The 144,179-nt window shown below is 43.5% G+C and overlaps 2 protein-coding genes across 3 annotated transcripts; one reads left to right on the top strand and one right to left on the bottom strand.

Moving 5' to 3' along the window:
- Positions 1 to 13,876: 13,876 nt before the first annotated feature.
- On the bottom strand, positions 13,877 to 18,640 carry LOC147896734 (pentatricopeptide repeat-containing protein At5g27110-like). Its single transcript, XM_087381589.1, has 3 exons — positions 18,431 to 18,640; positions 18,271 to 18,332; positions 13,877 to 18,153 (listed from the first exon to the last, which is right to left on the bottom strand). Exons 1-3 carry the CDS (start codon positions 18,495 to 18,497, stop codon positions 14,644 to 14,646), a joined length of 3,639 nt encoding a protein of 1,212 aa, XP_087237715.1. The 5' UTR covers positions 18,498 to 18,640; the 3' UTR covers positions 13,877 to 14,643.
- Positions 18,641 to 45,289: 26,649 nt separating this feature from the next.
- TRN1 (transportin 1) lies at positions 45,290 to 132,647 on the top strand. Of its 2 annotated transcripts, none has more exons than XM_087381030.1 (29): positions 45,290 to 46,028; positions 51,969 to 52,256; positions 60,719 to 60,808; positions 61,078 to 61,155; positions 64,711 to 64,791; positions 67,707 to 67,757; positions 68,127 to 68,212; positions 68,303 to 68,369; positions 68,505 to 68,561; positions 68,690 to 68,719; positions 68,895 to 68,960; positions 69,181 to 69,297; positions 69,713 to 69,826; positions 81,101 to 81,199; positions 81,410 to 81,535; positions 98,189 to 98,263; positions 101,234 to 101,305; positions 101,527 to 101,637; positions 101,829 to 101,912; positions 101,998 to 102,105; positions 102,846 to 102,947; positions 103,108 to 103,170; positions 103,309 to 103,380; positions 103,521 to 103,592; positions 103,691 to 103,815; positions 130,690 to 130,741; positions 130,866 to 130,934; positions 131,088 to 131,147; positions 131,308 to 132,647. In XM_087381030.1, the coding sequence occupies exons 1-29, from the start codon at positions 45,855 to 45,857 to the stop codon at positions 131,389 to 131,391; spliced, it is 2,673 nt and encodes an 890-aa protein (XP_087237156.1). In that variant the 5' UTR covers positions 45,290 to 45,854; the 3' UTR covers positions 131,392 to 132,647. The 2 variants fall into 2 exon arrangements, with proteins under 2 accessions (XP_087237156.1, XP_087237155.1); XM_087381029.1 differs by having other exon boundaries at positions 103,306 to 103,380.
- The last annotated feature ends 11,532 nt before the right edge of the window (positions 132,648 to 144,179 follow it).

Here is a 144,179-nt window from a genome sequence, read left to right as displayed (position 1 = left end):
TTGAGGAGATTCTCTTGATCTCAATCTGCCTGTCCATGGCAAAGTATGTGAACCACTACTAGAGGACACTATAGGTCCACTAATATTTTGTGATTGCTGCTGTGAATTCTATGCAGCATTACCATTTTGTGCATCTACATCATCAATCACATTTACTGGCTTATACTAGCTGTTCATCTCATAAAAAACAACATCTCTGCTCACTGTAAACTTATGAGTAGAAGGGTTATAGCATCTATACCCTTTCTACTGCAGAGAATAACCAATAAAGATGCACTTCTCAGCTTTTGGATCCAACTTGGATCTCAACTCATCTGGCACATGAACATAGGCAATGCAACAAAAAATTTTCAAATGAGAAATATATGGTTTTCTACCAGTATACCTCTCCTTTGGCGTCATGCCGTGTGTTGCTACAGTGGGAGTCCTGTTCATAATGTAGACTGCTGTAGCAATTGCTTCATCCCAATAATAATATGGCAGGTCTTTTTCGTTGAGCATGGCACGAGATACCTCTCCAATATGCCTGTTTTTCCTTTCTACAAGTCCATTTTGCTGTGGGGTATGACTGCATGAATATTGCTGCTTTATGTCATGCTTCTGTAGGAACCTTGCAAACTCATTTGAGAGATACTTTCCCCCTCCATCTGACCTTAGGCATTTTATTTGCAAGCCTGTTTCTTTTTCAACCATAGCTTTAAAAGCTTTGAAATGCCCAAACACCTCACTTTTCTTTTTCACTTTCTTGCTGTAATCATTAATAAAAGTAACAAAATAATAACAGCCTCCAATAGATGCAATTTTAGTAGTCCACACATCAGAGTGGATTAATTCCAATGGCCTCTTACTCTCTTGAACATGTCTAGGAAATGGTTTCCTTGTCTATTTTCCAAATTGACAGGCTTCACATACCTTATGCATTTCCGCAACCTTGAACTTAGGCAATCCTACAACAATATTTTGGGCATGCATTAATTTAAGTCGCTATACATTAACATGACCAATGCGTTTATGCTAGATATCAATATCTACAACTACACCGGTCCCATGTGCAAACATTGCTGCACTCAATTCAGGCATGTCCGCATCCAACGTAAACATCCTGCCCTTCTTCTTCCCTTTTTCTATCAAGCGACCTTTATTTTTCATATCATCAACAAAGCATCCATGAGGATTAAATATGACTTGCAAGCCCTGCTCAACCATTTGACCAACAGAAACCAGGTTCTTGGTGATATTCGGGACATGAAATACATCAGACAGGTATTTCTTTTTCCCATCCTGCATAGACAAAGGAATTTTACGAATCTGCACAATAGGATGTGCAATATCATCACCAGTCTCCACAAATCCTGGTCTTTCCATTTTCCTTGCATCCTGCATCCATTCTGCATGACCTGTCATGTGGTTTGACGCACCTGAGTCAACATACCACACATCATTGCTTTCTTCTGCACTTGTCACAGAATTGGTCATGTGTTGTACCATAAACAAATGCTCATTTCTGTCATGACCTTGTCTACTAGAGGATGTATAATTGCCTTGCTGCAATTTTCCATTCATGATGTCATTCTGCTTTTTGTAGCAGTCTTTAGCTATATGACCCATTTTACCATAGTAGTAGCATTCAACATTGCTATTTGCATTTTGGCCTCTCTGCCATCCACCACGACCTCTTTGGCTCCCCCTGCCTCTAAGGTTACGACGCCCTCCTCCATAGGACTGGTTTTCTTGAATTTTCTGCATATTTTGATTTTTGCCATGGCCTCCAGATCAGCCTGCTCTACCTCTGCCTCTACCTCTTCCAACATTTGAGTAGAAGACAACTTCTTTTGAAGTTCCTTCTGAAAAAGATGCACCACCATTTCTCTGCTCTTCAGAAATTAGAAGAGCAATCAACTCCCCAAAATCAGGAAAATTCTCACGGATGGCAATGGATGTCCGAAACTGTGCATAATCCTTTCCTAGACCATTCAAGGTCACAGAAACTAAATCATCATCTTCCACTGGCGACCCAATGGAAGCAAGTGCATCTACAATCTTCTTCACCTTCATGTGGTAGTCATTGATGCTCATATTTTCTCTCTGCACATTATGCAACTCCTGCTGGAGCTACATTTTCCTGGCTTGCATATTTGTGCTATACATTTTTGTCAAAGTATCCCATGCCTCCTTCGGTGTGCTTCCATCCTGAATATGCACAATCATAGAATCTGAAATACTGATAGATAGCTAGTACATAACTTTCGTGGCTCTCTCATGCCAGCCTTTAAATGCCTGCAACTCCTATTGATTGGGAACATTAGGAATAACTGGTTCTTGTTCAGCTCTAGTAATGAACTCCCAATAGCCTTTTCCCTTAAGGAAATTCGTCATTCTAAACTTCCATCCTGGGAAGTTGTTCTTGTCAAGCTTTTCAGTGACTATCTGTGAAAGAGCATCAGACGCCATTATAGAACACTGCAAAAATATTCTGTCACTGCAAACACCACTTCTGCCTCACAAGGGCAAATCTGCAAAACTGACGAAAGTGGTATTTGACCACACAGTCACTTCCTAGTGACGATTTGCATCAACAGGCAATAAGAATGATTATGTTATTCCCAATATCTCTGAGCATAGGCATACTATGCAATTTTTACTACAACCTTTTACCAACATGTAGAACAATGGTCGCACAACAAAAATAGGGCACCTTTCTGAGTGCCTACGAAAAACTTTCGCCACCAAAACAGGCCCCAAAATGGCCTCGAATCAAAGAAATAATGCCCCGAAATGGCCATAGCATATACTACCCTCTTGCCACACCGCAAAGGGCATCCCAATTTGAGATAGTGCACTCTTGCACTTTCTGGTTGTGCTACCTGCAGAGATTTGCTCCCAAACTCGGAAAAGGAAAGCAACACTGATCCTTTTACCAAGACACCACAAACTTGGTTTGCTTTCTTGAGCTCCTTACCACGAACCGAGCTCTGATACCATGTGAAGAGAGTGGGAGAGAGGTAAGGAGTCTCACTTGCAGCTTTCTCACATACACAATGGGGGAATACACACAAAGGTGCAGGCTGAAAACATTTTTCCTCTTCTTAGTTGTGAAAGCCAAAAGAACTCTCTCTAAGTACAAAAGGAATAGATGAAACCTATATGTGGGTCTCAAACCAAACTCAGCTAACCTAGGTGGCATACTAACTGAGCCACTAACTAGAGTACGTAAAGATAGCTATCATCCAACTATTATTCATGGATGGTGTACCAACTGCATCTGCAGCTAACAAGTCGGTGACATAAATGCACAACGGTCACCCTGGCATATCACGAGTGGAGCTCGATTTCTCAACAGGAGTGCCTACTATGGAGGGGGTCTTGAAACTTGAAATTAAAGACATCTTAAGATCCCATCTTGAGAACTAGTGGAGCAGGTCTCTAACCCATCGTAGACGGGTCATGCTACTCGTGTGTTCAGAGAAAGGGAGAGAAGAAAGTGGAGAGCATCTTCTTTTAACATGGATTTTGACAAATACATCCTGTCTATTCTAGCTATTCTATGGTTATCTTCACATTAGTTGTTACACTAGCTAAATGAAGTGTCATCAACAACATATGTATCAATCTCCCCATTCGTTGCATTCTTATCAAGTCCTAACCTAAGTTCCTCGGATGACACTACCCAACCCATTCCATCTATTTGACCTGCCATATTACAATCTGCCACATGAGAAAGGTTCTACCTCCAAAATGGCATGTGTACCACAATAAACTTCTGTCTCTAACAGAACTAGGAGCATAGACAGAACAAAAGTCACATTCCATCTTCCCATATCTAAATTCTACCCCAATTCCACAAGGTCCTAGATGGAGCATGGGTCTACCCACAAATTCACCTAATGTCTCTCTAACACCCAGAACTTCCCCCTCTACCTTCCTTGTGGTTTGTTGTAAACCAAATTCTTTTACTATCAACTTGGTTAAGTTGCCACATTAGCTTACTTCCCCCCACCGGACTTCTTGCAAAGCTAAGAAATCAGGTCTTGAAACAAGCTTCCTCGGCCATCTTTTCAAGATTGCTTTCTTAGAAGAAAGTCTTGAAAGTCTTGAAACAAGCTTCCTTCTTCAAGATTGCTTTCTTAGATGAGGCCATCCTTAGAAGAAAGTCTTGAAACAAGCTTCCTCCAATTCTTCATCAAAACTTTCTTCTAAGGCCTCATCTCTCAACACTTTGAAAGAATTTTTAAACTCAACTGCCTTTCCTTTCTCATTTTTTGCCCCCTTCTTTGTCGAATGAGGTGTTTCCTTTGGCTCTTCAAGAATGACTTTTGCCTACCTTCTACTATTTCTTCTTCCTTTTTGGGCTCCTCAAGAATGGCTTTCCCTACCTTTTTTGGTTGTTCTACTATTTCTTCTTCCTTAGCTTCTTTCTTCCTTCTACAACCCACTCTAGAGGGACAGTATCTAAGAGCCTCTACAGGTGGATTCGCGCAATCCTACATGACAATGTATGGACTGCAGGGCGCGACACCTGAAGTGTTGGGCGGAATACTGATTCTACCATGATAAGCAAATTTTGAGGACCCTAATTTGAATTTCTAGTGATACAAATAGGTGAAATGGTGCTATTGTGTTTCTTAGGTCATGTTTTGCTTGCTAGAACTACTTGTTTATTTGCATGATGTTTCTTATTATTATTGTATAAAAATCTTGCAAATTTTAAATGAAAACTTGGGACCAATGTCAGGAAGTGGACAAATGTGTGTCAAACAACCTTAGCATGATTTCATGGTCTATAGATACATAGGTCTTTCCCAAACCGAGAGCAAACTAATGTTCCCACATTGTGCTAGTTTTGCAGACAGAGCGCACTTCTTGCAACATTTGGGGCTTTTGATCAATTTGCCCCTTTTTGGTTGCAATTTTGGGCCTATTTTGGGGCTTTTATGTTGGGAGAGCAATTTTGGAGATTTCAATTCATACTGCCTTTCTTGAAGTGTTTTGCAGCACTTTTGTCAGATTCTGGAGAGTTTTTGATGCTTGGACAGATTTTTGATAGTGCAAGTGCAGAAATTTGAGTTGCATTTACAGCCAATGCTTGGCTGTGTTTTTTGGGAGTTGTGCATTTCATTCCCAGTAAGGGAATTCAGTCTTGTATCTGCTAAAATCTCATTCTTAGATATGGCCCAGCAAAATTAGAATGACTTCCAGTTTGGTGGTCTTTCATAGGAAGACAAGTTGGATGGTACCAACTATTCCCTCTGGAGTTTTATGGTACGCAATATTCTGATTTCTCGCAATTTATGGGATTATGTGAATGGGGGTGAGATCCGACCAGCAGGTATGGCACCTAATACCCCTCCTCAGCAAGGAGGTGGAAGAGGTCGTGCACAGGGTACAACTGCAGAACAAGTTGGTGGTGCAGCTATAGCCACTACTCCAGAGCAGAAGCGATGGGATTCACGAGATTCCTTAACTTTGTCATGCATCTCTCTTTCAGTGAAAAGATTTATCATTCCGCATATCCGGTCGTGTAAGACCTCGAAGGCAGCATGGGATATCTTAGAAAGCATGTATGCAGCCCGAAATGATGCAAGGGTATCTTTCTTGAAAAGAGAGTTAAGTAATACACATATGGAAGAGGGTGACTCCATGTCAGTCCACCTCACAAAGCGACAGGATCTCAGAGAGCAATTATTGAACATAGATGAGATTATTCCTGATTCAGAGATGATTACTACCACTCTGAATTCTCTTCCTGAGTCTTATCTTAGCTTTCATACCTTGCTGAACTTATCATTGAGGGGGGGTGCAAATCCTCTCACTTTTCATGAGTTGATAGGACTTCTACTTCAGAAAGAGCAGACCAGGAAAAACTTGGCTTCATGTGCAGGTGAACAAGCTATGCTCTCAAAGTTTAAGTCAAAAACAAAGGGACAGGCAAAGACATCAATAAATCAGCCTTCCAGTGGGTCAGGACAGCCTTCACAAAAGGCTAAAAATGATGCAAGTAAGCCCAAGAAGAAGGGTTTTTGTCATTATTGCAAAAAGCCAGGTCATCACATTGCAGAATGTAGGAAAAGGCTTGCAAAAGAGAATAAAAACAGCTCCGGTATGGCTGTTTCAGATTCAGCTCCTCATGCATCTAACAGTGGGGATGCTGCAGCCAACTTTGTTGGATAGGATTATGCCTTTTTATCTTGCATTTCAGATTCTAGGCTGGCTGCTCCAGATGCTCAGGAAAGTACAGCCACTTGTAATGATGATACATATGCATTTTTGACTTGCAGTTATGACTCTTCTACGGATGCATCTGCTTTCAGTGTCAATGAAACATTGAACACTTGGTATTTTGACAGCGGTGCATCCAAGCATATCACTTCTAGGAAGTGTCTTTTTACTTCCTTGCATCCACCTCCTGTTGGTAAGAAAGTCACTTGTGCCAATAACTCTGTCATATTCAGTACATGGCACAGGAGAAGTTGAGCTTACTGCCATTGATGGCTCGGTTTTCAGACTTTCAGATGTTTTATATGTGCCTGGTATCACCAAAAATCTTCTTTCAGTGTCCACTCTTAACAGAGCTGGATTTCAGGTCATCTTTGAGGATGACAAATGTGCTGTCCGAGACAGGGAAAATGATTATGCCTTAAGATTATCTCGTACTCTATTGCATGGGCTTTTTCAGCTTGATCTTTTTGAGAAAAGAGCAACCCATGCTCTTGAGGTTTCTACCCCTACTGCTGCCATGCAGAATGCAGAATTATGGCATGCCCGATATGGCCACATGCATTATAATAGCTTGATGACACTTCAGAAGCACTCTATGGTTGATGCATTGCCACCTCTTGAGATACCTCCTCCACATGCCTATGAAGGGTGCATTCTAGGCAAGATGCATAGATTCCCCTTCAAAAAGGATGGTTCAGTTAAAGCTGTCGGCAAATTACAGCTTATACACAGTGATGTCTGTGGTCCCATGAGGACTCCATCATTGGGTGGTCATCTCTACTTTGTTACCTTTATTGATGATTACTCCAATTTCACTTGGGTCTTTGGGCTGAAGCGCAAATCAGAAGTGTTCATGGTGTTTAAACACTTTTCAGCCATGGTTGAAAATGAAACCGGACTCAAGATACAGACATTGCGCACAGATAGAGGTGGGGAATACTTGTTTGTAGATTTTGATGCTTTTCTGAAAGGCAAGGGTATTGTGCATCAGCTCACAGTGAGGCTGACCCCTCAGCAAAATGGCAAAGCTGAGAAGAAAAATAGAACTCTTATGGAGATGGACAGATGTATGCTGAAAAGCAAACACATGCCTCACAAATTCTGGCTTGAAGGTCTGATGTGTGCCAACTACATTTTAAATCGGGCTCCCACTAAGGCTTTGAAAACAAAAACTCCCTATGAGGTCTAGAATGGGAGAAAGCCTTCAGTGGATCATTTTCGAGTCTTTGGATGCCTTGCATATGCTCATGTGCCAGTTGAATTTTGGCACAAGTTGTCAGATAAGGCAATCAAGTGCATATTTGTTGGGTACAATCCTGCTACACGCAAGATCATTGTCAGTAGAGATGTGATATTTGCAGAAAATTTAGCTCACACTCAGGCTGAATTTCATATGCCTTCTTCTTCAGAGGATGTTTTTGAGGGGTTGCTACCCATTGCCTTGGGTTCCCCTGCTGATATTTCTAATGCAAATCAGAATTTACAGCCACCTCCCGATGCTTTAGTTCATCCACAGGATGTCTTGCCACCTCCACAGGCAGTGGAACAGGTGGTGCAGCAAGAAATTGCAGGACATACATGCAGCAAAAACAGTCCCAAACTGGCTGTTACAGACTCTCAGGGAGAGTAAGATTGATGCTCCATTACCTGGCAGGACTCGCAGTGCAGCAAGGCACATGGAAGGTGCTAATTAGTGGAATCAGCATATGCAGGTACTCTTCTTGATGAGGAGGAGCCTGCAACATTCGAAGAAGCAAAGGACAATGTGCATTAGATGAATGCCATGCACGATGAGTTGTAGTCCATTAAAAAAAATCAGACTTGGGATGTTGTAGACTTGCCACCAAGTAAACATGCCATTGGCACACAATGGGTTTTCAAGGTGAAACGGAAGCCAGATGGCTCCATTGACAGATACAAGGCAAGGCTAGTTGCTAAAGGCTATGCTCAGAAAAAGGGCATAGATTATGAGGAGACTTTTGCTCCTACATCCCGGATGACCACCATCCGATCTGTTATTGCAATGGCTGCACATTTTGAGTGGAATGTTCATCAGTTGGACATAAAAACAGCCTTCTGAAATGGAGACTTGCTGGAAGAGGTGTATGTCAAACAACCTCCAGGCTTTGAGATTACAGCAAATGCACTTCAGGTATGCAAGCTAAACAAAGCTTTGTATGGGCTGAAACAGGCCCCTCGTGCATGGTATGCCAAGATTCATGCCTTTTTGACCAGCAAGGGGCTGCACAATAGTCCTACTAAGAGCACCCTCTACATCAAGATGGATGGGGGGGAAATTTTAGTCATCCTTCTTTACGTCGATGACTTACAGCTCACAGGGTCCGATGAAGATAAAATTGCAGATTTCAAAGCTGGTTTGCAGACCACCTTTGACATGTCAGATTTGGGGTTGCTTCACTTTTATTTGGGGATCCAGTTCTCTCAAGAGAGACGTGGCACTGCTATGTCTCAGTCCAAGTATGTGCAGAAACTCTTGGACAGATTTAACATGCATGATTGTAAGCCCATAGCCACTCCCATGGAGCCGGGGCTGAAACTCACAATGCATGATGCAGGAGAATCAGTTGATGCCACATCTTATAGTCAGGCTGTTGGATGCCTCATATATCTCTGCAACACTAGACCTGATATTCAGTTTGCGGTATCTCAGGTGAGTAGGTATATGCACAGCCCAAAAACTATGCATTGGCAGGCAGTTAAGCACATCTTCCGTTATTTGCAGGGCACAAAGTCTTTTGGCTTGTTATTTCCCAGGGGGGGTGACTTGCAGATGCATGCCTACAGTGATTCAGATTGGGCTGGTGATTATGACACTAGGCAGTCCACTAGTGGAAATTGTTTCTTTTTGGGTAAATCCTGGCTGAGCAAGAAACAATCTATAGTGGCTACCTCATCATGTGAAGCTGAGTACAGGGCAGCTTTCACAGCAACAGTTGAATGTGTCTGGCTGCGACGTCTATTTGCTGATCTTCATCTGTCTTTGGAGGGTCCTTCTCCAATTCTCACTGATAGTCAGAGTGCCATTGCAGTGGCAAAGAATCCAGTGTTTCATGCTTGCACGAAGCACATTGAGGTTCAGTATCACTACGTCAGAGAGAAGTTGCATGCAGGAGAGATCAGTATGATCTTTGTGTCCACACATGACAACGTTGCAGATATTTTCACCAAAGCACTACCACATGAAAAGTTTGAGGCATTTTGCAGTGCCCTGAACTTATATCCGTTTGGTGATTGATCAGCCTTGTACATGACATTGGCACTGCAGGGGGGTGTGAGAATTATAGATATAATTCAGCAGTGACCAATGTAATTTAATAAGCTAGTTAGGGGCACTTTTCCCTCTTTAAGAGGTTTTTCCCCCTAACCGCAGTTAGTTCACTAACTACAGTTAATGACCACTAAGGTTTTGTCGCTAGGACAAAACCTTATCTCTAACTCTTTCTGTAGTACTCTTTTACACTCTTCTATTGCAACCAAGCTATCAAGCTTTCAGCTCTCAAGCTCACTCTCTCTTGCTCTCTCTCTCTCTCCCCAAACTCTCACATTCATGTTATCGAAGCTTGAGCATAACACGAACTCTTCTCTTTAGTTGAGGGTCTCCAAGCCAGTTGGATGCACTTCACACTTTCTTAGAGACACATAGGTCAATCTTAAGGTTATGATCTTCAACACATCCAAGGTAGTCATGCATAGAGAGAAGTTCATCTTTGATAGGTTCCCAATAGAGATCGTTGCATCTTACACCAGATGGATGTTAAATCTACCTCTCAATGGAGATAGAGGAGGAGATCTATGTGGAACAACCTCCCTAGTTTACCAAGTTAACAGGGATGGTTTACCTGTTAAGGAAATGGGCTTAAGCAAGCTCCTCGAGCCTGGAACCAGAAAATAGATTAGTTCTTTGGATGGAAGCGTTCCCAGTCCCAACCTGTACTCATCGTTTTGTATGTTGATGATCAGTTCATCACAGGTAGTCATGCTGCCCATATATCTGAGACAAAGGCTGCTCTCTCTCAGGCCTTGAAATGACATATCTTTGGCTCTTGCACTTCTTCTTGGGATTGGAGATCTCGCAGGCTCCGGAGGTGTCACAAAAGCAGTATCCTTAGGAGCTTCTGGAGGCCTTTCACATGACACTGTCGTGCTATCTCATCACCCATAGAACCCAATACCAAATTGTCCAAGTATGATCCTAGTGAACCAATGGATGCAAGCAAGCATCGCCAGTTGGTCAGATCATTGATCTGGCTCCTTAATATCAGATTGGATCTTTGTTACTCTGTTGGTCTATTGAGTCCATTCATGCAGACACCTAAAAAGACCCACTGGGATGCTGGTATGCAGATCCTCCGATATCTTCAAGGTTCTCGCAATCGAGGGTTATTCTATCAGTCACGGCAGCAGTCCAAGGATCCAACTACTAGGCTGCAGTGATTCACACTCCGGAGGAGAGTCAAACACTCAAGATTGGATCTTTGTTACTCTGTTGGTCTATTGAGTCCATTCATGCAGACACCTAAGAAGACCCACTGGGATGCTGGTATGCAGATCCTCCGATATCTTCAAGGTTCTCGCAATCGAGGGTTATTCTATCAGCCACGGCAGCAGTCCAAGGATCCAACTACTAGGCCGCAGTGATTCACACTCCGGAGGAGAGTCAAACACTCATCATTCGACCACTAGTTATTGTTTTACCCTCGGCTCAGCAACACTTGGAGCAGTAAAAGACAACCCATTGTAGCCTTGTCGTTGACCGAGGCTGAGTACCATGCTGCCTGTTCCGCTACTTGTGAGGCAGTTGGCTCCGCTAGTTACTAGGGGAGATTGGGCTCCCACAGACATACCCAACAGTCATTCACAGTGACAATCAACGTTGCATTGCACTCGCTCGAAACTCAATGTTTTACGCTCGAACCAAGCATATTGAGATCCAGTACCATTATGTCTGGGAGAAGGTGTGCATTGACATGATCCAGCTTACCTATTGCACGACGGAGGACAACAAGCTGGACCTCGTCACCCAGCCCTTGGCACAACAGCTGCTTGGAGATCATTCCAGCTCACTCAGGATGATCCATGATCCAGGAGCTGAGAGGGGGTGTTGGAGGTGACATCTCCTGTATCACTGAGTGAGGGCCTTGGTTGTGGGTCTGCCCGCCGCATGTGAGGGAGAGTGAGGGCCTTGTTTGTGGGTTTGCCCGCTGAGGAGAGGCAGAGGGAGAGAGCAATGGCTGTTGCCCAGTCCACCACTGTGTGGATGGGCGTACAGAGCAGTTCTGGGGCTGTTTTGCCCTCCTTTGGGGCCTATCTAGTGTGCCTAGGAAGTACCCTGGTTGGGGGGACTTTTATGCCCCTAGGCCCTGCCATGCTCACCGACCAGCTAGTCGACTGATCGTCCCTGGGTCAGCTGACCAGTCGGCCACCCCCTATCCCTCTAGTCCGTTACCTAGGGCGGGAGGGGAATCTCCATGTACAGCCAGCAGACCACTTGGAGTTAAGGTTTCCTGGTGCAAGTCTCTCTTTCTCTTGCTCTCTCAGTTTTCCCTGTTCAGTTTTGTGAGTATCTCTCTCTCTCTCTCTCTCTCTCTCTCTCTCTCTCCCCCCTTTGGTGTTCAGTTCCACTGCACTTCTCACACCATTCTCTGTTGTCCAGTAGACCTAGTTCAACAAGCAACATATAGAGGACTTCCTTCCCATGGGTTTAGATATTTTGTATTCGTATTTGTTTGGGTGTGGATGCCTGCCTAGTTTTTTTAGTCTCATAGACCCTTCCGTCTTTCGAAAGACTTTTGTTTCTACCTTGAATAGCTGCTATGTGCCTTTATTCACCAACTTTAATACCTCTTCAAAGAGAAATGACTGACCCACTTTCCTTATTTGTCAAAGTTTGGTCAAGTGACAAACAATAAATTATGATACCTTGTTATGTAAAAGAGCTTACTTGCTATAGCCAACTCCCAGCAGAGGACTTCCGTGAACATAAACACAAGCTAAGATACTTAAAAAAACATAGCATGTAGTACAGCCAGAAAGCATGTATATGGGTATGCTCCAAAATAGGACAAACCCTGGTACAGAACGAGGACTTAATTCAGCACCATCAAGTCGTGGAAATGCTACCTTGATGTGAGCTCCTCAACCTCCTAGATGCTATCCTCTCATAAGTCCTAGCACCTTCTTGTAATCTTCAGCCTGTGTGCACTGTGCGTTCCTAGGGCTTCAATGGGCTAAGGGCCCAAGAACCCTCTGTATAGGGGAGGGCAAGGCATTCCCACCCTTTCAAAAAAAATCAACACCAGAACTAGAATCAGCATGACTCCATCCAGTCTACTGGCTGACTGATCTGTCGACCTACCATGTGGCAGGCCAGCAGTACCGGCCCCACCCTACTGGTCCATGTGGACTTGACCTACAACAATCTAGCCGTTAGGCTGGCTCAAGGCAGCCCATGTAGCAATCCATATGACTATCCACATCGCTCTTTTTAAATCTATATGGGGTTTACAAATAGGGGTAGATACCAAAAATATATCTATCTATGATCTACTTCTCTCTTAGGGGGCAAAGCATCAAGCAAATCAGATGAAAAAACCTCTTTATATTCAACCATTAAATCATTAAAAGAAGATTTATGCTTTTCCAAAACATCAAATAAAAGTTTGTTTCTTATAGATGCAAAAGAAATGAAATCATCAACAAAAGTAAGTTCACAGATATATACCTCGCATTCTTGTTGGCGTAGAAGTCGTTCCAATTCAATTGAACAAATAAGTGGAGAATTAAGCACACCCTGTTCTCCCTAAATCTAAAAGACTCTACCATCTTTTTTTTAAATGATGAAGTTATTTAAACAACTTGGCTACAGGATATGTTCTACTATAGCATAACATTGCCCCCTTCTCCTAACTCTTCTGAATCCATTTGCTGCCCATGTGTAGCCTTCCAACTACCTCCGTGGTAGCACAATGCATCTCTTTCTCATAACTGCCCTCTGTGCAGGCTGCTTCATCCCTCTCACCCCTGCCCAAGCTAGTCCTCCTCTCCCATGCCCTATCTCAGAGAAATTGGAAGGTGACTTTTAGATCCTTAGCAACCTACCCAAAATTTTGCCCATGGTTACCTATGTAAACCCTAAGAAGGATGTAAGCCTTTGCCCATGTGGCAACCTATTTGCTAACCACATGGCAGCCCCTTTCTCTCCCTCTTCGTGTGCCCCTGTGGCACTGAACACTTGTTCCCACATGGCACCTCTCACATCCTTACTTCTATAGGTACCAAGCCCCTCATCATATGGAGGCTCACAAGTGGGGCATGGCAATTGACCCTATTATTCCAACAAAATTATTGTTATCCATGTGATAATGATTCTTTAAACTATTGTCATTCATGTGAGTGTCTTACATGCAAAATATAGTGGCATCTATCTTCCTTTGGCAAACATTATGGTTTTTATTTCAAATTACTATATATGTAAATGTCTTACATGCAAAAGTTTTCTTATATCAAGTATCCTAACAATATTCAAATTTTATATTCTAATCAAATGTAGGAAAAAAGAATGTACAGAGAAGCTCACATGAGGAAAAGAAATAAGATTTAAAAAGGTAATTTGTAATTCATTAGTATCCAGCTCCTATATAAATGTCCCCCTGGAGGGGGCATGTTTCCATCCTTCCAGAGGTGCATCCTAAGACACTTTGAAGGGGCATTATTTTGGTAATCAGCAGGTGCCAATGCACCAGCAAAAAGAGCAGCTCTTAGCAAATGTAGAGCACGGAGGGGGCATGATTCCATCCTTCCAGAGATGCATCCTAAGACACTTTGAAGGGGCATTATTTTGGTAATCAGCAGGTGCCAATGCACCAGCAGAAAGAGCAGCTCTTAGCAGCTGTGAAGCACTTTTGTACTCCGCTTTATCCTACTTTTGGATGCATTTATTCATATTTTGGCTGCAATATCTTACTGTCATCCCCAGATCTCTTCATGGAGTTAATACATGCTTGTGTGCATTCATTGAATAGGATCTATGTCAGTGTGTGATCTTGTGTTCATATAGTTTCCACTGCACATATTTGTTTGGGCTTGGCCTTGAAAGCAAGTCCCATCCACCCTTAATCTCTAACAGTTGGAACATATTGATTGCACTTCTCATAGTGCATGGTCTAATAGGATCACTAACCCTAAGGGAGCATGTATATAAAAAACCTAATAGATTAGTATGTACAGTTAGTCATTGTGTGTGCTCTCCCGTCTTGACATTGTCCAAGTTCCTTGCATGCTCACCGTTATGCATCTTCCTTCTCCTAATCTCAAGGCAGATCTGGAGCAGAAAGATGCCCTTTGCCATTCGTACTAAAGTATTTGCTTGCAAGAACCCTTATTTTGGTTGTTACCCACCACTCTTGTTCACATCAAAACACTTGCAGGTTTATTGTTTGGCCTTGCATAACCACCCAGCTCCTCTATTCTACATGCATGGTCCCAGCAGCCAGCGCTTGCATAGATGTTTGCCATCAGGACATACGAGAGAGCAGACTCTGGAATCAGCTGGACAAGCTGCTGAAAGCACCTGTGACCCACTTCTACTTCCCCATTAGCTTCACAGGCACTCAGCAAAGCGGTCCAAGTTCCTTTAGATGGAGGGCACCACATAGTTTCAAGACAATCCTCTGCCTCATACAAATACTCTGATCGTGCAAGAAGATCGACCATGCAACTAAACTGCTCTATGGCTGGTTCAATGCCATATTCCTTTCTCATCACATTGAAATATTCCTGGCCCTTGAATACCAGGTTGGTATGGCTGCATACGGTAAGAAGAACCATGAATGTAATTGCGTTTGGTTTCACACCCTGTTCCACCATGTCCTCAAAATATTGTACAGCAATGTTACCCTGATGATTCATGCCATATCCTTGTATCATTAGGTTCCATGATGCAGCATCTTGAACTGGAAGCTTGTCAAATATTTCCTGTGCCTCTAAAAGTGAGCCACACTTGGTGTACATGTCAACCAAAGTATTGCTCACAAAAAGGTTACTTCCAAAGCCTCTATGAGCCATCTCATCATGCAGTTCTCGACCCAAGCCTATGGCTCCTGTGCTGCTGCAAGCTTTCAAGGCACACATGAATGTGACAGCATCTGGAGGGACACCCTGGAGTTGCATCTGTTCAAAACATTTCAGTGCTTCCTGACAAAGCCCATGTTCAGTATATCCTCCAATTAGTGTGTTCCAAGATACAACATTTCGCACTGGCAGCTTATCAAAGACATTCCGTGCCTCTGAAAGTGAGCCACATTTGGCATACATGTCAATCAAAGTGCTGCCAATATAAAGTTCTCCTTCATATCCCTTTCGTGCAATCTCAGCATGGATTTCTAGGCCCTTGCCTAAGGTTCCCAAACTGCCACAAGCTTTTAAGGTGCAAACGAACGTGACAGCATCTGGAGATATGCCCTCCAGTTGTATTTGTTCAAAGCAATCCTGTACTTCCTGACCAGGTCCATGTTCAGCATACCCTGCAATTAGTGCATTCCACGACACAACATCGCGAACTGGCAGCTTGTCAAAGACTTCCTGTGCCTCTGAAAGAGAGCCACATTTGCCATACATGTTGACCAAAGCATTGCTCACAAGAGGATCTATTCCAAATCCAATCTGTACAGTCTCAGCATGTATTTTTCGGCCCTTGTCTAGGGCTCCAATGCTTCCACAAGCTTTTAATACACAAAGGAACGTAACAGAATTTGGAGAGATCCCCTCAAATTGCATCTGCTTAAAACATTTCAGCGCTTCCTGACCAGATCCATGTTCAGCATATCCCGCAATAAGTGTGGTCCACAATTCAACATCTCGAATTGGCAGCTTGTCAAAGACTTCCCGTGCCTCTGAAAGCAAGCCACATTTGGCATACATGTTGACCAAAGAGCTACCGACCAAAAGGTCTCTTCCAAATCCCCTTTGTGTGACCTCGGCATGTATTTCTCGGCCCTTGCCTACGGCTCCCATGCTGCCACAAGCTTTCAAGATGCAAACAAATGTGACCATATTTGGACAGATGCCCTCCAGTTGCATCTGTTTAAAACATTGCAGTGCTTCCTCACCAGTTCCCTGTTCAGAATATCCTGCGATAATTGAATTCCATGACACAACATCGTGGATTGGCAGCTTATTAAAGACTTCCTGTGCCTCTGCAAGTGAGTAACATTTGGCATACATGCCAACCAAAGCATTGCTCACAAAAAGATCTTCAATTCCCTTTTGTGAAATATTAACATGTATTTCTCGTCCCTTGCATAGGTCACCCATGCTGCCGCAAGCTTTCAACAAGGATACAAAGGTGACAGCATCTGGAGAGATGCCTTCCAATTGCATCTGTTCCACACATTTATGTGCTTCCTGACACGGGCCATGGTTCGCATATCCTGAAATTAATGAGTTCCAAGACACAATGTTTCGAATTGGCAGCTTATCGAAGACTTCCCTTGCTTCTGATAGTGAGCCACATTTTGCATATACGTCAACCAAAGCGCTGCCAACAACAAGATTTCCTTCAAATCCCTTTTGTGCAATCTCAGCATGTATGAGTCGGCCCTTGCTTATAGCTGCCAGATAGCCACAAGCCTTCAAGACACAAACAAATGTAACCTCATTTGGAGAGATGCCCTCCCATTGCATCTGTTCAAAACATTCCAGTGCTTCCTGACCAGATCGTTCAGCATATCCTGCTATTAGTGCAGACCAAGACACGACATCTCTAGCTGGAAGCTGCTCTAAAACTCCCCGTGCCTCTGAGAGAGAGCCACATTTAGCATAGGCGTCAATCAAACTGTTGTTCACAAATACATCTCTTCCCAGTCCCTTTTGTTGGATTTCAGCATGTAGTTCTCGGACCTTTCCTATGGCTTTCATACTGCCACAAGCTTTCAACACAAAAACCAGAGTAGCAGCATTAGGAGAAACTCCCTGCACTTGCATCTGTTCATAACATTGCAGTGCTTCCTGACCAGATCCATGTTCAGCATATCCTGCAACTAGTGCCGTCCATGATACAACGTCTCGAACTGGCAGCCTATCAAAGGCTTCCCATGCCTCCGAAAGTGAGCCACATTTAGCATACATATGAACCAAAGTGCTGCCCACAAAAAGATCACTTCCAAATCCTTTTAGTGCGATCTCAGCATGTATTTCTCTGCCTTTTCCCACATCTTTCAGCCTACCACAAGCTTTTAGTAGAGCCATAAATGTATGGCTGCTAGGGTGCACACTATCCTGTTGCATTTTCTGGTACAAGTTCAGAGCATGTTGCGCTTGCCCAATTTGGATATACCCAAATATGAGAGAAGTCCATGAATGCTCATTCCGATGTATCAATCTGTCAAAGACATGCTGGGCATCAGACGCACTTCCACATTCCACAAACATTGGCACAATATAGTTCCCAACAGCTCTATGAGCTTCCAGTCCCTTATTACAAATGTGTGCATGCACACGCTTGGCATGAGCTAGATTCTTGTTTTTCCTGCATTTATTCAAGATGCAGGTAAAGGTGTCAACTGAAGGCTGCTCATTCATACGGTCCAAAATACCGAGCGTCTCCTCTAAGCTCTGCATCTCCCAACCAATGCCCTCTCGGGGTTTCGGTGCGTCCACCAGAACTCCAGACACAAGGCCGGAGTTCCACGCGTTAACAGACCATGCAAGCTCCTCCGCCAAGACAAGGCCTCCAAAATTTGGGCACGCCTGTGCTTTCTCTGCATGCCCACCACAAGAGTTGCCCCCATTGATTGCTTGGCCCTGGCTATCCCGATTCTGAGTCTCCTGTTTCTTAACCCAACCTGGGCTGTTCCAGCCGTCTATCCACAACGTCTCCTGAGCACTTTTATCCTTGAAATCTGGAGCCTTTGGAATTGTCTGTTAAACCTCAGCATAGCTCGTTAAGCAAGCGATCCAGTTCCAATTTTAAAGCCATTGATGTTCAAGTAATTTCAGCTGCGCAAATCATTTGTTCCAGTCTCATATGTCACTTACTGTATTCTTTCTGATGTCCAAGCAATGCGGAGGATCCGCGTGACACTCCTGCCATAAGCGCTCTGTACGCAACCACGGCGCCAGCAGGAACACAATGAGAACCTGCTGGAGACTGAAACGCAACATGAAGAAGAGAGGGAGCAGAGGCAAGGTGGCAAACCTGAGCTCAAACGTCCAGAGGAAGGGAAGGTGCTTGTGGAGGCTTGGATGGGGGCGATTGGTAACATTGCGAAGCAGAATTCGCGAGGGGTTGGATTGTTCACGCAATGTCTTGAATCAATTGATTGTTTTGCCACTGGCCATCAGTGTGAGGATCACAAAACTTGCGCCCTGGCGAACAATTCGTCCACTCCATAAGTCGCCACGGGGAAGGGCCTGGGACCTATGAAGATAGTGGGAAGGCATTCATTCAAAAGGGACTGAGCACCCGCCAGCTGTCCCATCTTGAAAGTTGAGTACGGGAGGCTAGAAATAGGCAAGGAACGGTTTCACAATGCACCTTACGTTGGTTTTCTGTCTCACCTCGAGTCGGTTTTGGTTGTCTTTCACCTGTGAGAAGGAGTGGAGCAGCCCGGCACCTCAGGCGGTCTGGATGGTTGAGTAGCTTCCCAAGTTCGATCCCTCTAAGCAGGAAAGAAGCTCTGTGTGTGTGTCAGTGTAGGCCACAGGCGGTGTGCCCCTAGGAGTTGGTGGCCATGTGTGTATTGTTGGAGGGGGGTGTGAAAAAAAAGGAAACTCTGAAAGGGCCATTCGAAGTCTATTTTCCCACTATCTAGCAGCAGTATATATCTTGATCCAAATTGAGGATCTCCTAACAGTTTCGAGCACTACCCATGAGTCTCCATTGATGGTGCCCAGCATCATACATGCTCACATAACCAGTTGTTCCCCCTCATTGCCCACATTTTTCGCCTGTCCCTAGGGGTAGCCTCCACAACAATGCAATTTTGGGAGAAGTAGAAATTAGGCATTTTAAGATTTTTGGCCTGCCCTCTGGGTAGCCTTAGCAATGTTTCAAATTTGGCAAAGCAGAAATTACACATTTTTAGAATTTTTGGAAAAGCATTTTTCCTATTGGACAATATGTTGACTCTTCTTCATTGGACTTGAATGCACACTTTAAAGTGGTTGACTCTCTCTCTCTCTCTCTCTCTCTCTCCCCTTCTTTATCTCCTCGACTTCTTACACACACCATCTCTACCTTTTCTCCCCCCCCCCCCCTCCCCCCCTCTCTCTCTCTCTCTCTCCCCTTTATCTCTTGAGTCTTCCTCCACACCATTTCCTTTTTGTTTGCTTTTTTAATCTTGGGCAGCCCTTATGAATGATTAAATATCATTCACCTTGTTTGGAAGTGCATTTGTCCAAATGTGGCTTCTCTTCTTCATTGGACTTGAATGCAGACTTTAAAGTGGTTGACTCTCTCTCTCTCTCCTCAAGTCTTCTCACACACCATCTCCACCTCCACCTTTTCTCAGTCCCCTCCTCAACACTTCCCCCTCCCCCCCCCCCCCTCCCTCTCCCTCTCTCTCTCTCTCTCGCTCTCTCTCTCTATCCCCTTTATCTCATGCAGTCTTCCTTCACACCTTTTCTAGTGGATTCCTTTTGGTTTGCTTTTTAAAATCTTGGGCAAGCCTTATGAATGATTAGGTATCATTCACCTTGTTAAGATGCCCACCCTACTTCGCAGAGACCAGCCTCACTATGCCGGACGCGCTCCCATGTAAGCTTCTATCTAATTTTTGAAACAAAATAAACAAAGCAGACTAGTGCTAGTTCCTTGTCCCTGATGGGTGAAGCTGTAGTATAGCTGATGGGTACAAAGGATCTAGGATCCTTTCTAAAAGAAACAATGATTTTCAAAGATGGAAATCATTTTCTTATGTTCTCATTACTAGGAAGGCTAGTAATTAGTACTGTCCTCCATTTAGGCAATCGCGATTATAATCTCAAACTCGAACTCAATCTCAATTGTAATCTATTCATCTCAATCAAACTTACAATTATAACATAATTGGAATCTGAGTCATCAAATTTTATTTGATTTAATTTATTCATTTAAATTTAACTTAAATAAAAATTAAGAACTTAAAAATTAGCTTACCAATCATATAATTCACCAAAAGCAAAAAAGAACAAAAGTGTAAGAGTTGTAGAAGAGGTGTGTGCACTACAATGGCATGATTGTAGAATCCACTAGAGGATGAAAGGAGAAGGGATGAAGTGGAAACCACAAGTCACGCAGAGGGAGGCTCTACATTTTTGCCATCTCTACCTCTCTTAGCCTCACCACCCACTCCTCCTTTGCCCACCTTCTCCCACCTCCACTTCTGGCCTCCTCCCCTAGTTCCCTTCCACCTCCCTTAGCCCACCCATATCCTCTCTTGCATAGGAGAGCCTCCTCTCTACTTGCCTTCTTGCCTAGTCTCCTCTCCATATGCTTTCTTTCTATTTATTACCTCTCCATCAGCATGCCTACGTGGTCTCCTCTCCATCTGATGTCTTGCTCTCACTTGTTGGAAGAGGTGTGTGCAACAAAATGGCATTATTGTATAGCAATGTTGTGTGGAAGAGGGGTGTGCACTAAAATGCTGTGGTTGTAGAAAATCTCTACAAAATGAAAGGAGATGGCATGAAGTGGAAACCACAAGTCATGGAGAGGGAGGCTTTACATCTTTGCCATCTTTGCCATCTCTACCTCTCTTATCCTCACCACCCACTTCTCTTTGTATGCCTTCTCCCCCAAGTTCCTTCCACCTCCCTTAGCCCACCCATCTCCTCTCTTGCATACGATGCCTGCGTGGCTAGTCTCCTCTCCATCTATTTCCTTTCTTTAGGACCTCTCCACCCACATGCATGCCTCATCTCCTCTCCATCTAATGTCTTGCCCTGTAGGACCTCTCTTTTACCACATTACTCCTCCATCTGTGGTTTGCCTCTTCCCCTCTCATGCCTCCAACCTTATCTACCTGCTTGCTCTTTCTTGCCTCTTCTCCATCCTATGCTACATCCTCCTTACACCTACCTACTCTCATGTAGCCTTCTTAACTATAAAGGGTGAGCTCTCCCTCCATCCTATGTCACCACCTTGTAACACCTACTTCTTATCCACAAATGTCTTGCTCCCTTCTCACTATTGATATTGACAATGGTGTAAATTGCACAGATATATGAAGGTTTAGAAAGGACCCTAAAAGGGAAATTCTAACCCCAACCCTAACCCTAAGGAGTAAGACAGTGTGTATAGTGAGCCCATTGTGGCTGTGTACTCCTCTCCTCATCCTCGACTTTAACATGGTATTAAACACGTCCAATAGGGCCTATTCTTGTTGAGATTTGGATAAAGACGAGTTGGTATCAAGTTCATGCCTTCCAATGGGGCATTGTCTTCGATCCTCACATGTTTGCCTTCCAAATGGGGCATTGTATGAGCCCATTCTGTGAGCCATCTCCATCTCCATTTAGGGTGAGGAATGCCACCTGCATTTTCACATTTTTTGAGCTTGCAAGGCTCCAAGCTTGCATTTTCTCACTCCCAACTTGTAGAAGAGTCGTAATGGAACTTTTACTTGAAAAACCTCATGACTTTGATCTATGGAGGAGAAGTGATTTCATATATTTATGCTTATGTTGAACTTTGTAAATATTTTTTGCGAGAGAAGAGAGAGATTTCAACTTGTAAGGTTCTTAAATGGGATTTGTGAGAGGGCAAAGATGGTGTGGAGGTTTCTATTTCAATATATAGGAGAAAGACTATCTATATTATTCCAACTTTTAGTATCTCTTTTTTTTTTTTGCGGGGGGGGGGGAGTGTTGTTATATTAGCATAAGAATATATGCATTTCATTCCTGATACATCTCAATCTCCTATAGAGATTTGGAAACAAAATACAAAATACATCTAGGGTCACGATGCAGTAGATTCCAGGCATGTAGAGGAACACATAGGAGGCAACATATCACTATCAAGTAGTGCAGTGTGCAGAGGAGCAAGGGGTGGTAGTAGAGCACAATAGCCGAACACGGGGTAGAAGCAGAATCCAAGAGGGTAGGACAGATGATATCAGCATAGCTCCTATAGACATCGATTGCATCACTCGGATTCAAAAAAAGTGGGACTTGGGATTTTCCCACTTTTCCTAATACGGTCTTAAGATGACGATTTGGTGTCTATCGGAGCCACCCAAAGCTTTCGTCTCCATCTTTCCATAGAGGTCCGTGTAAACGAGCTCTAGAGGAGCCTATGCCCTACTGGCCTCTTTAGGAAAGGGCTGTCGATGCTACTTGCCCATCATGCAAGCTTCACATACATCGGGCAGATCTGTAATTTTTGGTAGGTCTACAATCATTCCACTTTTATGCATCTCCTTCAAAGAACTAAGGTTTAGATGACCAAACCACTCATGCCATAGCTTAGTGTTGCTCACATTGGCTACAGCACTGAAAGCTAAGAGTTCATATATGTTGTTGCGCCATGTACCTTTACCAATGGCCTTCCCTTGAAGATCCAAAATCTATGCGCCATTCTTATTAAAGTGAACTTTGAGGTCCAAATTCGTGATCGTAGAAATGGACAACAAGTTCCTCTTGATATCTGGCACATAAAGAACATCGGACAATTGTTTTACAACTCCATCTGACTTGAGAGCAATTGTACCTTTTCCTTTTGCTAGACATTTTGCATCATTGCTGACTGCTACCAGGATGTCATTACCTATCGGATGTAGAGGTATATACCAATTCTTCTGACTGGTCATGTGGCGTGATGCACCATTGTCAATAATCCAAGGTTCATCTGTAGGTACATGAACTGCCTCCATGCAAATCTCCTCAATTGCTACAAACAACTCTACTGGTATTGCCTATGCATTGCTCCTAGACTCTTTCTTTACTTCGTTCTTCTCATCTACAATCTTCTTCCCCAGAACTCATTCTGCTTGTGCCCTGCCTTGTTGCAATTGAAGAACTTCATCTTCTTCTTTCTCTTTTTACCATCAGAAGAAGATGGGTTACCAAAGTCCTTACCCTTACCTTTCTTTGATCCAAGCGAGAAAGCTGAATCTTCTCCAGTCCTCATCTTTTGGCGCATCTCCTCCTCTAGAAGCATTACGCTAAAATCCTCAAAGTTGAGGGGTGGATTTTTGTTCTATGTATTCAGTGTCATAACAAGATCGCCGTACTTTGGTGGGAGAATCTGTATGTACCTTTGTGCTAGATTCTCACTGGTGATGGTGATACCAATCGCAGTCATCTGATCGTGCAGATTCTTTACCCTGGTGATAAACTTCTCCACCGTTTTAGACTCAGACAGTTTCTCATTCGTGAATTGAGTCTCCAAATTTTGAATTAGCATCTGACTCGTGGTCTCGTACTAATTTTTCAAGACCGTCCATGCCTCCTCCGCTGTGGTGACATGTTGAATTAACGCCATGACAGAATCACTTACACTGCAGACAATAGAACACAGCGCATCTGCATTTCTTCTTATCCATGCGAGAATCTCATCTGCAGTTGGTACTATCTATTGTCCTTCATTGGATGGATTCGGTCTTGCAACCGGCTTCATGTCCACCCCAATAGCAGTATCCCAAAGCTCATATGCGCTTAGGATGGTTGAACTTCTAGAGTGGATAGTTAGTGCCTCCTAACTTTCCTCTTTCACCGAATGGTGGGATTCGCAGTCTTGCGGGCTGGGCCATCTCTCACAATCTGCTTGCAAACAAAAACACACCACCAAATCTTCTTGCTAGAGCCCAAGCTCTGATACCATGTAAGAAAACAATACAACATCTGTGCTCAACAGATAACAGGATCTCGTATGCAAGAGAGAAAAGTAGATAGTATGGAGAATCAAAAATTTGATTACTGTAAAACTGATACAATAGAGGGCACTGCCTCCCAATCGTGCGGTCCTGTGTGAGAAGCTTCGATGGCATGCTAGAAATAGTAGAGGACAAAGGCTGGATGCTAAGGAATCATGGTTGTTGTAGCTAGTGATTATGATGGGCTTCACAGGCTTGCTCTTATATAGCCACCAGTCGTAGTCACTTAGACCAATTGGGAGACTAACCTAGTCGGCCCAAAATGTCCGAATGGAGGTCCAGTCTTGAAATAGGCCACCAACCACATGTTAGAACTGTGGCGTAGAATAGAGCAGCTAACCTACGGACTCCGTTCAGCCCAGAGCCATCCGGGATCATCTGGGGCTCCAAATGGGTCCCGCAGCCTGAGAGTGGGCTGCCCTGGGAAATGCTCCATCTACCCTCAGTGTGGTTAGTCATGGGTGCCTTCTCACACTTGCATGTAGCCTACTTGGCAGTGTGCCAACTCTATCTAAAGCCGTCCAGCCATTAGGCCACACATGGCCCCCATCTGGTGTCCAAACCAAGATCTACCGGATAACCGAGCTACTTAAATGCCTTCTCCTCATATGGGGGGCTTACAAATAGAGTTAGCTGGTTCCCGCATAGTTACACGAGAGTGGAGCATTGATATCTAACAATAATGTACTTGTTTTTGATAGACTTACTTATTTGAAGATTGTGTTCCACAATCTACTAGATGTCAACCTTGACAAACGTATAGAATTTAAAACAAATGCATTATTTTGGTGACTTTTCACAAAATATCCACTTGCTTGTACATGGATGGGATGGTCTTTTGTTCTCACATTTTTTAGTCATCATTTTGTAACTCTTATGGGGCATTTTCTTTGAATTATACTCAACAAATTATTGAATCTTAGATTTTTCCACCTTCACATGCCCCATCCCATACTATCTCCATATTTCTATGCATAGATTTCACACTCCAAGATCATACCTTTACTTCTACCTATAAAATGTTATCTTTAGAAATTTTTGTAATATATATTAGTCCTTGCATAAAACATTCATTTTTCGTATAAATAATGACAATCTACTTGTACGGCCTCAAAGTGGAAGTTAATAAAGCGAGGGATAAAAAGTGGTTGACCCAACCCCATAAAAGTGAGAAAGATTAAAACAAAAATTAAGTGACCAAGCCCGCATTAATTAAAATTATTGAGATATTTGAATGTAATAAAAAATATTCATGGCTATTAAGTTTTGTGCCCATGGATTTGTGGTGGCATCAGCAATATTGAGATAACAAGCTTCCTTTTCTAGCTAGAATGCTTGAAGTTGGTGCAAACTGGAGATGAAGATGTGAACTTGTCCACTGCAATACCATGTGGGAATGTCTTAATGGAGAGTAAGTGGTGGAATATGGTGCCATGTAAGTTAAACATCCCAAAGTTCCATCAAAGGTTAGACAAATGTGACATCTAACCACCAAGTAGGAGGATAAGCTTCTACAAAGGTGATCATTTGTCAACATGACAACTAGGAGGGGAGTTTTTCTTCTTAACTTGCACTTCCATGAAAGGGTGGGTTGTGTACTAGCTAGCTGTAGTAGATTGTTTGTGGGAATTGTTGTTCCAAAAAGGCATATGAGGGGCTTCCATATATATATAATCAGAGCTTGACATTGGGAAATATGCGCTTGAGCTAATGTATTAGTGGTTTCTTGATTGAGAGAGAGTGGTGGAACATGGTGCCATGTAGATTAAGCATACCAAAGTGCTATCCAAGGGCAAAGGGAGATGAAATGAGACCACCAATTAGAGGAATAAAACTACTCTAAAGACCATCTGAGAGTTTATCAACAAAGGTGAATACATCAAGGAGTTCATGTCACAACACCATATTAGATAGAGTGGGACAAAAGTTGCATTTTGGGAATTTTGAAATTGGGTGGATTTCATTAAAATTAGGAAAGGCTTCATTAAATTTGGGAAATTTCTCATTCATTGTGGAAATTTTGCCAATATTGAATATGTTAATATTTGGAAATTCCAATGATTTTACATATAGAGTCACTTGGGAAAACAGATAAGATCATACCTTCTCCCATGGTCTTTGTTTTGTTCTCATCCCACAAGACAACCTTTTTCTCTTTCCAAGATTCACGAAATGGTGGTATGTAATATTCTATCAAGGAGTTGATGAATGTCATCCGGTGATATTTCATAGACAAAGAAAAGCTAAGGCCTCTCCCAAGCAGTGTCATCAGACAAAAAATCATTCAATGAACCTCCCTTGCACTCAACACTCTTTCCAGACTCTGAAATGAATTCATGTATGAAAAAAAAGCCCTTGTTCAAAGTTTTTTCTTTTCTGAGAGTGTGCTTATTGATGACTTTTTGTGCATATGCATACACATTTTCCCGAATGTCACTTGTCATAGAAGAAGTAATTTCAAATCCATCATCTTTTACCTTCACCCATTTATGCACCCAAGCCTTCTGTTTAGCCAATGGTAAAGCTGATGCCATCTGCCTCATAATGCTATGATCAATTTTACATTGGCTAATTGGAATATATTTTTCTGCCAAAAAATATTCAATTGCACTCTTTACTGCATCATGCTTGACCTGTTGGATGATGCAATCTTCCATGCAATGATCTTTATACTTTTTGCCAAAAAATCATTCTTTGGACATTAATTTCTCTACAGCAAGTCTTGCGTATTTGTTTGGTAAGTTTCTTAGAGGCCTCCACATCCGAGCTGTCATCTCTTTTTTCTCAATCTTCTTTGCCTTGTCTTTAATCAATGATGGAGCCTCATATGTAACATCTCCCTTCTCACATGCAAGACACACATCTTTGATCTAATGAAAAACTTCATCACTATGGAAAACTATGTTTGTGTAGTCTTGATACCTATCCCTTGCTGTCTTAAAGCTTGTAATCACCTCTGTTCTTTCATGCTTTCCCCTTGGTACAATGGCACTCAAGCATGTGTAGAAGTCAACAAGATTATCCACTTCCACTTTAGTTGCAGTTCTTTTGAGAGCGGTCACATGAGAATGAAAAGTTCTCCATATGGTCCTTGCTTTGAGCAACATCTCTGAAGTGGAGGTGATCTTTTGTAGTGCATGAATGTCATCTATAGGCTGAGAGAAATTGATGGATTGACTATAATCAGCTCTAACTGGCCAAAATCCCTTGGACGGAGTATCAAATTAGAAACAACTGGTTTTTTTCCATCAATCAAAGCCTGAAAAATCTTTTAAGCATAGACAATATCTAAGGTCCTGCTGTTGATGAAGACACTTGGTTTGACCACCGTACTTGCTTTGACCACCGTTGAAGCATGTATAACTTGAGTCTTCTGGCCCCATATATATCCTAGATCCTCATCTGTCATAGCCTCATTCAAGCGAAGATTTATGTTCTTCATTGATAACATTTTTGCTTCTAAATCTGACTCCATTTCAAGACCATCCACATCCTCTTCGTGTTCTTCCTCTTCTCTTCTTTGCCCTTTCTTTGTATATGAATGACCTCTTTTTCGAGTTAGACTTGGAACTGTAGCTCGTGAAGTACTTGCCTTTTGCATTTGACGTCGGGGTTTATTTTTTAGGGGCTCTATGTGAACCGCTTTAGATCACCCTACTTCTTCTTCTATTGCCTCAGCTTTAGGTATACTTAAGGGCTTCACTTGTTCTGTTATTCCATCAACTTCATGAGTTACACCATCTAAGTGAGTAATACCATGAACAAGAGATGCGTGTGCATGTCCTATCTTATCTGATGCATGTCATGTCTCAGTTAATTCAATTTCTATTTGAGATGCATGTGCATGTCCTGTATCATCTGATGCATGTCGTGTCTCCACCAATTCAGTTCCTATCTTAGATGTAGATCCCTTGTAAGCATCCATGTGTACAAGACCCTCATCCAATGCTACAATGTGTTCTATCTCATCCACTCCAGTTCCTCTCTTATTTGTAAACCTGCTCATAGGTTTTTGCTCGTAAAAATGACGCATCCTAAATGAATCTACCATCAAGATAAAGGAGGTAATATCAATGTACCTCTACACTAAGTTGTAATGTGTCACACTTGCTTGGTTACTGACAAACCAAATGTATAACAGTAGAATCCATTTAGAATATTTTTATTATATGCCATTGCCCCTTTGAGAGCCCTAGTCTAGGGACATGTCAAGCATGAGCTACATAGGTCACTCTTTGAGCCTTGTCAGTTAGTCCCTTAAATGCACTAGAGAACTAAGTAGTGCAGTAGATAAGCCTACGATAGAGTCAAACTGTAGTAGTATTGGTGCCAAGATATAGTTAGGGGTTGAAAGGCCGCCTAGTTTAGGAGGTCAAATTGCTAAAACCAGCCAACCAACTAAATTTGGTCTACCTATATGGCCTACGACGATGTCCATTTCCTGAGCAAATTCATCTTTGAGCAATGAAGGCCATTTCTTTGGCTGATAGCAATTAACACATTACTTGAGATTGAGCTCCAAAATTGAATGGAAATGTTAAAATGCAATGCTCCAAACTTTAGAACTATGCTCCAAATTATGCTTAATAGTTGAATAGCAATGTGAAATTGCTATTGATGGTAGTAGCCAACACATTGCTTATAGTTATGCTCGACAATTGTATGGCGATGCTAAATGCGAACTCAACATTTCAAAGTTCATCTAGTGATTGAAAATGACTTTACATTTAAAGGCTAGAATAATTTAATCGATTACTCCAAATGTTAGAATTGTGCTTGGCATTTGAATGGCCAATAGTCTAACATTGGGGGTTTGCAACCATTTCTTGTGCCTCGACCACTACTTTTGGTCCCCAATGTTAGGGCCTAAAATGATTGCACACCCCCAAATGTCCACATTAAGTGCCCAAAAATGTCCACCCTTTGATCACAAGCCTTGATCTCCACCCTCCAATATACGCAGAGATGTCCACCCTGTTCCTTGATCTCCACCCTCCAATATACACAGAGATGTCCACCCTTTTCCTTGATCTTCACCCTCCAATGTGGGCCTCAAACCTAGCCCTTGAATTGATTCTTCCGTATCCACCATTGTAGATCTATCCAAGATCTAATGGTCCACAACAAAAGATCCCTCACCTATCTTTAATATGCCTCCCTTTAGGAGAGCGAGAGAGAGAGAGAGAGAGAGAGAGAGAGTGGGGGGGGGGAAGTATGTGTGTGTGTGTGTGTGTGTGTGTGTGTGTGTGTGTTTTTAAAATAATACCTTTTAACAACACGGCACACGAAGCTCAAATAAGAGTGGATAAAAAATTGTATTAATATATGGGTGTACATAAAGTAAAAATTGCTACAAAATTGTTGAATCTGTCAAGGTAAAAATTGCTACAAAATTGTTGAATCTGTCAAGTAGTCTAGGCTCTGAGGTCAGGGCCCACTTACCTGCCACCATCCAAGCAAAATGACGTATTAGAATATCATCATTTTAAATGGGTAGACAGGTAATGCATGTATCCCCTGGCGTGTTATTGCTTTACCAAGGAACATAAACAACCATCTAGATTCACAAGCAAATTTTTGAAAATACAATAAGAGCATATTGCAAAAGTAGCATCACATGTCACAAGAGGGGTATTCCATATCCATAATTGATAGACCTTTCAAATTCTCATAAATAAATGAATAACCTCCTACAACTAAAGGAAATTTTACCATAATTTATAGAGATAAAAGAGCAAAATTGAAACCAGCCATGGGAACCACCATAAAAAATATTATTGAGGGGGGTAGTCCACACCCTTAAATTTAGGAATGAGAATCAAGTAAATTAAATTAACATTTCATAAGGAGGGTAATCCTCACCCTTGAAAGATTAACCAAAATTGAATGAAGGGAACAACTATAGAAAAAGCCCTAGTAAAATTTAAAAAATGAAAAAATATTTATGAAGGAGAGGGAAATTAAACAATAAAGAGGTTAACTAACCACATGTAAACAATTAGGGCCAAAAGGAACACACAAGAGAAACAAAATTAAGAATATGAATTAAGGGTCACCTAAATATATAGATATAATTGTAAAAAACTTTTTGGAAGGGACAATAAGGTTAATTAAGGGGTTCTTAACCTTCATTGCAAGGGGTAAGAACCCCCTCATAAAGATCCAACCTCCTTCAAAAAACCAGATTAATAAAAGGGTAAACCAAGCTTGGAAGAATAATTATACAAAATGTTAGAATTATTAAGTAAAAAGTCCTGAAGGAGTACTTTAAAAATCATAAAGGTGTACTCCACACCTTTAGAAAGATAAGTAAACATAAAGAGTGTAAAAGATTGCTTATAAGTTTGGGCAAAACAATTTTGTAAAGTAAATTATAACCTAGAAAAAATTAGGGTACATTAAAAGCCTAAAATTTTTACTTTCAAAAATTACTTAAATAAATTAGGAAAAATACTTAAGGTTAGAAGGAGAATTAGGGTTAGATTTTTTTTTTTTAAATACCAAAAAAATGAGTGAGTGTGTGAAACAAAGAATGCTTGTAAGAAAATCCTAGATATAAGTAAATACATAAGGGCCATTATTCAAAGAGAGAATAGTTAAAGAAGTTTAACATAGAGGAGCAACTCAAAACATATATATAAGGGTAAGCAATAAAGGATAAGCAAACTAATAAAAATAAAGGCAATGCCCTAACAAGCAAAAATAAATAAGACATAAATAAGTAAGTAAACAAGAAGTAAATAAGTATGTAAAGGCAAAAAAGTAAAAGAAAGAAAAATGTAAGTAAAGAACACCCAAATAGAAACTGCAATAAAAGAGAGCTAAAAAAGTAAGGAAGAAGTAAAAAAGGAAGAAAATGAGTTTCGAGCAATGGAAAAAGCACAATGAAAAGATAGTCAATCCAAAGGTTGACTAATAAAAGATGCTTACACAGGTTAACGGTTTTAAAAGTGACTCATGAAGAAGTGGTAGTCTGTAGCAAGCATAGACCAATGAGCCCATAATGTCACTTAGAAGAGAGTTGAAAACCGAACGACGAGGCGACCTATGAGATGAACCACTAGCTTGCCAAGCCCTAAAGCTGGTCAAAAGTGACAGCAAGAAAAGCTCACAAGAAGGGGACAGGAGGCACGTACGACACAGGAGCTAAGAGCATGCCAAAGGTCTACAATAGAGAGGAGTACGCAAGGCTAAACGTAAGGTACAAACCAAGAAGTAGGTTCAAGAGAAGCGGGCAAACACTATAAGAAGGAAATCATGACCAGAAGGAAGAAATCACAACAAAATTGCCAAGAAGCACGAAGCCACGAAGAACATGCCATCAACTCGTAAATAAACAAGAGGGGAAATCACGTAGTTTGCTTACCAAGCAAAGGCAAAAGAGTCAGAAGCAAGTAAACTAGAAAGGAGAGGAGCAAAAACAAAGGAAAGGAGATGTTGAGTGACGACCAAAGATAAAGAGAAGATGTTGTAGCAGGTTACGACAGGTGCAACCATCAAAGCGGAAAGGAAAAAAGGCCCAAGGGGGTGGAAACGAGGTTTTGGGTTACACAAGTAGTAAGTGTAGAAACAAAGGGGGGAGGTTAGTTTAGATAGTCAAAGGAAAGAGGGTTGAGAGAGAGAGAGAGAGAGAGAGAGAGAGAGACAGAGCCAATATAATTATATATGCCAATTAAAGAGAAAAAATAAATATACAAGGGAAAATTAATCCAATACAAAATAAATTAGGTCTATAAAGTAAAACAAAAGTACTGTTAGGGGAAATTTGAGTAAATCCTATTGGGGAGCAGAAATATATTTTGGCATATAAGTGTGAGTGTATCAAAGAAAATGGAGAGAGAGAGAGATAAAGAGATTTAATCTTTCGTATGTGTGTGTGTGTACAAATATATACATATATATATATATATATATATATATATTCTCTCTCTCTCTCTCTAGATACATACATACATACATACATATATACATATATACACACAGACATGCATGCATACATACATACATATATATATATAACTAAATAAAAACAAAATTATCTAAAAGCAAAACAGCCAAGAAACTAGAAAATTAAGCATGAGAAAAAATTGAACGAAACCAGAGAGAACAAGGCTTATTAATTAATTGATAAGGCAAAACGACGAAGGTGATGCACCAGGTAATGAAGAGGAAACAGTGGCCAAACCACTAGAATTTCTTTGACTACTCGAACGACCTCGTGAAGGAAGAAACGAAGCTTAGGTGCCAAAGAAACTATAGTAGTCCTCTCTATTCGATAACAAATGAGCAGGACTATCAGCAAAAGAAAGAGATACTACTACTTAACATGAAGCAAAAGGCAAGGAAGACCACATATCATCCACCAACTCGGACTACCCAGTAATCAAAATTGAGAACTAAAAACGAGAGGAACAGCCCGCCATTGACCGATGCAATCAAAAGAGAAATGGATTGAATAACAGCACACTAAAGAAGTAGACTCCCATTTATGGGATATTACTTGACTATCTCAAACAACCCACAAATGGATAAGCACTAGCTGCCAGTCAAAATAAATGTGAAAGAAATGCTACAGCCACAGAGGGAAAGATAGATTAAAGGCAGATGCTTACCTTTTGATCTAGTGAGTAGTGAACCATGAAGAAGACCATCAAAGAAGCACAGGGTAACTAGGTGAAAAGAGAGAGTACATAGGCTAGAGCAGACTGTCGTCTCGCAGATGCTAGTTGTGTACTTGCAAACCCACTTCAATATACATGCCATCTCCTTAAAAGGATAGATGGTACCACCTAACAACAAGATAGGATGAAGCACAGAGAAGCGATAGATAGAGAGTAGAGAAAAAACCAAAACTTGGAGGTCAACTCATGAACTTATGAGAAGGAAAGAAATGCGGGCATGGCAAGAGTAGGTAAAACACTCTTTTAGAGAAATGCACGAGGAGCTAGGAAAAAGGCACTTGGGAGTGTCTTGCATCAGCTAGAACCACTAACAAGGGAGGCTACTAACTACCTTTTTTTACTGTTCTTAGGATTGACGGTGAAGGCATCTGTGCTAATCAAACCAGCTCAAATGTCCCACTTTAGGTTTCTATCTTTCGATAATCTACTTTAGATAGAGCGAGGAGGAGACCTCCCAAGTGAGATAGCTTCATGTTGATGCTATGAGGAGAAAAAGAAATAGAAGAGTATTTTTTGGCAGCCAATGTGATCCAAACTAGGAGGATGATGGGGGAAAACACCAGTGCGGAAGGAGACAAAACACAATGATCTACTCATCAAAATAAATTCTGGCAAAACTCATTAATTTCATGTAACTATAGTAGATTTGTCACTTTAGAAACAATCAATTTACATGGTTAGGAATGCGCGTTTTAGCACATCACACAAAGCCATCTATATGAAAGGAAGAGGTATTCACTAAGAAACATTGAGATACTTATCGACACACAAAGCTTTTATATATACATTAATGGCTTATAGATGCAAAGAAAGAGAAGATCAAATAATTAGAATACCAAATTACTTGAAAGTGACGACCCACCTATGTACAGCACGCTTTTCTTTTTCTTTTACGATTGAATCCCTTTAATAAGGTGTCTAGAGAGTTGACTCTCTTGCAAAAGGCTCAAAAAGATTTAAAGATCCATCCCACAATGATGCCACAAACACTAACAAATTTCAGACTAATCCAAAATTTGACATTAAAGGCTCAAAGAAGCAAAGAAAAACAATCATGGAAACTGACAAATTATCTATCTTTGCTAAACATGATTTTAATTAAATGTTCAAGTCCTTTGAACTAGATATCTCTCCAAGCCTCATCGGTCTTTTTAAGAATGTGAATTCAAAGTCGAAGAGGTAGAGGTCACCAAATTTGTGAGCACATGAATACCATAGGTATTCCTCCTACTTGTTTCCATACCCAACAGGTACCCAACGTATGAACATGTTTTTAGTGAGCCAGTTTGTTATATTTATAATGTGCTATTCTTCAAACTTCAAATGCACTTTATTGATTTTGTATGTCCATTTCCCGTTTGTTGGTTTATTTATGTCACTTGGTAGAAGTATGTACTTTTTCCTTTTTCTTTTTATTGTTGCTAATGTAATTACATACTCAATACTTCTTACAGCCCATTTTCTCCCGTTAATTAAATTGCCTCATAGGATTTTGTTATATCCGTATATATGACACTATAATTATGTTTGGGCAGATTTAGTGCACATTCATAAGTATTCGTCATCCAATAACTACAACATCTTAATCCACTCTGTAGAAATATTTAAGCTTATAAGTCTTTACACGCTTCTTATAGTAGATTTAGGCATGTTTTTAGAAGGAAAGTTATTAGGATTGCCATTTGAGAGAAATAGCAATTATGGCCATTCGTTCTCCACCTAAAGGTCATCATTGAGGATTTTGATAATATCCTCACTAACGAGGCTTGGGCATATAACTTCTATAAATTGATTCCATGTGGGTATGAATTATTTTTTTACTTCTTGTAAGTTATTTGGTCTTAGAGGGATATGATTACTCCTTTTCTAATCATTTCTCAAAGTCTTATGACTTGAATTAGTTTTAAGTCACATGTTGCTACATGAATAAACTCCTTCTCTATGTATGGCCTTAGCCATTATTATTCACATGCACATTTTGTTTTTTCATTGATATGAAATTCACCAAAAGTCAAAATTGGTTTATAAATCCTTTTTTGTATATTCTATGTGAATTTCTATCCAAAGTCCATATTATCCCATATGTTCAATTCCACATTGATTTTTGGACCACATTTTCAAACTTCTTTATATAAATGTTTTCTAACATTCCACCACTAACAAATAGAATGTGAAAATATAGTAATTGAGATTTTTCACGCTTTTCAAAACCAATGTGACCATGTGGTAAATGAATATACCTTTGACTCCGTCCTCACAATCCATCAGAGTCTTCAGTTATTTCCACAATTGTTGCACTGGTAAGTCATCATTAGATAAAGCATATTTATTTTATGTATTGGAGTGAGATGCTATTGTCTTTCCATGCCCCCTTCCCATATCCAAGCTAGAGGATTGAACTAAGGAACCTCTATTCATAACATAAGGTCTAGCTACTACTGAAGGAGGAGTGGTTTTATTTGGTTTGTATTTTCCTCCTATGGCTCTACAGGCTCTCCCATATCGCCTGCCATAGTATATCAGCTTTGGGTAAAAAGGTGGTTTTTCTTTTCTCATCTGGTCATCCTCGTAAAAATTGATGTGTCTAGAAGGCTTAAGGATACTTTATATAAGTTGGATTCCTTTTCCATCCACCCTAGGAAAGAGATTTGCATTTTGGTCTCGATAAAGACTTGTTTTATGAATTCTCAAAACTGTGCAAAGACTACCGATGCCTTGACAATTGGTCTTTCATCATTCACAAACTGCATGATTAGCATCAGCATTTTGATTTTTAAGGACTCACACTTCATCAAGGAATCTACATTATTCAACAAGAATCATGCTGCATGTCCAAATGATAGAATGTATCATTTGCATCTCATTGTTTTTTGGTAAAGTCATTTTATATATGGTTGTAAATAGTTATCTGTTTCATCTAGATGTTTCTTTTCTTTTTGCCCACTCTCTACCTTGCAACTTTTGACCCGTGAGAACATGCCAGATGGGCATTCACATCAATCAGCATCAAAATGGCTCATATTGAAGCCTGATGTTAGCTTGTACTTCTCATCTATCACATACACTTGCAGCTTTGCTAAATCTTAGCAGTGCTCTCTTTAAATTCTCTTTCTTCTTTTTTGAAGTCCCCCATTATTGCCCACATGTCAATAGAAATTGGTGCTAAGAGTGAGTAATCACCAAATTTACATGCTTTGTTATTAACCAAAGCTAAATTTATTTCCATCTGTCTCTCAAGAATATAAGGGTTTGCATATGGAATTTCGTTGGGCTTTAATGGTGAGCTATCGAGAGGTGGTGTGGAGTATGGTGTCTTTGTGTAATAATCTCTCTTTCTTCTTGAATTTATTGACCTGCCATTTTTGGCACTTCAATACCTAATGTTGGGCATCCTTATCTAATCCATGCCAAAAGAAATGTCTTTTCAAAGACACATACATCATCTAAATTCCTGGGTGTCCAATACTTAAACTATCATGAGACTTAAAGAGAATTTGGAGTCTAATGTCATTATTACCTAGGACACATACTACACTTTAGTCCTTTATCAACCAACCTATGGTGTGTCACCATTTCCATGTGAGGCCTCAAGGGAAGCTCCTTTATTTGCTTAATCCCTCCTCAAAATTTCTTTCCATGTTTCAAAAAAATGAGGATCAAACTCGTATTTTCCTTTTAAGGACTTTAGGAAATCATATTAGAATTGAGTAAATCTCAATTCATTAACCATTGACATCAAGCTTACAAAATCTACTACCACATTGAAATTTCCCTTCCAATATGTCAATTGGATATCAAACCTTGCATTATATTAGTCCACCTAGCTTTTCTTCCTTTAAGATCTAGCTAATTTCAAATCCACGTGATACTTTTGTGATCAAAACTTATCTAAAATTTAGCACTACATAAATAGTGCCTCCATTGCTTTAAAGCATAAATTGTAGCATTCAGTTCCTTCCCATATGTCGAGTAATTTCATTGAGCATGGTCGAATTTTTTTCTTTCAAAAGACACTGGTCAATCCTTTTGTAAAAGTGCCACCCCAAAAGCAAATCACTGACATTTTTTTCAACCACAAATGGTTCATTGGGATCCACTACCTTTAAGGCAAGATCTAATGCTATAGCTCCTTTTAATTTTTCAAAGCTCTCATTTTGAAGCCCATCCATGTGAAGGTTCATCCCTTCCCCTTAAGTGATCAATCATTAGTATAGCAATTTTAGCATAGTTTTGGATGAATCTCCTATAAAATCCCAACAAACCTAACATTATGTGTAATTCTTCTAGGTTTGTAGGATGTGGCCATTCTAATATGGCCTTTATCTTTTCAAGATCCATACAAATCCCTTCTCGAGAAATAAGATCTCCCACGTACTTCAATTCTCTTTCGAAGAATTCACAGTTGAATTCTTTAGCAAAAATAAAGCCATCACTAAGTTTCTCAAATGTTCCATATGCTTTGTTCTCATTTTACTATATATAAGGATATCATCTAAGCCATACTTAGAATGAAATGTTGTTTTAGGGATGTCCTCTTCTCTAATTTGCACTTAATGATATCCTGATCTTAAAGCGATTTTAGTAAAATATTTAGCCCCTTGCAATTGATCAAAGAGCTCATCAATGTGAGGCATAGGATATATAGTTTTTATCACAAAATGCTTAATAATCTATCATGAACACATAGTACCATCCCTTTTTTACTAGTGATACTGTTGTAGACCACGGTGAGCTACTTGGTTGAATTTTTCCATTTCTAAAATATTCGGTTAAGTCTTTCTACCCCATATTCTTCCATTTAACTAAATCTATATGGGGTTTACAAATAGGGGTATATACAAAAAATATATCTATCTTATGATCTACTTCTCTCTTAGGGGGTAAAGCATCAAGCAAATTAGATGAAAAAACCTCTTTATATTCAACCATTAAATCATTAAAAGAAGATTTATGCTTTTCCAAGACATCAAATAAAAGTTTATTTCTTATAGATGATGCAAAAGAAATGAAATTATCAACAAAAGTACGGCCCTTGTGGAGATTGTGGTAGATGTCTCAGGAGGAAAGTAAGCACACTGCAATGTACACATCTCTGGTGGAAGGTCTGCAAAGCCACAAGCATATGTATCTGGCATGCCCGTCTATGTTAGGACAGAGACATGGGGCTGCAGATGCAAAATCGCCACCCTATTGACCCCCGTAATCACTCATGTGTGCATGTCTCCTTGTGGTGCACTAAAAGCCAACTCTAACTATGTTCAATAGGCAATCCTTTGCTGGGCTCTGACGAGTCTCTATGTAGACGATTAGGTCCAGTCCATGTAATGTCGCCTCAAGGTTGCTTGGTGCTGAATGTGTGTGTGTAGGTGTTACTGAAGCCTCCCCCAGCAGCTGCACACCCAAATGAAGCCTACTGTTGGAGGGGTATTCCTATGTCCATGGAAGTCTTGCCACTTTTGCAATAAGGCCTTTTCTTTTTTCCCCCTTTCTTCACTCTCGCTAATCATTCTCTCTCTCTTTGGACTTGTCATTATGATTTGAGTCTTTTCTAAAATTCATAAAGCCAAAGCTTTACGAAAAAAAGAAGAATGTGATGTCTGCTTCCATATTATTTACTCAAGGTCTTGGATTCATATTTGAATTCAACTCACTCTTTTTTCCATTCCAATCAATAAAATTTAAATATCATTGAACTACCTTTTCTTAATCTTTTATTGGGCCTCGTGCCTCTCCCCGACCTAATCCTCCTGACTACCCCCTGTCTCCTCCTACTTAAACCCCTCACACACTCCCTATTTACTCCCCTACCTGTACTCCTTCTGCCCACAATCTACTATCTACACTATCCTCTACCCACAGAGTCCCGTAGCCCCTCCACCTGCTTGTTGTACTGCTGGCTGCCTCTCCAATCACTCGTCGTACTGTTGACTACTCGCCTCTACTGTGTGATGTACGACGGACTGCCCCTAATCCCCTAGCTCCTCGTCTCAGCCTCTCGGAGTCCCAACCCTTACTGCAATAGCATAGCCTATGTTCTCTAGTACTAGGATAGCTGCGATGCCCTTGCTAACCCCTCGCACCTCACTCGACGCTCACTACTGTGTATTGACCTTGCCACACGCCACACAGTCTCCAGACTGTCGACGTACACCGCATACCGATTCCCACGACCATCTATTCCCTGCGAATTCCTAGGTATGCAGACTCCCCTCTTCAATAAAAGTGATGCTTGCTACAACTTCTCAAAGTGCAACCTTTTGAACAATTGTGCATTCTACAATTTTTTTGAAAATGCCCACCTCTCATCGACCTTTTGACTAAACATTAGCATTCAATATTTTTCATTAATGACAATTGCTCTCTCTTTTGAGCTACATTGTTTTCATTTCAGTATGGAAAGGGGTCTTGTTGAGTCTAAAACACACACACAGAGGAGACATAGAGTAAGACTCTACATTTGTACATAAGCACAAATAATTATTTTGAGAGCACGGTAAGAGGCAATGAATAGGATATTCGCAAGTGTAATACTTCTTTCGTAACTTATTTCCATAGGGATTAACATTGCGATCATCCAAGTAACAAAGGTACTATAGAAGAGCTATGGAATTAAAACAAGGTTATGAAGCATGTTATGTAAGAAAACAATACAACGTCTGTGCTCAATAGATAACAAGATCTCGTATGCAAGAGAGAAAAGCATATAGTATGGAGAATCAAAAATTTGATTACTGTAAAACTGATACAATAGATGGCGCTGCCTCCCAGCCGTGCGCTCCTGTGTGAGAAGCTTCGATGGCATGCTGGAAACAGTAGAGGACGGAGGCTAGATGCTAAGGAATCTGGGTTGCTGTAGCCAGTGATGATTATGGGCTTCACGGGCTTGCTCTTATATAGCCACCAGTCATAGTTGGTTAGACCCAATTGAGAGACCGACCCAGTCCACCCGAAACGGCCGACTAGAGGTCGGTCCTAAAATAGGCCACCGACCACACGTTAGTTTGTGGCACAGAATAGAGCAACTGACCTATGGTCACCGTTCGGCCCAGAGCCATCCGGGATCATCTAGGGCTCCAACGGTCCCCGCAACTCGAGAGTGGGCTGCCCCGGGAAATGCTCTGTCTATCAGTGCGGTCAGTCATGGGATGCCTTCCCGCACTTGCATGTAGCCTAGTTGGCAGTGTGCCAACTCTATTTGAAGCCGTCTAGCCATCAGGCCACACATGGCGCCCATCTGGTGTCCAAACTAGGACCTATCGGATAACCGAGCTACTCAAATGCCTTCTCCTCATATGGGGGGGCTTACAAGTAGAGTTAGCTGGTTCTCGCGTAGTTACATGAGAGTGGAGCATTGATATCTAACATGTTAATGCCAAAAGATATTGGTCACTATGATTGGATAAATAATTCTATTAAAAAAATATTCAATGGATTTTGTAGGCATGATGAAGAATTTAACACAATGTTAGCTAATTTCAATAATATCAAATACCTAGCATTAAAAGGGACTTTGATGCAAACTTATTTGAAGAGGACGAAGGCCAAATAAGCAATGTGCATCGAATAGCTTGTTGAGATTAAGGGCCTTTAGAATAACCTATTGGGTGGTCTCTGGCTTTCTTGCAGATATAAGTGCTTTGTTGGACTTGGTATGTTGGGGAGATCTTGCCTCGAAGACTTCCAAACTGAGCAGGCTCACAGAGGTGTGACTACCATTTGTCAAGGTTGTTGTTCATTCTTGCCAATCACTTTGGCAATTGACGGTGCAACACTAGGTCCTGCCAAGTATTACCTATTCATCAATGGCACCTGTGGGCATCACATAGAATCAGCTTGCCACACTATGGTTATTCATCGAGATTCACACTTCCATATACCTAATTGTCAGCATGCCTTTACCATTAAAACTCATACAAGTATAAGAGCAGGTTCAAGGGTTACCTTCGATAATAATAATTGATTGCATAGTTCTTGGGAGATCAGGTTATGGCTCACCCTGAGGTCCACAAGATATTTTGGAGCAACACGAGGCATTATCATTTTTCTACATTGATTTACATAAATGGTTTGGAAATCCTATGCCTCATTGCTAGATTTTTTATACTTTTAGTTGTCAAATTATTATATATGTAAATGTCTTACATGCAAAAGTTTTCTTATACGAAGTAATCTAACAATAGTCAAGTTTTATATTCTGATCAAATGTAGGAATAAAGAATGTACAGAGAGAAGCCCTCAATGTAAGGCCTCATGGACTATCTTTGGAAAAGAAATAAGATTAAAAAAGGTAATATGTAATTGATTAGGGTATCCATCCCCTATACAAATGTCCCCCTAGAGGGGGCACAATTCCAGCCTTCCTGAGGTGCATCCCACGACACTTTGAAGGGGCATTATTTTGGTAATCAACATGCGGCAATGCACCAACAGAGACAGCACCTCTTAGCAGGTGTAGAGATAAAATGATTCATTTGATTTAACATGGGTAATCACATATCTCAACTACGTAGAGATAAAACAACAATTTCATGGATTGTTGTATCCATTCTCAATGGTCTGTTCATTTTTTGCTTATTTCAAAAGGAGAACAAGGGATACACTACCAAGTTATGGGATTCCATTGTCTTTGCAATAGGCTTGAATTTATAGAGTCCACTCCTTAAAGTAAAAAAGATCATCCTTCCATTATACGCATGGTACAAACATGAGACCCTCATTTTGTCCAATATCTAGCTATTCAAGTCATAGTTTTATCATGGATCTATATAACCAATCCCATGATTTATCATGAAGCAAGTAATTTTATGTGGCCTTTGTTATTACAATTGCTATACAATATTGGAGGTGTAGTTAGAATGTCATTATATGACTCTTGATAATCTAAATCTCCAATCATATATGATAGTGTCATTTGGGAACTTTGAAGCAATGAGATGAATGGGTACCACCTGAGCAACTCCAAGCATTGAAGATGTTTTATGCATTATAAAATAGAGAACAAAGTCAATGTTACAAGTTCTTTAGGTTTTCTAGTTCCAAGCCGTTTGGCAAGGTGACCTCTAGTTGAGTGGGAGGCTCCTCCCTTCTATCCTAGAGGTTACAAACCTTTGGCACATGTTTTTTGGCTTGTAGAAGTAGGATATAGAGGATTTGGACCAAGCGTTGTTGTGATGCTATCAAGCTCTCGTTAGAAACAATTCTGAAATGTTTGGGAAGTGGATCCCACTCGACATTTGTGCATAAGGCCATCTTATGCATAAAAAGTAGCAATCTAGGGTATCGAGTACACCCAGTTGCTAAGATATTCAACAAAGTAGGACATAAGCCAATCCTGCTCTACATTCAAGGAGACAGATGCCTGGAAGAAACCACAACCCATGAAACAAAATCACGTAGAGTGCAGTGACCTTGGAATGCATTGAGAAACCATCGAGAATGAACTCATCTTCCGAGGGGACTTTCCCAATAAACAACAAAAAGAAACCACTATTGTGAAGTCTATTGTTTTTTTTGCACCATGTTATGGGCTACACTACTGCAAACTTTGATGACATGTTGCACACCAACTTCTACCAGTTAGGGCATATGTGAGAGGGTCCCACATGCCTAGCCATTAGGCACTCGTCACTAAACTCTCAGTGGGGATATGGACTCCTTGAACGATTGACCTATTATATTGCTTGATCTCATTATGCTACCTCTTTATCATCAATATCTCTACACTCTTCACCCCAAGTGTAACTAACATGCTCACCCACACAAGGTCCTCGTTCTACCATATTCATGACTTTCTTTTATCTCCTGGACCTTCATGCATACCAAGTTGCATGTGGTTAAGGGAGGTGCTAAGATCCACCCACAACGTTATCTTACAATTAAGTGTTACTTCCCCTTAAGTATTTAAAGTTTCGCATTGCTCATCCCATAATTTGTGCATGGGAAGCATTGTAAATGCTCTCTTGAAGAACAAAAATGGAAGGAGTCTTAAGGTGACCCAATAGTCTATGCTTTAGTGCTTGGGCGTACTCTTGCTTGCGATTTTATAATCTTTAACCCATCTACTTACTTTGTGCACCACAATAGCAATAGATAGCTTTCCCATCTACCTACTTATCAATGTACGGCTCCTTGCCTCTCTTTGATATTTGATTATGCTAACATTCGAAGGCGGGACACAATGCTAGAGTATAAGGATGCCCATTCACATCACCCTTTCCAATAAAGCGCTTCCTTGGGTTTATTTGTACTCCTTTGGGTCGTTTTGCTACGAAGCCTTGAATGTTACATGTGTTTCTAATTGCCCAACTCCTGATACCCATCTATCAACCCTTTATCTATTATAGGCAAGGATTTTTTTGCTCTCCTCTTGCACATCTTTGTCACACATTTATTTACTTGCACATCTTTGTCACACGTTTATTTACTTGCCTTTTCATATCTTCTTAGTTTACCTTCCATTGCTAAAACACTGGAGTGTCTAAGTGGCATAAAAAAGTATCATGATGACATCTCTATCGTATATGAGAGGGTTCATGCTTTGTTTTCTATTGTACTTATCCAAGCATTGCAAGTTCATGTTTAGACACACACACGCACGCATGTGCACGTGCGAATGCATGGACACAGATATATATATATATATATATATATATAGAGAGAGAGAGAGAGAGAGAGAGAGAGAGAGAGAGAGAGAGAGAGAGAGAGAGAGAGAGAGAGAGAGAGAGAGAGAGAGACTTTATTAAAGTCTTTGGAAGACTGCAAACTAGTTGGAGGGGTCGAGCTACTAAGCGAGCATCCACACCCTTACAAAAGCCAAAAAAATTGTATCCTATAGTCATATCAAGGGAAAGTAGTCCTCTACAAAGTCCTCCTCCTCCTCATCAGCATCAACATCAGAGTAGATGTCATCATAATACATAATACATAATATAAAGTGAAACGTGCTCCAAGTTAGCATGGTCCCTTCCCTCATCATGGTCAAGGAAATGATAGCATGAAATCAGATATAGAATGTTGCCAACTCTCTGTGGATGCGATCCTCTGCTATCTCCTGGTCAGAACTCTACGCCTAACAAGGGCGACAGTCACCCTTGCCGGTCTCACCCCCACTCCGATCATCAAGGGAATGTCCCCAAGTGTAATCTGTGCCTCGATCCTTTGTCTGAGTTGCCGTGTCACTGGCTCTAGGTCTCGATCATGCCTCTAACTTGTGCAAATGGGGTTTATATGGTTTGGCTGGAAGAAATCTATGATCATGCTCTGAGAAGAGTCCACCAGGGTATGCTCCTCATGTATCTAAGATTGGAGTAAGCACTCACAATGCCTAACGACCTCATGGATGAATGCGGCCAGGCATGTGTCTCTCTCGGTATCCCCTCTGCCCGACCACTCTTAATGCGGAGTCTATGTGAAGAGACCCAAAACTGCCCAATGGAGATCCTCAATGAATGGGGCAAGTGAGCTTGTGTATACCCTGGTGGGTCAATAAACCCCTCAACTGAGATATATAGGCAATGCTCCCTGTGGAAGCTGAGCTTCACTGGAAGCTCGATTGGCTCCAATCAGGTCCAGAATGTGTGTAACTGTAGAAGATCCTCTGGTTGACCTCATGATACTAGAGTGGGGAGAACGACGCATCAATGCTGTACTGGAAGGGAGGAAGTCTATCCATATGTAACCCCAATTGCTCAAACTATCTCACTGAATGTGCAAACTAGCATCTCTGGTCCCCTGCCTCTGATAACGCCATGGATGAGGACAGTGCTAACCATGGTAATTTGCTACGCCTAGAGGTGTGATCTCCATATGCTCTGACTTTATATAAGTAGGTAACGACCTAAAACACTGCATCGAGCTACAGTGGTCAACTCAACCAGGGTGATCCGGTGAGGAACTGATGGCTTACTACATATCATCCATGATAGCATAAGAACATGTAGTTGCTCCACACGAGCCCACTCAGTATCAAACAAGTCTAGCCCCTAACAAGGCTGCATACACCCCTGCTGGTCGAACCAAAGAGTCGAAGAGTAGACACTTGGTTCGAGGGTCCTGAAAGTATGAACGGAAGCACTGCCTCTCCAATCTAGCTAGCGAGGCATATCCTCTGCTCAAACGAGCCTACATCGCCGGCCTCATGGTGAAAATAGGTCCAGAAAAGATAACCCCAGGTAAGTATATGATGAAACAATCTCGACCGGTGACCCATTAAACGTAAACCGCTCTCGATGCATCGTGACCCACAATGCACAAATATTGTGTAATAATAATTCTTATCATGGACTGAAAATGTCAAATTCCATGGATAGAGAGTTCTAGGACTTTGTTCATCTTCTCACCACCCTAATAAACAACAACATCATCATCATTTTGTGCATCATGTCATCACCATTATGACTAGTCCACATCATCATCATCACCATGAGAGCTTCATCCGTGGAGGAGGAGCATCTTCTTGGTGGGTGCTAGTGATGTATTTGGGGAAGCCCATGGTGAGGTGGGCATAGAGGAGTCTCTTGTTGGTGCTTGTGAAGCCGAGGCAAGTTTGAATAACTTTAATGGTGTCGTCTTTATCTGCATCTCCTCCATCATCATCCCATTTGGTGCATCTCCACAAGTAGAGCTTTGGCCTCTGCTAAGGCTACTTCCCCTGTTGCCCCAGTTTTGGGCCTCTTCTTCCCTTCCTCTGCAGCCCTTTCTGCACCCAAATTCTAGCCTCCCAGCTTCCGATCTGCCCCTCCGTAGCCCCTTCTTTAGTTCTTAGCCATCCTTCATCAGTTGGGTCCTTGCCTCTTACGTGCATTGCTCTCCCTCGACCGGCCTCTCAGCTCATCCCTCACTCTCATCGTACCTCGCTCTCAGAATTTCTCTGCTCCTCTCATCCCGCCCCTCTGCTTTTAAGCAGGCACACACGCTGCAGAAGCTTTGCTGCCCATCAATACCTTCCTCTCTCTCCGCCCGGGGTCCTGGGCATCGTCTCCTGTCGTCTTCCGGCTTTGATGCTCCAAACCCATAGCCTCATAGATCAAACCTTGATTTGGGTTCTGTCAAAACTCCGACGATCGGCCAGGAAACAACAGGGGAGATGGCAGCTCCAATTTGGCAGCCTCAGGAGGAAGGACTGAAGGAGATATGCGCGCTTCTGCAGGAATATAGAGCTCCAAGCTCCGATCAAAGTCGTATGTTTCAGCAATTGCAACGGTTCAGTCAGCTTCCGGACTTCACCAACTATCTTTCTTTTATTTTGTGCCGTGCTGAGGTATTAATTGATATACAGGTGCTTGCTGTCTGAGTACGCTTCATAGCTAGCAATGTGGTTGTCTGATCCCGACCTTGTTATTTAAAAATTGCATGTATGCGAGACCTCATCTTCTTAATGTACGGATTTCACAAGCCACGTATACGGAGCCCACGTTTCTTGGAAGACAAGGCTTTACAGAAGTGTTGGGGTAGTCTGGGTGCACATCCTGTCCTTGCCTTATATTTCTGCAGACAGTGCTCAATACTTTGAATGCACGTTCCATGTTTTGAATGTACAATAGTTCTGAGCTGTGTGTATATTGGTGTAGACTATGGTGATATTATTATTTACATCAATTTATTTTGTACTTTATTGTTGCATATCATACGTTTCCACATTAGCGTTCTGCTGTACAAGCTCCCGAATCAGACTGGGTAATGATTAGTTTATCTACTGGAGCTCTAGGTATAATGCCAAGACAGGATTAAGTCAGGATGACTCTTCGAGGGTGCTTGTTAAGCTTGTTTTTGTTTGTTTTCATTGACATTCCAAAGATGAGAGAGGGGCTTTCTTTCTTTTGCTGTAATTATCCAGGACAACGAGAGAATAGTCCTGACTGAGTGTTGTCTCTGGGACAGCTCTCACTGTTTGCATATTTATCCACGGGTCTTAAGGATGAGACTCGTTCGTCACTTTTGCCTATCAGTAAACCTTTTTCACAATTTCTTGCAGCTGAGTTTGACGGGCTTTGAGAGCAGACACGGGAAAAGCATAGTTATCAATCAAAGAGAATAAAGATATCAATTCTATGGGATGAGCGACATGGAATTGTCAATTGTGTAGACATGTAATTCTTTATGCCCAAGAGACTCCGCGGGTCTTTAGAAACCCAGTATAGCTGCTTATGCTTGGGCACTGATGACGACATAAGTGTTGCTTTGCTTGCTAAGTATGTCTTCCTTTTGTTTTTCATAAAAGTTTTTGTTTACCTCTTTTTTCTTCTCTTTCATTTTCTCTTTTATTTTCTTTGTAGATTTTTGATCTTTCAAACAACAAAAATTCTAAATTTGTATGATCAGACTTATTCTAGTCTTACAAAGGTATATGTAATTCTTTATGCATACAATTTATTTCCTTACAATTATGGGCCGTTCATTTGGCATAAGCCCAAAATTGAGCTAGGCCACATGTGCTGGCTAGAGCATGGCCTGACTATCTACAACCATGAATCTGGAAGGAAGTGAGTACAAGAACGGTTCCAGTGCCTGAGCAGACCCTTGTGGAAGTTGCAAGGTGGATCTATGGTACTCAAGCTGTCATGACGTGCTGGCACCAGTAAAAAGCAATGACAAATATATATTTTTGTCTTGCAGCTGCTAGTGCCACCCGTGTGGCCAAGCAAACTGGATGGTTGGTGAACATAGAGTGCTTTGCACGAAGAGCACCCTCCTTCACATGCACCAGCCCTCGTGCTGCTCCAGTCATGCTCCAATGAGCCCATGTAGTCTGGATCATTTGGAGCATGTGCACGTGCATGTGTTCTTACTTTCACTTTTGTGGAAAATTCACTGGTTATAGGTCCAGAATGTGCAAAAGTTATTTGTGAAGCAGACTTATGCTTCCTCTGTCTATCTGGATTGCCTACTCTATTCAGGGCTCAGGATTTCAGTTCCTTCCATCAGCTGTTGTTTTTCTGGTTTTCTGCAGACTGCAATGTACGGATTCAAATAGCCAGCTTAAATGTTGTTTTGTTTCAAATGAGGTGTTTGCTTTCAATTGATGCTCTGTTTTCTTGTCGTACTCTCTGCACGAAGTGATTCATCTATCCTGCCTCTATTCCCATTATGTGGTGTCATAAGCTTCTTCAAATCTTTGTCTTTCTTTGTTTTGGCATTTTAACGTCAAGTTGGCCTGCTTGCTGTTGCAAAGTTTAATCAAAGTATAATTCTTGGGCCAGAAAACCCCCAAAATTTTAGCTACAAGGGCTATGCAAGGTTTAATCTGACATCCAGAATGGACAAACTGCACACATCACCCCACTCTCAATTTTCTAAGAGAAATCTCAGCCTGAAAACATGGTTTTATAATCAAGATCAATTCGTGCATTGCAAATTTTAGCTACAAGGGCTATGCAAGGTTTAATCTGACATCCAGAATGGACAAACTGCACACATCACCCCACTCTCAATTTTCTAAGAGAAATCTCAGCCTGAAAACATGGTTTTATAATCAAGATCAATTCGTGCATTGCAATTTGATGAAATTTGTACGTGAGGGAGTTGAATCTCAAGACAATCTTACATTTCCAGAGAAGCTTAAAAGTTTGACTCCTGTTTTAGTCACATTAGAACAGTACTTTGAATGGTAATGAGAGCCTTAAGATGGAAATAAGAGCTACTGAATGAAGGACCGCTAAACATTCTACCATTTCTGAAATAAGCGAGTGGTAAATGAGAGCTTAGTACACATGACCTCTGGTAATTCTGCTTGTAGGGCTGCCCCTCAGCTTAAGGTTGGCCATTGAGGTCAAAATCAAGAGGTGAGTGAGGGATACCTCTTTGATGTAGAAAGCAGCTGAAATCCTCCTACTATTGTGAGGTGTCTCCTCCATACCTTTGCTGTCTTCCACCATCAATAAAGCAAATTTAAAAAGTTACAAGCGCTGATACCAATACAACCTACCCTTCAATATAGTCGTAGACTTGATCTATGCACCAAGGTGAAATGGGAAAATAGCTGCTTCTGGTGGGCAGCGTACACTCCTTTTGGATTTTGGCTGCCCAAATCCCCCCCTCCCCCCCCAGGTGCCTGATTTCATTGGTCAATTGGCTTGGCTGCAGACTGGTCATGGTGTTGGCCTACCAACTAGGTGAATTTCCCTGGTTGGCCCTAATTGGACTGGCCTGGTCAGAGCTGGTTTTCAGCCGCCAAATCTACTTATCCCTACCCTACCTGTAATGTTCTCAATGCCGTTGTCTGTTTGATTAGAGCTCAGAAATGCCTGCTATGTTTGCATATCACTACCATAACCATACATGAGCATGGCATGCCATCGTGCAGCAAATTCATGTGATGGTTGCATTTCAACACATTTAAAGATGAACATTTCTAGGTTCGGGGCAAGCCTTCACACTTCTTTTATGTGATGCAGGCTTTTGTAAGGGAAAATGGTTCTCTCGGCTTGTGGGGTTTTTGGGATTGAGATTACTCTCCCTCCCCTGCTGCTGTAGGAAGAATATTTTGGGATTGCCTTATCTCCCACCTCATGAGTCTTTTTGAGAGGTCTTGGATTGAGTTTCTCTCTGCCTCTGTCATTTTGTGTTGTTTTGACTGGAATAGATTACTTTTCCTTGAATAAAAAAAAGATGGCAAATTGGCATATGTTGCTTGACAAGGTGCAAGAGGAGCACAGCACGGCAAAAATAGAAATATGTCCATATTTTCACGATGGGCCTTAGGGCCTTCTGGCATAGCAGCAGGCAAGGGATGTAGGAGGACAAGCTTGGCGATTTTATACCCAAGACTCTGTATGAGCATTTGGTGGATGAGGAAATGCATGCGGACATAAGGCACCATGGGGGGATCCTCCTTTCTCAATAGATGATGTTGGCAAAGGACCTTAGAAACTTGACAATAGGAACACAGTATGCAACTGTGCTGGAAATGTCAAAATGGCTTGAATATACAGTCATGGAATGGATTGTTGCTACGCTGAACTCAGCTATGCAACATGGCTTTCCCACAGACTAGGCGGGAGGACGAGGGAGGTCAAGACTAGTTTTCAAAGGTCGGATACAGAGCAATCGAATAATTATTGCACTATTATCACATGTTTTGGAATGACAAAACTCTTTCTGCTCTTATTGAGCAGAAAAGGAAAATGGAAAGCCTACCTGGGGCAAATATGTTTAGATGTGAGCACAGCACAGTTGATCATCCAGTCATATGCTGAGAGTCTGGATGGAGGAAGGCCACTGAAAGGCAAGTGAAAGCTGGGATAGCCAATCTATATATTGCAGCTCTAGCTCATTGATTGAGCAAGTAGGATGCTAGCTGCAAACACAGGAAGGGCTCTCACCAGTGTTGAAGAACCACCTTGGGGTTAAGCAAGGTTCTCCGCTTCATCAACTGTGTTTTCTATGCATAGACGAGCTTGATTTATAATGATAAACTTATAAGGATTGAAGTGATCATTGGACATGTAGTAATTTCTCTCCGCCACTCCACAACCACTTGTGGAAGTAGGGACAGGTTTTTTCAGTGTAGTGGGCTGACTTTGAATGTAGAGTAGACCAAGTTTAGAACTCATAAGAAGGCTGTAGATACGCTTTTGATCACCTTTGAAGAACTCATCAAAGTACAATATGATCTTGAGAGTATGGGCTGATGGTAGATATATAGATGGGTGGTTAGGGTTAAGGCTCCTTAAGGGTACCTAAACCTCTTTATACATATTCTTAAATTGCTATATGTTACTATCTAGTGAATTCTTCCATTCATCCCCCTTAAGGGCCTCTGAATACAAATTTTTCTTAGCATATTCTAATTGTGATTCAGCAAATAAAGATGCCATAATTTCTCGCAAGCCTGCTTTCCTGCCAAAACATTGTCACATCTAATAGACCTATGACGATTCTTAGTATCATTCTGTTTTTATTTTGGGTGGACAGCCTATCTTTGATTTGAAAAGCTTTAATCTGCTTTTTAGGCAGTTTTCTATCCCGGATGTAATGTAAGTAGGTCCTTGTACTATCTAGGTGTTCTGTATTTTATAAAGTTTCCATCCTCATAGGGGTCCGTCGGATGCTGGCCCATGCTGCAGAGATACACATTAAGATGATTGCTGTCGGAAGATGGTCAGTTCTGTTAGAATCTCACTGTGCCCACCTGTGAACCCCCGATTTGAGGGGACAAGGGGCAGTGAGAGGTAGGAGGGCTGGGGAGAGACCCAGGCCGGCATCGGAGGGAGGATTGCATGGTAAAAATAGGCGACCAGCACACGGGCTGGTCGCAGCCTGCAACAGCAGGTATGAGGGGGCTCTAGGCCTCACATGAAGGCACCAGCAGCAGCACAGACTGGCTGCCCAGGGCACCCTTATATAGGGGCCTGTGGCTGGCCAAGTCGGCCCAACCAGGGCCACCGACCAGGGCCAACCCTGGTCGGTTTATGGGGCCCCTATGGTCGGCCACCAGACAGGGTAACCGACCCTGCTGGTCGGTCATTTGAAGGGGCCTGGGCAGAGCCTATAAAAGGCCCACTTCTGCATTCAGCCCAGCATCCAGTGCAATACAGAAAGCCCTTCTTCAAGGCTGTGTTCAGCACTCAGATCTGGGACAGTTTTGTGAGAGAGAGTTCATCAGTTTTCTCCAGCACCCTGCTGTGATTTGTATAGCTCCCTTGGAGCCATTTTCTGCCCACCATCCGGTGGTTGAATATACTTTCTCTCTCCGTCTATATTTGCTGTTATTTCTGAGTGTGTTTTTGTCGCATCTGTAATCATCTATCTAAGTAGAGTGTGTAAGAGTTGGAGAGATCTTGGGTGGAGGATTGAGTGATTCATTCCCTCATCATTTCTAACAAGTTCTCTTTTGTTGTTCAGAATTTTGTGTGGTAGTATAGGAAAAGATTCACTTGGAATATCTCAGTGGGTAAGATGATCTCTTCCTTTTTGTGAGTTTTATCGTCCTTTTTTTTTGCTTGTGTCTATCTTGGCTTTATTCATATTGTTTCGTCTAGCTTTATTTCATTTGCAGAGGACTTCTTCACATCAGATAACAGAATAATGGGGATGTCTGCATGTCTGAAGAGTGCATGTGTCCAGGGGGGCTTTTGGTTGTTTGAAAGGATTGATTTTGTGCATAATTATCGAGTTTTCATTACATACGAAGAGGTTGAGTGTGTCGACCCTACTGTATTCTCCACATAAGGAGATCTTGATTATATTAAGCTTTGTGCAGGGGCAGTCTGTTGAAGTTCGACAGGTAGCTGGTTTGCTGCTGAAGAACAGTCTGAAAGTCCATTATGCAACACTTGTTCCTGCCTATCAAGAGTATATAAAGGCTGAGTTACTGCCTTGCCTTGGAGCATCAGATAGACATTTGCGAGCAACAGTTGGTACTGTCGTATCTGTTATTGTTCAGCAAGGGCATGTGCAAGGTTGGCCTCAGTTGCTTGGAGCACTTTTGCAGTGCTTGGAAAGCAATGACTACAATCATACCGAAGGAGCTCTGGATGCGCTTTCAAAGGTCTGCTTATTAATGAGATAGAGATTTTGTCTTTACTCTGAAAAGTTGAGAAGTTTCAATCGTGCTTCCAATGATAGTGGATCCTGACACCAGTCTTATTTTTGGATGATGCATGTAATAGCAAGGGTTGTTTTTTGTATTAAGATTTGTAGTTTGGGAGGGTGGCCATTCAGCTATTTAATAGGAATTGATTTGCTGGGGTCCAGCAGTGGCACCACTACTGATTCTTTATGGACCTCTAGTGTGTGTGTATGTAGAAGCATGTGTGTGTAGGCAAATGCGTGTAGCATGTATATACAGTTGTGTTTTGTCCTTTTGAGCATTGGCATGTATGTTGTTTGTTTTTAACACACCTGAACATGTTCAGCATATTGCAATCTGGGACATAAGCCCAAAAGAAAGGTCTTAGTGTTTCCTTATCTCCAAAATGAACAGGCCAAGTATTTTGTGGTCTGTATATTTGGCGAAATGGGGAAGTTGCTGTGAGTGTGGTGCACGTGCGGAGGTGTGAGAAGAACAGAAAGATAGACACAGGTGTAGGCAATAGCAACTGTATATCCTGTACAATCCACAGCCAAGGGGCTGGACAAGTGTGAGAAAGAATGTTCCAAGGAAGGCCTACAGGTGAGACATTTGAGTGGAGAGTGGAGGCAAGCTTTAATTGGCCCCAGCCAGCCTGGTGGGCTGACCAATAAACGGACCAGCCAGGTCGGTTGACCCAATTAGGCCAGTTGGCTGACTGGACCCTGGTTGGGTTGGGTTGGGTTGGGGCCCAGTTTGGGCACCCAACCCAGCCCTAACTACAGCTAACCTAGCCTATCCAGGCCTACCTACTCTCCTGTCTGGGCGGACACACCCACACAGACGCCCTCTCACTATGAGATGCCATCCTCTAATACCCTCTCTGCAGCTCATGGTGAGCCCAACAATCTGAAGAAGCAAGTCGATGAAGATGTTACCATGGGTACCCTCCAGCAGTGTGACTACTGGATTCACCTTGGAGAGAGCACCAAGTAGCCTGGATCCTCGAACCATAATGCTACCTTGAACAGCAAATGAGATGTCCTCAGCCATGCCAGTCTGCACTGAATTCCTAGTGGGGTATAATGATCTGTGGAACACACTATGACCTGTCTCCTCCAGTGAACACATCACGAACGGGAGCCTCGGACAACGAACTCCGCCGGAACACACCATGTCCATAGTCTTTGCGACGTCAAGCAATGAACTCAGAACTCATCTGGTCCATAGCTCCACAAACCTGCTTTGTCTGTCAGACTTTCAAATGATCGTGGCCGTTATCAGCCCACACTCCCTACCACATGCCCTCTCTGGCTGTGATCCGTGGGGGGACGCGGAACTAGTGTTAGAAGTTTGGGTAATCTGGAGATCCTTGGCAAGAACTGCCTTGGAACCACCAGACTGGGAGGAAGAGTTCAACTATGAGTCCTGGTCTTTAGTTTTGACTTTGGACCGACATCTCTAGCCAGATGCCCTCTCTTACCACATAGTTCCCTTCCTTGAAACCAAGTTCATTTGCATATTTCTTCTGCTTGGCTTGGGCATCTTGCATATTCTTTTTAGCCAATTGTAGGAGAGTTTCCATCCTCTTTAAGTCATTTTGTGCTTGCTGGATTTTCACAGCCACGTCTGCAATAGAGGAAGGCATTCCCACTTTGCGCCCATACATTGCCTCAAATGGGCTCATGCCAAATAGAGAGATGGTTAATGCTGTTGTAGCAAAATTCAGCAAGTGCATAAAACCTATGAGACCAAAATTGAATACGTCATGGGAGCACCCCTCTATGAGAGGGCGACTAGAGGCATCTAACACACCTCTAAGAAGCTACTGATAGCAAAAATAGGTATGGACTCCATGTATTGGGGGTGATTTATATCATGTGTTGGCCATCGATAGCTTGAGCTTCAGTGTGGGGCTTGATGTCCCATCGAGACTTGTGGAACATATCCAAAATTTGTTCTAGTTCGTACCCATTGCCGGATGATGTACTTATGCACGACATGAGACTGTTTGACGCTGTGATGCAGCTATGATGGTGCCTTGGATGGGGGGATTGCTTGCAAGGATTGGGTTTAGTCTCTTGCTGACATGGCATATCTAGCGAGGGGCTCAAAGTCCCAAGCATGGCATCCCCCACCCACTGGTGGCTCATCTTTTGTGAAAAAGAAATATATGATCTCCTTTGTTTGGGACCATGTTCCATAGTGGGCCTCATGAGTGTGGATTAGGGTGGGGTGACATCATGTACAAAGAGTGTTAGTGCTAGCCTTCGTCATGGCTGAGTTTGCCCTTCACCTCCGGAGTGCCGACAGAAACTCAGTACGAAGACTTTGTATAAATGGATGCTCAAGTATGTGTGGGTGTGTGGATTCGTATGTGTGAGAGCATACTTTTATACTATGTTCTACACCCACTGTTGGGCGCTGATGACGTCAGTGGGGATGTCATAGTAGCTAGTCCCTGCTATGCATGATGGAGTTTATGGTTCTCAATCTTATGAGTGACTCTTGTGAGATTGAAACTGCACTATGTTGTGTTTTTAGAGGATGAGTTTGGGAATGTTCGTGGATTCATCTAGGTATATACAAAGAGTGTTAGTACACGAGCCCGTGGTAGTGAGTCAAAAGCCTTCCAGAAATTCACAAAGCAGTAGTGTACACTGTATACTCGTGTTTTTGGTAGCCTGGCTTCTTCTTGGAGGTGGGTTCATATTGTCTGAGACCTGCCTGACCAGGTGCTCGCATGCATGTGCACTGAGCATACTCACTGATATGTATCTCAATTTACCTTGGCTATGAAGTGCTCAGTCACGATAGTATGGAAGCTGCCTGCATCCATGGTTATCTCTACCTTGTGAGTGGGTATGATGGTGTTTGTGGTCCAAGAAGTGAGACCGGCTTGCAGAAGGCTTCATTGAGAGGAAGTAAATCCAAGAGTGGGTCAGGGGTTTTGCTTGAAGCAGTTCTTGATGCAAAGTGCTCAGAAGTGTCTATTCGGCTACTCATTGCGCATACATGGTTTATTTATTTCCCAAGCCACAAAGGGGGCTCTTTCTTCCCTCCTAGGTGACCTCTATGGGACTTGGATCTTTGATGAAGTCTAAGCATGGAGGTAGTATTCTCCCAAGTCGGCACCAGTAGAAGGAGTAGGTGTTTTTCATGACGATTTGACACCCCCTGTCAGTATTTTGCTCATAACTTTTCGCTCGATGGTCCGATTTGGACGAATCTTATATCAGCGCAAAGCTCTTTTTGGTAGACCCTCTGGATGGGTCCCTTTCAACTTGTAAGATTGCCAAAGAATCTTGATCCGTAAAGCTTGTGAGTTAAGTGTAATGATATCATGTTCTCTAGAATGCAGGATACTAGTTGCTCTGGCATCTTCATGAACAGCAACCGTCCATTCAATGCTAGGCATGGCTGCTTTGACATGTGCTAAACTCTAACTGAAAATGTCCTTCTCTTTGTACCAGCCTTCAGGGAGCCCGCCTATTGTAATCTTCATTGTATTGTCATGTCTGGCCTCATGCTCTTTACAAGACCAGCCTAGAGCAAGTTTGTGGAATCTGAAAGGAGAAGGAGCCATGTGTCATCACGATAATGGCTGAACATAGTTCCATATAAAGCTGAAAGCTAAAAAGCTAATTGAGGTGCAAACAAAGTAGGTTCTGATTGTAGGCAAGGCTGGTCATGCGCGGTTAGTTAATCTTCTTGAATATCAGTTTTACCTGCCTTTGTATCAATCTCCACAATCACTTCTTTCTTGATTGTTTGTACGCACTGTGAACAAGCTCTTTAACTGTAGAGACTAGTTGAGGGGTAGGGGGAGAAGCCTTTCAAGTCTTCATCACGTCATCAATTATTGACTGCTTGCCAGGTCCTTCAAGAACCTGAAGTCTAGCTGTAACAGCTGCCAACTGCAACTTTAACTTCGCACCTCCTACTGTAAATAGATGATCTGTTCTTGAGGTCCGATGATGGGTTGAATAAGGATCCCCCTTTGATATGTCTTTGCATATGGAGAAGGTGTCAGAGCTGCAACTGTAGAATGGATAACTTTGCTGGTTGGTGAAGCTGACGAGTTTCGAAAAGGAACCAGGCTGTTCTATATTGGCCATATCTGAGATAACCTCCTAACTGAGGGTAACGCCCAGTTTGGGCTGGGGGCTCAGCCCAACTCAGGTTAGGGAGGATGAAAGAGGAATGCTGCTGTAACTCCTTGTGAATCCTAGTTTGAAGTTGCAAACTGTTTTGGGGGCTGGAGCTGAAGCTGTTGGAACTGTGAGTTAGGGTTAGGTTTGAATTTGCTGTGAAACCTAAAGTCTACTGGCGGTGTGATCTCCTGTTGGTGACAGTGAACTGAAGTTTCCTGCCTAGTTGCGGGTTTGCTGGCAGGGTAACCTAGGGTTTACTGTTTAATGGCGACGCAGCCTGACGGGAGGTTTACTGCGGCCTGCTCAACAATGGCCTACTCGATGACAAAGGTCTGTTCGATGATGACCTACTCGACCTATTTGGTGACAACGATGATTTGACGTAGGCGGCCTACTTGACCTATTCCCATAAAATGCACGTTCCGAAGGGGGCGATGGAGGGAGGAACGAAAGAAATCATAAATATCCACAAAGGAGGTGCCATAGAGCCAAGAGTTATGGGCATGATATAAAGACCATAGTGCCTAATAACAACACCAACTGAAAAACTGAATATACTCCGAAGTAGAGGCATATCTCCCAAACAACGAAAACTGCCTATCGAAAGCAATGCTAGGAAATCGAGCACAAAGATAAGTTCCCGATCTGGGAAGAAAATCACAGGAAACCGGGCAAGTCTAGTGTAAATGCAAGACAGTCTCCCTTGGATGTGAACAAGACGGACAATGCGAGGAAGCTATGCGCCTGACAGCAAAAAACGAACCCATCGGTAAAGCACCAACCAAACACTGCCATAAGAAAAGCCTTTGTCTGAGCAGGAGCTTACTATTCCAAATACGGCCAAGACAAACCTTCCAGTAGGTAAGATGCCAGATAAAAAGGCCACGCTCCTGAATCCATGGTTGAGGTAAAAGATGATAAGCTTTCTCAGTAGTGAGATTTGCAAAGTAGAATAATCGGAATGCCTCGATCAAATCTCCAATCCATAAGAAAATGGTCAGTAATAAACATGGAACATGTTGAAAGGGAAGCAGCATGGTACTTAGAGTACACCATATAGGCTTGTGATGCATGTCCAAACAAAATTGTCTCCTGGCCCGTGGAAAAGAAAAGAGTAAGACCCCGGTCATCCACTACATCATCCATTGTGGAAATACCTAATCGATGTAGACAATAAGCCTTTCTAGGCTGAAGATGTCCAACAACGGATCAAAGACATGGCTCTAATGAATACTATGCGAATGAAGTGTATTTTCCCGGATTCGGGGGACGACCTGACCAATGCAGATGTTCCAGAAGGAGCTGCCAATCATGATGTACATGCCCGAAGATAGCATCAGATAGAGCAGGAATCCATTGTCCAGAAGCGTCAGAATGAAGTGAAGCAAGCAGGAGAGCATGAGTGCCCGATGGGACGCTACGCAAGAAAAGGAGCCAAAAGAGGAGCCTTGCGAGCTATCACATGAGAGTGAATATTCAAAATATTTAAACCCATGCATCTTGGGCGAACAAGCATAGCTGTACTTTAGAAGCTGAAGCGCCTTACTATCCGTTTTAGTGCGCCACAAGCATTTCATAGCCTTGGATATGAATTTCTCAATGTTTGTAAATGACCAAGGAATCAATGGCAAGTGAAATTGCACATAGGCCATAATAATAGACTGTACTATTCGAAGATGGACATGTAAGGGCCATGTGGACAGCTTCCAATAATCTATCTTATGAAATAGCTTCTGCAAAACCCATAGTCTTTCCCGTGGCAAGAAAATATGCCAACCAATGGGGTAGCCCAAATGGCGCACAATGTGATTTGAAGGCAATATCAATGTAGGCCATAAAATACGGTGCCAATTACATGCATGGAAAGGAAGGAGTTTGGATTTGGCAAAGTTTACCTTTAGTCCAGCTGCAAGACCAAATAAGTGAAGGGGTTGCATAAGATGGCGAACATTTGAATCAGAGTTCCCAAGAAAAAAGGAGTCATCAGCATAGGCTCGACTAACAAAAGGAGCGCCTCCAAGTATATCAATACCATGTAAATGTTGGCGAGAAACCAGTGTAACCAAAAAACGTGTTTCTATTTGGCGAAAAACTTAGAAACGTTTCTAGACGAAAGGTTTTGCTGAAATAGGCAAAACGCTAGTGCATTGGGGGAAACGCCCTAGTACAGGTTGTCACCTGTGTCTGGACTCTTTTGAGAGTGCTCAATGTGTATGTGTGTATTGGAGAGCTCTTTTGTGAGAGAGATAGAGAATCTGAAGATAATTATTCATGTTTTATATATAATTCATATAAACTGCATTTTAAAAACCATTTCTAGATGAAACGCCCGGCAAAATCTAGAAACGTTTCTTGTCACACTGCGAGAAACCAAATCATCCATTTGCATTAGGAGTGTATTCGTAGCAATAGCAAAAAGCAGAGCACTGAGTGACAGCGCTGACAAACAAAGCGTCCTAATGACCATGAGGAAATAAGAGCATAAGATAAAAGACAAGATGCTGTGCCACCATCATAAAGTGAGAGAACCATATTTTGCATTTTAGGACCGCATGACATCTGCAATGAAGTCCCATTTGACTGCATCAAATGCTTTTTCAATATCTATCTGCATTATCAAAACATTTTGGTGCGTGTATTTGGCATATTCAATACCATCCATGATTTGCCTGTGAGGCACAAATCCGTATTGCGTAGGGTGCAAGCATCTATCTAAGATCCGTGAGATACATAATACCAACATTTTAGAGATAAGCTTGTAAATCACAGGCATCAAGGTAATTGGCCTCCAATGCGATAAATGCTTACATAGCTGCTTCTTAGGAACCAAACATGGTAGGCCTTTCTTCCAAGAAGAGGGAAAAGAACCAGAAATCGATCATGTGCAAAAGAACAGGGCTTAGTCGATCCGACAATTTCGCAAAAATTTCCACTATAAGGCCATTCCAACTTAAGGCCATCCCAACTTGGGGATTTACTTCAGCTCTTTATCTTTTATCTGTGAATGGCAATTCCATTGAATCGGCCTCCTCAGAAGAGAGAATTGGATGGACATGGCGAAGGAAAGCATCTCTAGCAACAAGCTGAGCAGATGAAGAGGGCAGAGGGGCAGCAAACAAATCTGCAAAATAATGTTGGACCATAAATGTATGAAACGTTTCGGAGCCCCCAAAAAAACCCTAAAAGTTCCAAAACCTCAAATTGCCCCGATTTTTGGAAATCTGGTGTTGTGTATCATTTTCGCCACCCATAGCCTCAAATTGCCCCCCGTATGTGTGAAATCGACCTTCAGCCCGTCCTCCAGGAATATCAAATGTAAGGCTATTTAAATATATATTTTTTCCCAAAAAAATTATAACTTTTTAGATTATTACCACCAAAACACCAGCGTTCTCATAGTTTTTAGCTTTCTTGTACTAGTTTTTCTTTACCGGAGCAGCGAGAGTATGTTATCTTTTCAGTTTTTTTAGCAGTAGCTGTCTACACACATATGTATGCATGCAAATATGCGAGAGAGGGGGGGTGGCGTTGCATATACTAATATGTATGTATCCTAGAAGCAACCAAGTTAAATTTTCGAGTGGCCAAGGCCCACCTCCTTGGCTAGCCCCATGCGTGCTTGTGTGTACACATTAGGCAGCAATTGGCTACCCAAGGAGGTGGGAAGAATTTGATCTTGTTTCTTGTAGGATACATCATCAATCACGAGCACATCATGGTAAACCTAAGTACGTCTTTCTAGTGGTGGAGCTCCTCTGTCTATAAGAGGTCGAGCTAGCATTGTTTCTCAAAGGGATGCAAATTTGACGACATAGCTTCACAAACTGACAGAGAATGCCTTATCTAGATCTATATATCCATCCTTCAATCTTATTTGCTGTATCTATCCATCCTTCGATTGTATGTCTTATCTATCCATCCATCCATCCACCTAACTACCTACCTATCAATGTATACATCTGTCCATCTAGAGATCTCCACTATATTTTTCTATCAGGGTTTTCATAGAGTAATTGTCTACAGTTTCTCCTTACAAGCTTGTGATCAAGATACTAAAACTTGCTCTTCGTCTGACTGGGGGATTGACTTCTCTGGTTGAATTATGCATGCTAATTTGATAGGGTTTGCCTTTTTCTTGCAATATTACTTGAAGTGGTCTTGACTTCTTGCAAATTTGTTTTCAAACATAAGAAAGGGATGTTTTTAGTTGGTGTTTTACAATTCAATGCAAAGTTGTTTCCTTAGAGCTAGACAAATGTTGTAATTATAACTTGTTTTGGGCCACAGATTTGTGAGGACACACCAGAAGAGCTGGATGCTGATGTTCCAGGCGTTTCTGAAAGACCCATAAATGTCTTTTTGCCAAGACTATTGGAGGTTTGGTTCTGACAGCTTTATCAGAATCTTGAATAAGGATTGTTGAGATGTCTACTATGAGATTGTTGCTATCTGCTGTGAACTTCAGGGTGATACATTGTGAAAAGGCGCTATCAAACCCTCTTCTTTCCTTTGTTCTTTCGCTTGTTGTATACAAGTTGTAATTTGTAAGATTGGATTTATTCTAGTGTCATGACACATTGTATCTTGAAGTTGTAACCTTGTTTCAGAATGCAGAAGTGTACTCATGAACTGATGTGTACTTGCAGATGTTTTCCTCCCCCCATGCTGCTCTCCGTAAATTGGCTTTGAGTTCAGTGAATCAGTTTATCGTTCTTATGCCAACTGTAAGTTTACAACTACGGTCTCGACTCAATGTGTAGCAGTGGTTTTTGCAAAGATGAGACTTTCCTAGTCCCGCCCCCCCCTCCTGCCTGCCCCACCCCTCTCCTTTTTTTTGGGGGTATAGTTGTAGAAGGGGCCAGTCCTTATTTTATAAGAAGTTGCATTATTTTGGAATACCTTTCTTTTTATTGACAAGTTGAGACTTTTGCATAACAGATCCCACACCACATGCTGTGCCCAAGTCGTCAATTTCTACTTCACTATTAAAAGCCTTTTTTTTGGGGATGCACATCAAAGCTAGGTTTTGATCAACAAGGGTTGTTTGTATGAGGGATAAACTTGAGTTGGCGTATTCTGGGCAAGTGGTATTGGTTTGAGCTATCTACCACTCTAGGGTTACGGTAGTAAGCTGTCATCAACACAACGATCGTACTACTTACATATGTGGTCAAATGTGATGTGATAGTTCCAACAAAACACTTTTGGTTACCCGTCCAGATACTTGTGGTCATGGTGGGTGGGGTCTTAATTGCATATCAAAGTTGACAATGCACAATCATTGTTGACAGGTGATTTTGGATGCATGATGCACGATGCCCGTGGCCACTAATCGAATGCATTATGGACATTGCATAAAAAGTTGAAGGCGGTCTTTGGGGCATGGGTCTTTGTGTGGGATTAGTCTTGTGGCCATGCTGGAATGGGGATAACAATTGTTTGAAAACCCCATATGTTTGGATCTTATCAAAAGTTTGGATGTACTCATGATGCTTTTTGATGGAATAGCGTTGTGATGTGGCATATGTCTTTGCTCTTTCTTGAAGAACATAACTCTCCCCTAGGGGTTCAGGCCTATCAGAAGAGTTCTGAAACGTTGATGCATCTATGTGGATATAAAAGATAGAAATTAGGAATACAACTATGTACTGTGCATTTCTTGAGTCTTTGTATTGCTCCAACGTTCACAAATAGCACAGGGCATTTCCCTTGTCCAACAATCATTTGCCAAACTAGATGTTGTGCCTATTAGTGTTTTCTTGATTCTTTTGTATCGATACAATGTCCACCAATAGCACATGGCTCAAGCTTGCAGCATTTCCATTATTGAAACACTCATTTGCCAAACAAGATGTCATGTCCATTAAGTGTTTGACTTTATTATCATGCTATGGAACCGTAGACTCTCTGCTGTCCAGCATCAGGAAACGAGGCAACCTTGACTCCGATGCAAAAGTCTCCTTGCAAGAGGCTTTTTTTTTCTGATTGGCAATTCTTGATAAACACTTTATGTGTATTAGCCTCTAGGTACATGTCCACACACGCCTTAATCCACTTCCATTCACCACCAATTCACACATATTTGGGCCTATAGGCTTCCGATCACTTCGCCACAATGGGGTGGATGCATGCTATAATCCCCATTGGATGCAATATCAACCGATGATGAGCTACCTACATAGTCCAAAGCTCAAGGTCACCCACGTAGGACTAGACCTAGAAGATGTGAGAAACCCACATAGAGCCGAGGCACGTTATGTTCATCAAGGTCAATGAGATCAAATAGTCGGTTAGTTGCTAGGGGCCAGTAATTCCCACAATAGCCATTATAATTAGGTTGCCATGTCATGTGTCATCACGGCCCCGGAATGCGGTGATGTAGGTCCACATATTGCTTGCAAAGTTGTCACCTCCTTTCATTGGATGTCATATTGTCCATACGTCCTTGTTAGGTCCACAACATAAGTAGAGGGCTTTAGAGCTGTGATACCATTGATAGATGCAATGACCCATAAAAGGCCATGTGTCTTAAGGATTCGATGAAGCTTGGGGCGCATGACCCAAAGCTTCACAAAGGGCTACATGTCCTGAACGAAAGGAAGAAGGGGGGGAGGGGCGAGCCAATATACCCAACAAAAGCCAAGGGTTGGGGCATTGTATCTATGAAGCCACATCGCAAGTTTTGGATTGGTGGCTAGAACTGTGACCTCTATCCCTTCTTAACATAATCAGGTCGGACCTGAAATTAGTGCCACCATTTGGCTCCCAATTTCCAAAATAATATCATTGCCTAGCAAGTTCTTTGTTGGGTGCAAATTTGTTACCCCCCTCACCACTTCGGAGTAATTTGTATGATCTCTTCCACATTGGTGTTAGATCATCGTAAGCAGAATGCTCTGCAGATGCACCAACTCAGAACCTCACTTTGATGGCATGTGCACATAGGTAAACTCCAAAGAAGCAAACAGAGTAGATAGGAGCAGGGCAAATTTCATTGCAATAAGCACCCTCTGTGTACCTCGCACTTGCAGCTATCTGCTGCTATGTACAGTCACCAAAATGGGATGCATATGCTAATCCTACAGGCTGCCTCTTCTCCTGCTCTGCTGCATGCTCAAGAGAGAGCTTTAGTGGCTTCTCAGTGTTTAAAGGATTATGGGCTTTTTATAGCGAAGGGGCTGATCTGTTCTTCTAGCTTCCAGGGAACTCTGTTGGAACTTAGGAACACGTGTAGGCAGTATAAGGAATGCCTAGAGAATGTCTAAGAAACGCACAGGGAATATTCTCTGGGCTTTTGCATAGGACAGGTGAATGTCTGGCCTCAAATTTCTTCTTCCATCATTGGAGACGTATACTGGAAAACTTCCCTTCCTTGGTGATGTGAATGGTGGGCTTTGGGCCATCAGTTCATAGTAGAAGGTGCCTTTTAAACCCTCTGTAAGAATCTCTCTTTAGATATTCTTGGTCCAAGGGCATTGGGATCCCGGACTATTTGTATTGCATAAAGAAGAGCCATCACTTGCATTACAAGGACTTCAGTGCCCTCTATGCTTCCCATTCCTTTGACCGGGCTAATTTGAGGAGCCTTGTATTATTATTGGTCATCAATGCGACATGATTGAAGAGGTAGCAAATAACTTGCGAACGAATAGGCAGTAAGTGTTTCGTGAGTGGCTACAATGACCAAAAGGTAGAGGGAGCCTGACATGCAGTCAAAGAAGGCTAGACCTACTAATGTATCAGGCTTTGAGCTTTTTGAGGTGTTGCAGGTGTTGTGGCTTGGGGTGCTGTTCAGATGCGGGAAATCATAGCTCTATAAAAGCATTGCAAGAGGCAGGTTGTTTAGATGTAAGACTCTGGGAAGTCTAGCCCTAGCTGTCTTGTTTAGAGTATTTTGATCACCTGAATGAGACCTCCTTAGATATAGAAACTTGGACTGGCTAGAGCTGATGCTTTTGCTCCGCATTCTTTCCAGTGGCTGCCCGATGGAAAGATTCTCTAGGAAAACAATGACTTGTTGAATCACTCTATTTTAGGTGAAAACAGGATTCTTTAAATTTTGTCTTACTTGTTCGTGTATAATAAATTTTATCAAACACTGTCGGGCTATATTGTTTGTGCATGCTAACAGATCACATTTATGGATAATCAATTCATGTTTAGAAAGGGCTTAAATACCCTGAGTACCTCCTTTTAGTGTGTTTTTCTGCATGCATGAATCGTCATTATACGACTTTTATATCTGTGTCTGGATTCTGAGCTGTTCTTGGTGGATGCAGGCATTATACTTGAACATGGATAGCTATTTGCAAGGGCTATTTACCCTTGCCCATGATTCTGCAGCGGAAGTGAGGAGGCTGGTATGCTTTTGTTTGGAAAGGAATCTCTAAGCAGTTTTTTGTTAGATGATAAACAGTATGGAGCAGTACAGGTGTAGATATTTTTGTTGGCGATTTTTCCTTTTTGCTTGTGAGAGTTAAGGATTGAAAAGTCCCTTGCTGTTACTTTTATTGTTAGTTTCAGACACCTTGTGTGTATGCATGTGTGTCGGTGTTTTTTTGATGGAACGGAAGTGTTCAACAAGTGATGGCTTCAAATATAGCACACATTTTACAGCCATTTGCCTCCAAATAAGCATTTGAAGTTGCATGAACTTATGAATGCTACTATTCATTTGTACATATAAGGCCCCAATCTTGGAAAAAGTCCCATCCATATGGTGAACACTCACTCCACCTCAACCAAGAGCACCACGTCATACAACCAGATCCTTGGGTATCTCATGATCCATCTCTCAAGAATGGAACAAGACAATACTTGGAAAGACAACGAGAGGGTGTGAATACCCACGGAACAATGGATATGCTTGTTACGTCAACATGATGATGAGAGTCATATTCAGATGCACCCCTTGTGCTACCTGAACATGGGACAACTAATGCAACATCCATGGGTGTCTAAATTGCTTCAAACATCTTTGATACCAGGAAGGGCTTTCCATCTTGGTGTATCGGATAACCCCATATGCAGAATTTCCCTCAGATCTTTACCAAAACAGATATGACAGCCCAATCTGGGCAACAACTCTAAGTCCCGCATGAAAGACTTATACAATAGACAAGTCCAGCACTGTTGACACATTCATGAGGCTTCTATATAACACTGATTGCAGCACAGATCACTACCTTCTTTGCCCCGTCACCTGAAGCAACTTTCACACTTGGTCACAGCACTCAGACCAGCTTCCCACAAACCCAGCTTGATTGAGTTTTTGGGTTACTTCCACAGACTATTCTCTAGCCACCTCGACGTGCTAACTCCTCTGATATGGGATTGACATTCTACATTTTCATCCTAACAAACATGCAATGGTCATCTCATGCAGGGTGGTTAGAGGAGATCATGAGCACCATTGGGGTCAAACCAGGTTGTCCGTTATCACCAACCTTGTTTGGCCTCTACGTAGATGAGCTTGAGACCTTTAACGGGACCCTAGGAGTGAGTGGTTGCTCTCTAGTCAGATCCTTGCTTCTTCTATATGCAGATGATGTGGTTCTACTATGTTCCTCTGCAGAGGGGCTTCAGCGACATCTAGACGCACTGCATACTTTCTGAGAGACACATGACTTGGAGGTCAACCTTGGTAAAACCAAGGTCATGATCTTCAACACATCCCGGACAGCACAGAGAGCATTTTACCTTGGATGGGTTGCCAGTGGAGGTAGTTGCGTCCTACACCTACCCCCCCTATTGAGGCACATACACCCTACCCCATTTATTGGCTGAAACATAGAAGGGGAAGCATTGTGTTCATGGCTTACCTCAACAAAGTTGACAAGATGGACGCCAGTAGGATGCCACATAAGGCGATGGAAATATGTGAACCATGGCTTGGCACAGAGAGGGGATAAAGTGGATGAAATCATGGGGTACAACAGCCGCTGATATACCAGCAGATGCATGTGAAATCAGGGAGATAGTGATGCAGAAAATGTTACAGAAACTATGGCAAAAAAAATGCAGTTCTACAAACAGGAAATTAAGTCAATTGACAGCTAGAAATACCTCATAGAAGATATATCAATATTTAAAAGGCATCTAATGTGCAAAATCAGAACTAGTTCACATGATCTTGAGATAGAGAGGGGTAGGTGGGCAAGACCCAGGATCCTAGAGAGGAAAAAACCTGCAAAATCCGCCCCAGAGGGGGATAAGAATGAGCAGCATGTACTCCTAACTTGTAAAGCCTACGCAACATCAGAGAAGGTTATGGGGGCAGCAGAAAATCTGCTGGAGCAGGCAGCCAAAAAGCTAGGAAGCTACTTGAAAGAGATTTTGGAACACTACAACAAGGTATCGGGAGTAGAACACAAGCTAGCCCAACAAGTACTAACAAGTTTGTAATATTTTTACAGAAGAAATGCAACATAGAGTTATGTCCAATGATCTCTCTCTTAGGAATCAAATAGGACTGACATTGGGATCCTCACGCTTTCAAGAAGGTGGAAGGAAAACTTATCCAAGGTGAAAGCTAGGGCTATGAATCAAAACTACTTGATTGCAGCCCTTGAGCCAGTAATCAACACATTCAAGGAGAATGCAAAGTAACGTTAACCATTTTGACATACCCACCACAAAACCTTATACTTCAACTTTTAGAAATTGGATACAAATATATGAGATTGATAACCCGTGAAAAGCCTAGCAGCATTGCAAGTATAAACGATTATGGCTTTAAGAAACGTCTGCATTGTAGAACTAATAAATGCATTTGCAAAGCTCAGAAGGATATTTCTGTTGTGAGCTAGATATCAATGCCCAGTGGCCATTCTAGCTATTGTCGTCCATGGCAACTTTAACGTGCAGGAGATACTATTTGATTAAGTGAGTCATGTCTTTTGGACCACGGGCTATCAAGGCTGCACTGAGATGGAGGCATATCATATGCTAATAAAACCAGACCACCGAACTTTGTTATGACCTGGGCATGCCAACACTTGACATTCATTCTGTTCTGGAGTCTAGCAATTATGAGTGATTGTATGTCTTCCTCAATATATTCACATTTACATCTTTGTTTGTCTCTTCATTCTCTCCATAAGCAAATGTTATTGAATCTTCTCTGTACTCAGAAATATATTAGCGATAATTTGTTCCATCTTGTCTCTTTTTTACTAGGTGATCGTCAGATAATCTCTGACAAATCATCAATAATCGTAATGACAGCATCAATAATTTGGTCTACAATCTCCTCTTACCCCCTTTTCTTTTGCAGGTATGTTCTGCACTTGTACAACTGCTTGAAGTCCAAGCAAGCTACTTACAGGTATGAGAATTCCCTTGTGAAGACTTACATGTCTTTCAAGCATATGCGCACGTTTCAAAATCTATGATAGTAAGTTTAAAAGCCATATGAATCATACAGGTAGGTAGCCAATGCCCTATTTGAAAGGCAAGTTAATTATAATTAGCCTCTGTCTAATTGATAGATTACATAGTATCTTGGTTATTCTAAGAGATCTAAAATCTTTATGTACTTTCATGAAAGGGAGAGGTTAAGGCTCTAGTAGGTTGCTGGTTGCTTGCTTAATTATTTAGTTCTTTTCTTGAAGTGGGGGGGGGGGGGGGGGGGGCATCTGGTTTTTGAGTGTGTATTGCCTTGTTTGTTTTAGCCTATTATCTTGTCCATGTGCAGCCCCACATACAAAATGTGATCGAATACATGCTACAAGCTAATCAGGACAATGATGACGAAGTCGCATTAGAGGCATGTGAATTTTGGTAAGTTCTAATCCTTTGTACAGCTTAGAAAAGGGAATTTAATTTGCCAACTTGTGTCATCTTTAATTTTGTTTGTGTAAACTTTACTAGGTCTACTTTCTGTGAAGCTCGCTTGCCAGCAGAATTGCTCAGAGGCTACTTACCCCGGCTAATTGGGGTCAGTGCAATGGCTGATGCCAAGTTTTTTGGCCTATACTTCCATTACATCTTTTTTCACCCTGATGTAAATACACTCACCACCCTGTCATCATCCCTTCAAATGAGGATAAATTAATTCTGTGCAAGAATGCAGGTTCTTTTGTCGAATATGGTGTATGCCGAAGATGATGAGGCACTTCTTGATGCTGAAGTAAAGTCCCTTTCTTCTCCATCTTTGAGGGATAGCCTATAAATCTTTGAATTTTTTCTGGCACAAGTAGATTAATCTTTACAGTTGTATCCATGGATGCCTGGAATAATTCATTTTTTACTGTGCAGGATGATGAGTCAGTCCCTGACAGGGATCAGGTAAATATTCTTGATCATGATCTGATCGATGATCAGGGATCTTTTGCTCCATTCTGTTTGAACTTCACATAGCTTTAGAGGTCTTAAATTTTTTACTTCAGTGTTTAAATACGGTCTTTCTATCTGACTCTTGATTTTGGAAGTGCCTTGACCACACTGTGGCTGCATTTTACAGGACATAAGACCAAGATTTAGGCAGTCGCGTCTGCATGGGTCTACTGGTGGGGAAGAGGAAGAAGAGGTGCTTTTTTTTATGAGGAGTCCTTAATTAGGTTTTTGTTTCGGAGTTTTTACTGGCTTGCTGAAAAAGAAGGAATGATCTTTTTTGGGCCCAGCAAGATGAATTCCGTTTGCATTATACTGGTATTTATATCATTCTTTGACTGACAGATGTCTTGCAGAATCCTTACTGTTAACGAATTATAATTATGCTAAGCAATAAGACTTTATTTCCCTTTCAGGAGGAGGATGACATTGTAAATGCTTGGAACTTGCGAAAATGTAGTGCAGCAGGCCTTGACATTCTATCTTCTGTTTTTGGAGATGAAATGCTCCCAATTTTGATGCCTTTGATGCAGGTATCATTCCAGCCTTGCAGGAATGATGGTTGGCATATACTTTTTTTGTAATGAACATGATTTATAGTAAGATCAGGTCAAGAATTTGCTGAAGCTTAGGTGTGTTATTATTGATAGTGTATCAAGAGAGCACCATGCAGTGCGTTATGATGTGTTTGATAGCTCCAGATTCGTTGCAATTGTAATGCAGGACTATCAGAACTTCAGATTTGACGAGATTAGGAGCATGTTTTCTTTTAAAGAGGCATATTTCTTCGATAAAATTGCTGCTTGTTTATCAGTTATCATATATCTATTGTAGTCATTATCCAGCTGAGGTCTTTATTGTGTGTGATACGTATCTTGGGAAGGATGTGGATTGTCTTCTGGAAATTTCACTTCAAAATTTCAACTAATGATTCTTTGATTTCTGCAGACAAGGATGCAAAGTGCGGGTGATGCTGCCTGGAAAGAGCGTGAGGCTGCTGTCTTGGCACTTGGTGCGATTGCTGAGGGATGCATCAATGGCCTCCTCCCCCATTTAACACAGGTGACTTTAGCCATAGGATTGCCTACTAGGTATGCATCATGTGAATGATTTCTGTTTGTATTTTGAGGGTGGTTGTATACAGTGGAAAGTTTGACTTGGCAAGGATAACATAGTTGCATGTGCAGTCGTTCTGGATTCTAACAGAGCTTTTGTTGGTTAGAATTACTGAGATATGGTGTCATTGTTTTGTTGAACAAATTCTGAAGCACAGTAATCTGTGCATCGATTGAGAGTCTCTCGATTGCAACTTTAAGTGTAGCTGAAATGATGACCAGCCTATTTTTTGTTGCTTGCATCACTCTCATGCCAAAACCTGGCTAGTAGATTAAAATGATCCTACATATCTAAGCTAGTAGTCAACTCATGGTTGTACAAGTCTTTAGGTGAAGAGCATTCGAGGTTCGTTAGGTGCGAGCTCTGGAAGAATTTGAAATTCTAAGGTGCGAGCTTTGGAAAAATATATTTCACATTTGGAAAAGAGAGAGAAGGGACGGAGAATATTAACATGAGATGTAGACAAGCATAAGACAATGGCCTGCAACATCCACATACAGAAATAGTCATCAGAGCAAAGAAACCATGCGAGAATCTTATAACAGGGCTGAAAACGGAAGAGGGGGGGGGGGGGGGAGGGGGCTAAAATGGCAATGAGAGAGGGCTGAGATTGAGAGAGAGCTAACAGAGGGCAAGGGATTGAGAGTTGGTTAAGAGGGCATGGGTGCTGAGACAGGGATGAGAGGGAACACAAGGTGGTAAACAGAGGGCTGAGAGAGGTCCGAGGCGCAGAGGGAAACACGAAAAGCACTGCAGAAGGAGTTGCAGCAGTGTCTGGTAAGTTAAGAAAGGTTCCTAATGGAAGCATCTTATGATTGGGTGCATGCCAAAACGGCACCTTATGATCAGCTGTGCGAGCTTTGAACCAAACCATGCTTGTCGTTCCTTGCGGGTGTGAAGGTGGCCACGGATGGTCGTGATGCAGCAGCTGGTCACTGCAGAGTTTGTTTGCAGAACTGGATGATGCGCGGGTGTTGTTGCAGATTAGCCGGCTGTTGGAGAGGCTGCTGGCACTAGTCAAGTATGTTCCTGGATTCTTCTAGGTATAATAGCTGGCTGTTGGAGAGGCTGCTGGCACTAGTCGAGTAGAGCCTGGGCTATGCGTTGTAGACGGAGCTTCCGTCACACCGCTGTGGAAGCCACCTTGAGGTCGCCCTTGAGCATGGTCGCTACAGATGGTTGTGACTATTGAAGCTCCAGCGCGCATGCATACGAGTCCTTCATGGTGGTGGAAGAGCCGTTTTGGCTAGTTGCAGCTGCGGATGGCGTCGCTGGAGCTGAATCGCCCGTCGTTGGAGAGGCAGACTTTGTGGCTGGCGATGGCTAAAGCCTAGGAGTCGGAGGCTTTGTGGTAGCCCATGCTTGTGAAATGGCAAGAGGGAGCTGAGCGGAGGCGTTGGAGTTTGCCAGAGGGCTGCTGAGTGGAGGGGCTGGGAGTTGGGTGGAATGGCAGGCGGAGCTGAGCGGAGAGGCTAGGGGCTAAGCAGGGTGGCAATGGGGAGCTGAGTGGAGGGGCTGGGGCTGAGCCTAGGGAGGGGCTGGGACTGAGCGGGAGCCTAGTGAGGGGCTGGGGGCTAAGAGAGAGATTTATAAACATCTATTGAACGTCAGGAAAGCCTATGGGACCATAGAAAGTTGAATCCACAAATGGAAATATATTCCCCAAGGGGGGGTAATGGGGGTGTCTATCACACCTCCCGAAAGCTACTAATGATGAAATGAAAGAAAAAGGAAGCATGGACTGGGGCTCCTGTCGTGTCCTATGTTGGCCATGAGTAGTCTAAGCCTTGCATGGGGCCGACAAGGGTGGAGTCTATGAACTTGTACTGTCTAAAGCCGTGGCTTGTGGTGGGTCTTTGAGTCTAGACCTGAATTGGGTGACCTCAAGTACGAAGATATTGAGCTTCACTCCCATTTCATCAGGGAGCTGATTGCGGATGAGGTGATTGAGCTGGCTTGCTTCCTCCCAAAAGAAAATGCTTATGTATGTCTAAAGAATCCATTTCGTGCCACGTAGTGTGATTTCTCCATTCCCTCTATGGAACAAATTGCAGGGCATCCGTTTTGATTTTGCAGGGCCTTACTTTCAACTCTATGTGGTCTCAAGGGCATCATTTTCGTACCCCAGTCACCAAGGCTCTTTGTTATGAGCAGATAGAGCATCTCATTGGGATTGGCCCACATTGAGTGAGTGAGAGGGGGTGTCAGAAAGGTCACTGACCCACCTGTGAGCCCACATATGAAGAGGACATGGGGTAGAGTGACTTTGGGATAGGGTAGGAGGTTACCACAGTCCTGGCTGTGCAGAGGAGGCTGTAGCAGTGGCTCTGAAGTTGCGGACAGAGGCAGTGGTACATGGAGTGCTTCAGAACAGCAGAAGCAAGGAGCACACCTAGTTATAGGCCTGGAGAAGCAAGCAGGTTGGCAAAACAGGTCGGCAAAGAGGTCAGCAGCAGGTCGCAGACCTGCTGCTGGGTTGGGGCATATACAGGCCAGGTTGGCCTGGTCAGGTTGGCAAAGTTCACTGACCAGGTCGGCCTGGTCAGGGCAGGGTACTGCCTATGTAGAGGGCGGCACTCAGCCCCTATTTCTTATCCCACTGAAGCCCTTCCTAGAAGGCATGCAGGAGCAGAATTAGGGTGTCTTCCTTGCCTTACATACATCAGTTTTGTGCAGTCCTTTCTGACTATCTTTTCCCCAACAATCTGCTAGATGTCTGTAGCTTCTTCCTGAAGCATTTCCTCCACTCTTGTGGTTACTATAAGCTATTATTTTTGGAAGTACCCATGTTGCTCTATCTCTCCGTTCATTTACAGTTTGTGTTGGAGATAAGTGCACACTAAGTGTACTATTTCCTAGTCTACATTAGTCTAAGTCTAAGTCTAGTCTTTATGTCTTGAGTGTGTGCCATGTGGCACTTCTACAATTATCCCATAAGCACTCTTGCTTTATGTCTTGTACTTTGGCCCATATATTCAATGGGTCACATCATTCTAATCAATCAGTCTAGCTTGTGTCTTGTCTACACTCTTCTCAAGGTATTTCTAGTCTTTCAGTCTTGTTATTTCATTTCCAGTTTCTAGTTCTAGTTCTTGCTTCCATATTCCAACATGGTATCAGAGCTAGGTTGATCCCTCTTCTTCCTCTTCTCTCCCCTCAGTCTGCCTTTTCTCAGATCTCTCTCCCGCTCAAGATCTGCGCTCCCTCTTCACATTTTCCCCTCTTTCTGCCCCGCCATTGCGCTCCAGATCTACGCGACAGATCTGTGTGTTTCTGCTCCAGATCTGCGCCAGATCTGAGCTCCAGATCTGTGCAAACCTGCTGTCACATCTGCACCCGCTCCTGCTGTCGCTCCTGACAGATCAGCGCCGTCCGTACAGGCGTCCGTACTCCGCTGTGACCGTACGCCGTCTGTACTTCGACGTCGTCCGTACGTACCTGCACCCGTTGTACCAGTGCTGTACCTGCACCCGTTGTACCAGTTCAGGTGGCCTCTACTGCTGCAGATCTGCCTGCCATTTCTGTCCTGATTTCGTGAGCTGAAGGAGCTGCCCACGACTTTCTGAAGCTGCTGCCCGTACCTTTTCTGTTCGAAATAAAGGAGGAGCTGAAGCTTTTTTATCTCTGCCCAACCTGCATTCAGTTCTGCATTCAGTTCTTGCTAAGGTACTGTACATTGTCTCTTTCAGTTTGCTGAGCAGTCCTTTTTAATCCTCATATCTGCAAACTGCTGGTTCCTCCTACTTCGATGGGCTGTCATATGCTATGGCCCTGACAAAGTGGTGAGAGAACCGGCTTCTGGGATCTCTTCCTCTCATTTATTTTCTGCAATATTGTAAGGGAATAGACACTGCCCTTGCATCCTAGCAAGAGGTAAGACCTTCCCACATGGCATCTTCCTCTCATTCTCTCATATCTATCGACAAATTCAATGGGTCCAACTTTCATACTTGGCAGATCAAAATCAAGTGCCATCTTATGAAAGAAGGCCTTTGGGACATTGTTCACCGTGATGCTCCCGAAGGTCCATCTGAGCAAGTTGTTGCTGCCAAGAACGACAAAGCCTATGCTATCATATTGCTCGGCCTTGGAGATGATTACATTCATCACATCTCCGACATACAGTCTGCTCCTCAAGCATGGATCATTTTGGACACTCTTTTTGGAGCCCGATCTAAAAACTCTAAGATTGCACTTATGATCTCATTCTTTGATCTACATATGCAGGAAGGAGCTACTATAGCCTCTCATGTCAATTATCTTCGCAGTCTTATGGTTCAGCTTGCGTCAGTCAAGTCTCCCATCTCCGAAGATATTGCTATTGCTGTACTTCTCAAAAGCTTACCTGACTCCTATGCTACTCTTGTCACTACCTTCAAGTATCATAATAATCCTTCTCTTGAGGGTATCATCAATGCTCTCCAAGAGGAAGAAAGAACTCAACAACGAAAGGTAACTGACACTGCATTTTTAGCAAAGAAAGGAAGTTCTAAGGTAAGAAAGCCTTGCACCCATTGTGGCAAAACTAATCATGTGGAGAAGGACTGTTTCAAGGCTCATCCATGCACCATTTGTGGCCGTGATAATCACCGGGAGAGGGACTGCTACTCCAAAACCTCTACATCAGCTCCTGTATCCACCTCAGCCCATGTTGCTGCAACATCTCCATCAGCTGATCCTGCTGTTCCTTCCTCACATGATGAGAAGTGGGCTTTCTGATTACTTCTATGTTTTGTCTACCACCTTGACCACCGATGATGTAGGTCAAGGGGTTCTAGTGTCTTGGTCTTTCATGTGTTGATGCAATGACCCTGATTATTATTTGGGGAAAATACCACTGCCTTTACACCAACGGATACACAGATGTGAACGAAGTCATTGACTACCCAAACCATAGATCCAAGCATGGAACGCCTGGGTCGTTCGCGATTGCAATGCAACTCTGGTTGTCGTAGTCGATCTCCACCGTGTGCTCCTTAGAACCTCCATGTCTTCGAGGGTCGATGTGAGCGACAAGGACTTGCATGATGCCATGCAGGCCGCTCCCTAGTCTTTGTCCGTGAATTAAAGAGTGATCGTTGGTTGCTTCTTACGGAGCCAAGAAATGACCCCTGATCCAAGTAGAAAACAATAACCAGTTGTGCAATGTTGAGTGTCCTTGCCTCTGGCCTAGTGTTTGTGAGGTAGATTAAGCTCGTCAATACTTGGTCGAATCCACAGCTCGGAAGCATCTTCCTCACTGAGTTTGTTCCTGACTTCCATGGAGTACTTGTCTTCAGAGATGAAAATCTTATCTTCTTCCTGCCAGATCTCAATGCCCAAAAATTTAATGCAACAATCCAAGGTCGGTAGATCCCCTTTCAGGATAGAATCATCCACACAGAGAATCACCATCATACTCTTGTCAACCGTCTGAATGAAGGTACATGTTTGCATCCAATGATCTTTGAGAATGACCAGATTGTGAGAATAGTCATCGATGCATTGGTACCATGTTCTGGGAGCTTGTTTAGAGAACTGAAATCCCACCAGAGGGTATCCCGCAGCAGAAGACTGACAGATAGCCTAGTAATTACACGCGGAATTGTTTCACTATGGAATCAAACTTTATCAAGTGTGTGTACTTCACAACCATTCACATGTGTGTGCAAGCCAGCAAATAGACTGCTCTCAGAGACAAATATAGAAGCAACACTTTATATTTCCGTCCGTCCACAAACTGGACAATATACAAGACCGAAAAGGTTCTCCTACTATATGCGTGGCACCTCTAGATCTCTGAGCCCGCGTGTTCCACCGAGCGTATGTATAGACTCTTTGTCCAGTGATCCCTCCACCTTCCTGTCTGAAACCTCAGCCTAGGTGAGCAGCCCTTCTCAGCTTAGTCTGCAGCTTCTCTGTACCTCCTTCATCTCCTGGATATAGGCCCAAAGAAGGTCTAGTGCTGCTCCTATCTGCTGGCTGAAGTGCTGCTGCAAGTGATGTGTTACGGTCCTCCTTTTATAGGGCAAACCTGACCCAAAATGACCAACCCCCTAGGGCATAATGGCTGACCCTAGGGGCCGGCTTTTCTGCCTCCTGCTGGCCGACTTGGTTGGCTGGCCCAACTGACTTGGTTGGCTCAGCCCAACCAGGCCTATATAAGGGCAAGGGGCCAGCCCCCCGTTACTTGTTTCTGCCCCCTCTTGTGATGCTGCCAGGGCCCCTCCACCAGCCGCACCTTTTTCCAGGCCATTACCGTGCTCACAGCGATCACCATGGGTCCGTACAGCATTTTGTATTGTCCGTACTGCTGCTGATGTCATCCGTACATTGCTGATGTCAGCCCACCATATGCAGATCTGACACGTGGCATTACACCACCGTTCCTTGCTGTCCTGCTGCTCTACACAGCCAGGTATGCTGTGACGTGTGCTGCCCACAGGTCAGCCTGTTTGCTGCCCATGTGGCAGCCCCATGTTTCTCTCTTGTTGTCTCAATGGTGCCCACATGGCAGTCGTGATTCTGCTCATGTGGCATTCTCTCAAACCCTAGGTTCAACACCGCCCCCCCCCCCCAACCCCCCACACCCCATGCTCTTCTCATATTGGGGCTTACAGATGGGGTATTCCAACACCCCCTCTCACCGACCCACATTGGCCCAATCCCAATCCGTCGATGAAGATGCTCCAGTAGGTCCTGTGTTGTAGCCCTCTGGAACAATTTGGCGTCGTCATAGTCTCTCTCTGGCTTTTCAACCAGTGGCTCTTGCTTTGTCCGGTCCGGTTGGTACACATGTTCATATTCGGCAGCACCTTATGGCACCGCCACCTTCAGTCTGAACACCCTCTGAACTCGAGCTTTCTAGGTACCAGCATTCTCCAACTTTCCCCCTCATGATAGGCGAACAGCTTGAAGTCCTCCAGGCACCAGCTCTCAGGTTCTGTATCAACCTGGCCTCTGTCTGGCTAGGTTTGCAACCAAACACCATACGCGAGACATTATAGGCGCAAATCCAGTTTACCTTGACCGTCAAACTCCAACTGTGGTTCTAAATTGTTATCCCCCTCTAAGTCACAGCAACCGTCTGACCCTGAGTCCTTAGGTTCTGTCAAAGATTCCCCCTCTGCTTCAACAAGACCAACCAAGCACCGTGATGACTTCAAGCACTCGTTACCGTCCATCACCTTCACAAAGGATCTTGACTCCTCTTTTGACAAATCCTCAATGTCTAACATTCTGACAGACACACCGTGGTCTACACATCTACTTTCCGCAACACATGGAGTGGCCACCAATAAAAGTTCTCCTACTGCCATCTGAGTTGGCTCCTCTGACTTTGAGCTGGCACCCTTCTTGTGATCAGCCTTTCTATTTTTGCAATCTTTCAGAAAATGTCCTGGCTCATCGCAGTAGAAGCACTTCTTTTCTTTCTTTCCTTTCTTCTTGTTGTCTTCATTTGAAGATCCCACTCCGTCGTCAGATTTGGGATTGCCTTTGCCAAGCTTACCCTTGCCTTACCTTGCTCGTCTTGAGCTATCGGGGCCTTGTCATCCTTACCCGTATCGTTGTACTTCTTTCTCAAGCTTCTTGCTGCAGCAGTAATGGGACGAGCCCCTCAAAAGTCACTGGCGTCGCTCTATGATCTGTAGTCATCGTAGTCACAAGCTCCAGGGGAGCATTCTCAGCAACAGCCTTGCCAAGTTGAGCTCATCCTTTGACCAATTTCCGCAAATTGGTCCTGCACCACCTTCATCTTGGTAATGTGTTCCTGTACTGATTCCCCTTCATCCATACTCATGCTGTACGACTTTGTCTCGAGGTCCAATATCCTTTTCTCATTGTCGGGCTCGTACATATCCCTCAACGTCATCCAGGCCTCGAAAGAAGTGTTGCCATCTGAATATGCGGCAGCACCATATTTGCTGCCGTACCCACAATGATAGCCAAGGCTTACACACCTCGGATAGGTCATGCTCTCACTAAGACAGGGTTTTGTTGGCGTTATCACCGCCATCGAGGATGATGTGGTTGGAGTAGTCACGATGACTTGAGGTATCAGCTCCGTTTCCATCGCAATCCCCCACGACTCCCTCAACACCAAGTGGCTCCAAACCTTCATATTCCACAACGGGTAGTTGGTCTTGTTGAGCTTGCCTGTCTCACCAAAATTGGCCATGATAATGAACTGAAATAGGAAAAGGATTTTCGAGTGCCGTACACTTGTCTTAACCTGAGCCTCCCACCTGGATAAGATCCTTCAGGCGTGTACCTGAACCTGAGCCTACCGCATGGGTACAATCCTTCAAACACCAAAGCTAATTTCTTCGAGCAATCGAATTAAGGTCGTCCTTCAGCAAGGTCCTTGCCTTGAAGCTCCACTTCCTGAGAACTTCCGTCAGGTCTTTGATACCATGTTAGAGAACTGAAATCCCACCAGAGGGTATCCTGCAGCGGAAGACTGATACATAGCCCAAAAATTATATGCAGAAGTGTTTCACTATGGAATCTAACTTTATCAAGTGTGTGTACTTTACAACTATTCACATGTGTGTGCAAGCCAGCAAATCGACTGCTCTCAGAGACAAATATAGAAGCAACATTTTATATTTCTGTCTGTCCACAAACTGGACAAGATACCATACCAAAAAGGTTCTCCTACTATATGCGTGGTACCTCTAGATCTCTGAGCCCGCATGCTCCACTGAGTGTATGTAGACTCTCTGTCTTTTGATCCCTCCACCTTGCTGTCTGGAGCCTCAGCCTAGGTGTGCAGCCATTCTCAGCTTAGTCTGCAGCTTCTTTGTGCCTCCTTCACCTCCTGGATATAGGGCATAATGGCCGACCCTAGGGGCCAACTTTTCTGCCTCCTGCTGGCCGACTTGGTTGGCTCAGCCCAACCAGCCCTATATAAGGGCAAGGGGCCAGCCCCCCCTTGCTCCTTTCTGCCCCATCTTGTGCTGCTGCCAGGGCCCCTCGACCAGGTTCATGTAGGTGCCTCTTTCCAGGCCATTATTCTACCCGCAGCCATTGCCATGGGTCTGAACAGCATTCCGTACTGCCCATAATGCTGCTGATGCCATCCGTACGTTGCTATGTCAGCCCACCATCTGCAGATCTGCCACGCGGCATTGCGCCACTATTCCTTGCTGTCCTGCTGCTATTCACAGCCAGGTATGCTGTGAGGTGTGCGACCTACATGGCAGCCTGTTTGCTGCCCATGTGACATTCCCACATTTCTCTCTCTTGTTGTCTGAATGGTGCCAGCATGGCAGCCATGATTCTGCTGATGTGGCATTCTCTCAAACCCTAGGTTCACCCCCCATGCTTTCCTCATATGGGTCTTACAGATGCGGAGGAGACCTTCCATATTCCAACAGTTTCAGCCCATAGAGCGCCTTCTTAAGTCTGCACACCGTGGTCCTCTTGGTTTGAACGCCCTGTGGCTGCCCCACATAGACTTCCTTTTCCAAGTCTCCATTGAGAAAAGCAAACTTTAGATCCATTTGATAGATAGGCCACTTATATGGGCAGCTAGTGCTATCAATGTCTGAATTGTTTCCATCTAGGCTGTTGGTGCAAAGGTCTCATCATAATCTAGGTCTTCAGCTTGTAACCCTTTGCCCCCTACTTGTTGAGTGTACAGTTTGAGTTGGCTTTGTAAATCTACTTGGTTCCAATCATCGTCCGCTTGGTTGGCCTTGGGTTCTTTTCAGTGGCAGCCATCTCAGTCTCCATGGTTCTCACCACTTAGGGACGTCTTTCACCTCTTCAATGTTTTTTGGCTCATGAATCATGTTGGCACACATCCACCTCTTTGAGGTAACACATGGCAAAGTAAGTCATTTTTTTGGCATATGGGCCTCACATCATGTCTTTCAAGATCTTGTATCTTGAATTATACGCTTATGATGCGATAGGAACTTGTCCATCTTTGGTGCTAAATGGCCAAGGTTTTGCTTAACCTTGGGTATACCTTTGTGTGTCATATAGAAGCTATTGGGTTCACCTGCAATGGCAACCATTAGTTACATGATACACGTCTCTAATGAGTACCAAGGTAGTACCACTTGAAGGTATTGCGAAATGCTGTAAATCCAATTGCTTAACCTTAATGATTGGCTATAAAGTTGATTGCTAGCCATCGACATCCCATGGAGCTGTGTTTATACTTATAGGTATGAGTGCATCCAATGGCTATACAAACCATATGGAGTTGTCAGGTGAGAACACCCATGCTTGTATGTCCACCTCATTTATGAGGGTTCTAAATGATCAAATGTAGTCTGTTTTAGCTGTCGTCGTTTACGATTTACTGACTGCAACATCCACTACGCTATGAAATAGCCTAGTAAACTAGACTAGTTTGACTAGGTCTACCAAGATGACTCTTGTTGATTTTGATTGACCAAGGCCAATGTTTGGTTTCATGCTGAGTCTTGCTAAATGTTGACGAAGACCATGTTTGAGCAGTTTGACCCAAGCTGGCTTTTGTTGACCAAAGCATCATGGTATAGTTTCCAAACATTTCAATAGTAGGGTTCGACCCCTTAGAGTTTTGAAAACCTGAAGTTGTTCTAGATAGTATAAAATGGTGCTAGATAACACCCTGTATCCCATCAGTCTTCTTAAAGGTATGCTCACAGGAGACTTGGCAAGCTGCGTACCAAGTTTGTGCTCATGTTTTGGAACGTTTAGGGAGCTTTTGGATTTTCGTTTTCAATGAAACTTATAGAGTCATTTGTTTCCCTGGAAAATATACGTGGCTTCAGTCAAGCACGAATCAAGTTCTTCTATAGCTATCTTTTACCCTTCAGTACAAGGATCAGTGTTGCTGTGAACACTTTGCGGATGATGTTCCACACGCGCATCAACTTACATGTCAAAAAGCCCTTATATTATGGATATCTAGCATATTCAGATTTTACCTTCAGCGACAAGGATCAGTGTAACTAAAATCTGTCAAATCTATGACATTCCGACATGAATTGTCATCAATAAAATAAATAACTGCCCCAGAATTATGGGTAATTGCATAATGGGCTTTCGTTCATAGTAACAGAGTTTGAAAGTTGTTTCCGCGAAAATACGAGTAATTTAGCTCCATGCCTCTCTACTAACCTGAAGTCTTCTGTGCTTACTTCTGGCTAAGGTCTGCTAAGTGAACCGATGCTTTTCTGTAGACGGTAGCTCGTCGCTTTATTTCGTATGCCTGATGTTTGCTTGGTTTTTAAAATCCAGATTGTGGCATTCCTTCTACCTCTTTTGGAGGATAAGTTCCCTCTTGTACGAAGTATAACTTGCTGGACTCTCTCGCGCTACAGCAAATGGATAGTGCAGGTACAAACATTTCAAATCGTCTTCACTCAGCTGTGACTGCATTTTATGATCAGTCTCCAACCTTAACCTCAAGGGGTTCTGTTTCAACAACCACTGTTATTGCTTATAGCTGTACAAATAGGATTGGTAAAACATTTGTTGAGTTCTTAAATGGGCTTAAAAGCTGCCCTATTTTGTATACTTGCAAAAATATTGATCCCTGACTATCAGGCTGCAGTAGATCCTGAGGGGCATGCTCAATTTGATAATGTGCTGACTGGCCTTTTGCGGCGAATCTTAGACAATAACAAGCGGGTTCAAGAGGCTGCCTGCTCTGCTTTTGCAACTCTTGAAGAGGTATACATTGTCAAAGTTCCACAGCAATGTTTGGTTTTTGTTTTTGAAATGTCAAGTGTTTGCTTGGAAATGCTGTGTCCCTTTAGCTAAGCAAGAAGTCTGCATGTATGAGGATGTGTATCCAAATTGAGATTAATAATGTGATGAAGGGATTGAGATAACTGGGCAGACCCTGGTTCGCTAGGTTTTCTGGAATGAAGGTTTTTGATAAGTTGATGCAAGAGGCCTAAAGTTTGTTACTTTTTATATGATGAAAAGGATGCTGAAAAGAATGTGAATCTCTTTGTTGAATGAGTTTCCTGTGGTCTTCAACTAAATAGGATCATATCACTTTTCCAAGAGCTGGTAACACATGCACTGTCTCAGTTATATAAAGCATGCTATCGGCCTTTGTGATAAGTGAACAAAAGGCAGGCCAGTGCTCCAATATCTTTGTTGGCTTTGGTTGTTGTACTGATTGTGCAAAAGGAATGCGAAAGTTAAGTATTACTCTTTAATGTATCTTCCAGAAAAGTAGGAGAGAAACGGGGATAAATATTCTGGCTTCCTCTTATTGTTACCCACCCTGTTTCTTTCTTGTTCATTTTCTTATATCCTGTTTTCCTCCCTGTCTACCTATGTTGTCTTTCAACTGGCTTTTGTTTTGATGTTTCACTACTTGGTGAATGGGGTGTTCTCAGAGTAGGAAAACATTTGCACCTTCTAAATCGTAGATGTGTCCATTTACTGACAGTGTTAGGCCGCCCTTAGCAACAGGTTATTGTGTTATGTTTCTTGTGCGTACGACTCTAATTCTGAAAATTTGTCCACTCTCTTCAACACATAAATTGTGGACAGGTTGGCTTTTCCAGAATTTTATGGCATTTCCAAGAATGGGTTTCACTGGCCCTTTTGGGTCTCTGGTGGTTGTTTCCTTGTGGTTTAGGGCCTGTAATTGAACACGATTATCTGTAAGGATCGACTGTAGAGAAATTTAGAAACAATAACCTTTAGGAATTAGAATGGAAAAAGGATGCAGTGGAGTGAATTGACAGAATTGAGATGCTATTGAATTGGTCAATGAAAGAATCATAAAATGTTTGCCCTTGTAGGAAATATTACTGAACTAATAAACTGCAGTCGAGTATGACGCTTCTTGTTAAAGGATCTATGATTGGAAGTGCTTATGATTGGAAGTGCTTTTCTGGAAAGTGTAAGAGTCTAGAGTTGTAGGAAAGCACCACCTTTAGTGAGGAGTTCCAATCGTATATGTTTAAGTAATTTGGGGAAGCTTTTTAACGAATTGATTGGTGCAGAACATTTACATAATTTAATGGATAGATAAATAGTTTCTTGGTTTGGTTTGTGTCTATGGGAGCTTTTGTTTGAAGTCCCGTACCTCTCCAACCAATCTTGGTAGATCCCTGTGTTTCTTCATTTTATTTGATTGCTTCAATTTTTTTTCTTCTTATCAGAAGATGAAGTTGTATTGGTTGTGTCTCTTAATTCTTCGTTTTATATGTGGGAATTGCCGATTGGAAGAGCATTGTAGTTCTTTGGTGCCACAACAATGTGGTCATATATATTGGCGTAGCATATGTGGCATCATTGAGGAATTGATATAGTTTTGAAGCACGTCAACTGATAATCAGTAGGTAGCCCCAAAACAAACATAATTTGCTGTTGTGCTAGAAGCATTATGTCTACTTTCGTTGAACTCTTGGACATAGTAGCCTAGCTCCTTTAGATTGTGAAGTTCTAATAAAGTTAGGAAGTGTTTATGAAAGCAGAAGCGTCACGAAATACCTTCATAAAAGCAATCCAAATTGTGGGCTTTGGAGAAAGGTCTCTCCACCAAGTGAACGTTCACTTTGCTCTTTATATGAAGCTGCACTTAAGCGAGGCACCGATCCTTCTTTAATTGATGCATGCCGAAATATGTTTGTCAATTATACAACCATGGGTTAACATAGTTCTCTTGTCTCTTTCTTTTTTATGAGAATAGGACTCGTGTCAAAACGAAGGATGCTGAGAAACCATGGGAGTTGAAAAGTGGAGTACAATGCTCGTAACATTTGACTATGTGCCAGTTTGATCCAGCTAGTTGCATAGGCTATGTTTACTAGAAGATGACAAAGGGCTGAAATCTTTAGGATCAGATGGATTTGCAAGAGATTTCATAGCTGAAGTTTGTCTTGGTGAAGGAGTTAGGAAGAAACGGGGGGAGACGGAGGAAATCCGAGAAAGAAAGCTGAGAATCATGTCATATTGAACCTCTATAGACTTTTACAAAATTATCTGGTTGAACTTTGCTATTTAGTAAGAAAAGCACTTGAAATGGAGATACTGTGATTTTGTAGGTTGTAGGCAGCAAGAAAGAAAGAAAGAAAGAAAGAAAGTTTATTAAAGTCTTCCGAAGACCGATGGGTCTATGAGATTGTGAAAATCCTGATACAACAAGCTGTGGTAGTGGAGCTACTAAACGAGCATCCATACCAATGCAAAATGCAAAAATGTAGAATGGCAGTACTAAGTCCTAAGTACAACATAGTCATGTTGATGGTCGACTATATATCAGTCTCAGCATCGTCATCAATATCATCATCATCATCGGCAGCAGCAAGATATCAGGATGGATGAGGCAGTGGAGGCATGAAGTCGGCAATAGAGTGTTGTCGGCCACTCAGAGGTGCGGTCCTGGCACATCTCCTGGTCGTAGCTCTGCATTTGACCAGGGCTACTATGACCCCCGTCGGTCGGGCTCGGACTCTAAAGGAGGGGATGTCCCCAAGTGTGATCTGTGTGTCGACCCTCTGTTTGAGCTATCGGGTCACAGACTCCGGGTCACGGTCATGTCGAGGCCTCGTCTCATGGGGATCCATGTGATCTAGCTGAAAGAACTCCGTGATAGAGCTTTGAGAGGGATCAGCCGAGGAAGAAGTCTGCTACTGTCTTCATGCTCGAAGTATCCTCTCACGGTGTCTAAGTGCCTCATGAATGAAACCTGCCAAACACCGCTGGTCGGGGTAGGAGAGGAAACAGAACAAAATCCCATAACTATCCCTGAAGAGGCAGTGGAAATGCCCTCGGATCTCATAGTACACAAGACACCTGAAGATGAAATGCTCCTCTGTCTCAACCTCCTGCATGTCACACAATGTGCATATGCGCCTCTCCTTGGGTAGTCGCTCTGCTCTATTGCTCTCGATGCGAAGTGTGTGTGAAGAGATTCGGAACTGTCTAAGAGAGATCCTCAACGAGTGGGGTAGGTGAATCTGCGTGTATCCTGGTGGGTCAATGAAACCCTCCGCTGTGATATGTAAGAAGTGATCTCTATTGAAGCTAAGCTTGACTGGGAGTTCACTCAGTCCCAACCAGGTTCGAAATGTGTGCAGCTGTAGTAGATCCTTTCGGATAACCTGGTTGACCTCGTGTGATAAGAGGGGAGAAAACGGAGCATCCATGCTGTACTGGAAGGAGGTAGTCTATCCATGTGGAGCCCCAATCGCTCAAACCATCTCTCTATACGTGCATACCAGCACCTCTGGTCTCCTCCTGCTGCAAGTGCCATAGAAGAGGATAGAGCTATCCATGGTAGCCTGCTACGTCCAAGGTATAATCCCCATATTCCCTAACTCGGTACAGTATGTGATGACGTGAAATGCAGCATCTAGCTGTAAAGGGGGTGACCCAAACTCAGTCTGAATGATCTGGCGAGGAACGGATGACTTACCACGAATCATCCGTGATAACATGAGAACCTGTAACCGCTCCACACGGGCCCACTCTGTATCCGATAAGTGTGGCCCCCAACAAGGGCTGCCGTACATCCCTGCTGGGCGAGCCGAGGAGTCAAAAAGCAATCCCTTGGTGCGTGGATCTTGAAAGTGCGAGTGGAAGCACTGCCTCTCTAGTCTGGTCAATGAAGCATAACCCTCTACTCAGATGAGAAGCACCATACAGAGCCGTGGATACATGGTTGTAGCTATGATGTTTAACATCTTTTTGACTAGGGATCAGAGTACCGTTACCATGCTTGGGATGCCTTTTTGACACAGATTGGAGGAAGATGCAACGACTACTTATCCTCCATCAGGGAGGAATTAGGTGCCAGGTATCTTTCAGATCCTCATTGAGTTCTTTAGTTCCACTGATAGGCAAGACAGATTGCTATGGCAGACTTCTACTCTTCTCTTTACTCAGCCAAGAAAGAAAGAAAGTTTATTAAAGTCTTCGGAAGACCGATGGGTCTATGAGACTGTGAAAATACTGATACAACAAGCTGTGGTAGTGGAGCTACTAAACGAGCATCCATACCAATGCAAAATGCAAAAAATGCAAAAATGCAGAATGGCAGTACTAAGTGCTACGTACAACATAGTTATGTCGATGGTGACTATATATCAATCTCAGCATCATCATCAATATTATCATCATCCCCAGCAATAGCAAGATATCAGGATGGATGAGACAGTGGAGGCATGAAGTCGGCAGTAGAGTGCTGTCGGCCACTCAGAGGTGCGGTCCTGGCACGTCCTCTGGTCATAGCTCTGCGTCTAACGAGGGCTACTGTGACTCCCGTTGGTCGGGCTCCGACTCTAAACAAGGAGGGGATGTCTCCAAGTGTGATTTGTGTGTCGACCCTCTGACTGAGGTGTCGCATCACGGGCTCCGGGTCACGGTCATGTCGAAGCCTCATCTTGTTGGGGTCCATGTGATCTAGCTGAAAGAACTCCGTGATAGAGCTTTGAGAGCGATCAACTGAGGAAGAAGTCTGCTTCTGTCTCTGTGCTCGGAGTATCCTCTCGCGGTGTCTAAGTGCCTCATGAATGAAACCTGTCAAACACCGCTGGTCTGGGTAGGAGAGGAAACGGGCTAAAATCCCATAACTATCCCTGAAGAGGCAGTGGAAACGTCCTCGGATCTCATAGTACACAGGACACCTGAAGATGAAATGCTCCTCTGTCTCAATCTCCTGTATGTCACATAGTGTGCATATGCGCCGCTCCCTGGGTAGTCGCTCTGCTCTGCTGCTCTCGATGCGAAGTCTGTGTGAAGAGACCCGGAACTGCCTAAGAGAGATCCTCATCAAAGTGGAAGCTCTTGCAATTTCTTAACTCCTATCATTACTAGAAGTTGATATATGATAAGTGGCAACAACTTGAGTTTGCTATGCTAAATAGCATAGGGATGCCTCACATTATTATCGATATAGCTAGATATGCAGTAATTACTTCCAAAGTCTGTAGGTTGTATTATCTCTAGGATCGATGAATAGAAAGAGAGAGAGAGAGCAAGGTACAAAGAGTCGATAGAGTCTACTGTCACGTCAATTAGGATAATGAAAATAGAGAGTACAAGGTATTTGTACCTAGACCTAGGACTAGGTGTCACATAGGACTAAGTGTCCTATGTGGCCTAAAAGGCACTAACACTACAAGTGCCTATATTTATGCCTACAAGGCACATACCATGGCCTATAGGGCATCACTAGAATCACCAGGAGATGGCCTACAAACCCCCCTCCATGGGATGGGCTGAAGTACTCTGGAAACGTCTCAGGATAGTTGGTATTTTCTGGTCATGGTGGCACATGTTCATTCAAAAGGATATAGCCACCTATGAATGTACAAGGGATGTCAGATCATGTCACAAAGGGAACCAAGTGTAAAGCTTGTCGGAAGACTTCGAACTTGGGACGAGGAAGTGCCTTTGTAAACATATCTGCTATGTTGTCCTCTGTGGGAAGATAGGACAACTCTATGTCTCCTGCTGACAACCGCTTCCGAACATAATGATAGTGAACTTTAATATGCTTGGTACGCGCATGAAACACTGGGTTACGCGCAATGGCCAAAGCACTTTGGCTGTCAGTGTAGACAATAGTGGAGGATGTCTGGCGAATACCAAGATCTGTAAGTAACTGTCGAAGCCAAACACACTCTATTGTAGTGGTGAAAGTGGCCCTGTACTCAGCCTCACAGCTAGATGTGGCAACTGTTCGTTGCTTCTTGCTGAGCCAAGAGATACATGAATTGCCAAGCAGAAAACAATTACCAGTATGTGACACTCTGGTGTCGGAACATCCTGCTCAGTCACTATCCGTGTAAGCATGCATGGTAAGTGAACCCTGATCACCATAGAAGAGGGCTAAACTAGAGTGCCTCTGAGATATTTGAAGACTCTCTTCACTGCCTGCCAATGCTGAGAATTGGGCATGTGCATGAATCTGCTGAGCTGAGATACTGCATACTGTAAGTCAGGTCTGGTGTGACATAAATAAATAAGGCATCCAACAGCCTGCTGATAAAGAGTGATATCACATGGTGGGCTCCCATCATGAGCTGAGAATTTGAAGCTAGGGTCCACTGGAGTAGAGATTGGCTTGCAATCCTCAAACTGAAAACGATCAAGGAACTGTCCAATATACTTGGACTGAGATCATGATACCCCCTCAACATGAGCAAACTGAATGCCCAAATAATAATGGAGCTGTCCCATGTCTGACATGTCAAAAATCTGCTGCAAATCAGCCTTGAAAGCTGCAATTTGCTGAGTATCTAGGCCCGTGATGAGCATATCATCCACATATAAAATCAGCACTAAAAAATCAGATCCACTCCCAGGGACATAAAGAGTGGGTTATGTGGGACTATTCTGAAAACCAAGGGATAGTAAGTGTGCATGAATTTTGGCATAGCATGCCCTGGGTGCTTGCTTCAAACCATAAAGGGCTTTTCTAAGCTGGCATACCTTATTTTTAGAATTAACAACCTCAAAGCCAGGAGGTTGTGTGACATATACTTCTTCCTGCAGAGCCCCATGAAGAAAAGCAGCCTTGATATCAAGTTGGTGCACTTGCCAATGATGATGGGCTGCAATGGCAATGACACATCTAATGGTAGTAATCCTGGATGTGGGAGCAAATGTCTCCTCAAAGTCAACGCCTTGTTGTTGGGCATACCCTTTTGCAACAAGACGGGCTTTGTATCGATCTATGTTGCCATCAGATTTCCTTTTTAATTTGTAGATCCACCGGGTACCAATGGCATGCTTGCCGGGAGGGAGATCTACTAATTCCCATGTGTCATTTTTGGCAATGGATTTTAACTCAGCTCTCATTGCATCCATCCACTCTTTGCTGTCAAAAGCATCTTTATGGCACAAAGGCTCCTCATTGCAAGGAGTGATAACTCGAGAAAGTGACCATGCATTTGTCTATTCCCTGATTTTGTCTAGGCAGCAAAAGGCTGATCTTGTTTGCTGTCCCTCTATGTATCAAGAAGCCATATGGGAACTTGTCTTTGCTGTTTATTGACAGCTCTTTCTTCAATCACTGCATCATGAATAGTGGGATCAGTTTGTGCTGGAAGAGAAACCTGCAAATCAGCATGGGGTAGTGGCTGATTATTGCTTGGTGGAGGGACTGCAGGAGGCTCATGTTGCTGGTGAAAGTCTTCCTCTGATGAAGGCAGAGGTAACCAAGAGTCAAAGGCATCAAACATGTCAACATCTGGCTTAGATTTGCAGTCCACAAGAGGAGAAGCTGAATGTTCAGCAAAGATTACATCTCTACTGACAATAATCTTCCCAAAATTTGGTTGGTATAACCGATACCCTCTGCTCTCCTGGCTGTAACCAATAAATATGCATTTGATTGCCTTGTCATCAAGCTTATGTCTCAGCTGAGATGGTACATGAACATATGCAAGAGACCCAAAAACTCTCATGTGTGAAAGTGAGGGCTTCCTGCCTTTCCATGCTTCATAAGGTGTAACAGTCTTCAATGCTCGTGTAGGTGATCTATTCAGCACATAGTTGGCACACATCACTGCATCAAGCCAAAATTTATTGGGCAAAGACTTGGCCTTAAGCATGCATCTGGCCATCTCCACTGTGGACCTGTTTTTCCTTTAGAAACAGGATTCTATAAAGGAGTAGTGCAGGAGTGAACAATGCCCCGTGAAGACAGAAATGCATCAAACTCCTTTGACATATACTCTCCCCCCCTATCTGTGTTGAGGGTGACAAGCTTGCATCCTGATTCATTCTCAACCATATTCAGCCACCTTTGAAAGCATGAGAAAACTTCAGAGTTGGCTTTTAAAGGATATACCCAGCAATATCTTGTGAAATCATCAATGAGAGTCATGAAATATTTGTACCCTCCAATGGCATTTGTCCGCATTGGGCCACAGACATCACTGTGCACTAGCTGCAATTTCCTTTGTGAGAGTTTTGGACAATTCTTTTGAAAAGGAAACCGATGCATCTTACCCAAAAGACAACCCTCACACACGTCTGGAAACTGTGTGAGTTTGAGGTACATCATTTGCCATCTGCTGTGAATGTAGCTTTGCAAGAGCTCAAGCTGTGAATCTGAAATAGCAAATGCTTCAATAGAAAGTGCAGCTGAGTGATGATCAAGGTGATAAAGCCCCTTTTGCAAAGTGCCAGTGAGAACTATGGCATTGTCATCATGAAGATCATAAACTAGGCATGTGTAGCCATCAAAAATCACTCTGAAACCTGAAGTAGCAATTGCTAAAATTGAGATCAGGTTGACTTCAATTCCAGGCATAAAGAGAACATTTGTCAAAGTGACAGGATGACTTGAAATAGATGTGAGCTGCACATCTCTAATTCCTTTTACAGCATATGAAGCATTATTAGCACATGTGACAGCCCCCCCTCGAGGTGCATCAGCTAGAAGAGTGAAACAACTGTCTGAAGATGTGACATGCTTGGAAGCACCACTATCAAAGTACCAGGACTGAGCATCATAGTTAGGGGAAATGGAAACGGGGAAACGGGGAACGGAAACGGAAACGGAAACGTTTCGGGATTTCTGGGAGGGCTGAAACGGGGAAACGCCACGTCAGCAAGGGAGGGGAGTAGATGATGATGGAGGGCTGAAGCAGGCTGCAGGAGAGAAAGGAGAGGAAAGGAGTGAATGGGGCTGAAGGAGGGCTGGAAAACCTTGAGGATGGAGAGAGTATGAGGCTGAAGGAGTGGAAGGAGCCTGGAGACCAAAATCAAAAGCAAAAAGACAAAAAATGTGATTTTGGAGACCTAGCAGCCTGTGTTGTCTGAAACGGCACGTTTCAGGGTTCTGAAACGCGTTTCAGACTGGCTGAAACGTTTCAGCCAGCCGTTTCAGGGTCCTGAAACGTTTCAGACTCTGAAACGCGTTTCAGGAAACGGCGCTTCTCTGAAACGGCGTTTCAGGCCTGGCTGGGCTCTGAAACGCGTTTCAGCGTAACTGTGCTGAGCATCATTAGTAGTAAAAAATGCATCAGCTTTGGAGGGATCAAATGAGCAATGGACAGCCCATGCCCAATCATCCTGAAGAGCATGTGCATGTGAAGCATCTGCTGGCTCATGGGATCCAATAGCATGTGAGGCATTAACTGTCAATCCTGCTTTCTTTTTCTTCGAAGCAATGCGCTTCCTGCATTTTGAAATGTCATGTCTAGGCTTGCGACAATAGTTGCATCTTTTCTTCTTTGACTTATCTGCTGTATTTTTAGATGCATGGGAGGAATTGCAGCTGCTATGTGCAGATTTTGGCTTGCCCATAGGCTTGGAAGCCTAGCCTCTTCCTGTCTACTATGAAGCAAATGCATGATCAAGAATAATGGCTTGTCTATTAGCTCGACTTTGCTCTTCCTGCAAAAGCAAAGTAACTAGCTGATCAAAAGACTAGTGGTCTGGATTACCCATGGCCACTAATCGAAGGGTTGTAGCAAACCCTTGATATGTATCTGGCAGTCCATTCAATGTGGTACTGACAAGCTGTGAATTTGGCACGACCTCATCAATGTTGGCAAGTTGTTCCATGAGGTCCTTGACCTTTGTCAGGTATGCATCCATAGAGTCACCTTCATTCATGCTGACTTCTTGTAATTGCCTTCTCAAATATGCAACACAAGCTTCATTGTGAATCTGATAGAGAGAAGCCAATTTATCCCAAGCATCCTTTGCTGTCCTGCAAGACCGGATGTGTGGAATAATGATTCTCTTGCATGATAAAGCAATACATGAATGTGCATTTGCATCTTTTTGCATCCCATCTTGACTTGGAAGAGCAGCAGTAGGAGTGCTAGAGGAAGAGGCATCAGGAGGAGTACCCCCTGCAGAGGGACCAGCAGTAGAGGCAATAACCACTTTAGCTTTGGCTGGCCTCAGATCAACCCCATAAACAATATTCCACAAATGCTTTGCAACAAGAATATGTTTCATGAGATAAGACCACATCGGTTAGTTGGTGCCATCCAACTTATCATCTTCACGAAGAACACCAAATAGATCTTGATTGTTTCCAGCCATAGCAGATGTGATATCCTGAAAAAGACCTGAAAACCCAAAAGCCTCAAGGCTATCACTGCAAAAGATGGCCGTCCAAAAATGACAGCAAATATTTGCAAATTTCCAACCCAATCAAAAAGAGCAAATGCAGATCTGACCCAAATGTGACTGTGGCAGGCAATGTTCACTGCAAAAAGAGCAAATCCGGCAAAAGCGCCAAATTTAATGAGGGCAAATAGGCCAAAAAGAGGGCAAATGCAAGAAAGCCCCAAACTTTGCTGAATTTTTTTTTGCAAATGTGACCCAATGTATGCGAATTTGACTCAATGTCCTGCAAGAAAGGCTCAATGTCTGAAAATGTGACTCAATGTCCTGCAAATGTGACTCAATGTATAGCCTCAAGGCTTGAAGCTGCAAAAGTATGAGTTACTGTCCCAAACACCATTTGAAATTGAGCTCCCAACACAAAAATCCCAAATTTTGTTGACTTGAGTGATGGCGTGGCACAATGTGACAGTCTTGAACCAAATCTCGAAGCAAGTACAACGTACGGCGCATGTATTGAACAGACGTATGGAATCCAATGTACGGCTGTATGGATGCACGATGTACAGCTGTACAGAAACACAATACGGGACAGATATGTTGACTCTACGGAGTGCATGTACGGAGAGCAGTACGGAGCCGTGTACGGTGACGTATGGAACATGTACGTTGTACATAAGCTGTACGGATAGCTGTTGTGTACGGTTGTATGGGGCAGATCCAGTGTACGGTGCACATCGTAGGTACGATGTACGGAATAGTACGGACGATATACGTGCAATTATGATGTACTGAACTTAGGTACAGACGTACTGAAGTAGTTACGATACCTTCTGTACGGCTGTACTGTACGGCTGTACAGAAGGTGTATGGCACAGTACTTCTGTTGTACGGACGTGTGGTGTACGGAAGCATAGGTACGGAGAAGAGCGTACGGTTGTAGCAGGTACTGGTTGTTTCGTACAGCGGGGGTCCTGATTGCAGACTTGTTTGTACGTGGGTCCGTACAGTCGTATGGACTGTATGGGTGGAGGAGCAGGTAGACTGAAGGGAGTTGGTGTGAGTCCAGGAGCAGGAAGCAAGTATTAACATGGCTCTGATACCACTGTAGGATCAATGAATAGAAAGAGAGAGAGAGAGCAAGGTATAAAGAGTCGATAGACTCTGTAGTCACGTCAATTAGGATAATGAAAATAGAGAGTACAAGGTACTTGTACCTAGACCTAGGACTAATGTCCTAGGTGTCACGTAGGACTAAGTGTCCTATGTGGCCTAAAAGGCACTAACACTACAAGTGCCTATATTTATGCCTACAAGGCACATACCATGGCCTATAGGGCATCACTAGAACCACCAGGAGATGGCCTACATTATCTTCAATAATCTCATTCTCCGATAGGAGAAACATGTCGAAGAACATTCTCTTTGTTCTACATGTGAGATTTGGGAGAGTAGAAAGCAAGAGTGAACTAAACGTTTGAATAGAAGAAGTTAAGAACAACAAAGAGTTGGGTTTTGTCTAAGTGACAAAACCCTTATCCTATCCACTAACCGTAGTTGGAGATTGGACCGTGGTCAGGGAGAAAAACCTCAATGAGGGAAAAGTGCCCCTAACCTACCTATTACATTACATTGGCCACTGCCTAGAATATACCAATAATTCTAACACCCCCCTGCAGTGCCAATGTGGTGTACAAGGTAGTGATCAATCACCAAAAGGAGATAAGTTTAGGGCACTGCGAAATGCCTCAAACTTCTCACGTGGAAGTGTTTTGGTGAAGATGTTTGCAACATTGTCATGTGTTGACACATAGATCATACTGATCTCCCCTGCATGCAACTTCTCTCTGACATAATGATAATGAACCTCAATGTGCTTCGTGTGAGCATGAAACACATGATTCTTTGCCACTGCTATAGCACTCTGACTATCAGTGAGAATTGGAGAAGGACCCTCCAGATCAGCAAACAAACAACGTAGCCAAACACATTCAATTGTCGCTGTGAAAGCTGCCCTGTACTCAGCTTCACATGAGGAAGTAGCCACTGTAGATTGTTTCTTGCTCAGCCAAGAAATGCAAGCTTTGCCCAAAAAGAAACAATTACCACTAGTGGACTGCTTGGTATCATAGTCTCTAGCCCAATCTGAATCACTATAAGCATGCATCTGCAAGTTACCCCCCCTGGGAAACCTCAAGCCATAAGACTTTGTGCCTTGCAAATAACGGAAGATGCGTTTTATAACGTGCCAATGTGTTGTCTTTGGGCTGTGCATATACATGCTCACTTGAGATACTGCATATTGAATATTGGGCCTTGTATTGCCCAAATAAATGAGGCATCCAACAGTCTTACTATAAAGTGTGACATCCACTGATTCACCTGCATCATACATAGTAAGCTTCAGCCCCGGTTCCATGGGAGTGGCTATAGGCTTACAATCATGCAGGTTGAACCTATCTAAGAGCTTTTGCACATACTTGGAATGACACATAACGATGCCACGCTTGTCTTGTATGAACTGGATCCCCAAATAGAAATTTAACATGCCCAAATCTGTCATATCAAATTCAGCTTTCAACTCAGGTTGAAATCTGCAATTATTTCCTCATTTGACCCTGTGAGCAGCATGCCATCTACATAAAGAATGATGACCAAAATATCCCCCCCATCCTTCTTGATGTAGAGGGTGCTTTCCGCGGGACTGTAATGTAACCCCTTACCTGCCATGAAGGCATCAATCATGGCATACCATGCACGTGGGGCTTGTTTCAACCCATATAAAGCTTTATCCAGCTTGCAAACTTGAATTGCATTGCCAAAAAGTTCAAATCTAGGAGGTTGTTTGACATAAACCTCTTCCTGCAAGTCCCCATTAAGGAAAGCTGTTTTATGTCCAATTGATGGACATTCCATCAGTTGGACATAAAAACAAAATTTGCAGCCATGGCAATAACTGACCTTATGGTGGTCATCTGGGATGTAGGAGCAAAAGTCTCCTTATAATCTATGCCCTTGTTCTGTGCCCCTTGTTCTGTGCGTAGCCTTTGGCAACCAACCATGCCTTGCACCTATCAATGGACCCATCTGGCTTCCTTTTCACTTTGAAAACCCATTTGGTACCAATGGCATGCTTCCCTGGTGGCAAATCCACAACATCCCAAGTCTATTTTTTCTCAATAGACTGCAATTCATTATGCATGGCATGCATCCAATGCACATTATCCTTGGATTCTTCAAAAGAGTGAGGTTCTTCTTCATCAAGAAGAGTATCTGCATAAGCTATCTCAACAGAAAGAGCCCTCCCTGCGTGCCTTACTGCACTTTGAGTTCTGCCAGGCAAAGGTGTCCCAAGCCTACTCTCCCTGAGAGTTTGTAGCAACCAATTTGGAACTGTTTTGGCTGCATGTATCTCTTGAATCTCTTGCTTGATAACTTCATCCACACCCTGTGGAGGTACAAAATCAGCATGTGGCTGAATCGCGGCATGTGGATCAAGAGGAGGTTGCTGTAAATTCTGATTTTCAGCATGAGCCTGAGCTGGGGAACCAAAAGCTATAGGAAGCATCCCCTCAAAAACATCATCTGAAGAAGATGGAATAGTAAATTCAGCATGTGTATTTGCTGAATTCTCTACAAAAATAACATCTCTACTCACAAAAATCTTGGGAGAAGCAAAATTGTAGAGACGATAGCCTTTGCTTTGTGCACTATACCCAACAAAATTACACTTACGTGCCTTATCTGACAACTTATGTCGAAACTCCACAGGCACTTGGGATATGCAACACAACCAAAAACTCTGAAATGAGCCACTGAAGGCTTTCGCCCATGCCATGCCTCATAGGAAGTGATTGTCTTCAAAGCCTTTGTGGGAGCCCGATTCAAAACATAATTGGACACGAGATGCCTTCAAGCCAAAACTTGTGAGGCAACTTCTTACTAGTAAGCATGCATCTATCCATCTCCATAAGAGTGCGATTTTTAGCAACTGTTCTCTCAAATCTTGACGTTTTGTGAGGTGAGCATTCATGGCCCTCATCCATATGTGTATGAGATAGCTCTCTTTCAGTATGGTGGGATGTTTCACACGTGGAATATAGCCTTGTGAGTCTCTTATCACATTTGAAAATTAGGTAGCATGGCAACAAACGACTACTATAGCAATGTTTGCATTGGTTTGTAGTGCCAAATGCCGGTTAGTAGTCTATTGGAGACTGTACCCAAGTGCTTAAGAGTGTCCATCTTCTGCTTATTGCACTATATTGGCAGCATGATAGATTGGACTCTCGTTTTGCTTTCTCCACAAGTGCAGATTGGTGAGGCTTGCAAAATTGGGATAAACCATTTAAAGTCTTATAGGGTAGGATCTGATCCATTGGAGGTAAAGTGACCCTCTTCAAGCAAGAAAATGTTACTCATCTAGTAAGCGGTCTCCTTCATTTGCTTGCAAGTACCTATGCATTCAGTGCCCTAGTTGACACAAAATTCCACGTAGCTCTAGAATGAGAGACAACGATGCTTGCAATGGTGAGTTTATGCATTTCCCTCCCCAATATGGTTATTCTTATTGGGCAAGCCATGATGTAGGGGAAATGTGGTCTTTCTCCATGTTTCTTCTTAAAGGTGGTCCCGATCGGGTTATTCTACTCTTCCGTTCTGTTTCATATACAAAGGAGTTGGAACATAGATTCGGATAACGTGTTTTTGGCCCCTTTTCGACCTTGTGGATATTAAAGGTAGTCAGCTATCAATTGCTCACTCTTTTTAAAGGAGTTGGAGCATTGAATCGGATCACGTTTTTTTGCACCTTTTTTGGAAGGTTACTTAACATGAATTTTTAAGAGCAAAAGGTTGTTTCACCTCTCCTATTCCAACCCATTAATTAATTATTTTTGGTGCATGGAGGCTCAATTAACCTATGTTTATCTATGGCTTAATTTATTTATGCTTTAATTAACCTATGTTTATGTGGCTTAATTTATTTATGCATTTTAAACCTATGTTTCTCCATGGCTTAATTGATTTTATGCATAGATTATGCCCAAGGGGGGCTTCTCCAAATGTTCAAGAAAAGATTCGAACTCAAAACGTTCTTTTTCCCACTCGTGAACCCTACCACTAAGCTATAAAGTAATATTATATGGCCCTGCCCTTATAATAGTATTTTAAATCCTCCCTCATCCCCCTCCCCCTCCCCCTTTGGGATGTCCTTTCATCTTTAATGCCCTCCCTTTTTAATATCCCTCCCCCTCCTCCCTTTATTTTTTTAAAGCTCTCCCCCTCCCCCACGTGAGATTTCATTAGATTCTTGAAATGTTCTCCCAAAAGGTATGCAATCCATGATTCGAACAAAAGAAAAAGAAAAGTGCTCTGATGGAGTCAATAGAGGCAACAATATAATTCATAAGAAATGAACATTCAAAAGCTAAGGAACTCAAATGCATACTGCCAGATTATGCATGGCTTTTGTTGTAGATGTATAGGCCACACATATGCCCCCTATGAATTGGAGTTTGTAGCATGCTTTTCATTTGCTTTCTGATGAAGTGTGTTTTATCTTGTACTAGAAGGCTACGATTTGGAACAAATACAAAAAAAACTGTTCTGATGGAGTAGATAGAGGCACCAATATAATTCATATGATGCAAACATTCAAAAGCTAAGGAAATCCTAAATGCATAACCGGATAAGGCAAAGCTTTTGTTGTGAATGTGTAGCCCACATGTCGTCCCCGAATTATGAATAATGCAGTCTGTAGATGATGTACGCCTTTTGTTGTGAATGTATAGTCCACACATCACCCCCCTACAAATTAGAGGTTCTCTAGCGTGCTTTCCGTTCGCTTTGTGATGGAATCTTCAAATGTACCAATGAAATTGTGTATTTTTAAAAAGTTGGAAAGACGTTTCTTGAAATTTAAAGAATTATATCCAATGCAAACTTCTTTTTGGAATTCGAAAAAAATATAGCTTTTAATTGTATCAACATTGAATTTGAACGAATATTTCCGGATCTGGAAAAAGTTTAGCTGTAGAATTTTCATTCTGGCTAAGCCTCGTCATATATATAATTTGAGAAGTACTCAATTCTTTTTAATTATTTGGATAACTTCCTATAAACATGACTTAAGTGGGCGAGTCGATACAAAATAATTGAGAAAATGATTGTTTTCAAACACTAAACATGTATGATCTGTTTTGTTTCCCCTCAGTTTGATATATAAGATAATTGCCAACAGGTATGTTCTTTGCTCATTAGTAAGATTGAGTCTTAAAGACATGCTGACTGTTTTAAGCTCTTTTATTGATTTAATTTTAGGAAGCCGCAGAAGAGTTGGCACCAAGATTGGACGTGATCTTGCAGCATCTCATGTATGCATTTGGCAAATATCAGGTGCGACTGTCCAAATATTTTAAAATATGCTAGAGTTCTAGAATGGAAGAGTTTTTTTGGGACATTTGAGAGACATTTCAGAGCCTTTAGCAATAGTCAATATTTGTGCTTGTTCTGTAACTGTGACCAATGCATCTTTGTGCACATTGGTTGGTTCTCTCCACACGTTGTAGTTCCTTTGAGTGTAGAAAAGATGAAGCCACACATGTCTACAAGATGGAGATAATCGAGCATGGGCATCTAAAGTTTTCTGATAGCGCAAGATTCTTTACTGGAGCTCAGCCAAACTCTCATTAGCAGGCAGGGGCCAAGTGGCGAACCTGGCACTCCTTACCATTGCTTGGTACATAGCCTCTTGCTGGTGCTTTTACAGCAGTTGTATGGGGCAGCTCAAGCCCCTGATGCGCAACTTCCTCTTGGTAGGTTCAGATGGCACTCGGAACACCCAAGCCGAGGTGGCATGGCAGACTGTGATCTTGCCTCAAGCCCAAGGGGGTTTTTGACGTCTTTGATCCAGAGATGCAGAGCAGAGCCCTCTTGGGAAAGCTGGTGGCACGAAGCCTTGGAAGCTCTTGGCACAGCCAGTGCTTCTCAAAAACAATGTTAGGGTTGAAGGAGAAGGAAGTAGAGAAAGGAAGGAAGTGTAAGAAGCAAGGTAGGAGAGGGAGATGGAAGGGAGGTACAAGAATGAAGATTGTATTGCAGCAAACTAAGGTACAATGGAAGAGACACAAGTTCTATAGAGGTCTGAGTTATTAGACTGGATGTGACATCTCCCTTATTTATAGGGAGAGATGTTACAAGATATCTTCATAGATAGATCTAGATAGATCGATATTCTACAAAATATCTTTACAAGTGCTAGAAGATTCTACATACAAAATATCTAATATTACATTGAAAATATCTTTGTAAAGTTCTAGTAACTGTCTTGAAGCTTCTAGAATATTCCGGGAACTTCTGGAACTTTCTAGAACATTCTAGAAATAAGAAATATTTAGATATGTGTTCACATGGAACACCAAAATAGTTATATCTAACATTCCCCCCTTTGGGGTTACATGTGACACATCATCTAAATTTTTTCCTCCCTTGATGTGTTATATGGGGAGTCAGGAAGTAATACCAACGCTGAATGAAGGATTTGAAAACGTTCCCCGAAGAGTGCCTTAGTAAAGATATCCGGAAGTAGAGCAATATTGTAGATGTATATCCTATGCTTGTACTTGTTCTTGAGCATAGTGCATGAAAGGGCAATTCAAGTCAGTGAAGATGTACACAGATGATGTGAGTAGCACACGTGGGTGGCAACTTGAAGAAGCTGGTATTGACAAAATCCTTCAATGATAGCACTTGTGTAAAGGGACTTGTAAAAATAGGCTTTGGCAACATGAGCACACACAGCATCAAATGGAGAGGTTGGTGATAGAATTGGCATCGTTGATGAACAAAAGATAAAAGGGTGAATGACATGAAAATTTGAAGCGGCCTCTAACAGGCTACATGCTAATAGATCATGACATACTTGTGCGCAATTTACACATCTGTGCTAGCATCTGTACATATAGTAGTGCAATAATCAAAGCACCACACGGCAACATAGAAGACAACCTCCAAGAGGGTTGACCTGTGTAAAACAATAATCAAAGAGCTGCATTCAAGACAATTCCATCGTTAGAATATGTTTTCCTGTTGATGGATCTTGACAGAAATCTATTTTCAGCTTCTATAGCTTGCTTTTTGGCTGAAAACAGCAGGTAGGGTAACAGGGTTCTGTAAGCCCTATTGAATTTATTATGTTTATTTTGAGCTGCTATATGGCCGTACAATCCTGACTGTCAAGTATTTCCCACTTAGCCTTATCGTTTAGTGGCGCTTTTTTGCACTCTTTGATATCCACAAGCACCTTGCTTCGAGGGCTGTGTAGACACACCTTGATTGTGTGTACTTACCTCATCATTAGGAACCAGCTTAGGTCTTGTTTCTATTTGATATCTGGTTCTCTTGAATGATCGATAGTGGAGCTTCCTTCACACATGGCGAGTCACAAAGATTGGTACACCTCCCTACAACCTGTAGGGAATGACATTGAAATAATGCAAAAAGCCCAACCAAAAAGCAAAAAGCACATGTATTGTTTCTTTATATCTAGTGGAGGCGCTAAGAAGTTGTTGGACATCCTATATGTGCTAGACATTAAAAGGAACTTGCTGTTTGTTATGTCTATCACCGATTGCGATCTCAAAGTTCTGTTTGATAAGAATGGTGCAAGAAACTTGGATGCCAGTGGCAGTCGTTGGAAGGGCACACGACACAACAATATTTATGAACTTTCAGCTTACATTGTTCATGCTGATTTGGACACAAGTAAGCTATGGCATGAAAGTTTTGGTCATCTAAGCCTTATTGCATTAAGAGAGACGCTGAAAAGATTGGATGGTGGCAGACCTACCTATATTAATAGACTAACCAGATGTATGTGAAGCTTGTATCATGGGCAAGCAGCACTGGCAACCATTTTTGCTTGAGGCGAGTAGAGCGCAGTCTCCTCTACACACAGATCTCTACCAGAAGATGAATACGGAAACATTGGGTGATTCTTTCTACTTCATGACACTGATTGAATCTTGATGTCTAGCATAGAAAGGTTTGAATATATTTCTTGAAGACTAAGGACGAGGCCTTTGGAAAATTCTAATAATGGCCAACAATAAACATCTTCTTAATGTACCAGAACAGAGAGAAGACTACTTATGATATTTTGCATACAGCCTTAACTTTTCAAAGCCTAACTAATAGGTGTTTCTGTGCCACATTGGACAACCCGATCGCTTAGATTAGAAAATGATGTAACGCAAATTGTGAACAGAAGAAACATATCTTACGCATGGTACACAATGTTCCAGTTGAGGTTTTTTGGTGGGTGGAAGGGTCCGAACAGCTGTGAGATTGCTTGCATTTTTATGGCAGCGGAGAAACCTTCGTATATTGTATGATGCTATTGGAACACTTGCAGATGCAGTTGGTGCAGAGCTTAATGAGGTACTGCAGTCATTATGTCTTGTTAATTGTCTCCTTTTTATGTGAAGATTATGGTGGAAGTCTGCTCCTTAAGTTTTGAATGTATCTACTTGTAACAGCATAGCGGTAGTTTTCATGGTGTATGGCTACAATCACTGAAATAGCATAGAAAATGTTTTCATAGTTTTGGTGTTGCAGGCCTGAATTTTACATTTTCCAGAACCTATGTGGAATTTGTGCAGGCTAAACATCTTGGAATCTTAATGCCGCCCTTGATTGAGAAGTGGCAACAGCTTCGTGATTCTGACAGAGATCTATTCCCTCTGTTGGAATGCTTCACGTCCATAGCGCAGGTTAGTCTATTGATGCATACCTATCCCAATTGATATACTATTAATGGTCTTGTTGGTGGAGTAGAGACATAATTCAATAGTCTGTATGGAAAATTTGAAGGAAGTGTGGACTTGAACTTGCACCGCCATTCATTATCAATGCAAGGTATGAGATTTGCATCTGTAATATTGCGGTCTGATGTTGATGGCAGGCTTTAGGTCCGGGCTTTGCACAGTATGCAGAGCCTGTCTTTGTCAGGTGTATCAATCTTATCAGGACACAAGAAATTGCTAAGGTAATGGTCTTAAGAATGACTTACCATTAGCTAGCTAATGTCAGGTTTGCCCAATTGTAAGGATTTTTGCGACTTCTTTGTGCAGGCTGATCCTGGAAGGGCTGGGGTCAATTACGATAAGGAATTCATAGTGTGTTCTTTGGACCTCCTTTCAGGCCTTGCAGAGGGTCTTGGCAGTAGTATTGAAAGTCTGGTAAGTCTGTCTGCTGTTGATGGTTTCTTATTTATTGCGTTTTTGTGTTACATAGTAGCTGCAACAATGTCTGCTTTTTGTTTTGAATCAGCAGTCTCAATATTTGATGTGATATGGCAAGATATAAGACTCTGAAAGTACGGACCATAGTATTTAATTTGTAGAGAGCTCATAGAATCAAGCTCAAGGTGAATTTGTAACTTAGAAACAAAGAATATGTGCAATATCAAATCGTGAACCTGTTGTGGCATCTCAAACTGATCATTCAGCAGTCTAGTGGCTTTTAGTTATCGTGTTTAATAGCCTCACCAAGAAGAACACCTATAGTGGCTTGCACAGGATATAGAAACAATGGTTCTACATACTTTGTAATTCAAGAAATTTGGAAGGTACGAAGGGCTTCACTGGGGGGACTGTATTGTCTAAGCTTGCTTCTTTCCCAATCTGTCGCCAGCTGCAGTGTCTCTATGACTGTACAATAGGGTACAGCAATATAACCATTTGTGCTGAAATTGAATGTTAGTTCACGCATATGCTCAAATCGCTGCAAAGTAGTCTAGAAGATGGGGGTATTCCAGAATGGTCTATTCCATTCATGTGACATTCTCAAATGTGAATGTGGGCAGTTTGTGAGTGAAAGACTACTGTTTTTACTAGACCTCATGGCACACCAGTTCAATTGGAATTGTTAAGTTTTGAAGTACCTGGTTATAGTCATGTAATCGATCTGACCTTTCCAGGTCGGGCGAAGTGATCTCAAAGATCTCTTGCTTCAATGCTGCAATGATGAAGCCCCTGACGTCCGGCAGAGTGCCCTTGCTCTTTTGGGTGACCTTGCAAAGGTTCATATATGCACCCTCACACACATACATGCATACACACTCATGCACGCACATGCTCTGATATTTTTCTTTTCTTTTTTTTGTATGGTGGGTAGCAAGTCTGGTCGTTTGACTGTACTTTGGAATCTTCTGTAAGCAATGTTTTTGTCATGCCTTCCAGGCTTGTGCTGTTCATTTGCAGCCACATTTAGCAGATTTCTTAACTCTTGCTGTTAAACAGCTGGTAATGTTGATCCTTCGTACCCCTTAGTGGCTTTTGCATTATAAAATTGATGACGTTGATCCAGGCAGGATGCAAGATGTTGCAGTCAAAATCAATTTCTTCTAAATGGTGTTTTTCTGGAACATGGAAGCACAGCAGGGTTCAGAAGTGAAGGAAAACGTATCTGTTGCAAACAATGCGTGCTGGGCCATTGGAGAGGTTGCTGTTAAGGTGCATTATTACTTATCATAAACCCTAATAAAAATTCTCACACTTGGTTGTATGGAGGGACTCTATTCAACTAGATCATATATATATGTTTGTTGTTTTCATTGAAGTTTTCTTGAAACTTACCAAAATTTGAGTCCCAGGTACGGCAAGAAATTTCACCTATTGTGATGAATGTTATCAGTTATCTAGTTCCAATCCTGTCAAATACAGAGGTAAGTAACTGTCGTTTGTGTTTGAAATATTCAAGTATCTATCAGACTACTGGTCAGGATGTGCTCCAGGCTTAATGGCATTGATAATATTTTTGCAGGGACTTAATAAGTCTCTGCTCGAGAATAGTGCCATCACACTTGGTAGACTTGCATGGGTCTGCCCTGAACAAGTAGCTCCACACATGGGACATTTTATACAACCGTGGTGTCGTGCACTTCGCCAGTAAGTGACATCTTGGCTACATTAGGGAGGTCCTCTCCCACCCCCCAATACACACATGCACGCATGCTTGGCTGTTGCACTCTCACATTCTCTCCTACTCAACGTCTATTGCAACATCTCATACCTATAGCACACACACACAATTGTATGAAATTTGAATCCCCACATGCACATACATACCCCTGCACAAACATGTGTGCATGCGCATGCGCATGCGAGAGAGAGAGAGAGAGAGAGAGAGAGAGAGAGAGATTAACGTCCACGGGAGACCTCACGGGCCTATGGGACAAAGTGCACAGAAAAGCAAACTCATACAAGCCTTAGTGGGCTGAAGCAAAGGGTACGCTAGGACCCTTGCTGAGTACTAGTCTAATGGCTCTCTGGTGGGCTGCGAAAATGTCTCGTATCTGCGTTTGTCGAGTTGTCTCGCATTGCAGTGAGGGGTGCGGTCTCCTCGCTCTTTGGACTCTCTGGGCTATGTCTAGAGTGACCCCTCGTCTTGTAGGATCGTTGAATGAAAAGAGAGTGCAAGGTACAAAGAGTCGAAGAGTCACGGCCGTCACGTCAATCTTGAGTAGTGTGTGAAAAACAAAGTACATAGTACTTGTACCTAGATTTAGGACTAAGTGTCCTAGGTGTCACATAGGACTAAGTGTCCTATGTGGCATTAAAGGCACACAATAAACTAAGTGCCTATACCAATGCCTACAAGGCACATACCAGGGCCTATAGGGCATCACTAGAACTAGGAGATGGCCTACAAACCCCCCTCGATGGTATGGGCTGAAGTATTCTGGAAACGTCTCAGAATACCTGGTATTTTCTGATCCTGGTGGCACACGTTCATCCAAAAGGATATAGCCACCTATGAATGTACAAGGTATGTTAGATCATGTAACAAAGGGAACCAAGTGTAAAGCCTCGCGGAAGACTTTGAACTCGGGATGTGGAAGTGCCTTTGTAAACAGATCTGCTATGTTGTCCTCTGTGGGAAGATAGGACAACTCTATGTCTCCTGTTGACAACCGCTCCCAAACATAATGATAGTGAACTTCAATATGCTTGGTACGCGCATGAAACACTGGGTTACGCGCAATGGCCAAAGCACTCTGGCTGTCAGTGTAGACCATAGTGGAGGATGTCTGGCGAATACCAAGATCTGTAAGTAACTGTCGAAGCCAGACACACTCTACTGTAGCAGTGAAAGCTACCCTGTACTCAGCCTCACAGCTAGATGTGGCAACTGTTGGTTGCTTCTTGCTGAGCCAAGAGAGACATGAATTGCCAAGCAAAAAACAATTGCCAGTATGTGACACTCTGGTGTCGGAACATCTTGCCCAGTCACTATCCGTGTAAGCATGCATGGTAAATGAACCCTGATCACCATAGAAGAGGGCTAAATCCTGAGTGCCTCTGAGATATCTGAAGACTCTTTTCACTGCCTGCCAATGCTGTGAATTGGGCATGTGCATGAATCTGCTGAGTTGAGATACTGCATAGTGTAAGTCAGGTCTGGTGTGACATAAATAAATAAGGCATCCAATAGCCTGCTGATAAAGAGTGATATTACATGGTGGGCTCCCATCATGAGCTGAGAATTTGAAGCCAGGGTCCATTGGAGTAGAGCAATCCTCGAACTGAAAACGATCAAGGAGCTGTCCAATATACTTGGACTGAGACATCATGATACCCCCCTCAACATGAGCAAACTGAATGCCCAAATAATAATGGAGCTGTCCCATGTCTGACATGTCAAAAATCTGCTGCAAATCAGCCTTGAAAGCTGCAATTTGCTGAGTATCTAGGCCCGTGATGAGCATATCATCCACATATAAAATCAGCACTAAAAAATCAGATCCACTCCCACGGACATAAAGAGTGGGTTCTGTGGGGCTATTTAGAAAACCAAGGGATAGTAAGTGTGCATGAATTTCGGCATAGCATGCCTTGGGTGCCTGCTTCAAACCATAAAGGGCTTTTCTAAGCCGGCATACCTTATTTTTAGAATTAACAACCTCAAAGCCAGGAGGTTTGGTGACATATACTTCTTCCTGCAGATCCCCATGAAGAAAAGCGGTCTTGATGTCAAGTTGGTGCACATGCCAATGATGATGGGCTGCAATGGCAATGACACATCTAATGGTAGTAATGCGGGATGTGGTAGCAAAGGTCTCCTCAAAGTCAATGCCTTGTTGTTGGGCATACCCTTTTGCAACAAGACGAGCTTTGTATCGATCTATGCTGCCATCAGATTTCCTTTTTAATTTGTAGACCCACGGGGTACCAATGGCATGGGAGGAAGATCTACTAATTCCCATGTGTCATTTTTGGCAATAGATTGTAACTCAGCTCTCATTGCATCCATCCACTCTTTGCTGTCAAAAGCATCTTTATGGCACAAGGGCTCTTCATTGCAAGCTGTAGCAAGGAGTGCAAATTCAAGAAAGTGACCATGCATTTGTCTATTCCCTGATCTTGTCCGGGCAGCAAAAGGCTGATCTTGTTTGCTGTCCCTCAATGTATCAAGAACCCATCTGGGAACTTGCCTCATCTGTCTATTGACATCTCTTTCTTCAATGACTGCGTCATGAATAGTGGGATCATTTTGGGCTGGAAGAGAAACCTGCAAATCAGCATGGGGTAGTGGCTGATTATTGCTTGGTGGAGGGCCTGCAGGAGGCTCATGTTGCTGGTCAAAGTCCTCTTCTGAGGATGGCAGAGGTAACCAAGATTCAAATGCATCAAACATGTCAACATCTGGCTTAGATTTGCAGTCCATAAGAGGAGAAGCTGAATGTTCAGCAAAGATAACATCTCTACTGACAATAATCTTCCCAGTATTTGGTTGATATAACCAATACCCTCTGCTCTCTTAGCTGTAACCAATAGATATGCATTTGATTGCCTTATCATCAAGTTTATGTCTCAGCTGAGATGGTACATGAACATATGCAAGAGACCCAAAAACTCTCATGTGTGAAAGTGCTTTCCATGCTTCATAAGGTGTAACAGTCTTCAATGCCTGTGTAGGTGATCTATTCAGCACATAGTTGGCACACATCACTGCATCAAGCCAAAATTTATTGGGCAAAGACTTGGCCTTAAGCATGCATCTGGCCATCTCCATTGTGGACCTGTTTTTCCTTTCAGAAACAGGATTTTTGTTGAGGAGTGTAAGGAGTAGTACATGAGTGAATAATGCCCCGTGAAGAGAGAAATGCATCAAACTCCTTTGACATATACTCTCCCCCCCTATCTGTGTTGAGGGTGACAAGCTTGCATCCTGATTCCTTCTCAACCATATTCAACCACCTCTGAAAGCATAAGAAAACTTTAGATTTGGCTTTTAAAGGATATATCCAGCAATATCTTGTGAAATCATCAATGAGAGTCATGAAATACTTATACCCCCCAATGGCCTTTGTCCTCATTGGGGCACAGACATCACTGTGTACTAGCTGCAATTTCCTTTGTGAGAGTTTTGGACAATTCTTTTGAAAAGGAAACCGATGCATCTTACCCAAAAGACAACCCTCACACACATGTTTGGCAACTTTGTGAGTTTGAGGTACATCATTTGCCATCTGGTGTGAATGTAGCTTTGCAAGAGCTCTATAATTCAGATGACCCATTCTCTCATGCCAAAGATGAGTTTCAGCAAGTTGTGAATCTGAAATTCCAAATGCTTCAATAGAAAGTGCAGCTGAGTGATGATCAAGGTGATAAAGCCCCTTTTGCAAAGTGCCAGTGAGAACTATGGCATTGTCATCACGAAGATCATAAACTAGGCATCTGTAGCCATAAAAAATCACTCTGAAACCCGAAGTGGGCCCCTCTCTCGGTGGTACTGTTTCGGCCCCTCATCCAGACTGCTCTCATATCGCCTAGCTCCTCTTCCTCCACTCCACTGTGTCCGGGGGCTGACTCAACTGTATTGAAGTCTGTGATGTGCCGCTGTGCCCGGTCACCCTCTATGTCCTGTAGTGGTTTGACCATCCCTTGCTGCTCTTCGATCTGTCGTAGAAGCGCCTCCCTGTGTCGCTGCATCTCCATTAGATAAAGCCCGATACAGACCTGGTCATGGAAAAGGATCAGTCGTGACAAAGGACCAAAGCCACTCCCCTCTAGGTAGAGACAGTGGTAGCGCCCTCGAATCTCGTAGTAGGCTGGGCAAACACAAAGAAAATGCTCCTCTGTCTCAACCGACCCCAGCGTACATAGCATGCAGACCCGTTGCTCTCTAGGTATACCTGCTGCTCTCCTTGCCTCAATCCTCAGCTGATGGGATGAAACCTGCATCAAACCAATGGCAATCCTCAGTGCATGAGATACTCCTCTATCTCGAGATACTGGGGTCTAATAATGAATCCCCCCTGTGATACTCTCAGGAAGTGGTCGCGTTAAAACTGGGTCTTGGTGGGGAGCTCCTGGTCCTCCCCCCAAGTCCGGGATGTGTGAAGCTGGAGGAGGTCTAACTGTATGATACGGTTGATCTTATCTTGCGGGATTGACTCAGGAGGTGCATCCATGCTGTACTGAAAGGAGGGAAGCCTATCCATTTGGATACCGTGCCTGGCAAGCCATGTAGATATGTGTGCATACCATGTGTCTGTCCTGCTCTCTGTGAGTCGTCTGAATGACTCTAGGGCCAACCTTGGAAGTCTCCAATCGGATAAGTCCCACACTTTGTGGATGAAAGTCACTGTGTGAAAGATGGCATCAACGTGGAGAGATAGCATCAACCTGGAGAGATTAATGTCGGCTGAAGGCCTTGCGGGCCTATGGGATAAAGTGCGGAAAACATCAAAAGGGAAAAAACTCATACAAGCACATAGATAGATAGATAGATAGATAGATAGAGAGAGAGAGAGAGAGAGAGAGAGAGAGAGAGAGAGAGAGAGAGAGAGAGAGAGAGAGAGAGAGAGAGATCTATTAATGTGTGCAGAAAGCCTCATGGGGTTATGGGACAAAGTGCAAAACATGAGTCCTTACATCATCTGGATAAACCAAAGAGGGTTGAGGAGCGCACATGGCAACTCAGCTCGAGCTTATTACAGCTCGAGCTTATTAAAGCACAATTCTAAGTTGTAGTCCTATATTAGGAAGGCCTTCATTACATCAGTTAAGACTGAGGGTCTTTAGGATTAGATTTGAAATCTCCGATTAATGCTATTCCATCTCGATATACTGCCCATTTTCCAGCTTTACGTGCGTCCTTGACTTTGGTGAGTTCACTACTCCTTTGTTTGAGTTGAGTCGGAGTGAGGTCCTTAGATGTCGATATCTTTGTACCCTTCAGCTTATTTGTCTGTCGAAGGATATTGACTCTCTCTATCCTTTCATTGAAATAAACCGGCATTTGTGTTCCCTTTTGAGCGATGTAGCTAATGTGGTTTTCATTCCATTCAATTTGAGGTATATTCTTCTTGAGGCATATTATTTTCTCATCTCTGTGAGAGCTACATCCTCACTAGAGCTGCCACAACAATCTTTGGGCAACCCCCCAATGTATAGTATCTTCTTGTTATGTACTACTGCTTCCTGCTCTTTAACTTCTGCATAGACATCTGCTTTATTAATTTTATTGCTGGCCACAATAGCCACCTGAGTCTTGATCATCTCTTTGACCGTAGAAACGAGTGTTGGTGTTGGTGGGGATGTGTTGCATTTTTCCATAACCTCTGCAATAATCTCTTGCTTGTCCTTGCTCTCCATCTCCTTCACTTTTCTTCCAAGAGCTGCAACAATAAGCTTGAGCTCTCTAGTAGATTTGTTCTTGTGGGTCCGATCCAATCCTTCTTTTGAATGTCAATGCATAGGGGCTAGGTGTTGCTGCAATGGAGGAGTACGAAGGCTTGCTGGTTGGGGTAGAGACGAACAACGGATCACGAGGGGCTATGCACTGAGTTTATCGCATATGGGATTGACACGTTAGCCCCGATTCTAGCAAAGCTATTCAATGACGCTGTTTGCCTTGGCTTCCCCCGCACTTGGACACTCAACCCCATCACCCCCATCCACAAGGTAGGGGATCCCATGGACCAGAGTAACTACAAGACTATCATGATTGGACATGTGATGTCCAAGATCTATGCAGCTGTATTGGATGCATCGGTCAGCCTGTTCGCAGAGATGAGAGGGCTCAGAGCAGAGGGTCATGCCGGTTTCAGGCGAGACCATGGGACTATGGATCACATACTCACACTCAAGAGTATCATTGAGGAGGCCAGATCACGGAAGGAGAGGGTATACTGTTGCTTTGTGGATTTCCGCAAAGCCTTTGACACAGTACCTCGAGCTCGTTTTATCACACGCCTACAGACACTAGGATTTGATCAAGAGATCATCTGGTCAGTCATGACACTGTATGAGAGAGTCTCAGGCCGAGTTCGTATAGGCGCAGGTTGGACAGATGAGATCCTGAGTACCATAGGGGACAAACAGGGTTGTCCCTTATCACCGACCCTATTTGGCCTCTACATCGATGAGCTTGAGACTTTCATGGGGACGTTTGGAGGGACCGGTTGCTCACTTGTCGGGATCATCATCAGGATTCTTCTTTATGCAGATGACGTGGCACTCTTGTCGTCCTTACCCGAGGGGCTCCAGCGACACCTGGATGCACTGCAGGCTTTTTGTTTATCCCATGATTTGGGGGTCAACCTTGGCAAGACCAAGGTCATGATCTTTAACACCTCTCGAGCAAACATGCAACGGAAGTAGTTTACTTTTACTTTGGGTGGGTCACTAGTTGAGATCGTATCCTTATACACTTACTTGGGGGTCATCTTCTCCAGCCCGATTCTCACTGGCTTGGCTAGAGAGACAGTGCTTTCACTCCGAAGGTTGGCAGCAGAGGGAGACGAGCGATGCTGGTATGCATGGACTCACAGATGGTTTGTGGGACTAGGGTTCCACATCGATAGGATACCTCCTTTGCAGTACAGTTTAGATGCCCCTCCGGTACTCCCACCTACCATCCCGATTGGGCCACATACCAACCAGGTCACTGAGAGGATCTCTTGCAGCTACACACCTTTAGGACCTGGTTGGAGCCGAGGGAGCTTCCAGTGAAGCTGAGTTTCTACAGAGATTACTGTCTTCGCATTTCGGAGGAGGGATTCATCACACCACCGGGGTACACTGAGCTTCATATGCCTCACTCACTACGCTTATCATCGGACAGTTTCGGGTATCATCGTTTATATATCTCCATCGGACAGTTTCGGGTATCATCGCACCACCTTTGCATAGAGAGCGGCAGAGGAGAGGGGATTCCTAGGGAGCATCGCTTATGCATATTGTGCGACTGTCAGGAGGTTGAGTCGGAGGAGCATTTTATTTTCAGGTGCCCAGTGTACTACGAGATCCGAGGTCGCTACCATTGCCTCTTCAAAGACGGCTCCGGGCTCCTTTCCAGATTCCTCGCCTACCTAGATCAGAGATGCCTCGCGACCTTCATTCACGAGGGAGTTCGACATAGAGAGTACTTACTCAGGCGACGGGGCTTGGCCACATCATCAGGCACCTCTCAGAGCAGGATCACAGAGTTCTTTCCATTGAGTGACATTGATCGTCCAGTCTCTAGCCGTCGATGTGACAGAGACCCCGATATCAGCACGACACACGAGACATCGAGGGGACACACAAATCACTGTGGGGGACCTCTCGTCATTGTTTAGACTCAGGATACGTCCCACGGGAGTCACGGTGGCTTTGGTCTTGCGTCGAGCCTCGTCCAGGAGACTGAGACGCACGGCATCCCTTGACGAGCACCAACGTCCCATCACCGGCTATGCACCAGCCAGGGGGACATGATATACGGAGGATTCCGCTCTGATCCAATCCTTTTCTTTTCATTGTTACATCCAGATGTATTTGATTATGTATGATCAGACTTAGGATTCAGCACGGGTGATGATGCTCGTTTTAGTAGCTCCACCCTTACTGTGATTTGTATCGGGTTTTCTTTCAGTCTCATAGACCCATCGGTCTTCCGAAGACACTAATAAAATTTCTTTCTTTCTTGGAAAACTCCATATTGAGCTGCATCAATCTGAGAAAAAAACCCCTGTGTTGAAGCTAACTCCTAAGCTGGGCTAGGGGTTTAGCCCAGCCTAGGGTTGTGTGAAAAGAAGGCGAGCTACGAAAGAGGACAAGCGAGGGTGGAGCGGAGGTTGACGGAGGGCTAGTGCAAGGCTAGCAGAGGGCTAGCACAAGGCTAGGGGGGGGCTAGCAGGGGATGATGGGGGGCTAGCGAAGGATTAGCGTAGATGGAGCGGGGGCTGACGGAGGGCTAACAGAGGTGGAGTTAACGGGGGAGAGAGAGAGAGAGAGAGAGAGAGAGAGAGAGAGAGAGAGAGAGAGGGTTTATTAAAGTCTTTGGAAGACCGTTCACTCTATGAGATTTGAGAGAGAGAAAGAGAGAGGGAGTCTCTTGCTAGGCAAGATCCAAACCCTATGGAGATATGAAAGATAGCATCAAACTGAAACGGTGTCATGGCAAGCTTTGCTTGTAGTAGCTGATGAGGAATGGAAGGCCTACTCCGAAACATTTGCGATCCCATGGTCACTTGTATTCTCTCAAATCTCTTACAGTCGGTTGCTGAGTGATCCCTCCCTTAGAAGGGTGTAGTATACACAGCTGTTGGCCTCACTAGTGTGTTAAATAGCCATCCTTTCGGCAAAGGGTCTTGGAAGTGTGCTTGGAAAGATCTTCTGTAAGCCGTGTCCTAACCGCATGTATCATCCTGAAAACTGGTGCCGTGAAGACTGCTCCTAGACACTTAATGAGCGAATAACATGCAACACCTAATGTTTGAATGTAGGTGTTATCTGCTCATACAAATGCCCCAGCAAAACCTGAAGTCTCCGATAAGTTTGGACTACAGTACATCCCCATCGGATGGACCAATCAGTCAATAGGAGAGACTTGGTTCTGGTATTCTAAAATAGGAGTGGAAGCATTGACGCTCAAGTTTAGCTAGTGGGGCATATCTCGTGCTCAAATGGGCATGCAGGGGGTCGCATTTTGAAAATCGGTCCTGAAAAGAGATTACCCTGGTATGTTTAGAAAGCAACATTATCTACTGAAGCCCCAACGAAGGTAGATTGCTCTTTGTGTGTGGCTGCTCGGACGTGTGAGAGAGAGAGAGAGAGAGAGAGAGAGAGAGAGAGAGAGAGAGAAAGAAAGTTTATTAAAGTCTTCGGGAGACCGTGAAGGTCTATGAGGCTAAAGATAACTGATACAATGAGCATAACGGTGGTGGTCTCAAAACGGGCCAACCAACCGTTTCTACAAAAAAGAGGTTATGAAGGACTATGTGTCTAGTCCTGATACAAAAAATATGTGTCTACCTCCAGATGATACAAAGAAGAAGAAGGGGGGGGCACCAAAAATGGGGCAGAGGGGGGAGATACAGTATACATGTGCAGAGAGAAAGAAAGAAAGAAAGAAAGAAAGAAACTAATATTATCGTCCTCTGGGGGCCTGAAATCGACCCATGGGACCCAATGGAATGTTACAAAAAGTCTCCTTCTTTGAAGAAGGGTGGAGTGGACAGCTAGCATGTTGCTACCTGTGTAATACATTGGTCACGGTATGCAAGGACCTTGGTAATGTAATTGCCCAAGGCTGCGAGGTGAGGATGGGAAAGCAAGCTCTCCAAACTGTTGTGATGCTGCGTGACATTGCTGAAATCTTCTCTTAGATGCTCATATCGCGGACATGTCAAAAGAACATGTGCCTCATTTTCCACTTCATCTAAGTTGCATAGCTGGTAGAGTCTTTGTTCCCTTGATACTCCTTCTCCACTTCTAGGGAGTGTGATCGAGTTCGGATGATTGCGATGCTTCTTCTTGCCCTGAGAGAGATAGGTGTGCATATATATTTGTGTGCTTTGTTCTCTTTCTGAGAGTATGTGGTCCAATAGTTGGGGTTGATATTCTCACAATAATATTCATATTTGGTCCTTTTCTTCGCTGATTGCCATTTACTGTGTAGTGCTTCTAAAAGGGCTGTAGAAAATGTCCTTTTCTCCTCTTCCCTTGGCATTGCATCTAGGTAAGAAGCAACTTCCCATCTTTGGAACCAGCCTTTAATGTCATACCCCCATCCAGATGATAGCATCTTGCTCTTGTTTGTTTTTTGAGGTCTCTTGCTTGCCTCCCATTCTCTCTTTGGTAGCCTATGTGCTTGCATATCTTGAATCCTCTTTATATATTTGAAGACTCTTTCCAGTGCTCTCAGCTCGATGGGTCTGCAACCAGTTTCAAGAAGCATGATTGAGTATGGTGTGGTGGACTTAATTCCTAAATGCCTTTTGAGAAATGACTTCTGCAATTTCTCAATGTCATTCCATTTTGATGCTCATACCTCCACACCGTAAAGCACTGTTTGAATGACATACGCATCAAATAGCTCACGCCTAATATCCCATATCGTGGTGTCATTGTTTCTGCAGTCATTTTCAAAGCGGTAGTACTTACCCCATCCTGCATCAATCCTCCTCTGAACACAATCTCCCCATCTATGGTTAGATGGTACATCTATCCCCAAGTATTTGAAAGTTTGCACCCTCTCGATCTCCTTCTTATCACACATAATGCTTGGGATGTTGGCTGGCTGTATTTTCTTTATTACCATCATTTTGGTCTTATTGACATTAACTGTTAGACCACTCTCCATGCAAAATTTATGGAGGGTGTGCATCATCCGCTGCATATTCTCTGCTGTGTAAGAGAAGAAGACCACATCATCTGCATAAAGCAATAGTAGAATGGTATATCCACATATTTGGGGACTCGTTGGCTGCTCTCCCTCTAGCATCATATGAATTAACTCTTCCAGCTTGTCTATGCATAGACCAAACAATGTTGGGGATAATGGGCAGCCTTGTTTGACTCCCATGTTACTATAAAATGTGGCTGACAGCCCATTATTCCCTTTTAGTTGGCATGCTACTTTCTCATACATTCTGAAGATTGCCATTCTCAGATGATTAGGCACTTCTAAATGCACCAATCTTTACCACAAATGGTTCCTGCGGACAGTGTCAAATGCTTTTGTAAAATCAATAAAGCAGCAAAAAAGGGGCTGTCCTCTTAGCCTGCTTTCTTCCATTAGTACCCTCAAAGTAATCAAATGATCAGCTGTACTGTGGTTCTTCCTGAAGCCGGCCTGTCCAATGGCTCTTTTTCTATTCAGCTCGGCCCATAGACTCAGCTCATTTTCGATAATTGTGCTGAAGAGCTTTGCCATAATGGATCCTACCATGATAGTCCTGTAATTCGTGAGTTGACTGCGATCTCCCCCTTTAAAGATGGGTTTTATCCAATTATCTTGCCAGTCTGGTGGGAAACCATGTTTAATTGCATCATTAAGCAAGTGGGCTAAGCACCCTCTTGTATAATCCTTTGTCCACTTTTGATCATCTCAATATGAAAATGTAGAGTGTCTGGTGCTTTCCCATTGGTCATTTTTTTAAGACCTTCATTTACAACATCTATAGTGAAAATGTCTGGACCGTTGTAGAAGAACCTCTCAACAACCATAGGTGGGGCATTTGGGTGCATTTATAATTGCTTCACATATTGAAGCATTTCCTCTACTGGAAAATCTCCCAGAACATCCTTTTTTCTTCCCTTTGTTTTCCTCCAAGTGCCTTTCGGGTTCTTTGCAAACTCTATGGGATCTTCCCATTCTTTATCTACCAAGTATTTCCTTCTCTTCCTCCGGTTAAGGGCATGAAAGAGCCTTTCAGCTTCTCTACGTTCACTCCCATTTGGCATATGTTTTATCTTCAGTCTGGTGCTCTTACATTCTTTATCGAACCACCGATTACATGGTAGCCCTTTTGTACATGTTCTCTTATTTTTTCTCTGCCCCAAAACTGTTTGTGCAGTAGAGAATAATGCTTCCCTCATTCTATTCCAATCTAGCATGCATGTGTTCTTGAGCAATGTATCTACAGCCTCTTCATAATATTCCCTTTTGTCTGTGTCCATGCGGAAAGACCAGTTTTCTGCTGTGGCTGTTTTAACTTCTGCCAAATGGGGTATGTGCGTCTCGATGTAGAGAGGGGTATGATCTGATTCAGGCATTTTTGAGCTTATCTTGTAACATGCTACTAGATGTATTGTATCTGTGAAAACTAGAACATAGTCCACCACACTTTGTCCTCCACTAGCTGGGAAACAGGTCGGGACCTTTGTACGTTGAAATAAGGATGTTCCATTTAACACAATCATTTGAAGGCCATTGATCAGACTCATAAGTGTTTCCCCATGTGCATTAGTCTCCTTATCTTGAGAGCATCGATGCCAACTAGTGTCTATTCAATCTCTTCCTCTTTATTGTATTCATGTCCTGTCAATGACTGAATTTGGGCATTTCCAATTCGTGCATTCATGTCTCCCATTATTATTACTCGTCCCTTGGAGCTGAAGTAGGCCACATCTGAGCATAGATCTCCAAATGGGTCTGAGGCATCTTTACCATATCGTGGATAGTATGGGGATTCCGGATGTGGGATGTAGCATCCCACAATGTATAATGGCATTGGCTTCATCTCTATCTTTATCCATATGTATCTTTTTTAAGGATCATCCTTGCATAAACTAACAATGTCTTGTAAACATTCCTTGTACATGCATGCAATCCCTCCTTGCCCACGAGTGCCTGCTCGTGTTTGCCATAGTGAATGTACCATGTATCCTTGAACTGCTGGTAATCTTTGCACGTCTCTTTCCCATGTTTCTGCTAAAAAAACTCTCTCTGCATCATCTAACACATCATTGAGACCAGAGCCTTTATGCCATGGGAAACCCCTACAGTTCCAGAACATTATTTTAAGCATTGTTTGGGTCCCATGGGCTGTGTGTCCCTAGAGAGTCTTAGCTTCCTCTACCTCTTGCTCCTTTGTACGTGCTTCATAAAATTTGCGTCTCTCTGCCTGTTGTTTAGGTGTCCTATCCTCAGTGACAAAAAAAGAGGTCCCTCCTAGGTATATCCTACTGCTGTCCAGGATGATTGCTCTTTTCCTAGCATCCAACATCGTGCAAATGATAAACCGATGGTAATCTTTGTCTTCCTTTTTTTTTCCAACTCTGTGTGCCCCAAAAACTGTTACATCCTGCATCGCAAAATGTTCAGTAAAAAAATCTGTTACTTTCCTTGCCAAGGACAGTGGTGACTCGTCTTTTTGCTCGGGTATACCCTTTAGTACAATGTTCTGTGCCCTTCTTTCTCTGTCAAGAATTTCTTTTTCGTCCATATCTCCCTCAGCTTGCCTATGCTTCTTAGAAACCTCTATTACAGTTTCACTGGCAGTGGTATTCCCAGTTTTCACTGCATCTGCCCAACTAGTGGGCTGTTTGATAGATCCTTGCATGCATCGTGTCCCTTGGAATTCTTCCAGTGTCTGTTGTAGCTGATCTATTTTAGCTTGCTGCATAGTCACAGTCTGTTCAAGATTTGCATTCTTTTGTTCAATGTTTGCATTCTTGTATTCAAGCTCTTGGCACTTGAGAGCAAGGTTGCTTAGTTCCTGCTGTTGTTGGGCCATAGTTGCTTGCAAAGTAGCCAAAAATGTCCAAATGCTTCCTTGTGATGGAATGAGACGGACTGCAATTTCATCTAATGCCAAAGAAATTACCTCTGTTGTTGGGGATTGTGGTACTGCTGCTGCATTCAGAGACTGCATTGTCTTTGTTGAGGCTGCATTCATTGTTGCTTTACCATTTTTTGGCACTGTTCCAGAGCTTCCCATTTGACTGGTTTTCAGAATGGGAGTGGAGTGAGAGGAATGCCCATTGCGTAGTATTTTCCTGTTGACGGCTGGAGATGCCAGATTGTAGAAAGAAATTGGTGACGCCTGGCAGAGAACTGCCCACAACTTCGCGTATAGAGCTCCAAATGGAGCAAGCTTAGGCTCAAACGAAGCCTCTATCTCATATCTATGGGACCCTAGAGCCTTTTGGGGAACATAAGTGGGAGCAAAAAGTTATGGACAGCCGAAATCTGACTGAAAAACAGTGACGCGAATTTCGCCTGGCACAGAGAGAGAGAGAGAGAGAGAGAGAGAGAGAGAGAGAGAGAGAGAAAGAAAGAAAGAAAGTTTATTAAAGTCTTCGGGAGACCGTGAAGGTCTATGAGACTAAAGATAACTGATACAATGAGCATAACGGTGGTGGTCTCAAAACGGGCCAACCAACCATTTCTACAAAAAAGAGGTTATGAAGGACTGTGTGTCTAGTCCTGATACAAAAAATATGTGTCTACCTTCAGATGATACAAAGAAGAAGGAGGGGGCACCAAAAATGGGGCAGAGGGGGGAGATACAGTATACATGTGCAGGTGGTGATCGTCAGAGACCAATCATAGAGGGGCCGTCAAATGGGAAGTCGGAAAAAAGCCTGCGATAGATGATTGGCCTCTGACGTCACGCGGCCTAGTCGAGATCGGTCGTCGGGGGTGGCGGGTGGCCCTGTGGATGAGGGCAATGGTAACCCCAGTGGGGCGGGCCGAGAGCAGAGACGAGATGTCATGGACTTGGATGTGTGAGTCTGTCCGCTAACGTAGCTGTCGTGGCTCTGGCTCTCGCTCACGTCCGCGTCATCGGCTAGACTGAGAAGAGGTATCCTGTGACTGAAAGAAGTCAGTGATAGGCCGCTGGGTGTCCTCACGCTGTGTGTGCTGCTCGTGTCGCCGTGCTCGGAGAGAAGTATCTCGGTGGCGGGTCATCTCATGTAAGAAAGCGGCTAGGCATCGCTGATCCGGGAATTGCAGCATGTGTGGGAGGGAGCCGAATCCGTTGCGGAAGAGGCAATGGTATCGGCCTCGAATGGCATAATAGATAGGACCTCTGAAAGCAAAGTGCTCCTCCGACTCGATCTCCTGCAAGTCGCAAAGTGGGCAAAGGCGGTCCTCTCGTGGGATACCCTCTGTGCGTGCACTCTCGATCCGTAATCGGTGTGACGAGACCCTAAACTGACCGAGGGAGATCCGGAGCGCATGTGGTAGATGAAGTTGTGTGTAACCCGGAGGTGTGATGAAGCCCTCCTGTGAGATCTGGAGGCAGTGTCGGCGGTAGAAGTCGAGCTTCACAGGAAGCTCGGAGTGAAGAAACCATGTCCGCCAGGTGTGGAGCTGGAGCAGATCTGCCCGAATGAGCCGGTTGACCTCCTGGTCAGTGGGGGAGAGAGGAGATGGTGGAGCGTCGAGGCTGTACTGAAAAGGAGGCAACCGGTCTAAGTCGAGGCCCAGCCGGGTGAACCAACTGGAAAGACGACTATACCAGCATCGCTGGTCCCCATCAATGGATAAGGCCATAGAGGAGGATAGGGCCAACCAAGGTAGGCGGAGGCGACCGTCAGCGGAGGAGCCAAAATCCCTGACTCTGTGGAGGTAGGTGATAGCTTGAAAAGCCGCATCAAGCTGTAGGGGTGAGGCGCCGAACTCTGCTAGAATGATCTGGTGTGGTACCGATGGTTTGCTACGGATCATCCGAGCAAACATCAGTATCTGTAGGCGCTCAACTCGAGCCCACTCTGTATCTGAAAGGTCGACTCCCCACCAAGGGCTACCATACATGCCTGCTGGGCGGACCAAAGAATAAAAAAGGAGAGACTTGGTCCGCGGGTCCTGGAAGTGGGAGTGGTAGCACTATCGCTCCAGCCTGGTAAGAGCGGCGTACCCCCGGCTGATCCTGGCCTGCATGGCCGGGCGCATCGTGAAGATCGGGCCTGAGAAGGTAACGCCCAGGTATGTGTAGGAGTCAACTATCTCAACAGGGTCGCCGGCGAAGAGGAACTGCTCTCGGTGCATAGCGGGTCTGGAAGTGTTGAAGATCATCACCTTGGTTTTCCCAAGGTTGACCTTCAAGTCATGTGTATCACAGAAGACCTGAAGTCCATCCAAGTGTCGCTGAAGACCAGTAGCAGAAGAGGATAGTAGTACTACATCGTCTGCGTATAGGAGAATCTGGATGGTAGTCTCCGCAAGAGAGCAGCCTTCACCTCCGAGTGTCCTGATGGTGGTCTCGAGCTCGTCGATGTAGAGGCCAAATAGAGTCGGTGACAAGGGACATCCTTGTTTGACTCCGATAGTGCTCATGATCTCTGGGGTCCAGCTGGTGCCAATCCTGACCTGCCCCGTCACTCGCTCATAGAGAGCTACTACTGCCCAGATAATCGCCGAGTCATAGCCTAACTCCTGCAGACGTCTGATGAGTCGGGCACGGGGAACGGTGTCGAATGCCTTGCGGAAATCCACAAAGCAACAATATACTCTTTGTCTCCTGTGTCTGGCCTCCTCAATGATCCCTCTAAGTGTAAAAATGTGATCGTAAGTCGAGTGATCTGTCCTGAAGCCGGCCTGTCCGGATGCCCTAAGCCCCTGTACCTCTGCACGAGCACTGACCTCACCATCTAACACTGATGCATAGATCTTGGACATAACATGTCCAACCATGATGGTCCTGTAATTCCCTGGATCCATGGGATCTCCTGCTTTGTGGATGGGTGTGATAGTGTTCAGGGTCCAGGCTCTGGAGAGAGAAAGGAGGGGGGGGGGGGGGGAGTTCCAATTGGGTAATGACTGTTCCGATTCACAATTTGATATCGTAGGTTGGGGCTTTGGGACTCTTGGAGGATTTCATGGCTTCGTTTCGAAGTACTTACAAAACCATTTGCAAGGTCCGTCAAGCATGCTTGAAAATTTCGGGAGTGCCTTACCAAGGTTCTAGGGAGACAGCTTGTGAGTACCCCAGAAGTGAGTATGAGGGAGCAATCAATCGAACAGAATTATGCAATATCACTGATGCAGAATCTGATGTTATGAGTGCCAAATGCTCGCAGCTGGTCCGGCAGAAGTGCCGCGGGGGGCGGGGAGGGGGAGGGAGGGGCGGGGGTGAAGGAGGGGGGCGGGGGGGCTTCCGGGTGGGGGAGAGGGAGGGCGGGGAGGGAGAGGTAGGGGGCAGCGGGGAGGGAGAGGGAGGGGGCAGCGGGGGGGGGGGGGGGAGAGGGAGGGTGAGGGAGGAGGAAGGAGAGAGGGACCTCAAAAAACAAACAAGAGAGAACAAAAAATACAAAGAGGGAATAAACCAATACAAGCCACAAAGGGCTGGAGCAAAGGGCACGCTAAGGCCCTTTCTGATTACTATGCTGAAATAAAGTGCTCAATAGCTCAAGCAACATCAAATACAAGACATGTGGTATCATATCATATCATGTGCTACCTGAAGTAGGAAGAGAGTTGGGATTGGGACATGATGTCAGAATCCGAAACCTGGCACTGTGGTGGCTCGTCTATGAGCGGTGAAGATGTCTCAGAGTTGCGTCTGTCTGGCTGTCTCATGTGGTGGTGGCGGAGGAGGGCGTGGTCTCCTCGATCTCTGAACCCGTTGAGCTATGTTTAGAGTGCCCCTCGTCTCGGGCGGTCTCCTATGAGGATAGTTGTGATAGGTTGGACCTCAATCGAGTATGCTCTGGTCGCTCTTCATGTCACGGGTAGCCTCTGGAGTCCTCTCTCAGTAATCCGTACCGCCCGCATATCAGCTAGCTCCTCCTCCTCCACCCCACTGTGTCTTGGAGCTGACTCAAATGCATAGAAATCTCTGACATACCGCTTTGTTTGGTCAACCTCTGTATCCTGTGGTCTGGTCCCCTCCTGCTGCTCCCTGATCTGTCGTAGCAAGGTCTCCTTGTGGCGGCGCATCTCAAGTAGATAGAGCCCAATGCACATGGAAGTGGATCAATCGTGACAATTGACCGAACCCACTCCCATCCTGATAACGACAGTGGTATCGCTCTCGAATCTCGTAGTAGGTTGGGTAGGCGCAGAGAAAGTGCTCCTCTATCTCACTCTCTCTTAGTGTGCATAACATGTAGACCGGTGCTCTCTGGGTATACGCGTTGCTCTCCATGTCTCAATCCTCAGTTGATGGGATGAAACCCGCATCTGCCCAATGGTGCATGTGAGACTGCCTTGTCATCGAGATACTGGGGTCTGACGATGAATCTCTCCTCCGAGACTCTCAAGAAATGGTTGCAGTAGAACTGGGTCTTGGTGGGGAGCTCTTGATCTACAAGCCCGGGATGTGTGGAGGTGGATGAGGTCTAATGGTATGATACGGTTAATCTCATCTTGTGAAATCGACTCAGGGGGTGCATCCATACTATACTGAAAGTGAGGAAGGCTATCCATCTGATTCTTGTGTCTGGCAAACCATGTGGATATACGTGCATACCATGTGTCCGCCCTGCTCTCAGCTAGTTGTGTGGATGACTCTAGAGCTAGCCTCGATAGTCTCCACTGGGGTAAGTCCCAGACTCTGTGAATGAATGTCACTGTTTGGAAGATGGCATGGGTCTGTAGTGGTGAACTCTGCATATACTATCTCATGCGGGACTGAGGGCTTGCTCCGAATTATTCTAGGTTCCATAGTCACCTATAGCCGCTGATATCTCCTCCACTTTGCTATCGGTAGGTCACATCCCCAAAAGGGTGCTGCATACATGGCAAGCGGCCGCACTAGCGTATCCTGTGAAAGTGTGAGTCATAGTGAAAAGGGGCCCTGTGAAGACTGCTCCTAAATAGGTGTAGGACTGCACTATCTCCATTGGCTCGTCTCGATAAGTGAACTTGAGTCGATGGAGCACTGCATGTGAGGTGTTGAAGACCATAACCTTGGTCTTCCCAAGGTTGACTGTCAGATCTCTCTCTATGTAGAATATCTTTAGGGCCTCCAAGTGTCTTTGCAGCCCCTCTGCTGAGGATGAGATAAGGACTATGTCATTGACTTATAGCAATATCTATGTCATGAGATCGGCTAGTAGAGGAAGTGATCTCATTAATGTAAAGCCCAAAAAGGGTCGGTGAGAGGAGGTAGCCTTGCTTCTCTCCGATCGTGCTCTCAACCCAATCCGATAGACCACCTGGGGCGCGAACTCTGCCTTTGACTGACTCATACAGGCTCACCACCACCCATATCAGTGTCTCTGGAATCTGTAGCTCCTGTAGTCTCTTGATCATGTGGGACCGTGGGACAGTGTCAAATGCCCTCCGAAAGTCTACAAAGCATGTGTAGTCCTTCTGGTGTCTGGACCTTGCCTCCTCAATGATAGCCCCTGGAGTGAAAATGTGGTCTAGGGTAGAGTATTGTCTGTGGAATCCTGCTCGCCCTAGTGCCCGCTGTCCCGAGCCTCTGTGTGGTTGCTGAGCTCCCTCTCTAAAACGGATCCATAAATCTTGGCCAGAGTATGACCGATCATGAGGATGCGGTAGTTCCCTGACCGATCATGAGGGTGCGGTAGTTCCCAGTCTCCATAGGGTCTTCGGCTTTGTGTATCGGTACAATAGTGGTAGTGCTGAAAGCAGGTGGGAAACCGTGGCACACACCCCGATTAAGCATTTGTGTTGGGATCGGAGCTAGTAGGACCTCCTGTCCATGTGCAAAGTGCTCGGTCTGGATGCCCTCATGGTCCTGTGCTCTCCAGATTGTGTAATCTGCGAAGTGCTGCCCGTACATCCTATGTGGTGAACAAGTGGCGAGTTGTGGGCCTAGGCATAGAGGACATATCCGATGGTTTTTGCATCTGGACATGCATACGTGTGTCACGCATCTGGATCGGTGATGGGAATAGGTGGCTTCCCCTCTGATAGAAACCCCCATCTAGTGGTCGAGTCTCCTTCTCGAACAGTGACAATCTCGTCCATCTTATGTGTGAGGAAGGCCCTCCTCTTACGACGTGTCAATTGTCGAAAGATCCTCTGTGTCTTTGGTGGTGTGACTGAAAGCCCGCTTTTGTATCAGGTGGGCTCTTGCCTCTTTGCACTCGTCATGGAACCAAGGGTTTTGAGGCATCTTCCCATCTCGGACCTGCATGGGTCGGGTCGTGGGAAATGATTTGGTAGCAGAGTCGTGTACCACAGACAAGAGTGTTGGAGGCACCGGTGAGGTCTACATCATCTCCAAGTAGAGCTGGGAGCCCCCTGGCTAAGTAACTCATGTACACTGTGTCAAGGAGTGGATTTGGATGCGTTCAGGTGCGGGGGGGCTCTCCCTATGGCTGGCATAGTGGCAGAGATATGGAAGGCCAAGTATGATGATTAGCTTCGAGGAGGGGGGGGGGGGGGTATGGTAAAGTCATGTCTCCGTGAGACAAAATCTAGTGGGCCTAGTAGATGGTCCACCGTACTAGATTCACCACCATGTGGGAAGGTGAGTCCTCCAGATGATGGCCATCTTTGAAGACCATTATAAATGATCAGGTCGTGGATTGCCCCTAGCTCAAGCAGATGTCATCCATATCCTGTCACTTGTGGGGGCATCTCAAAGTGCCTCAATATTCCGAGCTCAGTTGCATCCAGCTCTGGGACTATATATGGATCTTTGTCATTGGTGAAGTCAAGCAGGCCAACTTGCTTATTTGCTGTCCGTGCATTGAAATCCCCCAGTAGGAGTGTCTCCCCTTGTCTAGACAACTCCGTGATGTCCTCTTGAATCGTCTCATATGGGTTGTGTCCGTCTGTATTGACCTCTCGTGCATAGGATGACGTGTCTGGAGGGAAGTAACACACTGCAATGAAGATGGGTCGAGCATCTAGAAGCTGAACGCGTATCCACATGTAACGTGCATGCTTCTCTCCGGATCACATATATGATTGGTCGCAAGTGTGACTTGAAAAGGAAGCCACCCCCCGGAGCCTTGCACTCCGCTATCTCTCCTCAACTCCCTCCTGTGAGCTGACTCCCATGTGTATCCTGTTGCTGTGGGCTGCCCTCTCTCTAGGCTCTCATGTAAGATCATATCTCTGTTGCTGTATGTCTCCGAGAGACCTCCCACCTCCCAGGTCAGACCATAGTGTGCCATTACAATTCCATACTGCGATTTTCAGTCTGCTGTGTACACATGTCCCATGGGCTTGACACCGTAATAATTCCCCATCCTCTTTGTCCCCTCTATCTTATCTTTTTCTGATGATCACTTTGCCATCTCTGTAGGCTGCCCACTTTCCTACTTCTCTTGCTACCATTACTCATACCATTCCCTCCCTCCTATGTTCCTGCTGTAGGAGAGTGAGGTCATCATCCAAGTATATCTTTGCCCCTTTCAAAGTTGTTCTCATACTCATGAGGGTAGATCTATCCATGGCAGTCCGGAGTTTCCGCACTAAAGGTCTTGTGGGTGTCTCCGCCTTGCCTACCCTCCAAGCTGTCTCACATGTGAAATTGACGCCCATCTTGGTGAACAAAACTTGGGCATCTGCCATTGGAGTATCTCCTACTTTCAAGCCTCTTACCAACACATTCAGAGCTTTGCTGGCCCTTCTTTCCTCTTCCTCGAGAGCCTTAGAAATTGTAAGAAAACAATACAATGTCTGTGCTCAACTGATAACAGGATCTCGTACGCAAGAGAGAAAACAGATAGTATGGAGAATAAAAAATTTGATTACTGTAGAACTGATACAATAGATGGCGCTGCCTCCCAACCGTGCGATCCTGTGAAAGAAGCTTCGATGGCAAGCTGGAAACAGTAGAGGACGGAGGCTGGATGCTAAGGAAGCAGGGTTGCTGTAGCTACGAGCCAGTGATGAAATGGGCTTCACGGGCTTGCTTTCATATAGCCACTAGTCGTAGTCGGTTGGACCCAATTGGGTGACCGACCGAGTCCGCCTAAAATGGTCGACTGGGGGTTGGTCCCGAAATAGGCCACCGACCACACGATAGAACCGTGGCGTAAAATAGAGCAAGTAACCTACGGTCTCCGTTCGGCCCACAGCCACCCGAGAGTGGGCTGCCCCGGGAAATGCTCTGTCTACCCTCAGTGCGGTCAGTCATGGGACGCCTTCCCGCACTTGCATGTAGCCTAGTTGGCAGTATGCCAACTCCGTCCAGCCATCAGGCCACACATGGCTCCCATCTGGTGTCCAAACCAGGACCTACCGGATAACCGAGCTACTCAAATGCCTTCTCCTCATATGGGGGGCTTACAAGTAGAGTTAGCTGGTTCCCTCGTAGTTACAGGAGAGTGGAGCATTGATATCTAACACCCCCCTCAATGTCCACCCGCAAGTGAACTTACTTTTTCGGTCCAATGCCAAGTCGATGAAGATGCCTCTTCAGCAAGTCTCTTCCAAGAGCCTTCGTGAAGATGTCCGCAGCATTCTCTGTAGTCGGACATTACACCAAGTCGATCTCTCCATCCATGATGAGCTCACGTACAAAGTGATATTGAATCTCAACGTGTTTTGTGCGAGCGTGGAACACAGGGTTCTTTGCAATCGCCATGCAACTCTGATTGTCACATGATAACTGCGTAGGCTTGTTCTGCATTGCACCCATGTCCCCCAAAATCCTCCTCAACCACACTGCCTCGCAAGAAGCAAAGCATGCTGATTTGTACTCAGCCTCGGTAGAAGAAAGAGCAATTGTGGGTTGCTTCTTGCTGACCCATGACACAGCTCCAGATCCAAGTGAGAAACAGTAACCTGTCATTGATCTCCTGCTGTCCACGTCTCCTGCCCAATCCGAGTTACAGAATCCGATCAAGATGTAGCCCTTGGTATAGGTGATGCCATAATCAAGTGTGCCTTTGATGTATTTCAGCACCCGCATCCCTGCCCTCCAATGGCTCTCCCGGGGCTTATTGGGAAACCTGCTTAGTACACCAGTCGCAAAGCTGATGTCCGGCCGTGTGTTGCACAAGTAATATAAGCTGCCCACAAGCCTTGTGTACTTCGCTTCATCCACCAGTGGTGATGAATCCTCGTTTGAGAGCTTTACGTCAACCTCCATAGGGGTACCAACTGTCTTGCACTCAGCCATGCCAAATGCCTTCAGTATCTCTCCAGCATACTTCAGCTGTGAAATGAAGATCTATTTCGGCTCTTGCCAAACTTCAATCCCCAAACAGAAATGCATGAGTTCGAGGTCTGTCATTTCAAACTCTCTTCCTAGCAAATGCTTTGTCTGCGAGATCATCTCTTCATGGTTCCCTGTTATGACAAGGTCGTCCACATAAAGGACCACGATCATACACATGTCTCCTTCTCTGAAGATATACAAATTTGCATCTCATGGGCTCCTCCTGAACCCGTTTTTCAGAAAGTAGGCATCAATTCGTTGGTACCACGCTCGTGGGGCCTGTTCCAGTCCATACAGTGCCTTCTTCAGTTTACAGACTTTACCTTCTGAATCAGGGATCACAAAACCTGGTGGTTGTTCCACGCATACCTCCTCCTTGAGATTCCCATTCAAAAAGGCGGATTTTAAGTCCATTTGAAACACGGGTCAACGTCCCTGGGTAGCTAAAGCCAAAACACTGCGAATTGTGGTTAGTCGAGCTGTGGGAGCAAAAGTATCATGATAATTAAAACCATGTACCTGTCCGAATCCTTTTGCCACGAGTTGAGCCTTGTACTTATCCAACGTGCTGTCGGACTTGTACTTGGTCTTGTACACCCACTTGGTGCAGGTCCATCCCAGTAGCAGTATCCCAAAGCTCGTATGCGCTTAGGATGGTCTTCATCTTGAACTTCCAGAGTGGATAGTTAGAGCCATCCAACTTTTCGCTTTCGTCGAACGGTGGGATTCGCAGTCTTGCGGGCTGGGCCATGTTTCACAATCTGCTCGCAAACAGACACACACTACTAAATCTTCTTGCTAGGGTCCGGGCTCTGATACCATGTAAGAAAACAATACAATGTCTGTGCTCAATAGATAACAGGATCTCATACGCAAGAGAGAAAACAGATAGTATAGATAGTATGGAGAATCAAAAATTTGATTACTGTAGAACTGATACAATAGATGGCGCTGCCTCCCAACCGTGCGCTCTTGTGAAAGAAGCTTCGATAGCAAGCTGGAAACAGTAGAGGACAGAGGCTGGATGCTAAGGAATCAGGGTTGCTGTAGCCAGTGATGAAATGGGCTTAACGGGCTTGCTCTTATATAGCCACTAGTTGTAGTCCGTTGGACCCAATTGGGTGACCGACCTAGTCCGCCAAAAACGGTCGACTGGGGATCGGTCCCAAAATAGGCCACTGACCACACCATAGAACCGTGGCGTAAAATAGAGCAACTGACCTATGGTTTTCGTTCGGCCCACAGCCATCCGGGATTATCTAGGACTCCAAATGGGCTCTGCAACCCGATAGTGGGCTGCCCCGGGAAATGCTCTGTCTACCCTCAGTGCGGTCAGTCATGGGATGCCTTCCCACACTTGCATGTAGCCTAGTTGGCAGTGTGCCAACTCTGTTCAGCCATCAGGCCACACATGGCCCCCATGTGGTGTCCAAACTAGGACCCCTACCGGATAACTGAGCTACTCAAATGCCTTCTCCTCATATGGGGGGCTTACAAGTAGAGTTAGCTGGTTCCCGCGTAGTTACATGAGAGTGGAGCATTGATATCTAACAGAAATGAATTCCTTCTTAGGGGCTACTGCTCCCTTTTAAACCACTGCTGTCCATTCAAGCATCTCTTCTTTCCCTTTAGTAATCTGTTGTGCAATTTCTGCATGTTTGCCATTCATTGTGGCCTGCATGGCAGCCATCTCTCTCTTGAGGGTTGCATTTTCTGCTCTAAGTTCCTCCATGGCTTTGCAGCCCCCTTCTGAGGTCACTTGTGTGTCTCTCATTTGCTGTAGTTCAGTCGCTAATGCGTGTACCTTGTCTTGGAGGTTGGTTCTCTCGGTGTCCCACCCTTCTTTCTCTTTTTCCCACTCCTCACGCTTTGCCTTTTCTTTCCTCCATTCCTCCTGTATTTTTCCTCCTTGCTTCTTGAATTCATGAGTGTCTTGTCTGCATGAGCCTTCTCAGCTCTTAGAGCCACATTGGTGGCCTCCAAACTGTCGGTCCTCTCAATTAATGCAAGGCATATTTTGTTGAGGCACAGCAATACCTCATTTGTGGCTTTGTGAGCTGTCTGTGATGATGAGAGGGCTACCATGGCATTATCTAGGGCTTGTTTGCCCCATGTGTCTTCTACAAAGCCTCATGTTGGCTTTTTGTTTTTATATCTTAGCTTCTTCTTGCAGCCTTGAATCTCTGCACTTGAAACCCATGTTTGCTGATCTGATTTCCCCCCCTTTGTTTCTGTTGGCAGGTCCTTCAGCCCCTTGTCAAATGTGACCGTTCATCTTTTCGTTTCCCTTTCCTTTTTGTGCAGATATTCAGAGGCAAGAGGCTCATGTGGGTGGGAGTCGAGGGGGGGCTAACACAGCCCTATGTATCTCACGGGGACTTAAAGGCCCTGGCACAGATTCATGAATGCCTATAGGCCTTGGCTCATGCAGTAGCAGCTCACGGGGGCGCTAGAGGCCCTGGTGTAGGTACAACAGCTCGAGGGGGGGCCTGGAGCTCCTGGAGCAGGCAGTAGCAGCTCACGGGGGGACTGGGAGCCCTGGTGCAAGATAGTGGCTCGTGGGAGGGTGCCTGTAGCAGGTCGAACCAGTCCAGCAGGGCTGATGGTGGCGCGGTCTAGGTGTCTGGCCTGGCAGAGGCCCGACGGCAGCAAAAGCCCCAAGGGGGCTTGGGCACGATTATATAGCTTAAACAATTGGTCCACAAACTCATGAGCTAACTGAATAGCTGATATGGTTGATCTAGTAGGTAAGAATCTAGCCCTCTTTGTTAGACGGTCGACTATGAACAAAATGGAATGATGACCCTCGTGCGTTCTAGGCAAACCCGTAATAAAGTCCATGGAAATACTTTTCCATTTATTACTTGGGATTTGCAAGGGTTGTAGTAAACCCGCGCTTCTAAGGCGTTCCGCCTTAGTAACCTGACAAACCCGGCAAGCTACACACATAGCTTTCAATAAATGCACGCATCTTAGGCCAATACAAGGTATGTTCCACAAGAGACAGAGTCTGATGTATGGTTGGATGTCTAGCACTAGGAGCATCTTGACACTGCAAGAGAATCTTGGATCAAAGATCCGAAACATCTGGCACACATATCTTTCCATTCCGGAACAGCAAGCTGTTCCTAATCATCCATTGACCTCCTGCCACCTGTACCGTAGGGGGCACAATCCTTGAGTCTTGGTCAACCATGGAGCTCCCATCCTGGACCTTCTACCGATAAGAACTGAAATGACTATCAGTTACGCAAAACCCTCTCAAGGATTGAAACAGGTTTGAGGATATTTCCGTAAATGACATACCATTTACAAACTTGACTCAGAATGAGGAGAGGAGTAGGAGGATGGAGACGCTAGGGTAGGAGAGAGGAGTTGCTAGAGTAGGAGAGTGGAGAGGGTAGGAGAGTGGAGAGGCCAGAGTAGGAGGTGGAGAGGGTAAGGTATTGGAGAGGCTAGAGTAGGAGAGTGGAGAGGGTAGAGTAGAATGGAGAGGTTGGAGGGTGTTTTAGAAAAGAGCGCCCCCCCCCCCCCCCAAAAAAAAAAAAAGGGCAACCAGAAACACCGTTTCGCCATTTCGGAAACGGTTGTTTCTGTTTCCGTTTTGGCTGCACGAAATGGCGTTTCGTGCAACTATGATCTCTTCCCGCTGATTCACTCTGCCCTCATATCAGCTAGCTCCTCCTACACTCTGCTATGCACTGGGGCTGACTCAAATGTCTAGAAATATGTGACATGTTGCTGTGCTTAATTCGTCTTTAGCTCCTGTGGCACTGTCACCTCGTGCTGTCTGATCTGTCTCAGTTGTCTGTCTGTCTGTGTTCCTGCATCTCAATCACGTAGAGACCAACTCAAACCTGGTGTGTGTGTATTTCCACCAAAATATGTGTGTGTGTGTGTGTGTGTGTAGGAGAGGGAGAGAGAGAGAGAGAGAGAGAGAGAGAGGTTCTTTCAGTATTCATGTGTTTAGTCAGATGTAGCCTCATATGACAAAATTTTATGACAGGATCCGTGATGATATTGAAAAAGAGGATGCATTTCGGGGCCTTTGTGCAATGGTAAACGTTTTGTCTAGTTCCATAGTTATAGTTGTTTCATAAGGTGTGCTAGATACAATACAGGAACTGTTTTAGTATAGAAGAGAATTTAGCTGTCTGGTGTTGAACTGTTGTTGTTTTGCAGGTTAAATTGAACCCTGGAGGTGCTGTTAGCTCTTTTGTTCTCATGTGTGAAGCTATTGGAAGCTGGCATGTAAGATTCTCTTAGTTTGTGCCTTGTGATTAAGGCTTACTACACTTCAACTTTATCGCACATTTGGTGCTATGCATGGTGACTTCATGTGGACTTGCATCAGAAGTCAACAAAAGGTACTCCAGTATACTTATTTTCATCAATATTTTGCAGGAAATTCGCAGTGCGGATTTGCAGAATGAGATATGCCAAGTTCTGTATGGGTATAAGCAGGTATTTGACAAGGTCATATAGGCTATTTCAGGGGTTGAGAAACGCATATGTTACGTTGAAAATTTTACATTGTGATTTTGAACTTTCATTGTGTGTGACATTTGTTGTTTTGCATGCCATGGCATGTTTGATACATCTTGTCATGGTTGTCTCCTTTCAGATGCTTGGTGGTACATGGGAACAGTATATGTCAGCATTGGATCCAGCGTTAAAGGAGAAGCTGTCGAAGAAGTATGGGATCTGATAGCTTAACAGCGAAGTTTTTTGTAGCGTCAGATAATGGTCATCCATACCTGCATATAGTATTGCGTAGGTGCAAGTTGCAAAAGGTGTGGGCTTTTCACATCTAAATGAAGGATATAATGTTGCCCTGTTATGCTAATGATGAGGTCTCGGTCAGTGGGAGTGCATGGGAGTTCAAAATAGGCACATACAAAGGTAAAGTGACATGCACAGCGTCTGGAGGTTGATATTAACCTTCTAGATGATTTCGAGGGTGTAGACTAGTGTGAGCACAGGAGAAGTCTTATGTGACAGGTGGAGTTTGTGTTGAGGCCTTTCAATTTACCAAGTGCACTAGTTGCAGGGAGTGGCTCAGCATTGATAAGAACAATCATCTTTTTGAGGGTGATACTACTGCGTCTCTCAGGACTCTTTAGCCAGGCTTGTTATTTTTACTTCTGTTCGCGCCCACATCATGTCTACTGTCAATGCCAGTGCTTGAAAGGTCTCAGATTGTGGGTGATACACTTTTGATCCTCGGGAGACCTTCGTCATACAAAGTTGGGACAGTTGGCAATCGTGAAGTATGTGGGACCTGAACGTCAGCTGAAGCTGGCTCCATTTTGATGACTTGGAAGTTTGTCTTGTTGCTATTGTTTGCAAGGTAGCCCTTAGAGTCAGCATTGACTATGGCTATCAAGATTCAGAAGGCATTTTGAAGAAGCTTTCTTGCTGCAAGACACTTGTAGACTAGGTATTGCCAATGTGAAGGCTACAATGGGTGAAATTTCACTGACATGATTCAATGGCACGGGTCATGTTTCTGCAGAAGTGCTTCGTAGGGAGCAATGATTGTTTTGAGATGCTGCAGGAAACTCTGCAAGCATTACAGTACAGAATAAGCCTGTTTAGAAAAAAAAGGCGGGAGTAGTTTAGGCAAGAAGCCCTGTATTTCTTAGTTCTACGTTTTTTGATTGATAGGCTGGTTGCAGAATTATCGAGCTCCAATTTTTAAATTTTTGATGGAAGAGATATTATGGAGTGTTGATCTTCAGCCTTGTAATTGCACATTTTGTACAATCTTCTGTTGCTCTCACTTATTTTGCAATTTGGGCTGTTCAAGTCCTTGAGTTTTGGAAGATGTGCAGCTTAAACATGGAAATGCCGATTGGGATTTCCCATAGACATCAAGTCCTTTAACAAGTGTACAAACTGCACTGGGCACATGTGCATTCAGGTCAGATTGTATTTTTAGCTTGATAGGTATTGTTGAGTATCTGAGCATTCATATATAATTGCATGCTAAATAAAGTTTCAAGATATGGCCACATTTACTTGCAGTGTGCACAGGACCTTCACAGCTAGTTAATTGATATTGAAAGTGTTAACTAAAGTCTAATGTGTTTTCCACCAATGTCGTTCAATATTTGCATGCGTCTATATATTTCATTTTTAAAAATCCTAGGCTGATGAGAGTTTTTCTGAAGAGAAGAGTTCTCAAATTGATGTACGGTTGCCATGTTCCATAATTTCATAGAGGAAGTTTAATGCAAGACAATTCATAGACTGAATAGTCTTTTTAAATGCTGATGCAATGATTTGTGTCAAATCTTATGGAAGGTAGTTGGTTTAGTGCATGTATGATGGTTTTGGAGAATAGTGCTTGAAGAGATGTAAAATGTTAACAGTACTCCAACAGCAGAGTTGGTTCCTGTGGCAATTTGATAAACTATAAAAGCTTTTACTACCCTTGTTGTCACTTGAGGATTGTACAGTCCGTAAGTTTAAAGAATCTATCAAAGCATTGATGTTTTTAAAATCAGGCGAATCTAAGTGCTAGCTTGGAAAAAGTTCATAAGAAAACTCTCGAACAGATGTTCCTCTCAGGTATTTTGGACAGATTCCTCATGAGAAGCATCTTTTTGTAGATTTCAAGATCATCAAACCTAAAATGTCATGCTTAGGCTTAACTCTTCCAGTAGTACACAGTGTCAAGTCATTACGGTGACATGAAGGTGTACTTGCTGTCGCAAGGTCATGTCCAATAGATTGGTTTACCCATTACATCTTTTCAAAACTATCAACAGGAAATTTTGGTGATCTAAAAACTAAGCTCAGCCTGCATGCTCAAAGCGTTAGTGTTTAGAGTAAGCTTATCTTTGAACTAAAATGTAGGCATGTGCAACGACCCTATTTGTTGTGATGTCACATGCCATCATAGTTTATGATACATACTAGAGCATCATTGGACATTACACTCATCTTATGGCAACTACCAAATGCATGTGTCCTTGAATTATCTTGAAATATTCATAAATCCAATGTCAGCAAAGGGTGAAATTTTTATATTTTTGATAATTGATGTATGTCGTCCTTTAACATTATGAACAGAGGTGAGTCCTTATTGTGGGCACATTTATTTAGTCCACCTTATTTGAAAACAAAATAAAAGGCTTTAACTATGATTGTCATTCTTTCTTTTAAGAAAAAAAGGTGGGAATCCCAACAAGGCCTTGCCTTTTGGAATGTTATTGCAGGTGTTTGTGTGCATTATGCGTAAATGTATGCAATGAAATGGTCTCTCCATTATGCCAATGAGTAAGTTAAAGAAAAAGTAGTCTAGCATGGTTTGTAGATTTATTGTTTGTGGTGTTTTTTGAGAGGTATCTATGTTGAAGTCACCACTATGGTCTTGCTTTCAACAAGGTGGCACAATGACTAAGTCCCCATTTAGAGAAAATGTAATGTATCTTTTAATAACTTGTAAAAGGGAAACTAAAGGTTAGAGAAAAGTGCAAGTAAAGGTGGATGAATATGGGAAAAGGTATATGAGCGAGAAGAGAGAAGAGAAATGAGGTGAAAGAGGAGATAGGCAATTAAATATGAGTGAGGACGCGGCCATTTCGGCAAGAGATCCTCATTTTACATGCATTTAATAAACGTGGTGTCATAGTAGCTAAATGACAATAATTCACTACCTCTCATGTAAGGTCAAAAACTTAATCTACACAAATTGAAAAGTCATTTAGGATCCTCATGAAAAGACAAAAGCTTAAACCCAAAACTCATTACATGGCCTAAACTACCATTAATCCCAACACAATGCCCATTAAGATGGTTAACTTGACTAAATGAACTAACTTCTAAACAAGAACAAAAAACTTCTCCATCCCTCCATAGACCCTTAGAAGGACAAAAAATGGTTCAATGGAAAGGATTATAGTTTCTAACATTAAGCCTATCGAAGAAATTGTTGACATTAGCAAGTAGTGTTAACTCAAAGGTGATTTTGTCTTCTACTTATAAAATGTCCCAAATCTATCAATGCATATAATAGAATTAAATTGAAGTTATTGCATAAGGTGCAAATATTTTACTAACCTTTGGAGGACTTTTGAATTTTTTTATGAAAAATGGTTTTTTTTGAAATACTTAAATAGTATTGTATTATGAAATAATAGAGTAAATAAAAAGGCATGAGAGATTCCTTTTGATGACCAAAACATGATTTATAGAGAAAGTTGTATGAGCTACGACATTTTGGTAAAACTTTCGCAGTATTGTATTAAGAAAGGATGGAATTTTAAAAAATATGGCATGAAAGAACTTTACAGCAATTGAAACACAGGTTAAAGAGGGCATTTTGAATAGATGAAGTTAAAGCAGAGGCACGGCACATGTGACACCCCCTTTTGGTGTACAAAAGCACATTATATTTTGATTTCTCCCTTGATGAGTGTTGTGTTATTTCCTGTTAAGAAAATGAGTATTTGTCTATAAGATAGTGGACGATCATTAGGCTCTACATGCAATCATTAGCTAACCGATGTTGAAAAAAAAATGATACAACTTTTTCTTCCAACGTTTGTCCATGTTCTTTCAAGTTGCTCTTAGGTTATCCAAAAACCGTCTAAGAAAGAAAATTGAGTTGTGCTAAATACTACCAAGACTTATGACATAGTTGCCATAGTTAAGGTTCAAAATATCTACTCAAAGTGGCCAATGATTATGTACACGTTGGGACGCTTGTTATCATGGAGATGTGTATGTATGTAGGTGATTTGAGTGGGCATGGCGGTGTGTGTGCATTGTCACATAGAGAGAGAGAGAGAGAGAGAGACTTGGGCACTAATATTAATGGGAAATCATTTTATGAACAAGACGAATATGATTTTAGGTGAGAGTCCAACAAATTTCTAAGGTGGCAAAAAATTTCATGATAGTTTTGAGAGGTGAAATGTGTTAGATATCAATGCTCCACTCTCGTGTAACTATGCGGGAATCAACTAACTCTACTTGTAAGCCCCCCATATGAGGAGAAGGCATTTGCGTAGCTCAGTTATCCGGTAGGTCCTAGTTTGGACACCAGATGGGGGCCATGTGTGGCCTGATGGCTGCACGGAGTTGGCACATTGCTGACGAGGCTACATGCAAGTGTGGGAAGGCATCCCATGACTGACCGCACTGAGGGTAGACGGAGCATTTCTCGGGGCAGTCCACTCTCGGGTTGCGGGGCCCGTTTGGAGCCCCAGATGAGATCTCGGATGGCTCTGCGCACCAATTCTATCATGTGGTCGGTGGCCTATTTTGGGACCAACCCCCAGTCGGCCGTTTTGGGCGGACTGGGTCGGCCACCCAATTGGCTCTAACCGACTACCTGTGGTGGATATATAAGAGCAAGCCCGTGAAGCCCATTTCATCACTGGCTACAGCAACTCTGATTCCTTAGCATCCAGCCTTCGTTCTCTATTGTTTCGAGCTCGCCATCGAAGCTTCTTTCACAGGAGCGCACGGCTGGGAGGCAACGCCATCTATTGTATCAGTTCCACAGTAATCAAATTTTTTGATTCTCCATACTATCTGTTTTTCTCTCTTGCGTATGAGATCCTGTTATCCGTTGAGCACAGACGTTGTATTGTTTCCTTACATGGTATCAGAGCCTGGACTCTAGCAAGAAGATTTGGTAGTGTGTTTCTGTTTGCGAGTAGATTGTGAGAGATGGCTCAGCCCGCAAGACTGCGAATCCCACCGTTCGACGAAAGCGAAAAGTTGGACGGCACTAACTATCCACTCTGGAAGTTCAAGATGAAGACCATCCTAAGCGCATACGAGCTTTGGGACACTGCTACTGGGGTGCCGAATCCGGCCAATGCAACATAAGAGATAGTACAACTGCGGATGAGATTCTCACGTGGACAAGAAGAAATGTAGATGCGCTGAGTTCTATTGTCTGCAGTGTAAGTGATTCCATCATGGCGTTAATTTAACATGTCACCACAGCGGAGGAGGCATGGACGGTCTTGAAAAATCAATACGAGACCACGAATCAGACACAGATTCAGAATCTGGAGACTCAACTCGCGAACGAGAAACTGTCTGAGTCTGAAACGGTAGAGAAGTTCATCACCAGGGTGAAGAATTTGCACGATTAGATGATTACGATTGGCATCACCATCACCAGCGAAAATCTAGCACGGAGGTGCATACGGATTCTCCCACCAAAGTATGACGGTCTTGTTATGGCACTGAATACGCAGAACAGAAATCTGCCCCTCAACTTTGAGGATTTCAGCACGATGCTTCTGGAGGAGGAGATGCGTCAGAAGACGAGGACTGGAGAAGATTCGGCTTTCTTCAAGGCAGGGCACAAGCAGAATGAGTGCCAAAAGAAGATTGCAGATGAGAAGAACGGAGTAAAGAAAGAGTCCAGCAACAGCGCGTAGGCAGTACCAGTAGAGCTGTTCGTAGCAATTGAGGAGATTTGCACGGAGGCAGTTCATGTACCTGCGGATGAACCTTGGATCATTGACAATGGTGCATCGCGCCACATGACCAGTCGCAAGGATTGGTATACCTCTCTACAGCCGGTAGGGAATGACATCCTGATAGCAGTCGACAATGATGCAAAATGTCGAGGAAAAGGAAAAGGTACGATTGCTCTTAAGTCAGATAGAGTTGTAAAACAGTTGTTCGATGTTCTTTATGTGCCACATATCAAGAGGAACTTGTCCGTTTCTGCGATCACGGATCCGGACCTCAAAGTTCACTTCAATAAGAATGGCGCATAAATTTTGGATCTTCAGGGGAAGGTCGGTAAAGGTACACGGCGCAACAACATCTACGAACTCTCAGCTTTCAGTGCTCGAGCGGATGTGAAGAACACTAAGCTGTGGCATGAGAGGTTTGGTCATCTAAACCTTAGTTCTTTAAAGGAGATGCATAAAAATGGAATGATTGCAGACCTATAAGAAATTGCAAATCTGTGCGATGTATGTGAAGCTTGCATGATGGGCAAGCAGCATTGGGAGTCCCTTTCCTAAAGAGGCCAGCAAGGCAAAGGCTCCTCTAGAGCTCGTTCACACGGACCTCTGCGGAAAGATGGAGACGGAAGCTTTGGGTGGTTCCTACTACTTCATGACGCTGATCGACGACTACAATAGAAGGATATGAATATACTTCCTGAAGACTAAAGATGAGGCTTTTAGTAAGTTCAAGGAATGGCATGTAATGGTTGAGAAAGAATCGGGGAGGAAGGTGAAGAAGTTGAGATCAGACAGAGGTGGAGAGTTCACATCAAGTGAATTCGAAAGTTACTGCAAAAGTCACGGGATCAAGAGGCAGAAACCCCCGCCACATACATCAAAGGGACACTTGATTATGGCATCACCTATACCAAGGGCAACATCTTTACCGGATTCTGTGACTCGGATTGGGTAGGAGACGTGGACATCAAGAGATCAATGACAGGTTATTGTTTCTCACTTGGATTTGGAGCTGTGTCATGGGTCAGCAAGAAGCAACCCACAGTTGCTCTTTCTTCTACCGAGGCTGAGTACAAATCAACATGCTTTGCTTCTTGCGAAGCAGTGTGGTTGAGGAGGATTTTAGGGGACATGGGTGCAGTGCAGAACAAGCCTACATAGTTATCATGTGACAATCAGAGTTGCATGGCGATTGCAAAGAACCCCGTGTTCCACGCCCGCACAAAACACATTGAGATTCAATATCACTTTGTACGCGAGCTCATCATGGATGGAGAGGTCGCTTGGTGTACTGTTCGACTATAGAGAATGCTGCGGACATCTTCACGAAGGCTCTTGGAAGAGACTTGCTGGAGAGGCATCTTCATTGACTTGGCATTGGGCCGAAAAAGTAAGTTCACTTGCAGGTGGACATTGAGAGGGGGTGTTAGATATCAATGCTCCACTCTCGTGTAACTACGCGGGAACCAGCTAACTCTACTTGTAAGCCCCCCAGATGAAGAGAAGGCCTTTGAGTAGCTCAGTTATCCGGTAGGTCCTAGTTTGGACACCAGATGGGAGCCATGTGTGGCCTGATGGCTGGACGGAGTTGGCACACTGTCGACGAGGCTACATGCAAGTGCGAGAAGGCATCCCATGACTGACTGCATTGAGGGTAGACAGAGCATTTCTCGTGGCAGGCCACTCTCGGGTTACGGGGCCCGTTTGGAGCCCTAGATGATCCCAGATGCCTCTGGGCCGAACGGATACCGTAGGTTAGTTGCTCTATTTTGCGCACCGGTTCTATCGTGTGGTCGGTGGCCTATTTTGGGACCAACCCCCAGTCGGCCATTTTGGGCGGACTAGGTTGGTCACCCAATTGGCTCTAACTGACTACTTGTGGTGGCTATATAAAGAGCAAGCCCGTGAAGCCCATTTCATCACTGGCTATAGCAACCTTGATTCCTTAGCATCCAGCCTTCGTCCTCTACTATTTCCAGCTCGCCATCGAAGCTTCTTTCACAGGAGCACATGGCTGGGAGGCAGTGCCATCTATTATATCAGTTCTACAGTAATCAAATTTTTTGATACTCCATACTATCTGTTTTTCTCTCTTGCGTATGAGATCCTGTTATCTGTAGAGCACAGACGTTGTATTGTTTTCTTACAAAATGAATATGTATGAATGATCAATTATTTACATAAAACATAATGTATCTACGGAGGATCACTTGCTACATTTATTAATTGCCCACACTGGATTACATTGGACCATATTTTGGTGAATGATCTTTGGATGAGTTAGGATTCAAGAAATATAAAAGTATTATAGAATTTTGCCCAAGTTTCCTTTCCACCATGGTACAAGAACTGTATTCACTCGTAAGCTTGGTATTTAAACCGCCTTCATTGAATGAGATTGGGTGCATAATCATTTGTACACTAAAATATCTAATATGATAGATTGAAAATCATCAAGCCTACACTCAAAAGTTTTAGTCCTTTTGAGTGGAGAAGTCTAATAGGATAATTGGGTAGTCGTAATTTGGAGAAGTCACGCCAATTCCATATGTTATCATTATTTTATATTAGCATCTTCTCAACTTTTGTGTTAAGGCATATAGAGTTTCTTACGGTTGGAAGGCTTCATCAAAATTTCAACAGGGATCCAGCGACGATCTGAATAGTTGAAGGAGTTGCACCGTGAACGGCAGTTCTGACGCCTTCGAGGAGACGCCCCTGACAAGAAGGGAGGATGGTGGATGGATCACGGGCCAGCGATAACTCGACATACCTTGCCTGAAATGGAGGAGGCCCAGGTGAGTCCCTCACAGTGCGAGCCTCCCTTCAGGCCAGGAGAACTGGCTTCGAGCACTTACCAACGTGGGGAGGGAATACCCTCTGTGTTAGCACAGACCCGGCCTCCTAAGTCCTAGAAGGAGGGATGGGGAGGGTTTGACGCCTCCAGTAGAGTGCCATAGCATCAAGGCACGAGGATGCTCCAATCTCACCCCTTGCAGCTTGGCTCTTGATGCCCAGCTTATGACTGGGAAGATCGACCAGGGAGATGCTTCCACGGACACGAACGCGCGGGCCTACGAGTGGGACGTATCTGTCTGGAAGTGGCAATGGACACACCTGTCGTCTCTGTCGTTTCGCGTTTTTCCAGTTCTCCCAATACGTAGAGTAATATAGAAACACTCGGTATACACTGCATGGCTCCTCCAAGGAGCCCCCCCTCTTGCATGCACATGCTGAGGAGTCGCGACACCGTCACATTTGTTGGGGTCAGTCCTCGCTCAGTGTGCATGGTCAAGCGATTGGAATGGCGAACGGTTAAGCACAACTGGAGAGTAAAACTCTGTGATTTCCGGTTGAATGCGCCGAGGTTGTAAGATTAGTGACTCGCGCAACTGTCTTATTGTCCCGTAGGTTTACGTTTCAAACGACGTGTAGTCCCGAATGGTTTACCAACGCTGCTTGGGGTAGCCCGTCGGAACCAGACCGAGAGCTAGGGAAGCCGATATTCCGTCAGCTGAGTGCCTTGGTCGTCAGGCACGGGGACGCTGTGAATGCTACTTAACCCATGACTCTATGTTCCCAGCTTATGACTGGGGTACAAGAGATGGGAAGAGATCCCTTTGGTATTGGTACGCGACTACGAAGGGTTTACATAGTCGGGGACAGACGTAGTTGCGGTAGCCGTCGATATTTGTCAGTTGGATATCTCTTACATTGCTTTGCCACCAGGAAGCTCCGTTCATGCATAAATACGTAGATAACATGAAATACCCTTCTCTCCGTGGGATTGTACTACGTTATGCGATGCCTGGCTCTCCTTGCTTGAGCGAATACGGAACGTAGTTGGCTCCAAGGCTTGATTGAAGGGAGGATCACATTGATCTGTAGGAGAACTCGACACTAACGAGTACGGCATGGCTCACATAGTGTCAGCGATCGCAGTACCAATATGTGATGAACTGCATGGTAGACTTCAATATACAAAAGCCATTATCTATCACGATAACTGCAGGGAACTTACCGCTACGGATGCTGAGTAATGCTCCCAATAGTTGGCCTAGACACTATACACCCAAGCGGCAGGGCGTGCGAGTGATATACGATGCTATATACCAAGATGGTCTAATACGTATTAAATATTTAGACATTGTTATGTGCAACGGCTGGGGTATACATGCAGAAGACCTCACACTCGTGATATGACAAGGAAACTTGGTCGAATGACTCGCATTAACCTAGCCACGCTGCTTAGGAGCCATGTTTTCACTATATTTAATACAAGTAGTTGCTAGATCTCCTTATGTTTTGGTTTTAAAACTTGGAGAACATTGAGATTTCAGAGGCGTCCCTAAACATGTCTTTAAATATATTTGGCACCGAAAACTGACGTAGAACTCGAGCTTGTCTGCACTCATTGAAAGAATAGTCACTGAAACTCTGAATTACTAACCATTATGCCATGTAACATTCAGATTGATGATACAGAGAATTGACAGGATTATAATGAAGAAAGTGATGAACTGATACCTCTTGTTTTCTCTTGGCAAAACTGAAAGATGTTGTTGGATGGAACTTGGACCTTCAACTTATTTTCAAACTGTATTAGGGATTAATATGAAAAGCTCATTCTCTATGAGTTCCTTTACTCTCCTCACACCTAATGTGTAGGAATTTGAGATCATTGGCTTGTTCTTCAGATTACTACCGTAGAGCGACATGGATAACAACTGTATAGGGGCATTGAAGCCTGTCTTCCCAAGATGTGAGACTAGTTATGGCTTTTGTCTTTGGATGGTGGCAGGTGAGTCCCTATACTTCTTTATGCAGTTTCTGGAGGAGCATACATGATGGAGCTAGATGATGACACTAGGATGGAAACTAAAATTACAAATAACTAAAATTTTGATTATCTGCTACTTTCACTGCTTTTTAATCTACAAATACTTTTAGTCCCATGCATCGTATGGACGAAAATTCTCTTGGTGATTTTTTAAAAACAGGTGGAACTTTTGTGACAAGCAGTTACTTTACATGTTGGGTTAGAATCCTGCTTTGACTTATATATGAAATGAGGAAAGTCAATTATGGAAGCCTTGACCTCCTTCTAATGATGGGCAATATTTTTATGGGTAACTTTAGGCAATGAACTTGATCAGGGTGAGATAGCTCTTGGAAGCTAGGAATATTTCTCTTAATCCTGATATTTCGTACATGCTAAAGTCCCAGGTTCAACAAAGCTATTCATGATGTCATCATTGAACTGGATTCACAAGAATTAAAGGATAACCCCAACTCCATGAAGTTGCTACTGTTGCAACTTTCTTTTAATGATTGGTGTTGCATCTTAGTACTTGGAAAAGGGAATGTTGACAAAACCATCTCACTGGTGAAGCAGTTAGCAGACAATTTTGATCAACTCATGGAGGAGGACAGCACGACATTATTGGCCTTTGCTGAAAAGACACCCGACACAATGCGGAACATGTTTCTCCTGTCTAACCTTCCATCCCCAATAGTTCCACTATCACTAGAATGCTTGGGCTTGAAATGTTTCTCTCTGCCAGAATCCTTTTCCAACATCCCGTAGCATAGTTTTTGCGATATGGAAGGATTGTCAAAGGAAGACAAGGAAACTATTTACTCGGACCAGTTAATGACTATCACAGTCACTCTTAAGAAGAGTTTCACAAGGACATACACAAACCCCTTCTTCCCCCTGAGGGTCTTAGAAGCTGAGTTAAGCACCTATACAAAACATGGGAACTCCATGACATGAACTTGCTAGCTCCGTTTGCACCAGATACTTGGCTGTTTTTTGTGGTATGACCATGCCATATGGTTCATTGCCTCGTTTTCTCCCAATCGACCTCTCAAGGTAGCTTTTAAGTCCTTCCTCTTGTTTATGAAGACAAATGATATGGTCCTCTTCTACAAGGCTTCTCTCAGCTTCTATTATATGAGGGACCTAGTTCTGATTGCAATGAAGAACCTAGAGAAAAACCCTCAAGCACCGTTACTACCACAACCTTCTCCAGGCATTGTATCTTATGGGGAATTGATGCTCAGATCACCAGAGGCTCAACCATTGAGAGCATATGGTCTAGTGAGAAAAGCAAGATTTACAGGACACACATGCATGGCTAGGGGGCACTCCCGCAATACCTCGTACTCACAAAGAGGTTAAATGGGCAACAGACACGTCGATTGGCAACCAACCACAGAATGATGAGCAGTCCATCTTGACAGTCTTGAATCACAAGTATGAACAACTAAAGCTTTGAGAGGGAGTAAAACAGTCTCTTGCACGAGTACGAGGGGGCATAATTTTCTAGTCCGGCATTTGTTGTATGATGAGAAAGATTAAATACTGACAGGTATGTGCTTGTTCACATAGATCTATTGCCTTAATGCCGCATGGAAGATTGACATTGGAATGTAATAGAGAGAACCATAATACTTTAATTCATGTCTCGTTTGATAATCCCTTGATGGAGTTCTTCTCTGCTAAAAAATGGTTCAAGGAGTTTTTTGACAATTGGAATTGTGAACTTGGTTGTAAATTGATTAATGAGATATCATTTGGGTGGTCCTTCAAAAAACCTTTGGTAGTAGTTCTCTGTAGACCTGAAGATACATTTAGGGACTGTTTTAATATTGTCTGCAAATGCATGAATTTAGAGAATGCCTTGTCTATACATGGGTGGTAGCAAGCTAAGGGTGTCCACTTTTTGTTCACTCCCCAATCCTAAGGAGGTGGAAAAACAAGCTTTTTAGCACACAAAAATGCAAATCTCACCTACTTCCCTATGGATCTAGTCTTTGAAGTCTTCTAACACAACATCACACTTGCTATTGTGCACACAATCGTATAGTCTGATCGAAAATTCGATGCACACACAAAAAATTTCTTTGTGTCACACGGCATGGTTCCAAGGTGGTCACACGTTTGTCACGAACAAAGAGTGTCATATAAAATTCTAAATTTCTCACTCATTTTAGATTAAATGTTATTGAAACTTTGTAAGTGGTCTCTTTGCATTATGTAGAG

This window comes from Dipteris shenzhenensis, chromosome 11, assembly GCF_047967505.1.
Source record: "Dipteris shenzhenensis isolate YYH24624 ecotype China chromosome 11, Dip_SZ_1.0, whole genome shotgun sequence".
Lineage (NCBI taxonomy): Eukaryota > Viridiplantae > Streptophyta > Polypodiopsida > Gleicheniales > Dipteridaceae > Dipteris > Dipteris shenzhenensis.
This window is presented reverse-complemented; position numbering and strand designations above follow the sequence as displayed.

Coding starts and splice junctions, on each gene's coding strand:
- LOC147896734 (XM_087381589.1), bottom strand. CDS start 18,497: ATGTTACCAATCGCCCCCATCCAAGCCTCCACAAGCACCTTCCCTTCC. Junction 18,333..18,430: donor CTCTGGACGTTTGAGCTCAG/GTTTGCCACCTT, acceptor GGTTGCGTACAG/AGCGCTTATGGCAGGAGTGT. Junction 18,154..18,270: donor TGGACATCAGAAAGAATACA/GTAAGTGACATA, acceptor GAGGTTTAACAG/ACAATTCCAAAGGCTCCAGA.
- TRN1 (XM_087381029.1), top strand. CDS start 45,855: ATGGCAGCTCCAATTTGGCAGCCTCAGGAGGAAGGACTGAAGGAGATA. Junction 60,809..61,077: donor TTTTGCCAAGACTATTGGAG/GTTTGGTTCTGA, acceptor GTGTACTTGCAG/ATGTTTTCCTCCCCCCATGC. Junction 68,720..68,894: donor CAGTCCCTGACAGGGATCAG/GTAAATATTCTT, acceptor TGCATTTTACAG/GACATAAGACCAAGATTTAG.